Here is a 124,064-nt window from a genome sequence, read left to right as displayed (position 1 = left end):
GCCACCCTCAGCTCCCACCTCCAAGCTTGGCTCTCTGCCCTACTTGAATTGAAGCCAGACAGTGAATAGGAGAGTTGTCCTCACCACCTTATATACCTTTTGGGAATCCCTGAGTAGAGGACCCTTGGGCCTCCCCTGGAATTGCCCTGCTTCTAGGCCCCTGAATTCAGAGGCTTGGGGCCTGGAATTTGGGTCCTGGGAATCTGCATTCAGAGGCCTGTGGCTTGGGCCCTGGGGCCTTCATTCAGAGGCCTGGAGCCTGGGGTCAGTGGCCTGGGTCCAGGGTCCAGGGTCCAAGGGCCTCAGAGGTGGGGGTTGGACTGCATGTTTCCAGTAGTACCCACCCTTGAAAATCATTAAGATAAATACAGACTGTCAACCATTAATGGACTGCTTAGCCCAGACCCAAGGTCCTGCTGGTGAGAGTGCAGGCTAAAGCCCTCAAAAGCCCTGGGGCCTGGGCTGCCCTGGCCAGCCCATCCCATAGCCAGGGAAGACAGAACTTCAGATCTTGCCCTCCCCCACCCCAACTTTCACTCCTGTTCCAGGTCAGATTCACTTTAGGGCTGTGGTTATAGCCTGACCCTCTATTGATCCTATTCAGGTACAGAGCAGAGTTTAGCAGTGTCAACTGTCCACATGGTGGGCTGCAGAAGGCAAGGAGCCCAACCAGTGACTGGCTTCGAAGGCCTGCCTATCTACCTCCCAGCCCTGCTTCCCCCCCCCCCCCCACCATCCAAGGAAGTAGGACTCAGGGGATTGTCTCCAGCACAGGGAGGAGGAAGAAAGCTCAGAAGTGACTTGGGGGGGGACCCCACAGAGAGTGGAGATGCCAAGGCCCTGAGCCAGTGTTGTTCCCACAAGGCCCTTGTCCAGCAGCCTGGGCTCTGCTGGGCCATGAAGGGGTCAGAGATCTTCTTGTAGACATGAATGTAGACCAGTGGGGTAGAATGGAGAAACTCAGGGATCTGGATGCAGGATAAAGCTGGAGGGGGGGGCGGGGCAGGGTAGGGACTCTCCTCCCTCACCTCTTTTGCTCTGGTTTACTCACTCCAACAGAGCAGCCTGCAGACCTTTACTGGCCAGGTGACCCAGAGCAAGGCCCTCCCCCACCCCGAGAGTGCCCATGGCCAGGTTGGTGCCACCCCAGCCACAGTCAGGAAGTGCTCAGTCACCTGGAAGCCGTGATTACTGGAGCAGCGCATGGCAATGGTCTGGTGTTCAAGGCCCTTTCCTAGCAGGCACCAGTTCTGAAGCCCCATGAAAACCACCCTGGTCCCTCCTCCCCCAACCGAGAAGTGATCCTTCCCTCTTTTTAGAAACTCTTCTCCCTTTGTCTCTCACCTGCTTTGGACACCACAATCTAACTTGGAAATGAGTTAGTTATTTGGGTCCTCATGTCACCTGCTCTACCCCGACCCCCAACAACCCCTCAAAGACCAGGCCCATGGCACTTTGGGTCTCTGTATCCCCAGCAGTGAGGCCAGGACCTTGCTCGGAAGATACTTCTTCAACCTTGATTCTTTGTCTCTCTGTCTGTATTCTTCCTTTCTTCCTTCTCTTTCTTTCCTTCCTTCTTTCCTTTCTTTCTTTGTTCCTTTTTTTCATGCTTGTTTTCTTGCTTTCTTGAATGAATGAATGAATGAATGAATGGCAAACAATATGTTGCATATTATACATCTAGGTGCTAAATGTATTAATTTAATAATAATCACTAGCATTTCTGTAGTACTTATCTCTTCTTTCAAAAAAGGAGAGATAATCAGGGGTCGGACTAGTCCTGGAAGGTTTTGAGGAAGAACTGAACCTTCAGAGAATGGGTGGAGTTTGAGAACCTTGGAAGCAGAAAGGTGGCAGGCGGAATCAGAGGATTTTGAGCTGGAGTGACTTGCCCAAGGTCACCCAGGTAGTAATTAGCGGGACAGAATTCGAACTCGGGTCCTCTGATCCCAAAGCCCATGCACTATCCCCTGTATCTTGGGAACAATGGTGGAGTAAACCAGTTTTTCTGAATTAAGAGGTTTCTTTGGGGGAGGAGTGGGAAATAAGGCTGCAAAGGGAAGTGGGAGTAAGATTAGGGAGGGCTTTGAATGGTAGGCTGGGAAGCTTGGACTTTATCCTACAGATGATCCGAGACAACCTGGCTCCATCCAGAACAGGTCGTACACTTCCAGAAGTGACTCTGATGGAAACAAAGGGCACCAATAACCTTGATTTTTAAAAACAAGAGCAGGTCACGCTTGACTTACCTCATTTCCTTTTTTGACAGGCCAGGGCCAACGCTGTAGATATGGGTTACCTAGATTTTAGCGCAGCATCTGCGAAAGAAAGGCAGGGTGGTTCGGTGGCCAGAGAGCCAGCTTGAAAAGCAGGTGGCCCTGGGTTTGAGTTGTCTGTGGGACCCTGCACAAGTTCCCTTCCTGGAGCTCCCTCTCCTGGTTCATCCACACCCATTTGATAAAGAATTTCATGCAATTCTACTGACCAAGATGGCAATAAGGCCACTGCCTGACAGTGCAACTACATGGCATTGCAATTGGTAGAATGAATAGGCTCATGTTAACTAAGAGAGAGGTCTCCAGTGGAGTGCCCCAGGGATCTGGGCTTGACCATGTGTTGTTTCACATTTCTATAAATGACTTGGGTAAAGACAAAGATGGCATCCTCATCCTCATCCAACGTGCAGATGATAGCCCCATGTGGATCAGCAGGGTGCCACGGCAGGCCCCGAACTGAATGTGCTATTAGGCTGCACTAAGAGAGGGATGGCATCTGGGAATAGGGAAGGATGCGTGCCCCTATGCCCTTCGGCCTGGTTAGACTACAGCTGGAGGACCATGAGGAACATGGAAAGCCATAGATAAGTGGCAGAGAGTCCAAAGGCCAACCACTGAGGAGTCCATGACATATAAGAAGTCATCGAAGGAACCAGGGACATTTAGCCATCCCTTTCCCCACACCCATGCCCACACTCACACCCACCATGAAGCCATCTTTAAATATTTGGAAAGAAAAGGGAACAGCTTTGCTTTGTTTGGCCCCAAGGAGCAGAACCAGGAGCTTGGGGGAAGAGGAAAAAACTTGCGAACAAGAGAACTATCCCAAAGTGCAATGGGGAGCCTTGACAGGTAAGGAGCTCCCCTTTATTGGAGGTCTGCAAGAAAAGGTGAGAGGAGCACTGGAGGATGTTATTAAGGGTGTCATTCTTATTTAGGTCCATTTGTGCTACTCTGACTCAAGGAGAGACCCACAGAAAGGCTTTGGTTCTTTGTGCCTTTGAAGCTTTTTTGGTGAGGCAACTGAGCAGACACAGTTCAGGATGGATCAGAAAGAGGCAAGAGCCAGAGGTGAGAAGGACCTAAACTAGAGAGTGGCCTACAGAATTGCTCTTGAAAGGGGATCCTGGAAACCTGGTTCACCTTCATTGAGTCCTTCCACAAGTATTTGTTTAGAATGTTATTTTCCCCAAAATTACATGTAAAAACAAATTTTAACATCGATTTTTAAAACTTTTTGTTCCAAATTCTCTTCCTCCCTCCCTCCCCACCCCCTTAAGAACTCAAGCAATTCAATATAAGTTATTTATTTAGAATTTTATTTTTCTCCACAAGTATTTGTTGAGGGCTTTCTTTCCAGAAGGCCCCATTACAGGGCAGCTAGTAGGAAATGTGGGGCCAGAGCCATTTCAGTGAAGAGGAGAGAAGAGCCTCCCCCTTGTGCCCACCCCAGCTCATCCTTCACTCAGCTGCCCAAGTGACTTCCTGAAAAGGCAGGTCACACCATGTCTCTCCCCTTCTCCATAAACTCCAGTGGCTCCCTAGGACCACTCAGATGGAATCCAGAGTCCTCGGAATCACATTTTAAAAAATTTATTTCATTCATTCATTTATTTACTTATTTATTTTTTTGTGGGGCAATAAGGGTTAGGTGACTTGCCCGGGGTCACACAGCCAGTAAATGTCAAGTGTCTGAGGCCAGATTTGAATTCAGGTCCTCCTGACTCCAGGGCTGGTGCTCTATCCACTGCACCACCTAGCTGCCCCTGCAATAGCCTTCCATGTGACCTTTCCAATTCCAGTTCCTGGGCCCACAAATCCATTTACCAAAGTTGCCATGAGGCTACTCCTTCCAATGGTGTCCAACATGGGTCACCCGCACCTTATCACATATGATTCTTGTCCATATCTTCCCATGATTTTGTTGTTGTTTGTCCTTCGTTTTTGAAGAAGACCAGTGACATCATGGGGTAATGTTCTGACTTGTGTATGAATTGGATCGAAGTGAGGCCAGGTTGCACAAAGTCATCAGCCTCACTCTGTCTTCCAGAGTCACTGGAGTCCAGTGGCAGGACAAAAGTCCAAATGACTGGCAATAGCCCAGGATGCAGTGGATGACCTTGGCATCTTTGATGTCTGACCAAGCTCTAAGAGCTCCACAGTGCCAGCTTCAGCCACCTTCATGGCCATTGGAACAAATTGTTCTCATCCACCCATTCCACCAGGGGAAGTTTTCACATGCTTGGGATAGACACCCTGCCCCCCCCCCAACTCACTAATGGGTTTGAGGCCTGTCAGTTACCCTCAACCTGGTTTAGCCCATATGCTGAGATAATTTTAACCAGGACATGGTCACAGTGCTACAGCTTCTTGGAGCCACAGCCAAGAGTTGAGTGGCAGGTGGACACCAAAGGTGGATGAGCAGCCTTGAAAAGGGCTTTGCAAGCCCTCACACTAGAGGTGCCAGTCCTTCCTGAACATCCCATACGCTCTGTTGATGATCTACACAATGTACTGGAGGTTTTTCTTTGGCTCTTGTCATATTTAGGGAATCCCAATGATTCCCTCAAGCTACTCACCTATTATCCATGGATATCAATATATATGACCACCCCACATCCTTTCCCAGGCATTCATGGCCTTTGTTGAATATATTTGGTACTGTATTGTGGTCCGTAAAAGATTCATCTAATATTTCTGCTTTTCTGCATTTGTTCATGAGGCTTTTAAGCACTAATATGTGGTCAATTTTTGCAAAAGTACCATGCACAAATGAAAAACTTCTTTCTATTTCCATTTAATAATCACTAGAGGTCTATAATATCTAACTTTTCTAAAATTCTATTCGGGTCCTAATTTTGGGGTTAGATTTGTCTAGGTCTGAAAGGGGTACACTGAAGTCCCCTGCTATTATAGCTTTACTATCTAGTTCTTGTAATTTTCCTTTAAGTATTTAGTTGCTATCCCATTTAGCACGTGTTTAATTTTGATATTAATTCATTGTCAATGGTATTTTTCACCTTACTGTAGTTTCTGTTTATTTCTTTTAATAATTTTTAATAAAGTATTTTTCTATTGACTTATCTGAGATCATGATTGCTATCCCTGCTTTTCTTTTCTTTCTTTCTTTTTTTTTGTGAGGCAGTTGGGGTTAAGTGACTTGCCTAGGGTCACACAGCTAGTAATTGTTAAGTATCTGAGTCCGGATTTGAACTCAAGTCCTCCTGAATCCAGGGCTGGTTCTCTATCCACTACGCCACCTAGCTGCCCCCATCCCTGCTTTTCTTAAAAGTTTATTTGAAGCATAATAGCAAATAGAATTTGCTCCAGTTCCTTATTTTAACTTGTGTGAATCTTTATGTTTGTCTCTTTCTTATTTTTTTGTTATTATTTTTTTGTTGGGTTCTGCTTTCTAATCCATTCTGTTAACTTCTTCCATTTTATAGATGAGTTCTTCTCATTCCCATTCACAGTTATAATAACCATTTAATTCTGTATTTTTGTCTAGCTTATTCTCTTATACTTCTCCCTGTCTTGGGTTCTTCTATATCCTCTTTACAAAGAAGGAAATGAGAGATGAATGTGTTCAGCATCAGTGCTCCAGGTTTGATGCAATCAGCTTCTATTCCCTTGTCCTTCTTCTCTTCTCCACAGTCAGAAGCCAATCACAGGTTCTTACCCTTTATTTCTTTCCTTTTAAACTCCTCTTTACAATGCACCTTTCTGGGTTAGAGTTTGTTTTGCTTATAACTAATCCCTCCCTGAAGTTCCTCTCCATCTTATTCACCATCACTCTCTTTTCCCTCTTACTTCCCTGTTGAATGAAATGTATTTTTTCCTCCAGTGTGTGTGTGTGTGTGTGTGTGTGTGTGTGTGTGTGTGTGTGTGTTCCTCCCTCCTTTGACTAGTTCACATGAAAATTAGGTTCCTAGCCTACTCCTCCTGTATCTTCCTTCCTGTTTGTATATTCTTTTACATGTGCACCTTGATTATGTGAGATAATTTCCACCATACTTCTATCTTTTTTCCTCTAATGTATTCCTTTTCCTCCCCCTTTCCTTACTTCTCTTAAAATTATTAAAACATAACAAAATGATTTCCAGGACCTCTGTCTTCTTTGATTCTCTCTATGACCCCTGATGATATTAGAATTCTAAGGGAACATTTTTATCCATTCTCCTTATTAGAATGTAAACAGTTCATTCTTGTTTAGTTCCTTATGATTGCTCACTTGTATTTACCTTTTTATGTTAGGGGGAAACATGTAAAGACTTCCTCTAGCTGGAATGGGTGAGTGAGAACAATTTATTATAATGCCCATGAAGGCAACTGAAGCAGGCACTGTGGAGTGCTTAGAGCAGGACTTCTTAAACTTTTTCCACTTGTGACCCCTTTTTGCCTGAGAAATTTTTACATGACCCTGACTATATAGATATATAAAATAGGTATACATAACCTTGTACTGTTGCCAAATTTTTTGCAACTCCCACATTCAGTTATGTAACCCCATATAGGGTTGTGACTCACAGTTTAAGAAGCTTTGGCTTTGAGCTTGGTCAGACACCAGAGACGCGAGGTCATTCACTGCATCCTGGGCCATTGTCATTTGTCTTGACTTTTCTCTTGCCACTGGACTTTGATGACTCTGGAAGACAGAGTGAGGCTGATGACTTTGTGCAACCTGGCCTCACTTCGATCCAATGCACACACAAGTCATGGAATCACCCGTGCTATCATTGGTCCTCTTCAAAAATGAAGGACAAACAACATTTTTATGCTCCTCTTGACCCATGTTGGTATTTCAAAGATTCTATTCAGCTATAATCTTTTAATCAGGGATGCCTAGAAGACCTCTATTTCAGAGTCCATTTTTCCTCCCTAAAGGATTGTACTAAAGGAGGTATGGGGGAGAGCTGGGCTGTACTGCTTCCTCCTACCCCTCCATCTTGGCTGGTCTCCTATACATACATGACCTTGATGAAGTCTTCAGTGCTATCTTCACACACAAGTTATCACTGGCCATGCTACAGCCTATGTATACCCAACATTCATTTATCTCACCTTTGCCCTTTGGCTTGCTAACAACTTTGGTTCTTCTGAGGCTACAACATTCCATGTTTTGAAGCCATCACTAGGAGAATATAATGATTTTCTATTGTTTATAGGAGAAATAAAATGTTGACAGTCAAAACCCTATACTATCCTGACTCCATGTAGCTTTCCATCTTTAACTTCCACTTCTCCCCTACCTGAGCACTGGAGATGCAAAGAGATATAGGAGTTTACAATCTAATTGAGGAGAAAGGCTACATAGATACTAACATGCTTAACAATGTGATCATGGATCCAAATAGCTCGGGAGCCTCATGGACTTGGGTTTAAGTTGTGGGTAATTTTAATGGTATTATTCATATCTAGCTTACTTTGACCCCATCTAGTAAAAAAACTTGGGTACTTCTGAAGTCAGTTTAGGGTTAGGTGTTCAGTTGCTCATCTCACTAGTAGACCTAGGCAAGGGACAACAATGAAACAGCTAAACATTTCATTGGAACAGAAACGAGTAGTAAAGTAACAGAAGACAATCTGAGCCATATTTCCAAATGAGTGGCTTCATCCCTCTTTCTACCAGAGTAGATTCAGAACCAAGTGCCTCCAAAAGACTCCCAGCTCCAACAGGGAAGGCATGGGCAAATTGCTCTCTGTAGTCAGAGTGAGCAAGTTGGGAGGGGTGCTTTGATCCTTCAGTGAAGACAGGTTTGGCAAACCTGATAGAAAACTCTTTGTGATGATATCTGCAGCATCCAGTTTGTTTACTTCAGATATTACTCATCATTGCTATCCATAGAAAAGATCTCCGTTAATCCTCCACCTCACAGCTATCCTCCATCCATTCCAGAAGTCTCTCACCCTAATCCCCAGCTAGCCTGTGAGTACATGGTCACATGGGAAATGGAATCTTTTGTTTTCCTCCAATAATTGTTAATGCTCTAAGCCCAGGCATCCTGGGAAATGTAGCCCTTGCCCACTTCAGCCATACTTCTTATACAAAAAAGTATAGGTTATGTGCCAAATGAGTGGCATACACATTAAGTGTAGAGGAGAGCCAAATAAGGGATTATCTCCAAGGTCTAGGGTGTTCAAGAAGGGCTTTATGGAGAAAGTAGGATTTGAACTAGGCCTTGAAATAAGGATAGGACTTATACAAGTGGCAAGAAGGGGGAGGGCACCTTGGTAGGGGCAATAATGTGAACAAAAGGATGGAAGCAGTCATATATGGAAAATACATTTGAACCATGTGTTTGTATTCATGGCACCTAGATCTGTACCTTGTACCTAGGATGTGCTTAATATATAAATGCTCATTGAATTGAACAATGAATAATAATTAGTTGGCACACAATGAATGCATCTCTATTCTCCGGAGCTTATCAAGGAAAGTGAAGTGTTCCATGAAAGAATTGGAGAAGAGCTTCAAGGAGAAAACAAAGGAGAAGGATGTGAAAAGAAAAACACAGGGAACCTTAACCTAGATTAGGAGATTAGTGGGCAGAGATTTCCCATTCCCTAGAGAAGGAATGGAAGTAAAAGGTATGGGAGGAATGGCACCAAGTAGATAGGGCTTCTCACATGGAGGTGGAACTGGACCACCTGAAGAGGAAGCAGCTTCTCATGTTCCATGATGCCAAGGGGCCACACGGTCCTCCAGAAGGGAGGTCAACCAATAAGGGGCATAGGAAGAAGAAAAGAGTCACAGCGTTTGGAGACTGCCTGACATGAAAATTAGGGAGACAAGTATCTGAGATATGAAGGAAAGCCTCAAAAGACCGACAAATTTGTTGACAACTTGGTGATTCCTAGCAGGATGAATGACATCTCTGGAGAGCAGGGCTAAGGAGTACATCTTCAGCAAGCAGCTGGACCATAGGGCCACAGTGACATGTTTTCTTTACTTTTTCCAATTGCAGAAAAGAAAGATGGGTGAAGATGGGATCTGAGAGGCTTGGATTTGGCTCCAGGGAGAGAAAGGGTTTGAGTCAGAGGGGACTCCTTGGTCAGGGATGGAATGCATCTAATGAAGGCTGAGAAGAACATTATTTGCCTGGAGATTTGTGGATCAAACAGCTTTAACACTGACCAAATGGAGGGGAAGGGAGCAAACTTCTTACATCTAGCTGCTGATCCAGGTACTACAGACAATGGTAGCAAGGAGAAAAATGTCCATAGAGAAGCCAATACTATAAAGGAGAGGGGTAGTGATAATGCACTTGGCACAATGTGAAGAATAATTGCTAACATTTATATAGCGCTTACCAGATATCTAATTGGATCTTCACAATAACTCTTGGAGGTGGGTACTATTATTATCCCTGTTTCACAGATGAGGAAACTGAGGGGGACGGGGGTTAAATGACTTGTCCAGGACCAAATATGACCTCAGGGCCTCCTGACTCCAGGCCCGGTGCTCTCTGCACTGTGGCGCCACCTAGCTGCTGAAATAAAGTTGAACTAGACACCTTAAAGCTGTAAATCAACCTTAGAGGTATCACAGAGACCGGAGAAGAGCCATGACTAGAACATGGCAATGGGTCTAATCCAAAAGGGACAGATGATCTTAAAAGGGAAAAATGGAGGGGCATACATTGGGAAAATATACTCCTATAAGGAAATACATGGACTGCCGCAGAGAATGAGAATGAAGGAGGAGAACACTGATGCTGTGGCGAGAGAATACTACATACCACCTAGTCAGAAGAAGAACATAGATGATAACTTTTAGAAACAGTTCACTAAACTGGTATGGTAGCATAAGACAGTAATGATAGGGCACTGAAACCACCCAGAACAGCTGATAAATTCTTGGTTTGCCTCAATGATAATTTTTTTTCAATCAACAGGACGAGGATAATGGGTACAGGACAGAAGTCTGACTACTCTAATTGAATTTTGCTACTGTCTCTTCCCCCAAGAATAATGAGTTTTACATGGAGGCAAAATAAAGAGGGTTTTAAAAGAATTGAAACCCAATATAAGGAAGGAAATAGTTAAAATCACCGAAAAATCATGGTTCACAGGTATGGCACGAGTGGAGAGGAGCAAATGTGGGCCTAGTTTTCAAAGAGGGGAAGAAAGTATAGGCCAGTAGCTTAGCTTGGATTCCTGTCAAAACTCTAGAATGCTTTAGTAAAGGGATGGCTCGCAAACACTTAAAACATATTACCTAAGAGTCTTCATGTCTGAAAAAGACCTGGGAGGCTTTGTGGATGACAAGCTCAATACCTGTCTAAAGGGGGCGCACTTCACCTTAGGCTCCGCTGAGATGGAGAGGCACATGACAGCTCCCCGGCTCATCCAATTGCAGGATCCCAAATTTCGATGAATTGGATAAGAACTCTTGGAGTAGAGGTTGGCTCCATTTGGGGTACCCTAGTCTGTTCTGGGTGCCAGATTTTCCAGAGGAAATGAACAAGCTGGAGAAAGTCAGAGTAGGACAAACTACCATAATGAGGGGACTGGAAAAAGGGTTCAAGGAAACAGGGATGTTTAGCTTTGCAGAAAAGAAGGTTGATAGCGGGTAGGGCTAGGACTGGGGGATATGATCTTCAAGTCTTTGAAGGGTCATGTGGGAAAGAGATTAGGCCTGTTCTGCTTGGCCTTGGAGGCCATCAGAACGAGGGATGGAGGTCGCCATGCAGCAGATTTGGTTAGATGCAAGGAAAAGCTTCCTGGCAGTGCAAGCTATTCCCCAAGCAGACTGGACTGCCTTGGGGGAGAAGGGTCTCCTGTCCCCAGCATCTTGAAGCAGAGAGTGGATGGGCATTTGGGAGTCAACAACTTCTCAGGGATTTTGTCCAGTGCCTGCCACCTCTATCCACTCCAGGGCTCACAGGGCTGCTGGATGTGCTATGAGCCTAGGCCGGCTGCAGGTCTGGGCTTCCAGTGGTCCTGTGCTAGTACATACCTGGGGTGTGTGTGTGCATGCACGTGTGTGGGTGTCTGGAAGGGAGAGGGTGTCAGAGAATGTCAAAGCTGGGAGACTTGGAGAAAGGGCAGGCCTGGCCCCACCCTCTCCCTGTGCCAACATCACTAAGAGCCTGGGTCTGGAGAAGGAAGCAGGCTCCACCCCCAGCTCTGAGGCCTGAGGCTGGCAGTTCTTGGGGCCTGGGCAGCACAGACCTGCTACTTTGCAATTCTACCACAAGATGACACTAGATCCTGTCCACAGTTAACTGAAGGAAAGAGGAAATCATCCCTAGGAGCCTGGGAACGCCTCCAATTCTTCCCTCCTCGCCTCTCCCTGCACAGCAAGCCCGGCCTACCTGGCCCCTAGGGGTCATAGGAATCCTCCATCCACAGGCCAGACCCGGCATCTGCTCTTCCATCTGAGCCCCACCTATGATGCCTGTGGGGAGCTGTCGGTCAGATGACCATCCAGATCAAGCCTGCCTCAAGCTGCCAGTCCCTTGCATCCCTAGGAACATGTTCAGGAGGTGCCAGCCTGAGGAGACCCTGTCCTGGGTCTCCACAGAAGGACTCAGTATCAAACAAAGCCCATGGCCAAACTCAGCTGGACTTGTTTTTGTCCGGCCTCATGGTCTGTGACTCCAAACTGTATCCTCCACACTGGCCACTGGACTTTGGGTCACTCCCAACTCTGAAATCTGCCCCATTGTTTAAGGCCCACAAAATCTTCCCTGACCCCTTGAAGCAGAAGTGAGCTCTCCTTCTTCCAAGTGTGCCCATTCAACTTGGTACTATTGTTGTCTGCTGGTTTTTCATTCTCCTCCCCCACCCAATCTTTACTAGACTGTAAGCTATGTGAAGGCAGGGAGCCTCTCTGCATCTTTGCACCCCTCTTTGTTCTTTACACTTAATATTTGATGAATGAATAACTTCTCAGTGCTCTGCAGGAGGGAGCACTGGCTATCCCCCCCCAACTTTTCCATATCCCAGAGGTGGTCTAGGGAAGAGGGCTCCCCCAGCTGCTTTGCAAACAGGTAGACAGACAGAGGGAAGCAGCAGAGTGTAGTGCAGGGAACTCTGGCCTTGGAGCTTGAGGCCCTAGGCTCTTGGGTTCAAATCCCAGTTTTGCCACTTACAACCTGTGGGACTTTGAGCAAGGCCCATAATCAACTTGAGCCTCATCTGTAAAGTGGAGTCAGATGATGGAGCTAGATGATAGAGCCCTCCTTTGAAGTCCTTTCAATCTCTAGCTCTATGATCAGATGAGACAATATTTGTAAAGTCCTTAGCACATGGTAGGTGCTTAGCAAATGCTTATTTTTCACAACCCCTCCTGCCCTGCCCCCCATCCACTGCCCAAGAGATGAAACCTGGATTCCTTAGTGTGATATTCAAGGCCTCCATTTCCTTTTCAGCCTTATCCCCCACTATTCTTTTCTCTCCACTGACCTGAATCTGACCCATTGTTCAATTCAATTCCAGGATGGCTAGATGTGTCCAAGGGCCTTTCCAAATCTGAGATTCTGCCATTCTATGAGTTCAACATTCAGTAATTATTAGGCCAACTCAAGTCCTGCCTAGGCCAGGCTGCTTTCCTTGGAATAAGAGCTCACATTTCTTTTTTCCTTTTGGGGGTGGGGTGGGGCAATGAGGGTTAAGTGACTTGCCCAAGGTCACACAGCTAGTAAGCATCAGGTGTCTGAGGTTGGATTTGAACTCAGGTAAGAGCTCACATTTCAACAACCCTGTGAGATGGATAGTGCAAGTATTATTAACCCCATTTTGTAGATTAGGAAACTGAGGCTCAGTAACATCCCCTTTATCCATAAGCACACACACACATATCCACATGACAGCCAGGGGCCCCACAGTCATACTATCTCCTTGGCTGGACAAGGTTCTCAGTTCCCAGAGCATCATATAAATCATCCTGTTTCAGAGCCCTGGCCTTCAGTTCTGATGCTAGCTAGTGTCTCACAGTGTCAAATGAATCCTGGGGTGGCAAACTTGGCCTAGACCATCCAGTGGTACTAAGGTTTCTCTTCTCAAGTCCAGGGACCAGCCTGCAGTTTGCATTGTCACATTAAAAGTGACATAGAGGGGGCAGCTAGATGGCGCAGTGGTTAAAGCGCTGGCCCTGGATTCAGGAGTACCTGAGTTCAAATCCAGCCTCAGACACTTAACACTTACTAGCTGTGTGACCCTGGGCAAGTCATGTAACCCCCGTTGCCCCGCAAAAAAAAAAAGTGACATAGAAAAGCCATATGGGTCATCCCTCTGTCTCCAAGTGAGTCAACTCCATAGCCTTTCTTTTTGGTCTATCCCAATGATGCAAGCCTCTCACTACTAGAAAACATTTTTGTTACAATGAATGAAAGGTTGGTAAGATGTTTGAGCTTTAAGATCTTTTTGGTCTAAGTGTGTGTTGTGTGTATATATCTTATATATGCATGTTTACATACTGTCTGTCTATCATCTATCTATCTATCTATCTATCATCTACGGGCAGCTAGGTAGCATAGCAGATAGACTGGTCCTGAAGTTGGGAGGACCTGAGTTAAAATCTCACTTCAGACACTTACTAGCTGTGTGACCCTGGGCAAGTCACTTAACTCCAATTGTGTTAAATATCCTGGGCCATCTCCAGTGGTCCTGATGTCTATCTTGCCACTGGACCCAGATGGCTCTGGAGGGGAGAGTGAGGTTGGTGACTTTGCACAGCCCTGCCTTGCCAAAATCCAATTCACTGCAAGTCATGACATGTCATAGTCCTTTTTGAGAATGAAGGACAAACAACAACAACAATTTTTGTTTTGTTTTGTTTTGTTTTAAATCTCCCCAGCTTCCATCTGTCCTCTGAGAGACTGATGGCTAACCCCTCAGTTTTGGCCTTGTCTGAGAACCAGGATGAACAAGAGGGCTAATGAAATCCCATGTCTCTTTTCCTTAGGTTCTAGTGTTTAATCCATCACTCCTCCTCTTCTTCACACCCTCCTTTCTTCATTGTCTTTCTTAAAATGAGATGACCAAGAGTGGACCGAACACTTAAAAAGTATAAAACCAGCATCATATATGGTAGGTTGAGTTGAACAGGACAGAGAGAAAAGGTCTGGTCTCCTGAATCTCCACTCTCATCCTCAGTGGTTGAATGAATGCCTTCCCCTCTCTGGGATGCAGTTTCCTTCTCTAGAAAAAGAGGGTGTTAGAGAGCATTGGCAGCAAAACACACTTGCTTCTACCACAAAGATGGATGGACACCAGTCAGGCAGAATGTTGTAGACATTCCTTAAGTGTTTTCCTTTGTTAGAGAAAGTTTGATTTTGATGGGGGAAGAGTCATGTCCAGAAATGACTGCTTTAAAACCCAAAGGCATGAAAAACCATATTTTAAAAAACCAAGTGGGGGTTGGACCCGCTGATCTCCCAAGATCCCTTGGAATTCTGCCATAGTCCTATCCCTCTAACTCAATATCCATGAGGTCCTTGTTTTAATAAAGTCCTAGAAAGTCACCACCAGCACCTTCACCACGTGGCCCTCTCTAAGGTAACAACAAATCCAAATGTAGCACTTATCACAGTGCCTGGCACAGAGCAGGTCTTTCTTGAGTACCTGGTTCCAAGTCTGCCATTGTCTTTCTTACAACCCTGCCTGGGAAATTGGCTCAGGTTGGGGTCCTTGGCCTGACCATTTACCACCTTATGTTTTTACCCACTAGGGGCTTGGGTCTGAAGGTCCTTTCCTGGGATTTGTTAAGTCATTTGACACAGTGTCAGAGTGCAGTCAAGGTCTCTAAAGAATTCTCTTCCTGCTTTCTAGGATATTAAGTAACTAGGATGGGCTGTCTGCAGCTGGGCCTTAGGGTGCCACAATCTACGGATGCCAACAGCATTATGCTCCACCAGCAGCCCAGAAACAAGTGAGCATCACACTAAGATAGCAAGAATAGTTCATTCAAATTGAAAGCTGCTAGCTGGAGAATGCAGCCCAGGGATGCTCCCTGCAACACACACACGAATGCACACACACACTCACACGTACACGCATACACACACACATGCACACACACCAGGGATTAGCCTTAGCATCTCTCACAGTCTTTGTCACTTCCCCACTTCAATTGAATGTCTATAAGCGATGATTTGAGGATGATTTCTGTGTCTTAGGAACCTTTTTTGAAGATTGCCTCAGGTGCAGAAACTCTTATTATTGCTCTGGCAATATCTCCAATGAAGCTGCCAAGTTATTAGGAACATGAAAAACCACGTGTGTCCCTGAGATGAGTCCCACTCTGTCCACTCCCCAGATTGGTCCCGGGACCCCAAAACCTTGTCCAATTCAGCTTCCTGGACTAGGGGGCATGTCTCTCTCTATGGAAGTCAATGGGCCTGTCCAATCTAGTCTCCCTAGAACTCATTCTCATGTTTGGAGCTACATGGGTAATCCAGTGTAACTGTATAGGGGTAAATCTGAGGGCAAGCTAAGGTGCCTGTCAGGGAGGAAGCTGGGCAACACTGCCACCACCAAGGACCAATTGTTCATTTTTGCTCTTTGAGGCCCTTGAGATGCTCAGAGTAGATAGAAGGCCTCGGCTCCAGGATCCCAAGAGCTGAGGGAGGCCTAGGGATTAAGCAGTCCAGAAGAAAGGGCGGCGAAGGTTCAAGGCCCAGGAGGCCCCCTCCTCGAATTGTTGGGGAACCGGGGGTGGAGGGGCTGCCGTAGCAGGGCCTGGAGAAGGGACACAGGTTGGGAGCGCTAACCGGAGTTTTTATTTTTATATCAAGACACCGTGTTTAAAATCTGTACAAAGAACAAACTCCAGGGGTTTCCATTAGTGTTTTAAGAACTAATTTCTTTTCTTTTTTTTTTCTTTTTTTTTTTTTAAAAAGTCCTTTTTAAAGAGAAATGACACAAAAGAGACTCCGAAAAGAAAAAGGGGGCAAGCTCCTAACAGCAGTAGCCCAAGGGTGGGGAAGGGCAGCACCCAAGAGTGCACTTGGGTGGCCTGCAGCGGGTGGGTGGGTGGGTGGGTGGGCAGGCGAGTGGTCCAGGTCCTCAGCGTAGTCTCCCAGGGCCTGGTACCAGGGTGAAAGTTGGCCCTGCTCCAAAGCAACCCCCTCCCAGTGGCCCCTGGTCAGACCTAGGCCAGGGCTGACCTGAACCACACCAGGGGCCAGACAACTCACATCCTCTTCCCCTTCCTTTTTCCAGCCCATGTTCTTCCTTGGCTGAATTTCTGCCTAAAGGACCCTACTCCCTGGTCTCTGGCTATGTGAGCAATGGGGGGGGTTGGGGGAAGGGGCCTTGCCTTCTCTCTGCCTTTCCTGGGGAGAAGAAAGCACTTATTCAAAAATTAAACAAACAAAAAAAGACAACCCCCCCAAGATCCAGAACAGCCCAGTGTGAGGGAGAGGGATCCCAAGCATGGGGTTGGCTGGGGGTGGGGGGGCCAAGGGCTAGCCAGCACCAGGGAGAGGTACCTGCTGCTTCCTGCTTCCCCAGGGATGCTGACTTCTTTGAAGAGTCCATTCATGTTTATTCTGGATATGTGTTTGTACATGGGGGTGTCTGCGGTTGTGCATGGGGGTCTGCTCTGTGCGTGTGTATCCGGGGGGTTGGGTGGATGGGTGTGCACAGATGGGTGCTGGGCAGGGAGGGGGAAGCAGGGTTGGGCTGGGCAAAGGCTCTAGGTTAGAGCTATACCCGTGTAGTGGAGTGTGAGTGGGGCAACCCGGTACTGTTGAAGCCAGAAGCAAAGGTGTTATAGGGGTGCAGCGTCTGCAGCCCCACCAGGGAGTTGGGGATCATGGTGATGGTGTTGGGGGTCATGAGGGGGATATCATCGGGGGAACGTCGCAGTGTCAGGGTATAGTCAGGGAGGGCACTGAGGCGCAGTGGGTCATGGGGGGGAGGGCCCTCGCATTCATGATGCGAAGGGCCTAGCTGTAGGGCCGCCAGCTCCTCCTCGGGGGCTGCTCCCATTTCCCCGGGGCCCCCGGGACCCCGCTGAGGACTGGGCTGCCGCAGGGGCTCCTGCCGCCTCTTGTCCTTGCGGTAGTAGAGGGCAGCAAAGGCTAGCACGTTGAGAAACAGGAGGGAGGCCCCAACAGCAATGGTGACGCTCAGCTCTGTGGAGTAGTCCCGAGGATTCTCCACCAGAAGGGGCCCAGCATCCTGGCCCCCGTTCCAGGTGCCCTGGGCATTTTCATTGCTGTAGGCTGGAGAAATGGCGGGCCGCTTGGTGCTCCAGGCCTTGCCGTTTGGGCGGCGAGTGATGTGGGAGCTGTGGGTGGTGTCCGGGGGCGGCACTTTGGTGGTGGTGGAGGTGTAGTGGAACATGTCGTGCAGGTTGTACAAGTGGGGCACCAGGTGCTTCCAGAAGGCCACCTTGGTGGCCCGGTAGTGGTCACGGACCCGGGGCTTCAGCCCGATGTGAAGGTACAGCTGGTCCCGGGGGTTATACTTGGACCAGGCCACCTCCTCGAAACGGTTGGCCTTGGTGTGGATGAATTTGGTGTCCTGGGGGACGGGCTTGTTGGGATCCCTGAAATACCACATGGAAATCAGGGGTCATCACCCTGCCTTGGAAGGGTAGGGATAGTGGATGAAGGGGGCTTGGCAAAGTGCAACATCCCTCACATCCACCTTGCAGTTTTTCTTCTTTCCCGGTCCTAGGTTCCCAACTGATTCCAGCTCCTTCCAACACCCCTTGCTACCTTCTCCCCAGCCTCATTTCCCAAGATCTTGGACTCCCACTGCCCTTGGCCCTGTGGCTATCATCTCCTTCCCCAAGCCCCGGATGTCTCACGTTCAAAGATGCTGGACAGATGTTGGCTTGGTACTCCCCATGCCTGAATAGGATGGCATTCAGTAGTGCCCTGGCAATCCCTGGATGCTCAGGGGCCCCTCATTCCCACTTTACAAGGTCTCTAATCTCCTAGACCAGGTTCCACCAGGCCCCCCTTGAGCCCTCTTGCATCCCCAAGTCCGAGCTGTCTCCCCCCCAGCCCCACGAGAGTTTTTGTTAAAAAGGAAATGGCCCAGAATGAGAGGGTGACTCTGGAGTAAGAGGAGATAGATGATGGACAGGGTTTGGCTAGAGGGGAAGGCATGCTGGGGTCCTAAAGGGGCAGGGACCTGGACATCTCCTCACCCAGTCTTGGCAAAGTTGGTCCAGTAGGTCATGACAACAGCACTGAGCATGATGTCATTCTTGGAGAAGTTGCAGGGGAAGAGGTCAGTGGGGCCCACCATGGGGATGCCAAAGACGTAGGGCACCTCATCCCCATGGGCTGCATCAGACCAAGCTGGCTTCATGAGGCTCTGGCAGTGGTGGTAAAAGGCGTAGAAATAGGTGGGTGAGCCATAGCGGGCATGTAGGTCAGCTGTCACCACAGAGGGCTCCACCCATTGGTGGTCAGTGAAAAGGGCCACCAGAGTTTTGCGGCGGGTCTCAGGGTTGTCTCGGTCTGCCCAGTCTGTGTACATGAATTTGATGGTCTCCCGAAGGGTGTCCTTGCCCTCCGGATAGCCATATAGGTTGTCCACAAAGTTGGAGACCGAGTAGTCAAAGTCAGTACCTGAGACTCCATCCTCAGGGTCCACCACTGCCTCCACAAACTTGAGTCCCTCCCCCTGGTTGACGCCAAGCATGATATCATAGTTGAGGAACTCGCCCTGCTCCATGAGGATCTCAGGGTCATCAGGGATCACGTCCCCATCGATCACAGGACCAAAGGCCACGTGGTAACGAGCTGGTTGGATGTCCTGTTCCACCAACTCTTTGGCACTCTTCTGTCGTAGGCAATCCACCATGTCCACAGTGTCCAGCACGTTGCACCCCACCTTGTCCGCCAACAAGCTAGTATACTTGACTGGCTGGTAGTTCACCGCCCAGCTAGACAGGGCCGAGCCGCTTTGGATAATGGCCCTCTGGAAGAGCCCTGCAGGGGACAGGCAGCACACAGGTCAGAGCTTCCCAAGGCACCAGCCCCAACTACCAAGGATCTATGCATTTCCTGGCCAGATTTCAGCCCTACTTGAACTCCCTCCTTGACCCTGGTATACAGATGGGACCAGGTTCCTCATGCACTGTTACTGTTATGAGATCTGTTCTGAGTCACAAACAAGGAATGCCTCTTTGTGCTGATGACCCAAAGGAGAAGAAGCCTGACCTTGGCTGGGATTTCAGTGAGCAGCTCCTCCTCTCTGCCTTTCCAGTTTTCATGGCTAATGTGTCAGAGAAGGGATCTGAACTGAGATCATGCTGATTGCAAAGCCACTGCTTGAATAGTAAGTGTCCAGAAAGAACACTTAACCTTCTTGGTCTTCTTCATGTGTTTGTCTGCTTCTTTTTCCTCTCCTCGGTCCTCTGTCTGTCTGGTATCTCTGTCTGGTGGCTCTATCTCTATGTCTCTCTGTCTCTGTCTCTCCTCTCACCTCTCCCCACCTCCCCCTGCCCCCCCCCCTTGGCTTCCTTACTTGCTTCCTGCCCAGCTGGGCCTAGCTCTGTGCCAAAGCACCACCAGGGAGCTGGCTCTTGTATGACAAAGGGGCCTTTCTCCTGAGAGGCCTGAAACAAGGACTAGGAGAGAAGCCCCACATACTCTATGAGGTCCCAGGAGAGCCTGGTAGGCCTAAGGCCCTGAGGTCACCAGGTCTCCAGCAAACACTACTAGCAGGACTCTAAGACCTTAGTGTTAGTTAGGAAAAGGGCCTCTTGTCCCTCAGCAACTACATCATCACATTTTCTCATACCCCAGAGAAAGGAGGCCACCCTCTCAGAAGGTTGATTGGCCTGCTCTCGGCAAGAGAGTGGGATTCCCCCAGCCCAGGACTCCCAAGAAAAAGGGATTTCCTCACCTAGCCATGAGGCAGCAACTGGGCCTCAGACACACGATTCAGATCCCAAGCCAAAACCATGGCTCAGGACATGAGCCATTGCCACGGAGGCTGGCGAGAAGGGAAGGATATTGCCCAATTGCTTGGTGGGGGCGGGGGTGGGGTGGGGAGAAGAATATAAGCCTCTTACCACCCCTCATTAGCCAGATAGAGCCTGAAACAGCCTCCCTCTCTGGGGACCCCTGGGTTAAACGGGCTCCAAGAGACCACAGACTTTCAGTTCTTAGGCAACACAAAGGGAGTTCAGTTCCTCTCTCTCCAAGAACCAGAATGGGGAGGTTTGTGGCCACAGTCTTGGGGGCCATGCTCTCTTTCCCATCTCAGGGAGTCTTCCTAGGGGAGACTCCCAAGCCAGAGAGAGAAGACTGTCTCCTCTCAGAAACAAGAGATTCTCACTAAAGGAACACAGAATAGCCAAGCTGGATGGGAGCTGAGAGTGCAAGGCCAAGGTCCACAGGGCCAGGAGAAGAAACTGAGGCCCAGATACATTTTGCCACTTTCCTGTGACTTCCTAAGTGTAGGGGAACTCCTGGCATGGAAACTCCCTCTAGTGAGTCAGATCAGAAAGGTCTCTTTGCAATGAGCAATGAGAGGTTAAGTTTGGCCCTGAGTTGTAAGGACAGTAAATGTCAGAGGCTGAGCTGGAGTCCAGGCCTTCCTGACACTAACCAAGACTGACCCTCTAAGTAATGTACTACACTGCCATTGGAAAGGGGAAAGGAGGGGAGGGCAGGGCAGGGCAAAGGATAAAGAAGAGCCTTTCCCTTCACAGTATCTCACTGGCTCAAGAGAAGGTGGGTTCCAATGAGTCATTCTCCCCAGTCCTGTGGAAAGACTCCACGTCCCACAAGGAGCCTTTCACTTCCAACATGAATGACCTTTCCCCTTCAGAGAGGTTTCTTACACTTCCAAAGTAAGGCCCTGGGGGCAGCTAGGTGGTGCAGTGGATAAAGCACCGGCCCTGGATTCAGGAGTACCTAAGTTCAAATCTGGCCTCAGACACTTGACACTTATTAGCTGTGTGACCCTGGGCAAGTCACTTAACCCCCATTGCCCCGTAAAAAAATAAATAAAAATAAAACAAAGTAAGGCCCCTCCACCCCAACCTGAGACTCGTTCCCTCTAAAAGGATGTCTCCTGACATCTAACGGGAAGAAGGAAGGGGCCTCCTTCTCCACCCAGGGCCTCTTCCCTGAGAGAAAGGCCTCTCTTCTGTCAGTGGGCACTCCAGGGTCTGGCAGGCCCTTGGGCTAAGGGGGCAGCCCATAGAAGCCAGACCCCCTCCCCAGATCCCTCCATAGACTATCCCCCTGAGGAATTACTCACCTTCAGAGTGATGGGACAGTGTGAGGAGGCTGACACAGGAGGCCCCAATGCCGGAACCAAAGACAGTGATGCGCCGAGGGTCTCCACCAAAGAAGGCAATGTTCTCACTCACCCAGCGGAGGGCCTGAATCTGGTCCAGGAGCCCATAGTTTCCCTTGGCAGCCTGGTCCCCGGTGCTCAGGAAACCTAGGCCCAACAGAACAGGTGAGAAGAACGGAGGTTGTTGGCTGGGAGAGCTGGGGGCATGGCATGGTATGGGAAGGCTAGCCAAAGACCGTGTCTAGCTCTCTTCCTCACTGATGCCCAGAGTGTGGCTCCCTTTTCTCAAGGATTGTCACCATTCTGGGAAAGATGTCTACTTCATATCAGGAGACTTGATTGCTACCGCCCCTCCTCCCCCACCAAGGCCAGGGAGGGCATCAATCTCAGGCCCTGCTCAGGGCAAAAGACTCAGACTCCCATGGACCCTCCCAATGGTTCTCGAGCGCCTGCTGTTAATGGCCCAGGAGAAGCTAGTCCTTGGGGGCCTCCACCCCCAGCCTCTCTCCTTAAGTCTCAGCATATGGTCCCAGGACCTTCCATTTCTTTGCTCCTCCTATGGAACCCATCCCAAGGGACCCTCTTGGTCTGAGAGAAGAGGGAAAGCGTCACTGCTTTGGAAACACGTTACCATGGGAACAGGTCTTCCTGCCCACCCACTGGAATTTGCTGCTGAGGAGACATGTTGCCATGGAGACCACCTTCCCACCCACCTGCTGGGATTTGCTGCTGTGGAGCCATACTGCCGTGGCAACGCCCTTCCCACCCACCTGGTGGCTATCCCAGAGAAAGGGCCTACCTATCCCATTCCCTGAGGATCTGGCCTTCCTTCTGAGAGTTCCCCATTGGGTAGCCCCAATGAGTTGTGGGCACCCACCTGTCCCTAGCCTTGACTCACAGAAGAGGACTTGGGCTTATGTATACTGCCTGGAACCCATTTGATGTGAGGCCACATTAGGCGGTCCCTAGATCCCAAAATGCTCCTTTGAGTCCCCAATAGAAATGGAATCCATCCTAAATGGGCCCAGGCTGCTACATGGGGGTCAGCCTGTCCTCTACAGACAGATGGAGTTCAGCTTTAGGTTGGAGACAGGGAGAGCAAGGAATTCTGGGAAACAGGAGAAAGATGAAGCGAAGCCAAAACAGGGCCCTTAGTCTTCGCCCACACCCTTGGCTCTTTTAGTGCAAAATCCAGGGTGCTCCTGTCTCCCTTCTGCCATCCTGTACTCCCCCCTCTCTCCTTCTCTCATTTGGGCAGTAGCAGCCTTGCTTGCTGATGAGTATGGGGAGCTTGTCTCAGGACCTCAAAGGGCCAAGAACTGAGCCAGCAACAGAGCCGAAGGCCTGTGGATGGGAGTGATGCTGCCCTCTGGCTGATGTCCCATTGGCTCCCATACAACAAAAGACTTCTAAGGGAGAGCGCTGTTAAGGACCCATGAAGGAATGGTGGGAAAGCCCATCACAACCCATCATGGACACAAAAGTCCCTCAGTGCAGGGCCAGTGGGCACTCCACTAGACTGGGCTACTGAGCCTCCTTCAGCATTAGTGTCAAGGAGGAGGGCAAATGCCAAATGCTGTCTGCCTCTGTTTTTCCCAGCCAAGCACCCTGGCCCAAGGCTAGGGCTGCAGCCCTGAGGAAGTCGGCAAAGTCAGCCATGGGCATCTGAGACTAGGGGCCAGTATTACCAGTTTTGGAGGCTCTCTTTTTTGGCCAGACAGGGTGAGTTGAGGCAGGGAGGGGAGAATGTTAAACTCTGAGGCTCTGAACAAAAGCCTCCCAGACGCCCCCTCTCAGCTTTAGGGAGACCCATGCCCTCAGCCCTCCTTCTAGAGTACCCCAATCATTTGGGTAGTTGTAAACTAGGAAGACTACTTAACTGTGCCCATGCCTCCTCACTGTGTCCAAGCTCTGTGGAGATCAAGGAGCAGCTGAGAGCAAACCTTTCACCCAGGCTTGGTGCTCCCTGCCCACCTCCTCCAGTGCCAGGGATGCTACCTGTCTATTGACTTAGTGGGATCAATGCACTGGCCAGGGCTAGACCAGGGAGTGAGGTCTAGGCTGGACCAAGGCAAAGGCCGTCCAATGTTTGGAGCTGTTCCTCAATGAGCTAGGCAGTGAGGCACCCTTGCCTGTGGTGGGGTGTCAGGCAAAGGCTGGAGGACCCCTTGTTCAGGGGCATCTTGTTCCAGTTCTGCTGGCCTGCACGGCGGCCCTGATGTTCCAGAGATCCGGGCCATGCTTTTCCCCACAGTTCAGGCTTAACCCAGAGCGGGGAGCGAAGGGGACAGAGCAGGCGGTGGCAGCGGTGGTGGCGATGGCAGGGGGAGCCTCTGGCTGTGGGCCCAGATCCAGCCCTTGGCCCGATTTCCTCCTCCAGTCCTCAGGGAAAGATTGTTTCTGGTTACAGCTGATCCAGAAACTTCTCCCCCTAGTGGGTGATCAGACTATCCCACTTGGGAAAGGAGCCTCTAAACCAGTGTGACAGGAATCCACAGAACTGTATTTCTACAAAAGGCCCTGACTTGGCCTGTGCCCTGTGGCTTACTCCTGCAGCCAGGCTTCTGGGGCATCTTCCCCTGGCCAGAGCGACTGAAGGGAAGAGCCACTGTTTCAAAGGGCATTTTCCCTAAGGAGCAGAGCAGACCTCACACACACACACACACATACACACACACACACACACACACACACACACACACACACACTTCCTTCAGTCTTTTCTCCTTTCCTTATTCCTGTCCCCTCCTGCTCTCTCTTGCCTCAATTTCCTAAGCTGGAAAAAGGAGGGAGAGGATTGGACCAGATGACCCCATATGGGCCATTCTAACCGGAGGCCTAGGTCTTAAGGTCCTGTCTGGTTCTAATACTTCGATCCTCCCACTTTCCTTTCCCTCCTCATCTTCTCTCTCTTCCCCAACTCAAGTGGCTAGAATATGGAATATGGGGTTGAGGTTTGAATTTAGGAGGTTCTATTTATTTCCCAATAAGACCTTCACTAAATAAAGCTGCTGATCAAATGTAAAAACCGGAAAGGTTGGGGCGGCTAGGTGGCACAGTGGATAGAGCACCGGCCCTGGAGTCAGGAGTACCTGAGTTCAAATCTGGCCTCAGACACTTAACACTAGCTGTGTGACCCTGGGCAAGTCACTTAACCCCAATTGCCTCACTTAAAAACAAAATAAGAAAAAAAAAAACCAGAAAGGTTGAAGCTTTCCATTTTCTCAGTAAGAAGTGAAGGCCTAGGGGCAGCTAGGTGGCGCAGTGGATAGAGCACTGGCCCTGGAGTCAGGAGTACCTGAGTTCAAATCCGGCCTCAGACACTTAACACTTATTGGCTGTGTGACCCTGGGCAAGTCACTTAACCCCAATTGCCTTACTAAAAAAAAAACCAAAAAAACCAAACCAAAACAAAAAAAAAAATGAAGTGAAGGCCTGAGAAAGCTAAGTGAGGCTTCCCTAGGGTCTTCCCAAGGGGCCAGCAGCCCCCAAGCTTCTCAGCAAGACCCCAGGCCTCTCACTGCCCCTGGGGCTGCTGAGAACAGCTGGATGCTATGTGTGCCCCAGGGCTCCTCTTGTGCCCCACTCCCATTCCCATCTGGGCTGGAGCACAGTACTCTCTTCTTCCATGTGCCCCAGACAGTCAGTGATGCTTGACTTCTCATCCCACTGAACCAAGAGTTCATGTCATGGGCCCAGGGACATGTGCACCAGAGTCACACACAGGCCTGGGACTAGCAAAGTAACAAACCAGGCGCTGAAATGAACAAAGGTGCTCTCTGCCCTTCTGCCCAGGAGGCAGGCCCAGCCCTGGAGAACAGGTACCTGGAGCAGCCCCTCAGAGGACAGACTCCCACAACTCAGGGCTCCTGAGGACCCTGAGGGGCTGCATGGCCATGCTCCCATGCTAAGAGAACCATGATGGTGCCGCCAGCAGGGAGGGAGGGAGAGAGAGAGAGAGAGAGAGAGCGAGCGAGCGAGCGAACAGTGAGCGGGACACACAGAGCAGAATCCCAGAAGGGAGCAACCTTGGGAGAAGGGAGCCTTGGGATGGCGGGACTGGGCACCTCCAAGCTTCCTGCCACTTCTAAAGCTATTAGCCTCTGAACTAAGCTTCCCGTAGTCACCAAGGCCTAGACCAGCCTGGCCCGCTGACGGCAGCTTCCTGCCCTGGCCCCTAGCTTGGAGCGGCAGCATTCATCCTGGCCTGCCGTTCCCCCAGCCATACCTAGCACCCCAACCCGGTAGTTGAGGGTGATGACGATCACGTTGCCATAGCTGGCGAGGACGCTGCCATCAATCATGTTGCCCGTGCCCTCCATGTATGAGCCCCCATGGATGTAGACCATGACTGGCTTTGCTCCACTGTCCCGGATGTCTGCAAGGAGAAGAGGTGAGACAGAGGCTGGGGGGGTGGCCTTCTACTCCCCCCCCCCCAGCCCACCATCCCAGGAGAGGCTGGGCAGGGAGAAGGCGGCCAAGCGATCCCAGGTGCCAGGACACCATCACCATCCCGAGGGCAGGATGTGGGGCTCCAGGGACAGCGAGAGAGAGAGAGCCAGCTTGATTCTGGTCTCACTGGGTTTGTGGAAAGGGCGATTAGGCTCCCCCAGGCTCACTCAGTACATTCTGGTTGAGGGCTAAAGGCAGGCATCATGCCTGGCACCACTACTGGGCTAAGAGAGCAGGTTGGGGTTGACCCTCCCCCCTGACGGAGTCCTGGGACCTGGCACGGCTTTAGGGAGACCAGACCAGTCACATGGAAACAGGGCTATGGCAGCTGTGGCTGCTGCATCCCCCTCCCCCCAGTGCAGACAGAGACAAGTGGGGGAGCACAAGGGGAAAAGAAAGGGGACTGAGGGGACTGGGGTGGGGTGGAGCTTGCTTCTCTTGGGCTCAGAGCCCCCTGTGCCTGTGCACATGCCCTGGAAGAAGCTAGAAAAGCTCTAGAGGGCAGGACCAAGGGGGAAAACTCCTTCCCCCAACCCAGTTGAGGCAATGCCAATGCCAATGCTGACCAGCCATTGGTTAGCTCCAGGTCCCATATCCTTATCTGCTGCAATCCCCTTGGCCAGAAGGAACACACCCTTAGGAGCACATCGGTGCTGCTCTGCGCTCAGGGAGGGCCCCTGGGGGACAGGGGAGGCTCTCACGATTGGGAGGGGTCAAGGTGGGGCACTCACTCACCCCTGATGGGGAGATGGAACGACCGACCGACGGGTGGCTAGAGAGTGTCACAGAGGGAAATCTGGTCTAAGGACCAGGGATCGTGTGTCTCCTCCCCGCCCCCCCAGCGTCCCCCACCCCCACCCCAATAGACAAGCTCTGGGCCCTGGCTTCGGCCTCATGCTCGGCTAGCAGTGTTTCAGACTGTCTGGCCCAGCTCCACCCCAGCCTCCTCTCTGGCACGGGGAGGACAGGGGGAACTCTGCAGAGCTCAGGTATTCTTCAGGGCCGCCCCCACTAAGCTAGAGCCCTCCTCCTCCATCTCATGGCACTGGCTGCCCAGCCCAGCACATAGCCAGGCTCAGGCTCTAGGCCAGTTTCCCTAGAGGCCCTGGTCTTCAGGCAACACTTAGTTCTCCAGTCTTTCCCCATATTCACATGTCTCGCTTCCTGTGGTTTTCCCTGCAGCTCATCAGAGGTGGGGAGTGCCCAGCCCTCCCTGTCCTCAGGGGGCTGGTGCCCATCTGAGAGCATCCCATGCACAGGGCGTTATTTGAGGAATCTGTCCCCTTCAGCACATCGGGCACTCAGAGGGGGCTGCACTCCACAGAGCTCTCTCTCGGTCCCCTGCTGCAATCAGCAGCTCCCACTGCCCCGGAGTGCCCCGCCTCCCCGGCCCAGCTCTAAGCCCCTGACGGCCACCCGGGGCCCCTGACGGTGATGGACGAACAGACCAACCGCCTTGTGCAGGAACAGAAACACCCCAACGGACGGACGGACGGACGGATGGACGGACAGACAGACAGACAGCCGGGGCTTCTCCCCAGCCACAGGGGGAAGGGCTCTGTGCCATGCACCAGCCTCCGCGCCCTGCAGCCCCCAAATACCTTCGTCTTCGTCCCCTTCATTATCCGCTAAGTCCTCGCCCTGTTTCTTAGCACCGGATCCTGGGGACCAGACACGCACGGGGAGACACAACAGCACAGAACAGAGAACAAAACAGAGAGAGAATTCAAACACAGCACGAGCACCGTGTGGCCCAGCTGGCCAGCTCTGGACTGGGCCTGGGCCAGCGGGAGGGAAGGTAGTCACTGGGGGAGCGGGGAAACTGAGGCCCGATGCTCCGGTGAGGGGGGAGGGCACTGGTCCCTCTTGGCATCCCCCTGGGCACCTCCAGGCCTGAGAGGCAGGGCAGGATGTGTACTGGCCTGGGGACATTGAGACAAGAGGCCTGGGCCTGGGAGCTGGGCACACAGGGTGAGCGGAGGTATGGGGAGGCTGGTATGAAATGCCAAGGACTCGTCCCTGCCCATGACCAAGCCCTTCCTGAGAGACCACATCCCTCCCCAAGACCTAGAGGAGCCCATTCCTGGGAGTCAGGGTACATCCCAGGAGATCCCAAGAGGGTCCCTGATACAGGGAGCAAGCCTGGCCTAGAACTTTCCCTCTGTCCTTGCTGACTGGGCAGGGAAGCCCCTCTGGCCACAGGGGTTCCTCGAGAAAGAGTACCTCAAGGGACCCCCTGGCCAGGGCATGGAGGATGGGAAGTATAGAAGAACAGAGGGAATGTGGGGGGCTTTCCCTCTTGTTGGCAAGACATTAGATGCCCTCTCTTCCTCTAGTGTTCTGGACTCTGGTGCCTTGACTCTCCCTGTGGCTACTGCTCAGAACAGGCAGGGCCCGTGGCCATCAACGCCTGGGCAAGAGGGCTAAGCGTAGCCTCACTGCCCCTCCCTGTGGCACTGACCCCAAAATCCAACAGGAAAAGGGAACCAGCTGAAGCCCCCAAGCAGAGCATCATATGGCCAAGAGAAGGTGTCAATTATGGGGCTCAGAAAGCCCATGGATCCCCTCCAAACTAAGTGCACAGGGCTCCCGGACAGCCTTTCCCAATTCAGGGAAGCCACGCCCCTCCCCAAAAAAGCTGAACATGTCTTTCCTCAACTCTATCAACAGCTGCTCTTGCAGTGGCCACATTCTTACGGTTAAAGAAGGGTGATATAGTGACCCTGGCCAAGTCACCCACCTGAACCACCTCTCACTGAAGCAATCCCCAAGGCCAGAGCTGCTATAGCGGCCCAATCCAGCCCAGCCAGGATCTGCCTGAGGCCAGTCCTTGGCAGGGTGCCAACAGGGACCCAAACAGCAGGGACAGAGGGATATCTTTGTGCCAGGTTTCCTCCTGGCACCGGGGGCCCTCTCAGGGGCACTCCTAGGGATGGGCTCCCCCAGAAGTCAGACTATTTTACTCCTTTGCAAGTGACTCCTTTCCCTTCTCAAACTGTCTTCTCTCTGTGACTCACAGGGAACATTCTCATAAGGAGAGCAAAGCGCTGGCTGAACCTTAGTGCGCGAGAAAAACAAAACCTAGAACATCAGTGCCCAGAGCCCCCTTCATCCGAACCCTGAATTCCTCTTCTCCATCAATGAACAGCTTGTATTCCCCCTATTAAATTAAAAGCTCCTTGAGGGAAGGGCCTGCTTTCTGTCCTTATACGCTTTGTACATAGCAGGGGCCTAAAAGGAAGTGCTTCCTGGCCTCAAAATCCTCCCGAGGGGCTTCTGATATAGTCCACAGAAACCCCACCTGGGCAAAGCCCAATCTCCAGAGTCTGGAAATTGGGGGGCTCAGGATGGCTCCAGGGTCAGCACTGGGCCCTTTTATGAGTCCTAACTTCCAGGGCTGCCTGGGACCTGTCTGACATAGGCTTTTGCTGCTGCTCTGTCTGGGTGACTGCTACCCCAGAAAGGAATCCATTTTCTTCTTCTAGAAATGGGCTACACAGGAAGGATTCAACTCCCGAGCTCAGCAAAGGAGATCAAGGGGGAGGAAGGGAGGCGCATTATATGAGAAGAAGGAGCTCCAAGCACTCTAGGAAGTCAAAGGGGCAAGCTGGCCAGGAGGGCCACAGGCAGACTGAGAGTCAGAAAGGACACTGAATCCAACACCCTTGTTTTCTAAGAGATGAGAATACTAAGGCCCAGAGAGGTCAAAGGACTTGCCCTAGGTCACACAGCAAGTAAGGGGCAGGACCCACAGTAGCCCTGGAGTCCAGCCCTCATTCCCCTGCACCATGCTGTGGGCTCCAGAATGCTGGTTGTATTTGGCTAGAACGTCTATCCCGGCCCCCATCGGGAGAGGGGCCAGGAAGATCCTCCTCTGAGCACTTAGGCATCCCATTTTACTGAGGGCCCCTCCAGTTGTTTTGATTCACAGAGGGGAGATCAGGAAAAGGGGGAGGGAGGTGCCTCATTCCAAGGGGAAATCAAGCAGCCTACTACAGTGTAAAGAAAGGCAGAATTGAGAGGGACTCCCCAGGGCCCTGAGCAAGTCCTTGGCGGCCTCCAGACCTCAGTTTTCTGACTCCATGATCTTAAAGGCCCATTCCTGATGTCAATCCCGCAAGTCTAGTGGATGGGGGACAGCCAGCCTGCATCTCTGTATACCTCCCAGCTGGTCCTAAGCTCTCTAACTGGCCCACCTGCAGGCCGCCCTCAAAGCTGCCTGGCAGGGAGAGAGGAAATGAGGAGGGGAGGGAGGAGGGGGGAGGGAGGAAGAGCAATGGGGGACTGAAGACCCCAAAGAACGAGATCGACGTGGTGTTGTGGTGCCCTCAGACCACTGGCCTGGTAACCAGAAGACCCGGGTTCTCAGCTGGGCTCTGCCACTTCTTTGCTGTGTGACTAGACAAAGTCACAGAAGCTTTCTGTGCCTTAGTTTCCTCGTTTATAAGTGGGGATGTCACCACCCACCTGACCTCATTTGCAGAGGTTGTGAGGAGCCAATTGAAAGATGAGGGGAGGGGAGGGCTTTGGAAAGGAAGAGGAGAAATTTAAATGGGACAAAGCTTGCCCCCTCCTCGCTGACCCCAACACCCACATCTGCCTGCCAGACTTGGCTGGGGGGGGGCATCAGCACTGTTGGGGGGGGGCACGACAGAGCTTCTGGCTCCATCTCTCACCCAGCTGGGAAGCTGGTTGGGGATGTAGAGGAAGCATGGCTTCTCCTCTCCACCTGCCAGGCCCTCGTCAGGCCCCCCCCAGACAGCCTCTCCCCAAGAGGCCCTCAAGCCTCCAGGGGAGCTGAGGAGGGCAGGGCAGGGGAGGGCAGGGGAGGGCAGGAGAGGGCAGGGTGAGGGAGGGGAGGGCAGGAGAGGGCAGGGCGAGGGAGGGCAGGGCAGGGCAGGGCAGGGCAGGGCAGGGGAAGCTCACTTCCCCTCGAAGCCTGAGCCAGGCAGCTTGAAGGCCGGGTCCTCAGGGGCAAGGGTGGGCGGGCGGGCAGCCAGTCCTCCCCATCTCTCTCTCTCTCCCTCCCGGCCGGCTCGCTACCTACCTCCTTTCCTACAAATTTTCTTGTTGGGTTTTCGGGCGCATTCCTTGGAAATCCGCTTTACTGTAAAATGAATAAAAAACTAAAAAATAACAGGAGGCCTCAGGCCAGGGACATGCACCCTCCACCCCCCCAGGAGCCTCTTGGCAGGCGGACACATGGTGGCCAACCTGTCCCGCCATCTCCTTGGCACTGCCACTTACCTGGGGGTGGCCCCGTGAGCCGGGGGGATCAGTTAGTCAGAGGACGCACCTAAGCGCTGCCTGTGGGCCTGCCCCCCTCCCCATGAACACCCTGCTCCCCCAACCACCCCTACCCAGTGCCTCTCAGGGCAAGTGGGCGGAGCGGGCGGAGTGGGGGGTGGGGCTGGTAGAGCCAGCATCCTCTTGAGGGTAGCCGTCAGCAGTGCCCCACACTTCCCTGAGGCCCCCGATGCTCTGAAGCTCAGCTCGGTCACTGCTCCCAGGCCCTGGCCAGCCTCCTCCTGGGCCCAGTCACTCTCACACACAGGAGCTAGGCCAATGCCAAGGGAGGAGGGAGGAGCCAGGGGAGGAGGACTGATGGAGGGAAGGAGGAGAGAGGGAAGAGAGGAGCAGGACCCAAGCAGCGATGGTGAGAAGCATCCGCACAGACAGCTAGCTAGTTACATGCTGCAGGGCACACACAAGCATGCTCGCCTCCGACACAAAAGGGCAGGCGCCTGGGCAGCAGGGAGGGGGGAGGAAGAGGAGGGGAAGGAGGAGGAGGAGGAGCAGCAGCAGGAGGGAGGAGGGGGGAGAAAGTGGGGGAGGAGGGTAGAGGAAGGAGGAGGAAGAGGGGGGAGGGAGAGGAGGGGGAGAAGAGGAGGAAGAGGAGGAGGAGGAGAGCAGCAGTGCCAGGGCTGGCCACACTCACCATCCTCTGTGGGCACATAGACGTTCAGATACAGGCAATCCTCGTTAGGCTCCTGGATGTACGTGGCCACAATGTCGAGATTGGCAGTAAACCACACAGGCAACATAACCTCAGGCACAGCTGTGTGAATGTTCTGAGGGCACACCGGGGGAAAGTGCGTGGCATTCCGAATGCCTGACCAAGATGGGGGTGGCTCGGGGGGCAGGAAGCGCTTCTCGCCAATCGGGGGTGCTGCATAGGGCACCCCCAGGTACTGGTCAACAGGTCCCAGGATCTCACTGGGCAGTGGTACCCGGGAACCCCTCAGCTTCCCAAAGTGGGTATTAACCGTGGGTGCTGGGGCCTGGGCACTGGCCCTCAGCACCAAGCTGAGGATCCAGAGAGCAAGGCACAGGCTCCGGCCAGCTGTGGGCTCGGGGCTCAGGGGCAGCAAGAGTGGACAAAGGCGTAGCCACATGTTCTGGGCAGGGGGACTGGCGGAAAGGCAGACTCTGGGGTCACGGTACTGGCCCACTAGGCAACCCCCTCATAGCTGAGCTGACTTGAACCTCAGAGCTAAGCCCCTGAGGGACACACTCGTGGGTACCAGCAACCAAGGGGGCAGGTCCTCCAGGCTCTGTTGCTTCAGAGAGGGGAGACCCTAAGGGCTCGATGAGTCTGTGGAGAGAAGGGGAGGGAGGATCAGCCAAGATGGCTACTGAGGGCTAGGAAACGAGTTCTGGGGCCCCATTCCAAAGCATCCCTCACAGGCCCTGCTTATCAGGCACTGCCTTGGGGCGGAGAGTCCGAGGGAATTAAGAGCCCTGGCACCCAAAGCAAAGGGGGACAGCTCCCATGAGCTACCTGAAGCCTTAGAAAGAAGGGCTTGTGCACTTATATAAGGTGGGGGGGTCGGTTCTGGTTGGGAATGTCTGTGGGCACAAAGATGTTACTCACAGGATTAGATAGCCCCAACAGCTCTTTTACCAGCTGAAAAAGGGTGGGATTGTCAAAAGCACTTCAGGGAAACTGAGGCCCTGGTGGGGAGCCTGAGCAGCTGTACTGCCCGCCCCGCCCCCCCCCCCATAGAGTAGGGCAGTCTCAACCTGTCCCTCCCATCTGAGCCTGCAACTGAGGAGGTCAAACACAGGTCCTTCCGTGTGTCTCCTGTTAATTCGCCCTGATCTCTAAGTCCAGACCCTTTGCCATGGGTATCTCATGTCCAATTTACAGGGAGTGCCAGGGCTGAGCCTGAAAGGATCCTGCCAAGTATCCTGATGCCCAATGAATGTGAAATCAATCAACGAGAGGGAAAGGGGCACTCTTGGTGCCATGTGGCTTGGAGGGACAGAGACAGGTAGGCAAGGTGTATGAGCCAAGGGAATGGGGAGACACAAAGGTACGGCCCGCGTATACATATACACACACACACACACACACACACACACACACACACACACACACACGACAGCCCAGCATGATTGGCACACATTTCTTCCGTACACACAGAGGCGCTCTCTCTCTCTCTCCTCGGTGACAAACACACTTAGTCTCCTGCCCACCCGATCCGCGACCCCCCTCCCCTCCCCTCCCCTCCCCGGTTTCTCCCGCCATCCCGGCTTACGGGGGTGGCCCCTTTAAGAGCGAGCTGAAGGGGTAGAGGAGGGAGCCTGGGAACGCCCGGCAAGCATCAACGACGAGAGGGGAATGCGAAAGTGTCTGGGGGGGGGGGGGCGGGCAGGCAATGTCGCCCAGGGGAGGAGTGCTGGGCTGGGGGCCCGAGCGGGAAGGGAGACCGAGGCACGGGGCACGGGGCAGGAGGGACCAAGCCAGAGGGCGGACAGACGGCCGGGGGGCGGGGGGGGGGCGGGTGGCAGCTGAGCTCACACAATCCCCCATTCAGCGTCGCCATGGCAACCTCCGGGCACAGACCGCTCATTCACGCGGCTCCTCCGCCAGGGCGACCCCCATTAACCCCCTAGGCGCCGCACCCCATCGCCGAGGCCCCCCGCCCTTGGGCGCCGCCGCCGCCCCGCCCCCAGTGAAGCCGGGCGACCCCCAAACGCCCTCTGGGTCCCGGCCCGGGGGGAGCGCGGCTGCGGCCCGGGAGGGGGCCGCGGGCGGGGGGGGGGTGCTGCGGGAAGGGGAGCCGCGACCGGGGACCGGGGGCCGGCGGCGGCTCTCCGCGGGGCCCTCACCTCTTGCCCGGGCAGGGCTGCCGGCGGAGCGGCCATGGCGATGGCCGTGCTGAAGGCGGAGCGGCTGCGGCGGCTGCTGCAGCGGTGGCGGCGGGGCCTCCGAGGCGAGGCAGCCGCTCGGGCTCCGCAGCCCAGTCCCCGCCGATCCGTTCGCCGGCAGCCAGGCTGTGCCCGCGCACCGCGGGGGCGCGCGGCGCGTGGGGGCGGGCGGGGGGCGCGCGGCGCGAGGGGGGGGGCGGGGTCCCCGCCATTAACTCCTTGGGTGCCGGGCCGCCTTCCCGCCACGCCCTCCCGCCGCGGCACCGAGGAGAAACTGAGGCCCATCGCCGTGTCCAGAGCAGCCCCTACCGCTCCCTTCTAGCCCTTTGCCCGCTTGGCCCAACGTGTGTGGGGCCATCTGGGAAGGAGGGAACGAAGGAAAGAATGAAGAAAGGCTGGCTCTGCCCAGCCCGCCCGCCCGCTTTTGGCTCCCCTCCTCTGGCTCTGGCCATTTTTCTTGGTGCCCTGGGGAATCCTGCTCAATCTCCTGCTCTGGCCCATCATCCACCCACCCACCCACGCACCCTCCACCCATCCATCCACCCACCCACACACCCATCCATCCCACCACCCACTTATCCATCCACCCACTTCATTCATCCATCCATCCACTTATCCATCCATCATCCATCTACCCACTTATCCATCCATCCACCCCCCCACACACACCCATCCATCCATCCACTTATCCATCCATCCACCCACCCCCACACCCATCCATCCATCCATCCATCCACTCACCCACCCATCCATCTACCCATCTATCCATCCATCCACCCATCCACACATCTATCCATCCATCTACCCACCCACCCACCCATCCATCCACTTATCCACCCATCCATCCACCTATCCATCCATCCATCCATCCACCCACCCACCCACCCATCCCCTGGTGGGAAGCCTTCCCATTCCACCCCGACTGGCCCAGGCTATTGGCCCACCAGGAGAGGGAAGAAGTTGCATCCTGTCACAAGTGCTGGCTCCTGCTCGGTGCTCCAGAGGGTAGACATGACCCCACCCCTCCCACCTTGTGAACACTGCTTTGCCCAGGTTCTCCCCAAGGGGGTCATTTGATCCTCATGAGCGATGACTCTCCCAGTCCCCAATTCTTGTCTTTTTCTTTCCAATGACTTGAGGGTTGGATCTGTGTCTTCCCCCCATCACCCAGCACCTCCCATCAGTGTGGGTCAGCTCTGGAGTCTAGATACCGGTTCTTCGCTCAAGGTCATTTGCCAAAGGCATTGTCAGCCCTAACCCAGTACCCTTGGGCCTCATCTGGGGAAGAGGTGCTGGAACTCAGGCTGGCCTCACCTAGCTCTCCCCTCACTTCTGTGTTCATTAACCAGGGCCTATCCTCAAGCTTTTCCTTCTGTGTAATGGGAAGAAAGCCATCTCCACGGCTCAGGAGAGGCTCATGAAAAGTGCCTCAAAGATGCCAGCCCCCTCTTGCCAAGGGAACACACCGGCCCCTGCAATGATGGGCAGCTGGCAAACTCCCCTCTCAGAAGTTCTGACCGCATCGTGAAGGGGAGCACTTTGCTCTACAAGACTGAGAGTCAGGCCCAGTTGGGCCTCTTCCCCTGCTGGGACCACACAGGGCAGAAGAGCTCTATTTCCCCTTAAGAAGCTGATGGTCAGGCCAAGGAGCATTCCCCTGATGGGGAAGAGAATGTGGGCTTGGAGTTTGGAAGTCCTGGGTTCAAATTCTGCCTCAGACACAATGCGATTTAACTCTTCAGGGCCTCAGTTTCCTCCTCTGTAAAGTAGCCTCAAAGGTTCAGCTTGAATTCTCTGACTTTATGAAGAGGAGAAAGCCCTGAAGGGACTGAAGGCCTGGGGATTGGGCCCCTTTCAATACCAGTCGCAGGCTATGACTCTTCCCTCTTTTTCATCTCCCCCAAGGCCCAGCACCCACCCTCATCCCAAGGAACAGAGAGCCCAAACACTCCCTTTGCAAAGAGGCTCTGTGTAATTGGGTGCTGCAGCCAGCCCCAGGGTGTCTGTATAAATAGCGTACAAAACCCGACAGTGCGGCAGCCTCATCTTAACAAAAATACTAAAAACTCATTAAAAATGGAGCCCAAGGAAGGGGCCAGGGTCAGGTCCAGTCAACGGGCAGCTCCTTCGGGTGGCTTAGTATCGTCCAAACATGTTGGTGTTGGGCTGAGGCTGGGTATCTGTAGAGATCAGAGATGATCAGGGCTGGGACACCAGGGGCAGGCAGATGGGCAGGAGGGGCTACACTGCAGGGAACCTGACCTCCTCCCCCTTCCCATTTGGGGAACCCTGGGCCAGGGCAGGATGCTCCTGGGTGGAGAGGGAGGGAGAAGGCTCACTTACTGGAAAGCTGCTGCTGGAGCTGGCGGACCAGGGCTGCTGTCTGCTGCTGTTGTTGGGTCTGCTGGAGGCCCTGCCGCTGGAACTGAGGGGACAAGGGAGAAAGAGCCAGCTCATAGCGGCCCTCTCCCTGAGTCTTCACGCTGCCCGGCACCTGGCTCTCCCCAGCCTCTGGCCCGGGCCTCCTCCCATGCTTCCCCCCATTCCTCCCTGGCCCTGTCCCTGTGCCACTCACAATGGGCTGCATGCCCAGCCCGGGCGGCTGTCCCTGAGCCTGGGGCTGTGGCACGGCGGCTACCTGGGGCTGCGGCTGCGGCTGAGGTGGCGGGGGTGCAGCCTGCTGCTGCTGCTGCTGCTGCTGTTGCTGCTGCTGCTGCTGCTGCTGCTGTTGCTGCTGCTGCTGCTGCTGCTGCTGCTGCTGTTGCTGCTGCTGCTGCTACAGGGGTAGAAAAAGGGCACACGGTTGGGTCCAAGTTTGGTTAGGTTTAGGGGCAGAGGGGAAAGAGCCAAGGGGAGGGGAATGAAGAGGGAGCTCTGGGGGGTCTCTATTTTGCCCTTCCCCAGTGCTTTCAGAGGGCATAAGGGGCAGTGCCTTGGGGACGCTACCCTAACTCTCCTCCTCGAGTTCCCTAGGGAGCTTGGCCAGGCTCCACGGGCCACTCTCTGGACCCCAAAGCCCTGGCCCTCCTCCATCCTGGGAGGTGAGGTGAGGAGGGATAAGTGGCTGATCCCAAGGCCCCTCCAGTCACCAGCTGAAACCCTAGGCCTAGGGCCAAGCCTGCCTCCCACTCACCCTCAGGATCTGTTGCTGCTGCTGCTGCTGCCGAATGTGGTACTGCTGCTGCTGCTGCTGTTGCTGCTGCTGTTGCTGCTGCTGCTCGGGCAGGATGGGACTGGGACGGACGCCGGTGGGGACCCCCTGAGCACTCAAGGGGGTCATGGTCCCCATCATGGAGGTCTGCTGTAGTGACTGGTGGGCAAACCTGCGGGACGAGGCAGAGCAGCAAGGAGAGGAAAACCATAGGTCCCCTGGGCTGGAAAGCTTATCCATTCCCCTGCCTCCAAAGATAAGCATTCTTGCCAAGCCCAGACAGAGTCGACTCTTGCTCAGAAGAGGCCTCCAGGGGGAGAGAGAGACTGCATTCTGGCATGTGTGCATTAGGTGCCTGCCTTCTCAGGGCGACTCTTCCCGCCAGCCAGCTCCAGCCAGTTTGCTGTGTGGGCCTCAGGAAGGAGTAGGCCTTGGAGCAGTGGACATACACAGCTTAGCCTCACTATCTTTGTCCATCAGCCTCTCTTCCAGAGGTTTTCTCCCTTCCTCCCTTCCAGATTACGTTACCAGCCCTTGCATACCCGGATTCTGGTTTGGGCTCTTCCTCATTCTTCTGCCTCTCCTCTGGTCACCTCCTGGGCCCAGCCCAATCAGCCTTTTCCTCTCTTCTCCAATACTCTCACCCCCTCAGAGGACTCCACTACCCCCAGGCCTTCAACAATCATCTCTACACCAACCAGTCCCAAATAGAGCTAGACCCCTCCAGCATCAAGCTTGCCCACGAACCCAAGTTCCTGTCTCCCAATTTTCCCCAAGACAACCCCTACCTCCAACTTAACACAGTCAAAACTCAACCAGTCATTCAGAGGCTGGCCAGGAGGCTGCACCTCCCTCCTTCCTTCCCTTCCTCCCTCTTCCTCCCAGGAGAGCAGGCCAAGCTACATTTGGACTCGGACAATCTGGGGGCCTGGGGAGGCTGGGAGCACTGACTACTGCCTGTAATAGTGTTCTGAAGCATCCCGAACTCCTCTGAAAATGACAAACAAAGCCAATGCAGTGGTCACTGTCTCAGCCCCCATATCCTCGGTGACTTAGTCACCGAGTCCTCCTTGGTCTTGTCTGTATCTCACGTTCATGGCTTCCTTTCCCAGCCCCACTGAGGCCACAATTAGTCTCCCATGGTCATTCCTTCTTTTTGTGCTCCTAGTGCTGCCCCACATCCCACCACTGCCAGGGGCTTTCTCCTTTGAGCCCTCTTACACACCACTGCTGACATGTTAATCTTTCTCAGTCCCTCATTGCTTCAAAAACATCTCATGGCTCTCTATTTTCTACTGAATTGGGTGCAAATACCTCAAGCCTTCCAGTGACAGATCCAACCTTTCTTTTATTTATTTATTTATTTTTGTGGGGGCAATGAGGGTTAAGTGACTTGCCCAAGGTCACACAGCTGGTAAGTGTCAAGTGTCTGAGGACAGCTTTGAACTCAGGTCCTCCTGAATCCAGGGTCGGTGCTTTATCTACTGCACCACCTAGCTGCCCCCCAGATCCAACCTTTCTTAGCCCATCTCCCAATTCTCCCCAAGACAATGCCTACCTCCAACTCAAGGCCAACTGCTCTCCTGACTGCTGCCCTCCATACTCTCCAGTGGTATAGTCATTTCTACCTCAGGACCTTTAGGGGTCCATGTTCTTGCATGAACAATAATTATCGCTTTACACTCTCGTGTTCCATGGTCAGCCAGATGCTGCCCTTCCTTTTTGCCTCTCTTTCCAGGCTGCTCCAGGCCACGTCACTGACGTAGCAAAGAATACTGGAAAGAGGTCAGGGTTAGGAGTCAGAGGAAGTGGCACTGAATCCTAGCCTTACCACTGTCTGCCAGTGTGACCCTGGGCAAGCTCCCTAAAGTCTCAGGGCCTCAGTTTCCTTCTCTGCTAAATGAGAGGACCATTAAGTTCCCCTCCAGCTGTATCCCCTGAACCTCCAGCCCTTCTTTCATGGGAAGAAGCCTTGTCTCCCCAACTCTAGCCTGAGTTGTTCAGGTACTAGGCTCTCCTGCACCGGGCTAGGCACAAGGCAGCTACTTCATAAAGGCTTGAGGACTTCTATGGCTCCTTTCAGTTTTGACCCAAAGCAAGGACCCAGCGATATTTAGTGGAGTCAGAGGATTCACTTGCTCTTCTATGTTCACTGAAGCTGGGCCCCTTGGGTTCACTGAAGCTGGGGTATACTACGAATCCTACTCTTCTCTTTTGTTACAGAACTGAGAGATAGTGGAGTGCAGTAGAGAGAGTCCCAAGTGGGGCCTCTGGGCCCAGTGGCTATGGGCACCAGCAAGCTATGGGTGTGGGTGCTGGGGTGGGGAGAGAGAGACAGTGGGAGGCTTGGAGTGGGTCGCTAATCTTACTGTGGATTCTTTTTTTTTTTTTTAAGTGAGGCAATTGGGGTTAAGTGACTTGCCCAGGGTCACACAGTTAGTAAGTGTTAAGTGTCTGAGGCCAGATTTGAACTCAGGTACTCCTGACTCCAGGGCCGGTGCTCTATCCACTGTGCCACCTAGTTGCCCCTTGCTGTGGATTCTTAACAACTTGGTGGCTATGGGCAAGGGGCTTCCTTCCCTCCTCAGATCTTCACTTTCTTCATCTGCAAAATGGGCCGATGGTGCCTCCCTCTCCCAGGGCTGCTGTGAAGAAAGCGCTCAGAAAAGGCATCAAAGTGCTCTGCCTATGAGCTATGCGGACCATCATGGTGTGGCCTTCTCTGTTCCTGCCATCATGGTGGCAGCATGGACTGAGCACTACTGCCCAAGCAAAGGGTAAATGGCTCGAGGGCCACCCTATGCCTGCAGCCTGCCCCCCACCCCCTGCCCCGACCAGATTACCCCTTAGGTTCCCTTGACTCAGGCTTTGACCCTAGGCCTTCAGTGGCAGTCTCTTGACCTGCCCCATCTGGAGCCTGGGTGCAGTGCTGGGAGGATGGGGCTTCCTTTCTCCTGTGATGAGTCCACCTGACCACATCTTCCCCCCGCCCCCCCCCCCCCAAGGCCACACAATATTACATGAAAAGTGTGTCTGGGTTGGTATCTTTTCCCCATTCTAGATGGTATCCATGGCCTCTGAAGGCAGGGCCCATAGTGGGGTGCAGTAGAGACAGTCCCAATGGGGCCTCTGGGCCCAGTGGCTGTGGGCACCGAATCTCTTCATAGTGTCCACCAAGCAGCATGCAGCCCTGTATAGACACACACACACACACACACACACACACACACACACACACACACACACACACAAAAACCCTCCTTGCAGCTCCCTACTAAGTCAAGAACCTCTTGGAACTTCAGTAGCCTGGGTGACCTCTAAGGTCCCTTTGAATGCTAAGGTTCTAGGATCTGAAGGTAGATGAATTGTGTTGGCGTCTCAAGGCCCACGTCCATTGGTCCCGAGACTGGCCATGTGCACATTCCTAAGCCAAAGGTACCTCTGCCATCATTGGTCCTCCCCACCTCGCCCACTTGCCCTGGGTGGCTACCTTTGAGTGGTGGGCAGCCCATGCCCATAGCCTGGGGCCTGCTGGTGCACATAGCCACTGGGCCTCTGCTGGAGGTGGCGTGCAGGGTCCACGAGGGTGGGGTTGGCGGCAGGATGGGGGCTCTGGTAGGGTTGGCCGGAGTAGCTGGGTGGCACCATTGTGCCAGTTGGGCCAGTGTGCTGCTGTAGTCCAATGTGGGAACCGTAGGGAGTGTAGCCCTGGGAAGAAGAGGAGACAGGTCAGGGCCAAGAAAGCCCCAAACTCTTTGGCTCCTTCTCCCTCCTTTCCTCCTCTCGCCTTACCTGGGAAGCCTGCAGTGAACCATAGGAGGAAGTTGGGGTCATCTGACGGACAGGTGGTTGGCCTAACATCCCCTGACTCTATAAAAGGAAAGGACGCAGAGACACGGTTGCTTCCCCTTCCCCTTCTCCGTCCTCTCCCTCGCCTTGATCCCCTCCTTTCCAAGATCTCCTTTCACACATTTCCCAGCCTTAAGACCCCCTCTGGATGAAGCGAGGACTCCACAGAGCCCTTGGCCATGTGCTCCCCATACCACAGCCCTTTCCCTAAAGTCTCTCCCTTCCACCCCTCTCACCAGCTTGGCCTGGAGCTGCTGACGGAGAAGTTGGCCCTGTGGCACGGGGGGCTGCTGTTGCCGGTACACAGGAGTCTTGTAGGAAGGGTCGATGCTTATGACCCCAGTTATGGGTGAAGGCATCACCCCAGAGTATGATGGGCGGGTCTGGAGCTTGGGTACTGGCATCCTTACCGGGCGATATGTGGTATCCAGGCGAGGGCCCCCTGGCAAGGAGAAGAAGCTGAACTGGGAGAGCAAAGGGCCCCAGTGGAGGAGGTGGGAGCTCAGAATAGCTGCCAACCACCTGGGCCCTCTAGGCTTCTCTTCCCTTTTACAGCCTCCTATCCTGCCAAAAGACAGCTGGGCAAAGGCCCTACTCAATGGGACTGGCACTAACCTGCGGGAAGAGGCTGGTTCTGGGTGTAGAGTGTCACAGGCGTCTGGGGGTAGCCAAAGCGAGAGATGGAGCCCCCGGCGGTGTGATGCAGCAGATCTGTGGGCACTGAGACATAGGAGCCACTCCGCCCTGGGCCCAGTCCATAGTCCTGCATGTGGCAAGGGAGGGAGTAAGTGAGGGAGGGAGGGAGGGAAGGAGGGAGTGGGGGAAATGGGGAAGAGCCTGAAGCCATAGGGCCCAATTCTTTTGTGGCTTAAGTGCCCACCCACCACGCCCCAAGATCTTGAGAGTGGGCAGAGAGCTGACCTCAGTCTTGCTGGCCGCCTGGGGACGCTTCTTGCTTTTGGGAGGCTTTTTCTTGCGTTCTTCTGTGCTAGGCGGGGCTGCCCCTGCCTTGTCAGGCTTGGGGGGCTCGGGTGCCTTTTTCTCGGGCTCTAGGAGAGTTGGGGCAGGTGGCTCTTCATCCTCTGGGGGAAGTGGCAGCGGTTCCAGGTAGTAGGTCCGGGGCCGAGGCCGCAGGTGGGTATGGTAGAGCAAGAGCCGCTGCTGCTCTTCCCCCCTTGCCACCCGCCGGTCTACACGCACGGTCCCAAACCAGCCCCAGGACAGTGGTGCCGATGGCTTCAGTCCTTCGAATAGATCCCAAGGAGAGATCTTCTGCTTGGTGGAGACTTGGAGGCCCTGCCCAGGGAGAGGGAGAGAGAGAGAGAGAGAGAGAGAGAGAGAGAGAGAGAGAGAGAGAGAGAGAGAGACAAAGCGCCTGGTGAAACCCTGGGAACAGAGAGCACAGGAAGAGACTGGGGGGCATGTGAGGGGAGATAGAGCGAGCTGTTCCCCTCCAGGTGGGTGGAAGGCCATGAGAAAATGGGGGTCTGCCTACAGAGGACGCGTGGGCACTTCAGTGCTCAGCACCTTGAGCTTAGTGGGCTCTTCTGGCTGCTTGCCCTGTGCACCACCAGCCATGCAGGTGAACTGGCTATGAGGAGGGCTCAGACGGGGGCTCACCTTGGGGAAGGAAAGAGGCAGACAGGGGCCAGATGTGGTTGGGATAGGAAAAGAACAAGGGAGAGAGGTGAGTGGTACTTCTGGCAGGGCCAGAGGGTGGTGGGAAAAAGCCACTAAGTGATCAATGGCAAGGCAAGAGTGTCCCATGGGATCCAGAGAGGCCTTGCCAGGGAGGGCTCATGCCCAGGGGGAGAGAGAGCGAGAGGGAGAGGGAGAGTCAGGCTGGGGGGACCCATGAGAGGGGGAGGAACATGCCTCCTTCTTGAAGATGGAATCAAAGCCAGCAATCTTATTGCCTTTGGTGTCAATGAGGGAGCCCTGTGGCTCGCAGGTGATGACGTCTCGTGTCTGCTTGGGCAGCGGCAGGAGCTGGCGGACCTTTTCCAGGCTGTCAGATTGGCGTTCTCCTAGCTCCTTCTGCAGGCACAAGAAGGGAGGGAAGGGGATGGCTTCAGGAGCCAGCGCAAACACAACGGGCACCTAAAGTCAGGCCAGGGGTCCAGCCCCGCTGCTTACCCGTAATTTCTTCACCAAATTCATGTATGCCCGTTTGTTTTCTTCCATGCTTCCCTGAGAAATGCTGGACATGTCTGCGGCCAATGTCCCATTGATCAGCACACTCAGCATATCCAGCACGGTAGTGAAGAGCTCACTGCAGGAGGAGTTGGTACACACAGACGGGCACATACACAGATGGGCACACACCCGCACAAACACAGAACAGACACACAAACACACAGAGGGTGGGGGACACAGGGACAGGATGAGTGTAGGGAACAAAAGCCAGTGGTGTTCCCAGGGCCAAGGTGTCCACAGGAGTCAGAATGGCCACACCTTCCCTCCTATATTAGGGCTTGGACAGAGCAGCAGCTCAGAACCAGGGGTGGATCGGGGTGGGGGGTACAAAGCAGGGGGCCATTAGGGGGCAGGGCTGGGATCTGGGGGAGGGGTTACTTGTTAGACTGCATGTCCACAGTGCCGCTAATGATAATCTCCAGGAGCAGTACGGCCCACTCGGTGGTCTGTTGGGTGCTTCGCTGGACTGTGTCAAACATGCCCCCCACCTGCCAGGAACACAGGCAAAATCTAACTGAGATGGCAGCGAGTGTGAGGGAAGGCCAAAAGAAAGGCATATCTGGCCTCTGGCCTAACGAGGACCTGTGTCACCAGTCACTGCCCCTCCTCTGAATCTCAGTAGACAATCAGGCAGCTGGGGGTGGGGGGCAGCAAATGTCTAAATAGGCCTCATGGTGCCCTGCACTGTGTGGGCAGCACCTGACCCAGGCCCCAGCCCTGATCCAGGCTCCTGCTGAGCCAGCTCAGTGCTCTGGCCTGCCTTCTCTCCTGCTTCAGGGCAGCTGGTGGTCCGGGCCCCCCCACCCCCAGGTCTGCTCCCTCAGTGTTGGCCCTGGCCCCTGGCCCCCAGGGCTCACCAGGTTAAGCCTCAGCTTGAGGGCCTCATGCATCAGCTGCTTGGGCTTACAATTGTCCAAGTATTGGTCGTCCCGCCAGTTGTTAACAATCTAGGGAAAAGCCAGACAGAGTCATGCCATTGGGGAGCGGGCAGGCAGGGTGTGGCCCTTGGGAAGCATGCCCACCTTCCTGCCCACGCCCAGCTGGGTCCAACAGGGTCTTGGTTACTGTGCGTACCTGGCGCACCTGGCTGTAGAGAGAGGTTAGGAGGCCTTCACGCTGCTCATCCTGCCCTTTCAGACAAGTCAGCACCAGGGACAAGAAGGGCTGCTGGCTCAGGAGGGACATGCTGGTGGAAGAAGTTAGGGGACAAGAGAAGAAAGTGAGAGCAGAGGATGGAAATGGGACCGCCCTGCTTTTAAGTGGGCTTCCCCCGGGGCAGCATTTCTCTTCCAAGCCCTGGGATGGCTCTCCTCCGTGTCCTCAGGCCAGGCCTGTCCCCCCATCAGCTCCCCCAGCAGCTGCTAGCTGTGGATCTGCTGCCCCTACCCTCCTCCACCCGGGAGCCTGGCAAGGCCACTCCAGGCCAATCCACCCTGGGCCTCGACTTCCCACTGACCTCTTCTGTTTCTGCCTGTCCCGCTCCTTGCGGGAGGAAGAGCCCAGGTGTTGTCCCTTCTCCAGCTCCTCCCCAGCTGCTTTGAGGACGTGGCCCTGCACTGAGGTGGGTAGCTTGGCAATGAGCGGAGCCACTAGCCACACCCCAGAGCGCTCCAGGGAGCTAGGGTAGGGGGAAGAAAGCAGATAAGGCCTGTGGGTCAGGGGTGAGCAGAGTGTGGCAGGCAGGGCCAGTGGGGTCCCCCTCCCCCTGCCCCTCCCCTCAGCCACACAGGGATTTCCACAGGGATCTCCCAGGGACCTTGGGGCCCAAATGGCTTTTACCGCACCTGAGAACAGGCTTAGCCTTGTTGCTGCTGGGGGGCACGGTGGCAGCAGGCCCCCCTGCGGCTGCCCCCGTCTCTGCTGACTGCTGGAAAACCTCAATGGTAGCCTTGGCAATGTTCTCCAGGAGGGAGTTCATCTCCTGGGGAGGACGAGGGGGATGGGAGGGCTACAGAGCCAGCTGGAGGCGCAGGAGGGCAGATGGTGGGAGGTGATGGCAGGGGTGGTGGAGGAGGAGGAGGGCGGATGGCAGGGTGGGGGACAGGACTCCATTGGAAATCCTGTCCTCCGGCATCTCCATTTTCTCCACCACCTCCCCTGCTCTCCACCTCAGCTCCCCACCTAGATAGCCTTAGCCCTCCGCACGCCTGTGACCCAGAGCCCTGCTCAGGCCTTCCCTAGCATCAGCCCCCCCATTTCTGTCCGTCCTCACTCCTCCCTCTTTACCTCTCCCAGACCAGAAGCCCTTGGCCTTCTCTGCTGTCCCACCCCCACCTCTCCCCCAGGGGTGGGGGGGGGGAGGAAGGAGAGAAGGGGACGCTTTATGACTCACATTGTTAGGGGTCTGTTTGATCATGAGTTGTAGTTCCAGGGAGGACTGCCGCATAGTCCACTGGTCCAGATTCTGCAATACAGGCCCCAGCCTCATCAGCCTCCTCCCTGAACCCAGACCTGCCACCAGCCAGCCCCGAGTCACAAACTGCAGTCCCAATGGCAACATGGTAGTGTTGAGGTTTAGCCAGGGGGGTGCAGTCTGCCTCCAGCACTCCTTTAGCTTTGTGACCACTTTTGTGTCACTCGACCTGAGGCTCAGTTCCCTTATCAATGGAAAAGGGCCTATCCATCCATCCATATACTCCCTAAACCTCATGGGTTTTTAGTAAAGTGGGCCTATTGGAAAATCTTAAAGTCTGACCCAAATGGGGGTCAAATGGCAAAGGGACCAGAGAAGTCACCTCTCCTGCTCCTTCAGCAGCCTACGGTGACAAGAAGCCCAACTCGAGTCCGGATACCTGATGCTTAATGACCCTGAACAGGTTACTGGACCTCCAGGAGCCTCAGTTTCTTCATTTGTAAACTGGGGATACCACTTACAGTTGTATCTCAGAGTGGGACTGCAAACCTTAAAGGTGCCACTGAATCAGGTTCAATTCAAACAGTGTGCTGGACGTCCCATGGGCAAGACACTGGGCTAGACCTCACAGTAGAAGGGTGAGCTACTATTAGTCTCCAGAGCAGTTATCACAGCCCAATTTAAGCTACTTGAGGGCGACACAGAAGAGAAGGTGCTAGCCCCGCCAGGAATGCTAGAAGACCTGAGGTCAAATCCGGCCTCAGACACTGACTAGCTGTGACCCTGGGTAAATTACTTCCCTCTGTGTACACTGAGTTTCCTCCCCTGTAGAGTGGGAATAAATAAGATCCCCTACTTCCCAGGGTGGTTGTGAGGGTCCCCTGAGATATAATCTCTGGAGGGGGCTGGGTAAAGCTGCCAGTGCTATATCAATGGCCACTGCCACTGCTACTGTTCTGTGTGTGATCCCTAGCAGAGAGGTCTCTGGGGGCTATGTGACGACTTGCGCAGTGAGTCCAGGACAGAACCCACTCGCTTGCTGACCACAATGGCCCCTTATGGAGAGAGCACCAGCCATATCCAGCCACTGCTGAGACCACTGGGCACTGTGGCGCCTCGGTCCTTGTCGTGGCATGGGCATCCTCAGCTCGGCCCAGCTCCTGCTGCCCCCTCCCTGGCTGCCGCTTCCTCCTTCTCCTCCATCCTCAGCTCCCACCTCCAGATGCTGCCTTCTCTCTCCTGTACCTGGAGAATGCGCTTGATGCGCTGCCGTTGGGGGTTGTCTCCATCCTCGTTGTCGAGCAGCCGATGTGGGTAGCAGATGAGCTGCATGAGGCGCTGGGCCTGGGCGCTACTCAGCACGGGGTCTTGGAGGTCGTTGCTGTCTTCACATAAAGACTTGAGGCAGCGTTCTCCCACCCACTCCTGGGGGAGAAGAGGAAGGGGGCAGTGCGAGGGGGGGGGGGGCAACAAATAGTTAAACATGGCGGAGAACAGGAATGGGGCAGGGTGGGGATGGATGGGAGGATGGGCCATGGAAGGACCCAAAGCCCAGAGAGGGGCACTTACCTGCTGGCAGATGCTGCGCAGCACGTACTTGGCATAAACGTCCAGACTGGCTGTCTCCACTGAGAAGCTTCGGCCCCCAGGCCTCCGGCCACCCCCACCCTCCTCCTCGGGGAGCTCGTCTGCTCCCCCTGCTAAGGCGAAGCCTGAGCCCTTCAACTCAGCATCTCCTGTGGGAAGAAAGGCAGTGAGGCCTGGACACAAGAGAAAGCCAGAGGGGGCCTCTCCTCCCTGCCTCCACTTTTCCAAAGTGACGGACCTGGAGAACAGGGCTTCTTAACCAGGGGCCCTGCAACTTGCTTTTTTCAAACTTCCTGATAACTCGATGTCCAGAAAATGACCTTTCTTTCTAATTCTATGTATTCGAGTGTATGCATTTCAAAACTTGTTATTCTGAGAAGGCAGGCAGGGTCCACGGGCTTCCCCAAACTGACTGGCAAAGGGGGTCCGTGACATACAGAAAGGGGCGGAAAGACTGTCCTCTGTGGCTCAGCTGGTACCGTGCCCATGCTTCACCCCCGCCCCCCCTCCAACCCCTACCAAGCACAAACACAGCCTTGAGCACAGCAAACACAGCCCCATCTACAATGCGGTTCTGGGAGGCAGCCAACAGGTGCCGATCACAGGAGGAACGGATCCCAACAGCGGGCTTGTCTGTGGAGAGAAGGATAGTCAATTTAATATGCACTGAAAAGGCAAGCATGATGTGGCAGGCACCAAGAATGGAAAAAAAGGAAAATGGGCCCTTTCCTCAAGAACTTTACAGTCTACTGTGGGAAAACTCCCCAAACACCCCTAAGTAAGTACCAAGTCATTGGCGGGAGTGGGAGAGAGAGGCCTCATGGAGAAAGGGACATGTCTTGGGCCTAGAGGCAGCCGAGGGTTCCAAAAGGCAGAGAGTGAGACAGAACATGTGAGGTCCTATTCAGGCTGAAATGCCAAATGCATGAAGGGTGGAGTCATGGGAAATCAGCCTCTATAAAGTAGAATGGGATTTCCAGAGGGTTCATGTTCAGTCGTGTCCAACTCTCTGTGACCCCATTTGGGGTTGTCTTGGCACAGATACTGGAGTGGTTGGCCATTTCCTTCTCCAGCTCACTGTACAGATGAGAAAACTGGGCAGACAGGGTGAAGTGACTCGGCCAGGGTCACACAGCTAGGAAGTGTCTGAGGCCAGATCTGAAATCGGGTATTTCTGACTCCAGGCATAGCCCTCTGCCCTGTACCTCCTAGTTGCCCACATTTCAGGGACCAGGATGGAACCAAGTCCTGGAACCTTTAAATATTCTCCAGAGTATCACCCCCAAGTCCCTGGCTAGCAAGATCAGCAGTCAGGTTACTTACTGCCATCAGCCTGGCAGGGATTGAGTTGAGGCGTCTTAAAAAGGTGGAGCAGGATTCGGCAGGTGAGGCGGGCACCCGGTTCAGAGTCCTGTTCACTGCAAGCTGGTAGGGCAAAGCAATACTGAGCTGAGAAAAGGACATGGCTCCTCTGACTGGAAGGGAGAGCAAAGATGGGTGGGGGAATGGTCTGTAGAAGTAGGGCAGGGCTCTGAAGTAGGCCAGTGGAGCCAGGAGCCAAGAGGCTGGGTCTGAGGTGGGAGCCAGCAGCCAGTGCTTGCCGTGATGGCTCAGTCGAGGGGTATGGGCTTAGAGGTCATGCACGGGAGGCCCCCCGGGGTTGCTTACTCACCAGCATTGAGCAGGGAGGGGATGGCTGCACAGCGGATGAGGTCCTCTAAGAGCAGGCACTGCCGGGCAATAAGGATGGCAACAAAGGTGGCAAGGGAGTCATGAAAAGACAGGTCACTGACCTGGGAAAGAAAGGTGAGCTCAGTGGACCCAAGTGATGCTAGCCGATGACAGGCCTGCCTGGCTGCCCCCTCCGCCCCAGCCCTCCCCTTCCTCTCCCCCAGGCTCACATCGACATTGCAGAGCAGGTCATTGAAGCCACAGGTACCATTATTAGAAGAGCAGCACAAAGCCTTCAGAACCCCGAGCCATTCTGCACTCAGGGCCTTGCAGTAACCAGTCAGTTCGGCACACAGGATGGCAATGTCATTCACCCTGGGGAGAGAGGACGTTCTTTGGGAAAGGTCGGGGCCTACCGCTCCCCCTCCCCTCTCCTTCACCTCCCTCCCCCCTCCCCGAACCAGCCCCAGCCTTGGCCCTATCGCTATCGCCACAGCAGAATGCAAGGAAGAGGAGGCACCCCCACTATCCACTGGGGCACTGGGTCTGGCCCGTACCGGTCAGGATCATGGTGGCCCACACACACATGCATGAGGGCATTGCAGACAAAGCTGTATCTGTTGGCGGGGTTCTCGCTGAGGCTCTTGCCCAGCCCGGTGTAGTAGGTGAAAGTGTGTGCCGCTGGGTTCTCCAGCGTGTCGATCATGAACTCGGGGGCCCATCGCATGTTTGACTCAGAGGGCTCCACATTGCAGTAGATAGTGTTCTTAACCTTTGAGCAGAAGTCACTGCAGGGCATGGAGAGGGGGAGGGAGACCTGGTAAGGGCAGGGGCAGGGACTCGGATAGACTGAGGGGCACAGGGAACCTCAGGGCACACCAACCGGGCTCAAAATCAGGGCTTGGGCCCAGGCCAGGCCTGGAATGACGAGAGCAGTCCCAACCAGGCCGCCCCAGGCTGACAGGGAGGGGAATGGGGGAGCAGGCCCAGTCCTGAGGTCTCCAGCCCTCTCTCACCTGAAGAGCTCCCCAAACTTGCTCTTTAAGTGGCTGCAAGAGGTGTACAGATCATAGAGATAGGCTAGGATGCAGCGTTCTGCAGAGGAGCCATCCGAGCGGTTCATGCCGTGCTTTACCACCCCGCAAAGGCTGATGGGGATGAAAGAGGAAGGTGGTGTTAGCTCATGGCGGTGGGGGCGGAGCGGGGAGCCTGTTCCTCTGTCAACCCTCAGCTTTTGGAATTAAGGACCCCCGGCCCAAGGGGTTCCGGGCCTTGATGCTTACCCCTCAAAGACCTGGGCCATCTGGTCTTGATTGAGGATGAGGCAGGCATGGTAGTGCCTCAGCACAGCCACGATACACAGGCACAGGCTGGTAGTATAGCTGCCCACGAGGTCCGAAGACTTGAGAAGCAGCTCAGCCTCCACCACGCTCAGTTCGTTCAGCAGCTGCCAATGGAGGCCAGGAGGAGAGTGAGAAGAGACCCTCTTCCTCTGCTTCCATGCCCTACGCCCTCTCCCCAGACAGAGTCTTTTTGGGATCCTGGGCTCCTTACCCCACAACTGGCCTTCCCCAGTGACTAGTGACACAGGGGCCACCTCCAGGGGAGGGGGGGAGCAAGGGAAGGGCTTTGGACCCTCCCTCTCATCTAGCTCTAAGAACGGAGGAGGGATCCTCAGGGAGTCACGAAACATTAGGCAGAGGTGGCCTGGCATGCATGCCAGAGAGGATACCAGCTTTGGAGTGAGAAGACCAGGGTTATAAATGGCCCGGCTCTGCCATTTATATACTAGCTGTGTGACCTTGGCCTAGTCTCTATCCCTAGATGAGCCTCTGTTTTCCAATGAGAATGATACTGCTACCTACCTCGGTTGCTCGTGAGAGAAGTGCTTTGTGAAAGCTAAGAGCCTAGAGGAGCGTGAGCTATGCTATGTGAGCAAGCCTGCCGTACCACATCCCATCACTCTTTGTACCTCGGGCCTTCTGCTAGCTGCAGCCTAACCTAGCCTGGCCTGTTCCACATTGTGACCTCACGCCCCCAGAGAACATTCTCTCCAGCCCTCGCCCTCCAACTCCCCACCTGGATAGCAAAGTCGATGAGGCCACTGATGCTGAGTGAATATTCCATGAGGTCGAAAATGAACTGTACGTGCTGTACCAAGGGCAGGTGGTATGACATGCCAAGGGCAAAGCTTGTGATCTGCTCCAGGACATTCCGGGAGACCTGGGGAGGGCAGGGCAATGAGGCTGAGCGGCTGAGCTGAGAAGCGCTGGGGAAAAGGGAGGGGGCGCACCAGCAAAAGGAAGAGCAGGGAGGATGGAAATGAGAGCGAGGAGGCAGGGCTCGAGGTGCTGAGGCCCAGGCCTAGGGCCCGTACCTGAGCTGTGACCTGGTGTTGATCGTAATGTGAAAGATGTTGGAATTTGGAGAATATGTCCTCAGCCGTGGGGAAGGCTTCAGGCCGAGTACGCCTCCTCTTCTGGCTGTCTTCCCCACCTGCCAGGAGGACAGTTGGAAGGGTGGACCGTCAAAGGACAGACCACGACTGGAGAGAAGCCCGTTGGGCATTTGACACTCACTAGACAGGGGCCCTTGTGGAGGGCTCCAGGTGCACAATAAATGTTGACGTTTAAAAGGAGGTCAGGGGGCGACTTTCAAGGAATAAGCAGTAAGTAGAGGATATGGAATGGTTTTCAACAGAAGACATAAAATCAATAACCACCTGAAAAAGCGAATAACCCAAGAAATGCCAGCAGTCCTCAAGCATCACCTCCCACCCATCAAGCTAAGCCAACAAGACCACTGTGGGGCAGCTCGTTGTTGGAAGGGCTGTGGGAAGGTAGGCCATTTCACCACTCGGAATGGGGCGACAGAGACGTTCGATTGTTCTGGAAGCCAGCTTGAGCTGCCGACTGACCTACACTATGACGACAAGCCCAAGGAGGCTCCAGGGAGGCAACCTTCTGGGGAGGCCCAGCAGCTGCACAAGTGTCCTGTGATCTGAGAGAGGTGGTGACAGATCAGGACCCAGTGAATGGGGAAAGGACCAAACCAGTTACGGCTGGTTCATTGGAATGGAATGGAATATTACTGGAGGAGAAACAAGGAGGAAGATAGGGAGCTCCAAGGTGCATGGGAGGATCAGGACAAAGGGAGAAGAGAGCCAAGGAGGCAGAGCGCAAAGAACACCACGCACCCGGAGTGCCACAGAGCGGGTCCCCTCCCACCCCTGCTCTTCCCTGCCTGCTCCTGCTCAAGGGTAGGCAGTCTTCCTCCTCTCTGGGAACAATATACAATCTAACTGTCTTCGGGAAGGGATCTGGTAACAGAGTATGGGAGAAGTATCTGTTGTATCCAGAGAAAAAATAATAATCTATCTCTTGTGGCTTGTTTGTTTGTTCTGAACCAAAAGAGAAATGGATACAGAGAGGGAGGTATCCGGGCAAGAGCCAGCAGGAAGTATACTCGTTCTCTGAGGGGAGCCTTCTGCCCCAAGACTCCCAGGGACCCATGTGCGCCTCCCAGGGACCCCTCTGCAGTGACCTCTTGACATTTCTCAATGGACCAGCAAACATCAGCCAGTGTGCAAGGAAAGGGGAAGGGGAAGGGGAAGGGAAGTTTCCAAGGAACTGCAGCTCTTCTTGAAGGTTCTTTAGGATGAGCTCTGACCCTTGAGAGGTCCCTGTCCTGGGGGAGAAAATGAAAACTAAAGTTGCTTTGGGGGCCTTGTTCCCCGGGGGAGTGCTTGGAACTCACCGGTCTCAGCTGTGCCCTTGCGGTTCAGCACTTTGAGGATGTCCTTGGTAATCTTCTTGATGGCATGGCGGGCATCATCTCTCTGTTTTCCTACCCCAAACAGGACCACGAGGCGCTGGTTGCACTCGTGGCTGCAGGCCTCCTCCTGTGTGGTCCCAGCAGTCCTGTCAGACTCACCCACCTTGGCCGCAAGCCCACCCTTGTTCATGGCCAAATAAACAAATCGCGTGCTCTTCTGTACATCCCCTTCTCCCAAGAACACCCACAGCCCATCCCTGGAGCATGGGCCCTGGGCACAATGCTAATTACTCTTGGGTAGACCCGAAGGAGGAAGGAAGGAGGAGGGAGGCAGGTACCTGGGGGATGGGGAAGTGCGTGGCATACTGCACATGGCGTGGCTGCTCATAGAGAACCCCCAAGGTCCCCTCCACTTTTTCCTTAAGTAGTGGTTTCATTTCTTTCTCCCCATCTGGTTTCTCAGGGGATGGGCTGCCTTTCCCCTCGCAGTGCATAGTGGGAGAGAACATCTGAGGAAAGAAGAAGGCAGAATGTCTGCACAGAGGGCAGAACTCCGGGGGATGCCCTGGGGAGTGAAGAGCCATGGGAGGAAGAGGGCAGGAGCCCTCCATGGCTGGGGCCCACCTTACCGAGAAGTCAGGCTTCTCCATGTCCTCGAAGAGTGCACTGGACCCGGGGTCAACGTCCATAGCCTCGGACAGTCCGGGGTCCTGAGGGCACGGCAGACACGGCCAGTGAGCCGGAGCTCTTCCCTCCCTCCACCCCAGCTCCCCGGGTACCAGCCAGCTTGGCAGTGGCCACAGACATGAAGCGCTCACCTCGAGCTTGCTGCTGCTGCTGCCCTCAGCATCCTTCCGCTCAGGGTCATCTGGGGGGTCATCAAAAGGAGAGGGGGGGCGGGGCCCCGGTGCTCCAAATGCCAGGTCACCTCGAGAGATGAGGGTGCAGGTGTAGATATTGTGGGAGAAGACGTCATGGCGGATCAGCTCACAGAATAGGAGCACCAGGTTGAAGAACTCCACCCTCTCGCTCTCGCTTCTCGGATCAGCTAGAGAGACAGAATGGGGTGATGAGGAGGAAGTAGGAGGGAAGAAGCGGCAGGGAAGCAAGGCCAGGTGGTAACAGACTGGGACCCCACATACAACAAGAAAACTCCACTCAGTTTGCCAGGATTCCTATTCCACCTCTATGTGGAGCTTTCGCAAAGGACATTTGAAATGTTAATAAGGATCTATTCATTAAGTACCTACTATGTGCCAGGCACCACTAAGCACAGAACAAATATGGTGCTATTATTATCCCTATTTGACGGATGAGGAAACTGAGGCAGGCAGTGCTAAAGTAACTTGCCCAGGATCACAGAGTGACCTGAGTTCCAGTGGCTAAATTTTAACTCAGGTCTTCTTGACTTCAAGTTCAGGGCTCTTGCCATTGAACCACCTAGCTGTCCCTAATGCCACATAGACAGGCACCTCCAGAGACAATACAATCGTATCGTTAGGCTTGCCCATCAGACTCTTCAGTGTTCATCGATCAGGTCCATGGCTAGCCAGGTCACTCTGTGCAGAGGCTCCTAGAGGCTTGAGCATCAGGTTGGGCTGGGTTGGGTTTATGGGAGAAAGAGAAGGAGCAGCTGACAGGGGGCAGTGATCCATACTTAGCATGGGAGCCTGGGTGTCCAAGAACTGCAACAGGACGTCCTGGAAAATGGGAGCAGTGGGAGCAGACAGCGAGGCCGACGAGATGGAGCCCTTCTCATCCACTGCCTCGGACTCACCACAGCGCTGGCGGGGAGACGAGAGGGAAGGGAAGGCTTCACTCCGAGGTCCCCCAGCCTCAGCTCAGATGCCCCAGGATGTTCGCATCAGCCTCCACCTTGTAATTCTGATCTCCACTCCCCAGGCTCTCTCTCTGGCCTCCACTATTCTCCATCTCTGCTCCCTCCTCCTGGACCCCACAAGTCCAGCCTTGATTGATCTTTGCCCTCCTAGACTTCTACCACTGCCAGATGTAGCCCAACTCTCCTCCCCTTGGCCAGCCTCGTTTCTCTCTCTCCCCTCCTTTCTGACCTCTGCCTCAATCTCTGCCTGTCTCTTCTCCAACAGCTTGGCAACCACCATAGCTCGGTGGCGGCCAGAACGTTTGCAGCTGACGGCCCATTCACACAGTAGTGCCACCACAGCATCATCATCTGGGGAGATCTGGGAAGTAGGGAGCAAGAGCCAGAAGAAGGAGAGAAGGAAGGAAGGAAGGAAGGAAGGAAGGAAGGAAGGAAGGAAATAGCCATTATGAGCCTACCATGTGTTGGGTACCATGTTAAGGACTTCACCTATGTTATCTCATTGGAGCCTCACAACAACCCTGGGAAGTAGGCACTATCATGATCCCATTTTGTAGTTGAGGAAAGTGAGGCAAACAGGTTAAGCGACTAGGTCACACACCTAGCAAATGTCTTAGATTTGAACTCAGGTCTTCCTGACTGCAGGCCCTGTACCATATGGCATCTAGCTGCCTAACAGCTACCAAATGGAAAAGCCAGCAATCGGCACCATCTTGGGCCTAGTAATGTCAAATCTGTGCACAAACACTGGCCAGTTTCATACGCCACCACTCCTTTGCCTTTCCTGTTTGCCCTCCGTTCTCTAGGCCCCCTTGAGCCCCAGCCCTGGCTGCCTACCTCATGGCCATCTTTACTGGGCCCTAGTCCAAAGATGCGATTACACAAGGAGTCCAGGGAATTGCTGAAGTCGGAACGCTCAAAGCTGTGGCTGTCCAGCACTTCCAAAGTGTGAAGCACCCGGCCGATGGTGAACCCTGAAGAGGCAGGGGATTAAAGGAGAACCTCCTTCAGGGATCCCCAGGGCATCCCCACTGACTCATGTACTGCCTTTAAGCAGCCAGTGGCCTACCTGCAGTTGTCTCTTGGCATTTGTCGAAGGACCAGCGCACTTCCACGGCCTGGCCCCGCTCCTTGATCTGTTGTTCAATTTCACGTAATTTGGCCCGGACCTGCACCAAGACAGAGGTGGCAGTAGAGGTGGAGCCTAAGGCTCTCAAGGCTGCCAAGAGGAGCAGCCCCATGAGGGGCTCTCCCAGAAACCCCCAAGCATTAGCCTGTAGTAGTTAGGGTACCTGTTGAGTGAAGGCAGAGTTGCCCCCAGGCATGGGCAAATTGGAGGGAGCAATAGGCAGGTGGTCAAGAGGTGAGCCGGTCTTAATCCTGCTGTCAGTCAGTGAGTAGTGCCAGACTAGGGCACTGGGGCAGCAGAGAAGGATGCTCTGGGAGGCAAGGCAATCAAAAGGGCCAGTTACCAGGGGGAGTCTCCTGCCCAGCTCCAGCATGGAGGGCAGGCCGCTGAGCAGGAGGGGACCTCCTTCCCTCCTTGTCCTAACTAACCCCCGAGCACCTCCCACTCCCTACCTACATCCTTTTGGTTTGGGACTCTGGGCTGGAGGCCCTGACTCCCAAGCCTAGTGAGATGTTCATCGTGGTCATCACCTAGGGCTTGCCCGAAAGCTTGGCCGTGGTATGGCACTCACCTGAAGGATGCAGCTGAGCCCAAAAACCAGAGGTCGATGCTGAGGACACTGCAGCAATTCCCCAAAGGGTGTGGAGGGCTGGCTGCCAGCTGGGGGTTGAGGAGCAGGGGTCGGTGGCAATGTGCTGCTGGGCTGAGTGGCAAGTACATGGGGAAGGTGGCTGCTCACACCATCCAGCTGCAGGGCCAGTCTCCGAGTACAGAAATAAGCAAGGCGGCGAGAAAGGTATGCAGACTGAACAAATTCCCCTGAATACTGTGGAGAAGACATGGCTCTGAGCACCTGCTAAGGTGGACCTCTCCCTCCCCTGAAGGCCTGGAACTCAGGGGCTGCACCCAGATCTCAGGCTCTAGGGTCTCACCCTCAGCAGCAGGGGCAGCAGCAGCTTAAGCAGCTCATCTTCTCCAGGCCGGATTTTCTCAAAACACTCGAGGACCCAAGTCAGGAATTCATGGCGGTCCAGCATCCCATCCTGAAAGTACCGGGGAAGGAGGGAGATCAGAGGGGAGAGAATGGCATAGAGCAAGGAAGCTGAGGATTCCAAGGGAATGGCAGTATGCACCAAGTGGACCTCGGCTCCTTACTTAGCCATGCCAGGGTTGGGCTCAGCCTGGGCCCCTGCATGCTTAATGTGCCCACCCCATTGCCTGCTACCTGGAACATGAACATAGCCAGCTTCTCATTGTAGTCCCACTGCCGGAGGGCTGTCTCCACCTCATGGGGGAGAGACCCTGAGGAAGAAGCACAGCTCCCAGGCCCTGGCCGGTAGAACTCAGCCATCTTCTGTAGCTGCTCCCACAGATACTTGGTGATGATTTGGGTCCACTCTGGAAGTGAAATGGAGAAAAGAACGCTTGGAGCTGAGAATACCCAGTGCTGGGGTGGGCTGGGGGATGTTGTCATAAAGGGATCCGGGGTGCGTGCCTGTGCTCTAGTTTTTGGGTTACTCACCCACGAAGGGGTCAATGACGTGCTTCTTCTTGACCTTGGTCTCTGTGATTGCCGCATAGTAGGCACAAGTCATCTTGATGAGCCAGGCAGCCCTCATCACTGGGACTGTATACTTAGCCAAATAGCCAAACACTTCCTCCTTCTTACCGAAAATGGGTACCTACAAGTGGACGCCAGAGGGAATCTGAGGATCTCAAAGCTGCTTCCATGGCACCCATTCCCAAGCCAACTGAATAGACTCCCATTGGCCTCAGGACTAGCTAGAAAATCAGAGGCTATTCCTGGCTTCAAGGCTTTCCCAAGTTCTCCTATGGAATGTATCATACAAAACCAACAGGCTTATCAGAGAAGAAAGAGCACTAATGCCTCAGGGCAAGAAGCCAAGAAAGGTTGCCCACAGATGGTGGCACAAGGCGTGCCCATGGAGGGAGCTCTGAAGGCCCTTAGAGATTCTAAGAAGTGGAGATAAGGCGTGATGGCACACCTTCAGGCCTGGGGAACTGACCATGCATAAAAGGCAGTGAGGCAGGAGATAGGTTGCTGAGTGAGAGAAATGGCAGAACCGGCCACTTTGGTGGCAACAAAAAGGATGGACGGGGAAGCAATGGGAAGTGGGGGCGCTAATGTCAGCCTGGGACAACCTGGAAATGGCAAGGGGGGAGAGCTGGCAGCTGGGAGCCAGGAGTGCGTTCTCCCCTCCATGGCCCATAGGCCCCAGAATCAGCGCCTCACCTTTTTGGCTAAGTGTGTGAGTGGCTTGGTGCCAGCCAAGTCTGTGAACCAGGCATGGATGGCGCTCTGGGAACGTGCAGTGACCAGCCAAAAGTTATCTTTCTGATTCACTTGGGGCTTTCTGCGCCCCATGTCCGGTAGGGTGTTACAGCGAAGTTTCTCTGCAATGATGCTGCTAAAGTTGGAGCTGATCTGAGGGAGGAGGGAGAGAAGGGAGAGAGAACACTTGGGAAGTGCCCCTGCCAGAAGGAGCTCCCTAGCCAGTGCCCCTGGCAGACAGAGTAGCAGGGGACCTCCAGTACAGCCCCACCCACCCCCCAGCTCTGGGCCACTTAACCCCTTCCCTCTTTGGAGACCTGGGAGAACTGCTGGCTGGCTGGAGGGCCTCCCTGGGAGAAACTGTTAGTCCCTCTGGGGCTAGGTAAGGAGAGCTAGGTGGAGGGGGGGTCAGACTGGGAGGGTGAGAACTAAATGGGGAGGACTAGCTGAGGAGAACCAAGTGGGGAGGATCAGATGAGGAGAACTAAATGGGGAGGACTACCTGAAGAGAACTAAGTGGGAGGACCAGCTGAGGAGAACCAAGTGGGGAGGATCAGATGAGGAGAACTAAATGGGGAGGACTAGCTGAGGAGAACTAAGTGGGAGGACCAGCTGAGGAGAACCAAGTGGGGAGGACTAGCTGAGGAAAACCAAGTGGGGAGGATCAGATGAGGAGAACTAAATGGGGAGGACTACCTGAGGAGAACTAAGTGGGAGGACCAGCTGAGGAGAACCAAGTGGGGAGGATCAGATGAGGAGAACTAAATGGGGAGGACTACCTGAAGAGATCTAAGTGGGGGGGACCAGCTGAGGAGAACTATGGGAGGACTAGCTGAAGAGAAGTGGGTGGGTGGGGACTAGCTGAGGAGAACTAAGTAGGGACAACTAGCTGAGGAGAAGTGGGGGGGGGGACCAGCTGGGAACTAGGTGGGGGGACTAGCTGAAAAGAATTAAGTAGGGAGAACTAGCTGAGGAGAACTAAATGGGGAGGACTGCCTGAAGAGAACTAAGTGGAGGTGGGGGGGGGGGGGGTGACCAGCTGAGAACTATGGGAAGACCAGCTCAGGAGAACTAGGTAGGGGGGAACTAGCTGAGGAGAATCAAGTGTGGAGGATTACCTGAAGAGAATTAAGTGGGGAGGACTACCTGAAGAGAACTAAGTTGGGGGGGGGGATCCGGCTGAGGAGAACTAGGTGGGGGGCGGGGAGGCACCCCGGTGGAGGGGGGCACCCCGCCCTGGGTGCTGGGTGGGGGAATCTCCAGGCCCTCCCAGCCCTGGGGCAGTCCGTGCGGGTGGGCGGGGGCGCGTCATCGGGAAGCCAGGGGAAGCCTGGGGCCAGGGGGGGTGGTACAGGGGCAGCGGGGGTGGGGCCCTCACCTTGGCTGGGTTGAAGTTGACGTTCTTGGCGCTGCCGTGCTCATCGCCGGACACCGCGGGCTGGTTGTTGAAGCCCTGCTTCACGTTCAGGGCAGTCAGCTCGTCCTGAAGGAGAGGAGGGGACCCTTGAGCCGTTGGCCCGCGGGCTCCCGGGAAGGGGGGGAGGCGGGGGGGGGGGGCCCTCGCTGACAGTTGCTGACAGTTAGCGGCCGGCCGGCCAGCCGCCGGTCCCCAACTCTCCTGGGGGAGGGGGGCCCGGCCTGCCAACTTTGGCGGGGCGCCGCGGGCGGGGCCGGGCGGGCGGGCGGGCGGAGCCCCCGGCCCCCCGATCGCCGGCGGGCCCCCTCTCCGCTGCCCTCCCCTCCCCTCCGTTGCCCTCCCCTCCCCTCCCCTCCCCCCGCCTTCCCCTCCTCCCCTCCCCCTCCGATGGCCCCCGGCCGGGCCGCGTCGCGCGCACCTCCTTCTGCTTGGGGTCCTGAGGGTAGACGTCGGGCGGGCCCAGCCGCGGCCGCTTCAGCGGCCGGTGCTCGTAGCTCAGGATGCCGAAGGCCGCCATCTTGGCCGGCAGCGCCAAGCCGCGGCGGCGCCGGCTGGGCCCGGCCCGGAGTGAGGAAAACGAGCAAGAGACGACTGAGGGCCGAGAGCGGAAGGGGGCGGGGGCGGGGGCGGGCGAGGGCGGGCCGGGGGCGGGCTCAAGGTGGGGGCGGGGCCGGAGGCGGCCCCGGGGCGGGGCCTGGCGCCCGGGGGCGGGGCCGGAACCGGGCGAGCGGCCGGGGAAGGGAAGAGAGCTGGGAGCCACGTGCGGCCAGCTGGCCTCCCCCGGCTGCCCCCGCCCGCCCGGGCCCCCCGGGTCCCCTGCCCAATGGCCCCGCGTCCGTCCGCCCGGCCCAGGGCCCCCGACCCCTCCTCAGCCGTGTGCCGGCCCCGGGACCCCGGGCCCTCCCGGCATCCCGAGCAGCCCCGGCCCTTCCCTCTGTCCGACACGGCCCGGGGTGGAGGGAAGGGGCGAGCATCTTCAGAGCTGACGTGTGCCCGGTGCCCACTTCGGTTAACCCAGGGGCTCCGAGGGGAGGGATCCCCATTTGTGCTGTCACCACCTAGCACGGGGTCCCCATTGTCTAGCCATGCGAGGGACCTCGGAGGTCACGTCGGGCACCGCCGCGGTTTACGCATGCTCTTTCCCTCCGAGGAACCTTTGGCAGGTTCCGGCTCTCCGGCCAGAGTGTCCCTCACCCGCGTCAGTGCCCTTACCTCGCTCGAGATACGGAAATGGAACAAGACATAGTTCCTGCCCTCGGGGAGTTGCTGATTTAGTACGAACTGCCGATGCGTGCAGAAGGATGTGTGGGGCAAATTAGAAAATGGTTGAACAGGGAGTGAGTGACAGAAGAGCTTCCCGGAGGGAGGGCTCCGGTCTAGCTGGGAAGGCCAAAGGATCCCCCGATTGCTCCAGCAATCCCGAAGCGTACTACATTCAAGGCTGAGCAGCTTGCCAAACATCTACGGGGGCGGGGGTGGGGGGTGGGGGGACCGACGGAGACAATCAAAGCAGTCCCGGCTCCCGAGAAGCCCTCCGGGAGGCAACATTCCCGAATACAAGTCAATACAAACCACCTACAACTCTTATAACAAAGTATTTCCACAGCGCTACAATGCAGAGAGCGCCAGGCCCGGCGGCAGGAAGGCCTGACTTCCAATCCAGCTCCAAACACTTAACTAGCTGCGTGACCCTGGCCAAGTCATTTCAACCCCTGCCTGCCTCAGTTTCCTCAGCTGTAAAATTGAGATAATAACAGCACCTCCCTCTCAGGGTTGTTGCGAGGACCCAGTGAGGCACATAGTGAGTGCTATATAAATGGAAGCTCTTATTGCAGTAGTGAGGCACATTAGCTGGGCACATCGGGAGCGGGCTCGGGGCAGAGCTAGTTTGAGCTCGGAAGAGGCTTGGAGATTGATTCTAAAAGGAGAAAGAAAGAAAGAAAGAAAGGAAGGAAGGAAGGAAGGAAGGAAGGAAGGAAGGAAGGAAGGAAGGAAGGAAGGAAGGAAGGAAGGAAGGAAGGAAGGAAGGAAGGAAGGAAGGAAGGAAGGAAGGAAGGAAGGAAGGAAGGAAGGAAGAAAGGAAGAAAGAAAGAAAGAGAAAAGGGGTGGGGGAGGAGTGCATTCCAGGCTTGAGGGGACTGCCCGGGCAAAGACTCGGAGATAGGCCATAGAGTGTCCTTCGTGACTGGCTAGAAAGTCAGATGTTTTCAATCTGTTCGTTAGTTTTGCTGAAGTGTCCCCCCTCCACCCCCCTTATCTTTTGTAGTCTTTGTTCTAAGATTCTTTATGCACTTCACATATATTATCTCATTGGCTCCTCAGTCACCCCAGGAGGTGAACGCATCTTTTGTGAAAACCAAGTATATCAATAACAATTTAAATAAACCAAAAGAATGGCAAGTGTGACCAAAGGCAAGTAAGCCAGGTTGCCTGGGCCATGGGAGGCTATGAAGGACAGCGCTGAATTCTGGACCTTTGTCTAGAAAGGGAGGTAGGAGGCAAGAAACAACCCGCTAGCTCGCGGCTCAGTCGGCTCAGTCGTAAGCAGCGCTCAGCACCTTTCTGTGCCCAGCAGGGTGTTAAGCACTGGGAAGGATACAAAGGAGGGCAAAAGCAGTGTTTGCCCTGAAGGAACTCGGAGCTTAAGCTAAAGCCTCGGAAGGAAAGGGAAGGGCTTCCAAAGCCAACCGGAGCTGCTGCAGTGCCGCGCGGGCCTTTTTTCCTAGAGGCAATAGAGACCTATCAGCTGAGCACGGGGAGAAAGCAAAGGACTTGCTTAGGCTTTCCGCTGGAAACCACTTTCACGGCTTTGGGGGAGGTTGGCTAGAAGCATGGAGTGAACAGCCAAGGCTGTTGCACTATGGAGAGGGGGTTATTAGGAATGGAGACTAGAGGGCGCATTCGTGAGAAGCTGGTTGCGATTAGAGTTCCTGACTCGACAAGACTTGGCCACTGATTCTAAACGGGGTGGAGAGGAATGGGGAAGAGTTGATGTTGACTCCAAGGGTTTCAGCCAGAGTGACTGAAAAGATGGTACCCTCCTAACAATAGCTAACATTTATAAAGCACTCTGGGCGGCTAGGTGGCACAGTGGAGAGAACCCCGGGCCTGGAGTCAGGAAGACCTAAAGTGCAAATGTGGCCTCAGACACTTCCTAGCTGTGTGACCCCGGGCAAGCCACTTCGCCCTGTTTGCCTCAGTTCATTGTCTGTAAAATGAGCCGGAGAAGCAAATAGCAAACCACTCGGGTATATTTGCCAATAGCCGGACACGACTGAAACAACTAAATACCAGCACAACATGTAGCACTCTAAGGTTTGCAAAGGGCTTTACAACTATAATTTCATTTGATCCTCACAAAACCCTGGGAACTAACATCATCTCCATTTTACAGATGAGAAATGGGAGTCAAACAGGGAAGTGAATTAACCAGGGTCACCCAGCTAGTAAGTGGCTGTGGTCACATTTTGAACTCAGGGTCTTCTTAACTCCAGGCTCAGCGATCTGTGCACTGTGGCACCCCTTAGTTGCCTCAGTAGTAATAGGATAGGCTTCATAGAGGAAACAGCCCCTGAGCTGAACTTCTAGCTCTGGGAGATAGGACTGGAGTCTAGCTTTGGGATTTCACTGGTATGGGGGACTTCCAGGTGAGGAAATTTCCTCCAGCATTGCAGGTCAGCACCTTCTCTTCACCTTCCAGTCTTAAGTAGAGTTGCCTGGGGGCACTGGAAAACAAAGTGACTTAAATCCAATTCTTCCTGGTTTCAGGGCCAGTTCTGCCTCCTCTAGCTCTGGGAGTAATAATAAAGTCAATACTATCATTCTTGAAACTGGAAAGCAGCTTGGCAGAAACCAACATCTGACACTGTATACCAAGATAGGGTTAAAAAAAGTGATATTGTAAACAAATGAGAGGATCATGGAAAATTGTGCCTGTCAGATCTATGAATAAGGGAGGAATTTATGACTAAACAAGAGATAGAGGGGATCAGAGGAAGTAAATGGATAACTTTGATTACATGAAATTTTTTAAAGTTTTGCACAAACAAAATAAGTTTGGCCAAGATTAGAAGGAAAACAGGAAACTGGGGGGGGCGGATTTACAACAAGTTTCTCTGATAAAGGCCCCATTTCTCAAATATTTAGGGATCTGAGTCAAATTTGTAAAAATGTGAGCCATTCTCCAATTTGTAAATGGTCAAACGATATGAACAGGCAGTTTTCAGAAGAAGAAATCAAAGTTATCTCTAGTCATATGAAAAAATGCTCTAAATTACTATTTTTTTGGGGGTGAGGCAATTGGGGGTTAAGTGACTTGCCTAGGGTCACACAGCTAGTAAGTGATTCACCTAAGCTCCCCCCAAAAGCTCTCCAAATACCTTGAAATAATGCCATAAGCGGATTTCAGAGAAACCTGGAAGGACTTACATGAACTGATGCTGAGTAAGATGAGCAGAACCAGGAGAACATTGTACACAGCATCAACAAACAACATTATGTGTTGATCAACTGTGATATACTTGGTTCTTCTCAGCAATACAATGGTCCAAGATAGTTCCAAAGGACTCATGATGGAAAATGCTCTCCAAATCCAGAAAAAAAAAGAAAAGAACTGTGGTATCTAGATGCAGATTGAACCATACTATTTCTATTGCTTTTGTTGTTGTTTTTCTTTTTTGAGGTTTTTCCTTTTTTGCTCTGATTCTTCTTTCACAGCATGACTAATGCAGAAATATGTTTAATGTGATTGTACATATATTACCTAAATCAGATTACTTGCTGTCTTGGGGAGGGGGAGAGGGGAGGGAGGGAGAAAAATTTGAAACTAGAAACCTTATAAAAACAAATGTTGAAAACTATCTCTACATGCAACTGGAAATAATAAAATTATTTTATGATTAAAAAAATATTTCAAACAGCCAGAAAGAAACAGTTTAAGTACAGTAGAGCCACAGTCAGGATAACACAAGATTTAACAGCTTCTACATTAAAGGATCAGAAGGCAATATCCCAAATATGATTTTCCAGAGGGCAAAGGAACTGGGATTACAACCAAGAATCACCTATCCAGCAAAACTGATTATAATCCATCAGGGGAAAAAATGGGCATTCAATGAAAAAGAGGCCTTTCATTCATTTTTGCTTTTCCAGGGCAATGAGGGTTAAGTGACTTGCCCAGGGTCACACAGCTAGTTAAGTGTCAAGTGTCTGAAGCTGAATTTGAACTCAGGTCCTCCTGAATCCAGGGCTGGTGTTTTATCCACTTCGCCACCTAGCTGCTCCCTTCAGTCATTCTTAATGAAAAGACTAGTGCTGAATAGAAAATTTGACTTTCAAATACAAGACTCAAAAGAAGCATAATAAGGTAAACAGGAGAAGGAAATCATAAGGGATTTTAAAAGGTTAAACTATTCACATTCCTGCATGGGAAGACGATACTTTTAACTCATAAGAACTTTCTCATTATTAGGGCAATCAGAAGGGGTATATATAGACAGAGGACACTGGTGTAAGTTGAATATGAAGGAATGATATCTGAAAAAAATTAAGGGGTGAGAGAGGAATGCAGTGGGAGAAAGGGAAAGGGAGAGGTGAAATGGGGTAAATTATCTCATATAAAAGAAGCAAGAAAAAGCTTTTATAGTGGAGGGGAAGGTGAGGGGGAGTGAGAGAACTTTACTTTCATCAGAATTGGCTCAAAAAGGGAATACATACACACTCAATTTAGTATAAAAATCCATCTTACCCTGCAGGAAAGTAGGAGGGGAGAGGGAGAAGGAGTGGGAAGGGTGATAGAAGAGAGGGCAGATTTGGGGTAGTCAGAAGCAAAACATTTTTGAAGAGGGACAGGGTGAAAGGAGAGAGAGAATAGAATAAATGAGGGTGGGAAATAGGATGGAGGAAAATACAGTTAGCAATAGTAACTGTGAAAAAATTTGAAGCACGTTTCTCTGACAAAGGCTTCATTTCTCAAATATATAAAGAACTGAGTAGTATTTATAAAAATAAGAGCTATTACCCAATTGACAGATTATTAAAAGATATGAACAGGGGCAGCTAGGTGGCGCAGTGGATAGAGCACTGGCCCTGATGTCAGGAGTACCTGAGTTCAGATCTGGCCTCAGACACTTAACACTTACTAGCTGTGTGACCCTGGGCAAGTCACTTAACCCCAATTGCCTCACTAAAAATAAATAAATAAAAAGATATGAACAGTTTTCAGAGGAAGTAATCAAAGCTATCTCTAGCCATATGAAAAAAATTCTCTAACTCACTATTGATTGGAGAGATAGAAATCAAAACAATTCTGGGGTACTACCTCATACCTATTAAATTGGCTAATAGAACAGAAGAGAAAAATGAGAAATATTAGAGGGGATGTGGGAAAAAATGATACACTAATGCACTGTTGGTGGAATTGTAAACGAATTCAACCATTCTATAGAGAAATTTGGAACTATGCCCAAAGGGCTATAAAACCATGCATACTCTTTGACCTCGAAATGCCACTACTAGGTCTGTATCTAAAAAGAGATTTAAAACAAAGGGAGGGGCAGCTAGGTGGCACAGTGGATAGAGCACTGGCCCTGGAGTCAGGAGGACCTGAGTTCAAATCCAGCCTCAGACACTTGACACTTGCTAGCTGTGTGACCCTGGGCAAGTCACTTAACACCAATTGCCTCACAGAAAGAAAGAAAGAAAGAAAGAAAGAAAGAAAGAAAGAAAGAAAGAAAGAAAGAAAGAAAGAAAGAAAGGAAGAAAGGAAGGAAGAAAAAAGGAAAGGACCTATAGGTTATATATATATATATATATATATATATATATATATATATATATATATATATATATATATATAATAGCAATTCTTTGCTGGTGGCAAGAAATTGGAAATTGAGGGGTTGCGCATCAATTGGGGAATGGCTAAACAAATTGTGGTATGTATTATGGAATACTATTGCGTTATAAGAAATGATGAGTCAAAAAAAAGAAAAAGAAATGATGAGCAGGATACTCTCAGAAAAATCTGGAGTTACATGAACTGATACAAAGTGAAGTGTATTGTGTACAAAGTAACTGCAATATTGTCAGATGATCAGCTGTGCATGACGTAGCTATTATCAGCAATACAATGATCAAGACACTTCTCAAGGACTTATGATGAAGAATGCTATCCATCCCCAGAAAAGGAAGTGATGATGTCTGAATACAGATCGAAGGATATTTTTTAAACTTTATTTTTCTTGAGGGTTTTGTCTATTTTCTTTCACAACATGAGTAATATGGAAATGTTTTGTATGATTCCACATGTATAACCTATATCAAATTGCTTGCCTTCTCAAAGTGGGGGGGGAGAGGAAGGGAGAGAATTTGGAACTCAAAGTTTTAAAACTAGATGTTAAAATTGATTTTACGTGTAATTGGGGGAAAAGAAAAGAAAAAAGTGGAAATTGAGAAGATGCCCATCAATTGGGGAATGGCTCAACAAGTTGTGGTATATGATTGTGAAGGAATACTATTGCGCTATAAACAGTGATGAGTAGGATGGTTTCAGAAAAACCTGAGGATGCTTATATGAACTTGTCAGTTCATATAAGTTCATATAAAGTGAGGTAAACAGGACCAAACATTGTACACAGTAACAGCAATACAGTAGCAATGATCAACTGTGAAAGACTTAGCTATTCTGATCCAAGATAATTCCAAAGGGCCCATGGTGGAAAATGCTATCTGCCTCCGGATAGAGAACTAATGAACCCTGAAGCATATTTTTATCACTTAAAAAATTGTTTCATGTATAACCTATATCGGGTTGCTTGCTGTCTTGGGGATGGGGGAGGGAGGGAGAAAAAATTGAAACTAGAAATCTTATAAAAACAAAGTTGGGGGCAACTAGGTGTCGAAGTGGAATCCACCGGCCCTGGATTCAGGAGGACCTGAGTTCAAATCTTGCCTCAGACACTTGACACTTACTAGCTGTGTGACCCTGGGCAAGTCATTTAACCCTCATTGTCCCACCAAACCCCCCCAAAAAAAACCAAAAAACAAAACCCAAATGTTGCAAACTATCTCTACATGTAACTGGAAAATAATAAAATACTTATATGGGAAAAAAAATCTTGCCTACCAGAAACACCCGTGTTCCTATAATAAATCTAGGTAAGACATTGTCTGACATTTTCAAAAATTCCTATACCCAGAAATTATGTAATAAATAGGAACAACATGATAATTTTCATACTGTTAAAAAATTGTATCGCCTTTTTTCCCCAACATGGCTAATATGGAAAGGTTTTGCATGATTCCACGTGTGAAACTGATATCACATTTTTTGTCTTCTAGATGGATGAGGAGGGGCGGGAGGGAGGGAAAGAATTTGGAACTAAAAAAAAAAAGAATGTTAAAAATCAATAAATAATAAAAGATTTAAAATACTAGTGTTTCGGGGACTGGAATGTCAATCCTTTGTTCTGTGACCCCACCCACTACCCTTGGCCACCACTCCAGAGTCCTTGGTGTCCCTGCCCCTCCCCATTACATTGTAAACTCCCTGAGGGCTATCACTTAACACAGTTCCTGGCACACAGTAGGTGCTTATAAGTCCGGTTTCCTTTCACTCCTTTGTAAATATAGATGGTACGAGATGTGGGAGTTCCAAGAATTGGGGATGGTTTATGGACACTCAGGAACAGGTTGAATCTGGAATGAATGCATGAAGGGGAGTGGGGAAAGTGGAGGAAGGGGAGCCACATTGCAAAGGGCCATGAATTCTGGGTTCAAGAACTCCTTTATTCAGCAAGCGAAGGCTCGCCCCTGAAAGTTTTTGAGTAGGGAAAGAAAACGGGCAGATCTCTTGGCAATTCTGTGGAGGATAGATTGGAGGGGAAAGACTGCAAACAGGGAGACCCCTTAGGGGCCTATTTCAACAGTCTAGGAATGAGGGCCGTCATATAAACAGAAAGAAGAGGACAAGTGTAAGGAGTGTTAAGGAGGGGCAATTCATAAGAGTCCTAGACAACTGATGGAAGAAGGCACGACTTGGGGGTAGAAGAGAGTCAAGGCTCAACAATCATTTTGGTCATCTGGAAATGGATTGAGAGTGAGAGCAGGGGGGCAGCTAGGTGGCGCAGTGGATAAAGCACCGGCCCTGGATTCAGGAGTACCTGGGTTCAAATCTGGCCTCAGACACTTGACACTTACCAGCTGTGTGACCCTGGGAAAGTCACTTAACCCCCATTGCCCAGCCAAAAAAAAAAAAAAGAGAGAGTGAGAGCAAAAGTGAAATTGAGAGATCTGGATTTGGGAGTAATCTGCACAAAGATAATACTTGAACTCACAGAAACTGGGATTCCACTGACACTCCACCCCCATCACCAAGGGAGAGAGTAAGAGCCTTGAGGGACCACTCCCTTCTCCAAATGTTCCAGTAGATTTATTCCCACTGGGTGGGCCAGAAATAGATGATGACCCAGCAAAGGAGACTGAAAAGGAGCTATCTGATAGGCAGGGTAAGATCTAGGCAAGAACAGTAATGGATGCAGGCTTGCTTGGGAAGGCAGACCATGTGATTTTGTTTGGAATATATAAACTTGAAAAGGTGGCCAGGCTTTGCAAGTGGAGATGGCTGATAGGCAGCTGAAAGTTTAAGACTGGAAGGAATTCAGGGGAGAGGTGAGACAGTCTAGAGGTAGAGATTTGAGAATTAACTACTTTGAAGAAGGAAATGGCAAACCACTCCAGTATCTTTGCAAGAAAAGACCAAACAGGATCACAAAGAGTAGGACACAACTAAAACAACTGATCATATATATAGATGTAATATATATTATGAGCAGCTAGGTGGTGCTGCAGTGGATAGAGTGCTGGGCCTGGAGTAGGAAGGCTTGAGTTCAAATTTGACCTTAAACATTTACAAGCTGTGTGACCCTGGGTGAGTCACTTCACCCTGTTTGCCTCAGTTTCCTTATCTGTAAAATGAGCTGGAGAAGGAAATGGCCAACTACTTTAGCATCTTTGCCAAGAAAACTCCAAGTGGGGTCATGAAGAGTTGGACACAACTGGAACAACAACATAGGAGAGAGCACTTCATTTGGAGTCAAAGAACCTGAATTCAAATCCCAGAAACCATTGCGGCTCTGGATAAGTCACTTTCTCTGGTGCTCAGGTCAGAGGCTACCGGCTTCATCTGTAAAATGAATTTATAAGTGCTTACTCTGTGCCCACCACAGTGCTGAAGATGCAAAAAAAGGTAAAAACCAAACAAACCACAAAACAAAACCCTCAAATATGGCCCCTGCTGTCAAGGAGCTCACATTCTAATGGGGAAGACAATATGCAAAAAACAAATCATACATAATAATACTTAATATTTATATAGCACCTTCTATGTTCCAAGCATTGTGTTAAGCCTTTTACAATTATTATTCATTTGATCCTAATAACAACCCTGGGAGGTAGGTGCTCGTATGATCTCCATTTTACAGATGAGGAAACAGAGTCAGAGTTCAATGACTTGCCCAGGGTCACACAGCTAGTAAGTGTCAGAGGTTGGATTTGAACTCAACTCCAGATCCAGCACTCTATCCACTGTGCCACCTCATTTTCCCTTAACCAAGACATAGACCATTAAATAAAAATGCGATCTCAGATGGAGCTGGAAGACTAGAAAAAGCCTCCTGCAGAAGATGGAATTGGAGTTGAATCTTGAAGGAAGCCAGGGAAAGTAGGGGCCCGAGGTGAGGAGGGAGAACTTTCCAGGCATGGTGATTAGCCTATGTCTTCATTAAAGCTGGAGAGGGGAAGGGGCAGCTAGGTGGCGCAGTGGATAGAGCACAGGCCCTGGAGTCAGGAGGACCTGAGTTCAAATCTGACCTCAGACCCTTGACACTTACTAGCTGTGTGACCCTGAGCAAGTCACTTAACCCCAATTGCCTCACCAATTAAAAAAAACAAAAGCTGGAGAGGGGAGCAGGGATTGAGCTGGCAAAAAGACTGTAGGCAACTGCTCTGGGGAATTGGTTAGGAAGTCATTAGCAGATAGCTACCAAGTGTTACTGAGTAGCAAGGGCCCAGTTGAGATTAAAGGCAAAAGTAAGAGAAATGGCAAGAGTGTTTGACTTCAGGAAGCTGGGGCTCAAGTGCCACCTGTAACACTAGTCTGATGATGGAGGGAGGCCATTGACATTTCTAAACCTTAAGGAGGCCGGACTGGATCAAGACAATGAGGGTTAATCAGGTCCTAGGATGGAGGGGGAGTGGAGGGATGGCAGAGAGGAGAGAAGGAGGGAGGGAGGGAGGGAGGGTGAAGCCAGATGCAGCCATAACAAACAGGAGAGATGAAGGAACCAGTTCTATTTTTCATGAATCCAGCCAGCCATCACAATAGGTCCTTTACTCTCCTCTCTTAATAGCACACCCCCCTACTGTTTTGGGGGGGCTGTGTTATATGACACGCTAACCCAACTCTCTGTCCCTATGTGGGGCCCTATTGTAGGGGTAGGGGGGGGCCCAGGTTCTTTCCACCGGAAGCTGTAACAAGAGGAAGTGTGTAGGTGGTGAGGGGTAGCTAGTGAAGGGCCCCAGGCTTTGGATGAAGAGAGAATGAAAGTGAAGCTCAGGTCTCAGTCATAACAATCAACCAGCCTGAGAATGCTGCTGTTACTGGCACTGCTGGGGGTGCCCATGGGCTCGGACACCTTCAGTCCCCGGAAGAGCCAGGATACTCCAACAGGTGAGGAGGACTGGGACCTGGAGGATGTGGAGGGGAGATGGGAAGAGCCAGGAAGGGAATCAGAGCCAGGTGCCCCAGCTGAATGGGCCTGAGACCTTCCAAGGGATGGAAGTGTGGGGCAAAGTGGGCTTCGAGGAATCCCTTTCCTCAGGTCCCCTCCTAATCTCATGGTTACTCATGTTTTCTCTCCTGGATTCCAACCCAGATTTCTTACCGATGTCCACGACACCTGTGCCCCTCCCAAAGGTAGAGTGCTGGGTCTTCAATGTTGAATTTATGAATTGTACCTGGGATGGCGGCTCTGGACCTCAGTCTACCAACCTGACTCTCTACTACTGGTATGAAGGGAGACAGGGATAAGAGAGGGAGGGGGGAGCACAGGAGGATAAGCTGGGAGACTGAGGCCTCATGGGAACTGGAGAGACTGGTGACTGGCTTCCTAGTGTGCCCAGTTCAGGTTACAGGGGCCCTAACTGTTGGGGTTCTGAAGTTCTTAGACTAACTCTTGGTCTCCCTCCAACCTCTTCCTTCAGGTATAGGGATCCGCCCAAGGAATGTAGCCAATACTTGTTTTCTGGCGCCGTCACTTCGGGTTGTTGGTTTGACCGTGGGGAGATTAACATCTACAGCAACTTCAATGTGGAACTCCGGGCTCCTGGGAGACATTTCAAGCAGGAAATGAAACTTAAGGATTTAGGTATGAGGACAGGGGAGAGGGCGCTTCCGGCCGCTGAGGCTTGTTCTTTCCCCCATAATGTTCTAGGAACTGGGGAGGGGGGGAATAGTACACAAGGGATTGGGGTCAGGCATAGGGAGGGAATAGGAGGGTAATTTGATCCCACCCACATGTCCTTCCTCCAGTGATCCCTTGGGCTCCTGAGAACTTGACAGTCTACAGTGTGAGTGACTCACAGCTGGAGCTCAACTGGACCAGCAGTTACAAGGCCATGTGTTTGCAGCACCTGGTACAATATAAGAGTGACATTGACTCCAGTTGGACAGTGAGTATGGGGAAGGTGAAGGGAGGCCAGGCCCAAGGATGGCCTTAAGCCTGTTATGCAAGGCCCTGACCCCCACTGACTTTCATCTTCCCCTGTTTCCAGTTCTTCTTTCATCTCTCCTCAGGCCTCTTTATCATCACTGGTAAATGTCACCACCCTGCCTCAGGCCCCACTTCCATATGTTTCCCAATGTGGGAGGTTGGGCCTTCAATGGTCATTAAAGGGACCACAGAAGACTGGGACTCCAGGTCAAGGGACTAGCCTGGAAAATTCATCTGGGTAGTGCCACTAGACCCCAGACACAGAGGGGGTAACCGAAGGGAAAGCAGGAACCCTGGCACCCAGGGTCTAAGACCCACCAAGGGAGAGAAAAAGGCAGCATGGTCCAGGGGAGAGAGTGTTAGCATTGTAGTCAGAGGGCCTGGGTTCAAATCCCTGTTCTGCCAGATTTCAACAAGTCCCTTCCTTCCTCTGGCCTTTGTTTTCCTCCTCGGTAGAATGGGTAGAATGAAGGGGCTGGACCAGACTGCCCTGCTCTGAGCTTCTTGCTGGCTCTTGACTTCTCTTTGAACCTTTCACAACAGGCTGGGCGCAGAGAGGAACTGAGGAAGGGGCTGCTCACTAGGGGGCGCCCTCTCCTTTTTGCCCTCATTTCTCTGGCCTCCTCTTTCCTCCAAGGAGCAGTATGTAAACCAGAGGCAGCAGTTCTTCTTGCCCAGTGTGGACGAACACAAACTTTACATGTTCCGGGTCCAGAGCCGCTTCAGACCTTACTGTGGCAATGCCAAGCAGTGGAGTCAGTGGAGCCCCGTGGTCCAATGGGGGGGCAGAAGTCCAAGGGGTAAAACCCTCTGACTCCAAACTCCACCTCGAATCCCGAATCCCAAATCCTCTTCCCTTTCCCGTATCATCCAACCTTCCCTCCAAGCAAGACGATGGCAGCCTTCCCCCAGACTGTTCTGACAAATATCTCTCTTCATGGGTGGCTGGGAAGGGGGGTGGTGGGCGTGTTCCGGGTCCCGGATGGGAGCTGTCACATAAGGCCCTTTCCTTCGGTGCCTTAGGGACCCTCTCGAGGCCCATGATGACAACTGTGTTCGTGCCCCTTGGCCTTCTGATTGGCTTTGTTTTCCTCATCGTCATGCTCATCCGGCTGGAGCGGTGAGTCTTAGGAAAAGGGGAGGGTCAGAGGGAGGGGGAAGGGAGGGGAGGGGACGGCTAGAAAAGGGTGCCCAGCAGCCCAGGCAGCTCCTGGAGAGGGAGGGGAACAGCATCTGACTCACTTCGTTGCCAATGGGGTCCCTAGAAGCGGGACCTTGATGCTGCCTAATCTGCCCCCCAGGGTGTGGGTCATCCTGATGCCCCAGATCCCCAACCTCAAGAACCTCGATGACCTGGTTACCACGTACCATGGAAACTTCTCGGTGAGAACATGCACAGACACAGTCGGCCTGCCTGTGTGCCAGGCAGATCCCAAGCACATAGAGACCAACTGTTTGTGTGTGGTGAGGGTGACCACGATAGCAGGCAGGATGTGGCCCAGCGCCTAGGGGGGTGGGGGCTGGGGGCTGGGACTCCCATAAAAGTCCAGAGCAGCAATGAATCAGGGAGGAAGGCCCAGAGTGATCTTGAGAATCCCTGCCCTCCTCACAGCAGCTGCGGGAACCTTCCCTTCTCCTCCCTTCACTCCCCTCCCCCCATTCCACAAGCTGACCTCTGGCCTTGGGTGGCTATCTGTTCTCAGACATGGAGCGGTGTGTCCAAGGGGCTGGCTGAAAGTCTGCAGCCAGACTACAGTGAGAGGCTATGTCACGTGAGCGAGCTCCCCCCGAAGTCAGGGGCCCAAGCAGAGGGGTCGGGGGGCTCCCCCTGCAGCCAGCACAGCCCTTCTTGGGCCCCTCCACCATGTTACAGCCCGGACCCTGAGCCATGAGGCTGGCCTGCGAGACCCTAACAGCTAATGGCCAGGCTTTTGCCCGGGCCTCCTGAGGCCCTGCCAACCCCCAGTGCTCTCTCCCTCAGCCCCCTCCTCCTTCTGGGGCCCCTTTCTGGGAACTTCCCCCACTCTCTGTACCTGCTCCCCCCACCAGCTGTCCTGAATCTTTTCCCTGTCTCCCACCCCCAGCCCTTCTTTCTCTCGACTCTCCCTCCCTCCTTCCTACTATTCCTGGATCAATAAAAAAAAAAAAAGGAATAAAGTTTCAGTTCATGAGAAATGAATGTTTGTGGTATACGAGGGTGGAGGGGGACATTTGGGGGTGGGTGGGGTGGAACACTGGCCAGGCCCAGCCTGGAGGACAAGTTGTGCTCCCAGATAGAAAAGGTTAATGGGGGGGGGGGTCCAAAGGCCCACTTCTCTCTGAGCCTTCTCTGCCCACTTCTCAGGGCCCTAAGAGCCAGCCTCAAGTCTTCATGTCTTTCGGACCCCACCCACGTTGCTCTCACTCCATTCAGCTCACAGGAGCACATATCCCCTCTCTCAGCGGTCGTTGTCGTGGTCTTTGACCTCATAATCACTCAGTCACAGCACTGGGCCCCACCCATGATCCTTCTGGTTAACCACAAGTGCCTCCACTAAGCAGCCCACCTCTGCCCCTGACCAGTCGATGGGCTCCAGCTCCATCCTCACATTCCATTCCTTGCCCCCGCCAGTGGCCAGCAGACCTTGAGTTCTGTATGGCTTTTCAGCAACTCCCGGGAGACAGAAAGTAAGGCTGCCGAGAATGTTCATTTGCATCAAGCATGGAGGTAAGGGGCAGGCCAAAACCAGAGAGCTTCAGGACCATTGGAAGAGGCTACAAAGTGCTTGCCCAGGCACGGGAGCCTCTGCCAGCCTTGGCTACCTTCTGTAGGTTAGAGGAGGGCAGCCAGATCTTGCTCCTGTCCTGTACTCACGAGGTCACATCACATGGCTGGCAAGGGGACTTGAGAACAGGCAGGGCTGTGGCCTCTCGGCTCTGGTCCGTCCCCCCTTCCCCGCCCCTCGCCAGTTCCCCCTCCCCGACTCACAAATGCTCCCAAGGGAGGGCTCAGATGCCTCAGCTGCCCCTGTGTCTTCCAGATAACCAGCAATTTCTGGCCAACACCAACTGCTCAGTCTTGCTACTGTTGCATTATGTTCGAAAAAAAGTGGGGCTGCATGATTCAGGTGAGGAGCCAGCCCCTGGGGCTGGGCACAGGAGCCAACCTGACCAGGTCCACCCTCAACCCGATCCTGGGCCACAGAGGGAGTGCCCCCTGGCCCCGTGACCTCTGCTCCTTACTATTCTCTCTGAATCTCCCTCTGCTTTGCCCACAGAACTCATTGACCTTTGTGATGAGGCTGGGACTCTGAAGCTACTGTTTCTGGTGAAGTTTCCTGGGGAATCAGCCACCAAATTCCTCCAAGTCAGAAACATCTACTACATTTGCAAGGTGGAACGTGGACCACCAGGTAGAAACTTGGTAGTGCCCCCCCCAATAAAGTTCCCCTCCCCCCAGGGTACCATCTTCCCGGGGACTATCCCCCCAGGGGCCTAATATGGGACATTGCCTCAGAGCAAAATGAGTCCAGGCCTGGGAGTAGGAGGACAGAGGTCCAAATCTGATCTCTGCCACTTTCAAGCTGCGTGACCTTGGGCAAGTCTTGCCACCTCTCTGGCCTCTTTTCTTCCTTTGTAAGATGAAGCATTCAGACTAGATGAGCTCTGAGCTCCCTTCTAGCTCTAAACTCAGGGTGCTCTGATGCCGAATGGCCCTCAAGAGAGGGTAGGTTCCTCCCTCCTCCCACTCCAGCCTCCCTCTCGAGGAGAGGATACAAAAGGAAGCCTCAGGACCAAGAGAAAAAATAAAGGGGGGGGCAGCTAGGTGGCGCAGTGGATAGAGCACAGGCCCTGGAGTCAGGAGGACCTGAGTTCAAATCCGGCCTCAGACACTTAACACTTACTAGCTGTGTGACCCTGGGCAAGTCGCTTAACCCCAATTGCCTCACTAAAAAAAAAAAACAAAAAACAAACAAACAAAAAATAAAGGGGGGGTGTCTCCAGTTGGGGTCCGAAAGTGTAAGAGTTTGTCCGGGGTAGGGCTTCCAACTGGGGGTAGCTCAAAGCTCTGTTTGCAGGGACTCGAAATGAAAATGCCTACAGGGCTTTTGTGCCCCTACTGAAGGAGCCAGAGCAAGAGTTATTGGGTATGGAGCATGATGGGGCAAGGTGGGAAGACACGTGAAGATAATCTGGAAAAAGGGGAGAGAGAGGGTACTGAGGACAAGATGGGGGAGGGGTGGACAAGAGGCCCTAGAAGAGGACTAGGACCAAACCCTCTGGGGGGGGGGGCTTTAGATACAAATGCTCTAAAAGGCTTGAAAAGTCCCCAATCCTTTCCTAAGTTCCTGCTGCCCTATGCAGTGCCCTGTGCCAAGATCCCAGGGACTTAGCTCCTGCCCTCAAGAAGCTTAGTGAGGGGAGGGAGGTCACGTACTCAGGTCACTCATCCAAATTCAGCTGTGTTAAGTGCATTGAAGGCCAAAGCGAGGGACTGGGAGAGGGAGGAATGGATTGAAGGGAGTTGATGGACCAAATCAGCTATTTGTCTATGTGTGTGGTGTATGTGCTATGTCCCCTGCAGCCCAGCTCCCTGACCTTTGTCTCTTAACCACTATGCCCTTGATTCCCTGTTCCCACAGCTATGGGCAAGGCTTCTGCTGGCTGCCGGCTGATGGCTCCCTCCCTAGCCTAGGCTGGGGCCAGGATCGTGCCACACAGGCCTCTGCCCCTGTTCCTCACCAGTAGTTAGAGAAAGCCAGGGTTCAGGTGTGTCCTCACCAGTTTGGGTTGGCATTGCTGTCCATTCTAGGCCAAGGCAAAGAAGCCCCAATGATGGAGGAGCACAGGCTAGGATAGCTGGGGTCTCAGTGAGCCTTAGTGGCGGTAAGGAAGATAGGGCATTTCCTCATTGACCAGAGGACTCAAGTTTCATTTCCCGGGCTCAGATGCCCTTAAATCACAGTGTGACTATCTGGAAAAGAGTCGAATAAAGATGCTCCGTGGCCAGGACGCTAAGAAAATCACTCCGATAGACTCTTACATGAACATTCCGGTGAGACTTGTTGGCCCTGCCTACTCACAATCCTATCTGCATTCTTAGCCCCACCCCCAGCCCTGCCCCTTGCCCTGCTGTCCACTGCTGCCTGGCCTTTTGGGCGGTGCCTCATTTCCAAACGGATCCGGTCCCATGGCCACTTTCTCAAATTGCCAGCATCCCCTCCACCTAGAGCCACTAACTGCTCCCCACTCCCCATCTAGTCCAAAACTACAGGACGAGTGGGAACACCAGGGACAGTGGAAGAAGAGGCAGCCACTCGAAGAGGGGTTTCTACACTTCCCAAGACTAAACCTGAAACCACCGGCAAGAAAGACAAACATCGCTAAGTTAGTCAATAAAGGGTGGAGTAGCAGTAGCGCTACCTGAGCAGCTTTCCTTGCTGGCTCAGTGCTGGCTGGGGACATGCGTGACAGGGGAACATGGCCTGGGGGCTTGTGGTGGGCTGTAGGCTCCAGAAAGTGTCTGATGCAGGGGAGGGGGGAGTTAGGAATAACTACAGAATGCTCCACAAAAGGTGCCTGAGTGTCCTGCTCTCTTGAGCCCTGGGTGAGACCGCATTTCCAGCAGGTCTGGAGGTAGTTCTGGGAGTCACCCTTTAAGAAGGGTCAGTGGCAATCAACATCCAGAAAGGGGAGACCAGGATGCTCAAGGAACCGACCATCACATCCTTGGGAAGGGTCAGCTGAAAGACCCTGGCACATGTAGCCTTGAGGTTGACAAGGGACAAAATCCCAGGGGCAGAATTCAATGTTTGAAGAGAGCTGGGGCCAATGGTGGCTCTTTTGGACTCCAAATGAGAAAGTGTCCTAACATGAATCAAGAGTCAGCCAACAGTGGGATGGGCTGCTTTGGGAGCTGATGACTTCTGTGTCCTGGGAAGCCTTCCGGATGGAATTCCTGCATCAGGTTGGACTTCTAAGGTTCTTTCCAACTCCTGCCGGTGGCGTTACCCTCTGGCCTGGGGGAGGGGCAGAGTGGAGATATAGGAGAAGAGGGCTAGCCTCCGTGAGTATAAGAAGACCGATTGTGAAGGGGAGGTAGCAGGAATCTGCCCGAGGCCCTGTCACATACTCTGGTCACACTTGTCTCCCCCAGCACCACCGCTGGCCACAAAGGCCCATTTTCCCTCTCCTGGACACACTTTGCAGCCCTTCCATCCCAGGTCTCCCAGGAGGACAGCAGAAACCAGGGCCAGTTCTAGGTATTTCTTTATGCTTCTATTTATTTATTTATTTATGTTTCCATTTATTTAATTTAATCATTTGACACACTTTCTCACTTGGATCTAGTACAAACATACATTGACACAATCTGGGCAGGACCCAGGACACGATGGGAACCCACAGCAGGGAGGGGCAGGGGACTGTGCTGAGGGAGCTGGGGGAGGAGCTGGCCAAGGCTCTGAGGAGGGAGGGCTCTAGACGCCCACCCAAGTCATCCCCTAGCCCTGTCGGTGTTGGTGGTGGTGGTGTCATTGGTGGTGGTGGTGGTGGTGGTGGTGTTGGCGGCGGCGGTGGGAGCAGGAGCAGGAGCAGGAGCAGGAGCAGGAGCAGCAGCAACAACAGCAGCAGCAGCAGCAGCAGCAGCAGCAGCAGCAGCGGCAGCAGTGGCAGCAGCAGCGCCGGCAGCACTGAACCCAGTGCACAGGCAGGAGCTCCCAGGACTGAAGTCTGGCCCTGGATCCAGGGTACTTCAGCTCCTCCCTTCTCCAAACAAATGGGGGATCCTTCCCTAAGCCACCGCAGGTCCCCCCCTCCCCCCAGCCCCCATGGCCTTCCTGGGATTGGCCTCTCCCTGGGGAAACCAGGCTGGCCTATCTTTCCGCAGTTCCTTTCCCCCTTTCCCCTGGGACTTGCCAGGGATTGACTCTCCTTCCCTAGCATCTGGATGTGTCTGTCTGTCTGTTTCGTCTGTCTGCCCTCTGTAGTGTTTGCCTTGTGTCACGATTATAAAGCCTTCACAAAGAAAAGCAATCCCCCGCCCCCCCATCCCTAGCACCTTGCCTCTCTGTTAAAATCTCTATACTTGTGTTTATATATCGTAAAAAGTTTATAAAAAGCTTTTAGGTAATCTGCAGCTTTCCAAAGGGTTGCCTTGGCCTGGTGGCTGCTCCAGGGCTCAGGCTTGGGCCCTCCTCTGTCCCTGCCCCCACCCACCCCCAGTTTGGGGGTCACTGCATAAAAAAAAACCCAGGCCTTGACTGGCTGAGGCCTAGCAGGCTCAACTGAGCGAGTGAGGGAGCAAGCGAACAAGGGAAGGAGGGAACGAGTTTAGTCCAGCTTAGCTTAGCTCAGCCCACCCGGCCCGGCCCGGCCCGGTCTTCCTGGATAAAGCTCTCTACAAAAGGTCCTGCTCCCAAAGGCAGGGGTAAGGCCACTAGCGGCTTCACATTCCCAGGAGCACTGCCTTCCCTGGCAGCAGCCCCAAAGCCTTTGGGGGAGTGTGTGTGTATATGCGTGGTGAGTGTGTGTGTGGCAGCGCCCAGGGACGCTCTTATGAGGGGCAGGGGAAGGGAACAGAGGCAGAGGGGGGCTCCTGGGAGGGGGGAAGGGGGGGCCTTAGCCCCTGTTGGCACAGTGAGAATAACCCCCTCCCTCCCACCCCTCAGATAGCCCCTTAAAAGCAGATGGACATCTATAAGTCCCCCATGCCTGGACCTGAGGGGTCTGGTCCCCGGGGGAGGGACCAAGGGTAGGAAGGAAAAGGGACATTCTCGGCTCCTTCTTGGGGGTGGGGGCAGGGGAAGGAGCTCCCAGCTATGGTCCACGGACCTGTTGGAGGAAGGACAGAGACAGACAGACAGACAGACAGACAGACAGAGATAGAGAGAGGGGTGAGAAGGAGAGCCAAACAGGGCCCTGTGGACTATATGGAGAAGTATCGCAGCCCGGTGAGAGGAAGGAAGACAGGAAATCCCTTTCTACTCCCAGGGGCTCACCTTCCTCTCCCCGGGGTCCCCCGCCCTGCCAGCTGCTCTGTTCTCCTACCTGGTCAGACTTAGCTGGGGACCCAGGAGTGGGCAGAGGGCTGTGAGTTGTTAGGATAACTAGGGGCTCCCGAACCAGGCTCAAAGTTGAAATCCAAGCCTTCGCCCCCATCCACTAGGTCGCTGATGATATGATCCATATCACACTCCAGGTTCTCTATGTACACATCTAGGTCCAGGTCCTGGGGCATTTGGTCTTGGTCTGTAGCTTCATCGGAGAGAGGGGGCACAGCAGGCTCTGGGGCCTTAGGGGCTGGAGTGCTTTCCATGCCCACAGGTGGGGCCATCAGGGCGAGGGCCGGAGGCAGAGGGCCGGGGCCTTGGCTTTCCAAGGGCTTAGGGCCCAGGCTGACTCCTGGGGCCAGTGGGCTGGAAGCAGGCAGCCCCCCAGGCAGAAGGAGGGTTGAGGGTTGGGGCAGGATGGGGTCCACTTGGGTCATAAGGATATCGGTGGAGGGGGGGGAGTCAGAGGTGAGCAGGGCCTCCAGAGTCTGGGAGCTGGAGAAGCGCCCTTCCCCAGGGGGCAGAGCCCCCTCCGAAGGGCCAAACAGGGGGCCGGTAAAGGCAGCTGGGGGGCCCGAGAAGCCCGAGGCAGCACCCTGGGGCAAAAGGGGCCTTGGGGTGGTGAGATTGAGCCCATCCAGTAGCTCAAGCTCCTCATTGACTGTTGGAGGAACATTGCCTGGATAAGTGAGGGAGGCCAGCACCTCCTCCTCAGCCACCCCCCCTTCAGGCTCTGGTCCCAGCCCTGTCCCCATGGGGGACAGTCGGGCACTAGCCATGCTGGCATTGGAGCTGCTGCGTGGGCGGAAGGCCGTCCACACCTCCGAGTCATCGGGGCTTCGTGGACTAGGGCTACCTGGCCATTTTGGGTAGAAGCTCCCTGGGCTTGTGGGCGCGGGGCCCTCGGCCCCCTCAGGTAATGCTGCCGTCTTCTTCTTGGAGGCCTTGACCCGGCCGCGAGTCAGCTTGCTGCTGTTGTCCATGGAGGCTGCCCTCCGGCGTGGGGCCTTCCCACTCCTGCCGCCCTCCGGGTTCAACATCCACCAAGAGCTCTTGCCTGTGGCCTCGTTATGGACCTTGATGAACTTGCTATGCAGGGAGAGGTTGTGTCGGATAGAATTCTGTAGGGGCACAGAAAGGAGGGGGGTGGTGGTCAGGAATGAGGTGGCCCTTGAGATAACTGGCCGGGTCCCAGCTCTACGGGCTGGGCTGACTAAGATGTGATGGGATCCCTGGGGAGGGAAGGGAGCTTCCCCTAAGAACCTCTCTTCCCTAGGGATCCCATCATATCTCAGCCAGCACAGAATGTTCTCATACCTGGCTCCTGGAAGCTCAAAGTGCTGCACTCTCTGACCCTAATTGCACTTTCCACCCTTGGGGGGCTGACTACATTGGGGGAGGGGTGCTACAGCACAGTAAAGAGGTACGCTCACTTGCTGGCCCAGCAGACCACTCCATGGGCCCATTGCCCTCGTGCAGGTTTGAGGTGGCTTTCTGGGGCAGGAGCATAACAAGGCTGCTGAAGTGGGAAGAGCCCACCGGGGCATCGGGAGGCCGGGTGTCAGTCCCACCTGGGACACTGGCTAATGGCCCTGGGCACACAGAGCTCTGCTTCCCCAGAGCCAGTGTCCTCAGATCGGGAGAACATCCCAGTAGTGTAAGCCCAAGGCCCTAGGAACATAAGGGGTGCGTGTTCCCATCACATACGTTCTCCTCCGGATGCTAGAGCAGATGGCAGCAAGCCATGGCTTGTTGCACTTGGAGAAGAATGAACATTCCAAACCTAAGCGAACCAAACAGCTGCTATTTACTAGCTAAGCAGCTTTGAGCTAGCCCCTCCTTCATTTTGGACCCCGGGCTCCTCATTCATAGAATGGGGGAAGGGGGCTAGCTACCAAAGTCTCATCCAGTTCAGAATTGTCTCCAATAACCCAAAGAGTGACAGAAAGGCAGATGGTGGCTGCACACCCAGAGGAGCACCATCTGGCTGAGGCACGATTGGAAAAGGAGGCCTAGAAGTTCGAGGCAACAACTGGCAAAGAGTCAGCAGGATCCATGCAATGACCCTGCTTGGGGAGTCAGGAGCCCTGGGCTTCTGTCCCAGGTCTGCTACTTTATTAGCTGGCTGATCCTAGCTGTCACTTCCTCTCTCTTAAGGAGATGAATATGCTCAATCTATGGCCCCCAGGTTGGAAGAATTGTTGTTAAGGTGAATGTGTCCATGTCAACTGCTTTGCCAGCTAGTAGTCATCTGCTAGCTGTGAGTGTGAGTGTGCGTGATTAGCATCACTTTTATTAAAGAAATGAAGGAAGGGTCAGCTAGATGGTGCAGTGGATAGAGCACCGGCCCTGGATTCAGAAGTACCTGAGTTCAAATCTGACCTCAGACACTTAACACTTACTAGCTGTGTGACCCTGGGCAAGTCACTTAACCCCAATTGCCCCACCAAAAAAAAAAAAAAAAGAAATGAAGGAAGGAATGAACTTTGAAAAGAAGAAGAAGAAGAGAGAGGCAGTACGGAGGAGTGGATACAAAATTTGTCCTGGAAACCTGGGTTCAAGCCCTGCACATCCCATCTTACGTGACCCTGGGTAAATCACTTCATCTGTGATTGTCCCAGGCAACTCTGAGACAAATTTACAGATGAATGGTTGACTTGAATTAGTGGAGGGAATTTCTATACTAGGAGAGGAGGGGGAGGAAAAGCTGGGAATTGAGAGCCATGGTGGGCCAGGGCCTTAATCTACAACAGCAGCAGCAGCAGCATTGATAAGATTTCTAGAGTACCTACTATGTGTCAGGCATTGTGCTAGGTGTTTTACAAATTTTATAGCAAATGATCATCACAATAGCCCTGTGAGGTAGGTGCTACCAGTATCCCCATTTTATAGATGAGGAAACTGAGGCAAACAGAGGTGAAGTGACTTACTTGCCCAGGGTCACACAGCTAGGACGTGTCTGGGGTCACATTTGAACTTAGGTCTTCCTGACTCCAGGCCCAGGGCCCCATTTATCATGGCACTACCAAGTGCATATTGGAATCACCAAAGCCCTGTTGAAGACCTACCTTCCCTGGCTTCCAAGATGCCCTAATCTCCCCCCCCCCTTCCACATGCCCCTCAGGCTGGCTGGGCCAGGCTCCATGGCCATCCCAGCCTTCCCCCACTTTCAGTCATGTCGGTCTACTGTTTCTAAAACTCTGCCTTCTCTCCACTTCACACCCCAAGGCTCACCTTCTCCTTCAATACCTTCCCTGTGTGTATGTACTCTAGGGAAGTGACTGCTCTGAGCTCCAAGCCAGCCTTTTAGACTGTCTGGCCCACACAATTGGGTACTTCATTAGAGCCTGCTAGAGCTTTCCCCTCTAAGGTCACCCTCCACCTCCCCTGTGGGGATCTGGCATGAATGTACTTGGTTCTTTTCATCATGTTTGTCTCCTCCATTTGAATTGAAGGCAGAGTTTGATTTGGCCTTTGGGGAGCCTCAGTTCTTAGCTCAGCGACTGGTACACAGGACGCCCCTAATAAATGTTTGCTGATTGATGAGTTTCAGGCTTTTGTCCCCAACTAGACCAGAAGCCTCCTGAGGCTGAGCCCTTCTCTTAATTCATACCCCCCCCCCATGTCTATCTCACAGCACATCAAAGGACACATGGGAGACACTTGGTACATCTTGGCAATGACCGTGGGCTTCCCCTCAGGGGCCCATCAGTTCCCAGCTCTTTCAGTGCGGACACCAAGGATTGGCAGACACTTTCCATGGCCCCTCCCCCAAATCACTTTCATGCTGGTCATCTGGTCAGTACTCTCATTTGGCAGATGGGAAAAGTGAGGCAAGCCAGAGAGGGGAAGGAACTTGCTTAGTTCCCAGCTCACAGGCTGAAGTGGCAGTGCCGGCTTGAGCTGAGAGGCCATGAGGCCAACACAGTGAACAAGTGAGCAGCTCACAAACCCTTCCTAGAATCCTGGACTTCTCCCACAAGGCTTGAACTCTCCCCATCCCCACCCCCCAACTAGGCCACGAGTCACAAACCTCTCAGTGGTTCACTTTACTCATTTGTAAAAATCAGAGGAGGTGTGGAGAAGCTAAGGGGTCCCATTTCTACAGCCTCTTCCTCGTAACAATCCTTCCAGGTACAGGTGGTTACAGGTACATTGGCTCGATTTTACAGATAAGGAAACTGAGGCTCAAAGACCCTTTCCTAAGCTCGCTCGCTCTCTCGCTCTCTCTCTCTCTCTCTCTCTCTCTCTCTCCTGGAGAGGAAAGAAGTGTCAGAGCTGGGGCTCCTGCACCCTAGGCTCTAAAATTCTGTTGCCCCAGGACCTAGAGACTCAGATTGTGGGGGCTGGGCTCTGTGGAAGAGCCCGATTTCTCTAGCCTTCAGCCTGGCTCATGACTGCTTCACTGATGAGAGGCTTTTTATTTTTCCCATGTTCCTTTTGGGGACACTAGGGTGAGGGCACCACTGCTGCCATGGCCACCCTGATACTGACTGACGTCATCTGAGAGAGCCCCCCCCCCCACCTTCTCAGCCAGGCTGGGCTCTTAGCAACGCACGCCACAAAGCTGAAGATTCTGGATGGGAGCGCAACGAGTTCAGGCCCAATGGCTGGCCCCTTGCTCTCTCCAGCCCCTTGGGCACATTCTTTTTCTCCCCTGTACCTCTCACAAGACCCAGCTTCTTTAGGAAGCTGTGGCCTGACCTTTTGGCTGGAGAGATCAACTGAATAGCCCTTAGAAACGCACCTCTCCTCCAATGGGGGTGCAGACAGCCTAATCATCAGGCCCCTAAATCCTACAGGATGTTATTAGACCCTACTGGGGTCCAAATAGGGGGATCTAGTGGTGGGACTGCTCAACCTGGAATCAGGAAGACCTAGGTTCAAATCCTGCCTCTGACACTTAGCTGTGCGATGACGGGCAAATCGTTTCCCCTAAGGCTAAGGCTAAGTCCTTAGCTTTCTCATCCGTCAAAGAGAGGCAACACCCCTAGTGCCTACACGTCACAGAACTGCTGTGATGTTTACATGAGATCATGTTGGTAAGGAGCTCAAGAAATGTCAGTTATCCTTATTACCAAACTGGGTGGCAGTGAAAATTTGGACTTCAGCCAAATAAGTCAGTTCAAGCAAGACCCGACCAGTACCCCCCCCCCAACCCCCAGATCTGTGGCCCCAGGCTCAGCCTTCCCATTGCAAGTGGGATGACAGGGCCATCTTGGGCTTGGAGAAAGAAGAGAAGCCCTCCAACCCTGAGCAGTCAGCAACCAGTGGCCCTTCCTCAGCCTTCGAGCCAGCTCTGTTTTCAGGGGGCAGAGTAGGCTACCTGGGGGGCTGCACCTTGGTTTGGCAAGTCCAGCCTTTCGGTCTATCAATCTGATCAGAGCCTTGCACAGAGTAGGCTTTCAACCCCTAGGGACAGTCTGGACCTGAGTCTACCTCCTGTGCCCAGGGGCTGGTGATTACTCTGCCCTTTGTGCCAGCTGCAGGTGCAGGCTGCCACAGCTGGTTGGGAAGGGGGGTATCCAGTAAACGGCTGCGGTGGTGTCGGTGGCAGCGTCAGCAGCCGGAACCTTGGAGAAGTCCCCCCCCCCCCAGCTCCGTAAGCCTCCGGAGTCTCAGTTTCCAGGCCATCTCTAGGGAGGTGTCCCCCCCTTAGGAGGGGGCATCCTGCCGCTCAAGCCCTTCCCCCCCATTATTCCGTAATGATGCTAGGCTTCCTCCCAGGATCTCTGCCTCAACATAACATCCTAGAATTTGAGACCTAAAAGGGCCCTTCTCCATCACTGAATGGACGGGTGGCGACCCCTCCATTGCTGTGCCGAGGCCAGTTCGGGCAAAGGCCCCGCCGCTCGGCAGCCCTGGGCACAACAGGTGGTGCCCGCAGTGCCGCCTCCCCAGGGGCTGCTCTTGGCCCCGGAGGGGCTGCAATCATTGCCTGCCTGGCCTTGCCCCCTCCAGGCCCTGCCTCTGCGAAGCCCCCAGACAGATTCCCTCCTTTTCCACCTCCCCCATCTAGCCCCCCCCCCCCGGGCCCCCTCCTCACCAGGGCCAAAAGAGCTCTGCAACAGCACGTCCCCACCGAGGCAGCGGCAGCGGCGGCAGCGGCAGAAGGAGGGCAGGGCAGGGCAGGGGAGGGGAGGGGACGGCAGGGGAGGGCAGCGCAGGGCAGCCGTCGCCCCCGTCCGCCTGGGTCTTCCCGCCTGCCTGGGGCTGCGAGGCTGGGGAGGGGATGTCAGGGAGCCCTCCCCGTCGGTGCGGTGCGGCACGGGGGCCAGGACTGGGCTGCGGCACACAGCTGGCGGGGGGGGGGGGGAGGAGAGAAGGGGAGGGGAGGAGAAAAGAGGAGGGGAGGGAGGGGAGAGGAGAGGAGAGAGGGGAGAGGAGGAGAGGGGAGGGGAGAGGAGAGGAGAGGAGAGGAGAGGAGAGGAGAGGAGAGGAGAGGAGAGGAGAGGAGAGGAGAGGAGAGGAGAGGAGAGGAGAGGAGAGGAGAGGAGAGGAGAGGAGAGGAGAGGAGGGGAGAGGAGGGGAGAGGAGAGGAGAGGAGAGGAGAGGAGGGGAGGGGAGGGGAGGGGAGAGGAGAGGAGGGGAGAGGAGATGAGGGGAGAGGAGAGGAGGGGAGGGGAGGGGAGAGGAGGGGAGGGGAGAGGAGAGGAGAGGAGGGGAGGGGAGAGGAGAGGAGAGGAGGGGAGGGGAGGGGAGAGGAGATGAGGGGAGAGGAGGGGAGAGGAGGGGAGGGGAGGGGAGAGGAGGGGAGAGGAGGGGAGAGGAGGGGAGAGGAGATGAGGGGAGAGGAGAGGAGAGGAGGGGAGGGGAGGGGAGAGGAGAGGAGAGGAGGGGAGAGGAGATGAGGGGAGAGGAGAGGAGAGGAGGGGAGGGGAGGGGAGAGGAGGGGGGACGCGGTACCTTCCATCCGGCGGAGCTGTTGCTGTCGCCCTTGTCCTTGAAGTAAGGCACGGAGCGGACCATCCACTCGTAGATCTGGGCCAGTGTCAGCCGCTTCTCGGGGGCGCTCTCGATGGCCTGGCTAATGAGCTCGGCGTAAGACTGGTTCCCCCAGGCGTTCCGGCGGGAGCCACCCTTGCGGGGCCCCGTGGCGGCGGCGGCAGCGGCGACGGCGGCGGCGGCGGCGGCCCCGACGGGGGCCCCTAGGCGGCCGGCGGCTCCGGGCCCCCCCCCAGCTTCGGGCAGCGGCGGCCGCGGCGGTGGCGGCGGCGGCAGCAGCAGCAGCGGCGGCAGCGGCGGCCCCGGTTCAGGCTGCCCCTCGGGTCCCAGAGTCGCGGGTTCGGGCCGGGGAAGGGGCCATGTGCACGAGCGGGGCCGGCTCTGGGGCTCGAAATCGGGGTCGACGTCCAGCGCGCGCGCCGCCCCCGGCCCGGGCTCCCCATCCCGCTGGCCGCCGGACTCCATGCGTGGTGGGGCTGGCCTCGCTCGGGGGGCTCAGCACTCCGGGGGGCCGGCCAGGGGGGCGGCGGCAGGGGCGAGGGGGGCCCGGGGCTCCCGGCCCATCCCTCCTCCTCCTCCTCCTCCCGCTCTCGCTCCGGCTCCCGCTCCCGCTCCGGCTCCCGCTCCCGCTCCGGCTCCCGCTCCCGCTCCTGCTCCTCCTCTTCCTCCCCCCGGCAGATCGCTGGCCCCGGCCGGCTGGCCGGCTGGCCGGCCACGAGGGGGGCGCCTGCCCCGGCTGCCCCGGCTGCCCCGGCTGCCCCTGCTGCCCCTGCTGCTGCTGCTGCTGCTGCGGTGGTGGCGGCGGCGGCGGCGGCGCCCCGGGGGCTCCTCCCCAGACGTGCCTGCAAAGCGGCTAGTCCCTGGAGCCTGCCCGGGCCCGGGCCACTCTCAGCCAGCCTCCCTTCCCACTGCTGCCGCCGCCGCCGCCGCCTCCTCCTCCCCGGGGCACCGAGTCACGCATGGCATGGCTCTTCTTACCCCCTCCCCCGGCCGGCCCCCACTCGCCCCTCCCCCCGCCCGCCCGCGCCGGCCCCCGCCCGGCCCGGCCCGGCCCTCGGGGCCTCGGCCCCTCTGCCCGGGACCCGCGCCCTGATCACCCCGCGCCCCCCAGCCCGCCTTCCCCTTTTGTTTTGATCCCACAAGCAGCACCCCCAGCCTGACGTCTCTGTTTACCACTCGCCCGAAGGGCCCTTCGCGCATGCTCTCTCCGGGACTCCTCCCGGGTGCTGGTGGCAGTGTACTACAATTCCCAGCGTGCTCCAGGGCGGCTGCCCGGCCCGCCCCTCTGCGCCCCTCCCCTCCCGTCCTAGCCTAGCTGGGCCGGGCGGGCAGCGGAGGAGGCCGGAACGCGGCAGGAAGCCGCCTGTATGCCTCGGCGGCCTCCCCTTCTTCCCTCCCCCTTCAGCCTCGGTTCAGAGGCACGAGAGCTGCCGGCAGTGGGGTGGGGGGTTAGGATCACAAATCCAATCCCTTCATTTTGCAGGCAGGGAAACTGAGGCTCTGAGAGTCCAAGAGACTCTCCCAGGGTCAGGCAGAGGCTGGAGGACGCGCCGGCAGAAACGGGCTTTAAAGCCCCGCGCCCTTTCCTCCAACCACAGGTCCCCAACCGTAACTGCCAGCTGCTCACCCTGGCTGCCCAGCAGGCCACTTTGTCCCCCAAGGACAGACATGCCCGTGCGGCCACCTTGTCCAGCTGGCACTGTCGTGAAAGAGCTTAAAAAAGGCCCTCGGACGTCATCTAGCGCACTCCTTCAGTCGGCTGGAGGATGAAACAGGCCTAGATAGATTCCGTGACTTACCCAAGGTCACACAGCTCGCAAGTGGCAGGTATCAACCACTTAGCCTTAACCTGCAGATTGAGAGCTCATGGATCACACAGTCAGCGGAGCCAGAACTGATTCCAAGCTTACTGTCTCTGCGACTTTGGACAAGTCACCCAACTTCCTGGACCTCAACTTCTCTCGGACTAGCTGACTTCCGAGGGCCCATCCAGTGCTGAGTGCATTATTCTACTCGTTTTGTTAGGACAGAAAAGACACCTCACAAACACGAAAACAAATCCCATCTCAAAGTACCTTTGTTATTTCTCTATTGCAGACAGAAGGTGGGGGGGAGCTATACCCCTTACCTTGGGGGCTTCGAACTCGGAACAGGGACTAATATAATTGATCAGAGTTTTGTTGCCTTTCTGCCCAGTCGATTAACTTAGTGACACTATATTGGGTTTTTTGCCCCCGGCATCTCTTCATACAAGTCTTCCCATGTTTATTCAAATTCTCTTTTGTCTTCTTTGTGGCTCAGGCATATTCCATGATATTTGCATATCAGAACTGTTTCAGTCATACCTCAATCCCCGGGCACAATATCTCCTTTCTAGGTTTTTGTTATCACAAATAATGCCACTGTAAATTTTGGAGCAGCCCCCGTGCGGAGCCAGTAGCTTTTCTTGCAGAGTTCCCAGTGGTTTTCCAGAAACAACGAATGATCCAGTTTCCAGCTCCTCCACATTGCTAAACTTCAGGAAGTCGTTTCCCTCCCCTGGTTCCTCTACTTCTTCACTACCCACTTGGGCTTCCAGCCTTCCCACGGTCCTAAAACTAGATTGCCCTCATTAAAACCTCCAGCGACTTCTTGTGGGATCAATCCTGTAATCTTTTTGTCTGTCTCCAACCTTCCTGACTTCCTTGCAGTACTTAGCAGTTTAAAATGTCTCTTCTACCAGATCCCCTCTCTTACTTTAGACTCAGAGACCCCACAGGCTCCTGGTTCACCTCCTAAAGGCTCCTCTTCAATGTCTCCTTCCTGGGTGGCCAATCTTCCTTCCAAGTCCTTAAGTTGGCTGTTCCCCAAGAGTCCTCTTCTCTCTTTACACTTTCTCCCTTGGTGACCGAACCTCAGTGTTGGAAGAGACTTCAGAGGCTACCGAGTCTCATGTTGTCACCAAGTCCCGCCTGTGCCTGAACGAGAATCCTACCTACAACATGACCTTCAAGTGGTCGTTCAGCTTCTGCTTGAAGAGTTCCAAGAAGGGGAGGAATCCATAGACTCCTGAGGCAGTCACTGCTCTGGGGACTTGTGAGGGAGTTTCTCCTGACCTCCAGCCTAAATTGGCTTCTTCTAAAGTTCGCCCCATTGCTCCTGGTTCTGTCCACCAGGGCCAAGGAGAACAAAGCTAATCCCTCTTCCACATGAGAGCCCTTCATATACTTGAAGATAGCTCCCATGTTGCCTCTGCATCTTCTCTTCTCCAGGACGAACATCCCTAGTTCCTTCTTTGTTGTTCAGTTGTTTTCAGTCGTGACCCCATTTGGGGTTTTCTTGGTAAAGACACTGAAGTGGTTTGCCATTTCCTTCTTCAACTCATTTTACAGATGAGGAAACTGAGGTAAACAGAGTGAAGTGACTTGCCCAGAGCCACACAGCTAGGAAGCGTCTGAGACCAACCAGATTTGAACTCGTGAAGATGAGTCTTCCCGTTTCCAAGCCCAGTGTGCTATCCACTGCAGCGCTGCCTAGCTACCCCAGTTCCTTTTGCCAATCCTTATATGACATGTACTCACGGTCCTTCTCCATCCTGGTCCTTCTCTGAGCACTTGCCAGTTTATCAATACCCTTCCTAAAATGTGGTACCCAGAACCAAAGCCTTCAGATACTTCGTTTGTGGCCTGTCATCCAGTGTATCAGCTTTGTGACATCTGCAAATTTGATAAGCCAGCCATCTGTGCCTTTATCAAAAAGAACAAAGAGCACAGAGCCCTCCATGGGACATTCTCTATAGACCATAACACACAAACATGAATAATAACTAGTTTTTGCCTCTGGCTACTCAACTAGTTCCCAAATCCAAGTAGTATGTAGTTCACATAGCTCCCTTTTCCCCTGGAATAGCATGAGAAACTTGGTCAAATGCTCTTCTACAATTCAGCAAATTATATTGACACCATTCCTCTGCTCTACCAATTTCATAACCAGTGAGAAGAGGTTATAAGGTTACTCTGGTAGGACCTATTTTGGGGGGCTTTTTGTGATCACTGCTTCTTGTGGCTTTTAAAAAATATACCTTTTTTTGTGGGGCAATGAGAGTTAAGTGACTTGCCCAGGGTCACATAGCTAGTAAGTGTCAAGTATCTGAGGTCGGATTTGAACTCAGGTCCTCCTGAATCCAGGGCCGGTGTTTTATCCACTGCTCCACCTAGCTGCCCTCTCACTGCTTCTTTTTGTAGATCATCACTAACTATCCTTTTACTAATGAATATGTTTGGGAATGCCCATTGGCATGTAGTATTCCAGGTCCATTCTCTTTCCTTCTGTTGAAACTTACCCTTCTGCAGTCCTCCCACATCACTGGTGAGCTCTACAATTTCTCCAAGCTCACTGATCGATAGCTGGCTTAGCAATCACATTTGCCAAGTCTTTCAGCACCCTGGGCAGCTAGATGTTCTCTTGCTATCTATTGCTTTACTTATCTTCAATATCAACTCCCTCTTAGCCATTTTTGCTACGTCCTTTCCAGTCCAAAGATTATTCTCCTTGGCAGAGAAAACAAAAGCCAAATAAGAGTTAAGCCTTCTCTCTTTCATCAATTATCATCATCTCATCCACTATGAACTGTAGTCCTTCCCCACTCCCTTCTCTGATCATTCTCTTTTCCCCAGTATGGATTTTGAAAAGGACCACTAATCCTACTGAAACCATCCCTGCCCGAGTCCTGTTTTTGTATTCTTCCTCTATGACCCTCCTTGGTTTTCAGATTCTACACATGGTTCTCAAAAGGCTAAGTTGGTTGGTGAATTTCTTGCCTATCAGGAGGCTATTGTCATAGTCCTGCTGAAAGTTGATAAGGTCCCAAACTCAGGTGGGGGCTGTGGGAGTGACCAGAAGGGTATCTCTTGATGCTGTCTGATATGAAGTCTCAAAAGACAGGACAACTACAAAGTCCTGGGACTGGAGGCATGAACTGGTCCAACTGGGCAGTACTTAAGCACACTGATAGGTAAATCAGAACTTCGATCTTGTCATTGTCAAAGGAGAGACATTGGTGGAGAGACGGAGCTAACACATGGATCTGCCTAGGTGCTCGAGCTGGGGTCTGGCCATTCAGAATTAGAACCAACGTTTCTCTACTGCTCTAAACCTTATCACAATCCCACGAGGGACAGAACAGAAGGGTTATCATCTCCATTTTACAGCTTAATAAAAGGCTCCGGAAAGTCAAGTGGCCTGCCAAGGAAAGTCAAAAGGGGCCTGGATTTGGGGCCAGAGAACATGGATGGAAATCCGCATTTGGCCACTTGCCACCTGTTTATGTGATCCTTCCCCTCTCTGGGTCCTACCTGTAATGAGGAGGTTGGAGTTCATTGCTTCTAAGGTCTCTCCTAGCCCTAAATCAATATTCCCGACTATCTGAGGCAGGACCATCAATTTAAAACTGCAAAGAGAATTGGAGATCACTTCATCCATACCATTCACCTGGCTAAGGAAGATTGGAAACCAGGTCTCCTGCCTCTCTACCACTTCTTCTCATTAGTTTAGCTGGTTTTGAAAACTTCATTTTTCCAGCTGGGCACTTTCTAACCTTTAAAGTACTACATAGGCTTTACCTAGATTCTTGAAGTTATTAAAGGTAAGAAAAAAACCCTAAGAATTATTTTTACAAATTGGAGGGATACATGTATAAATTTCAGTCATAGTCATGGTCATCGTCGTCCCATCATTGCCACCACCATCCTTATCATTTCACCTACGGGTAATCAGTTCCTGGGCCAATGCTTCACCTTAACCAAACTTACAAGAGACTGACTTTTAAAAATTCAGAATGTTAGGGGGCAGCTAGGTGGCGCAGTGGATAAAGCACCAGCCTTGGATTCAGGAGTACCCGAGTTCAAATCCAGCTTCAGACACTTGACACTTACTAGCTGTGTGACCCTGGGCAAGTCACTTAACCCCCATTGCCCCGCAAAAAAAAAAAAATTCAGAATGTTGATTTCTTACCTTTGCCTTGAGAAAGCCAGGTGGCCTGGAATCCTCATGTGTGGTATGTGTGTGTATCAGTTGGTCAGCACATTCCCTTCCCAGTCAAACCATCTGTTCCTAAAAGGAAATCAGAATCAGAAAGGAGCGTGGGGAAACACTGAATCAGAGCAAAGAGAACAAGATGGCCTTCAAGGATAACCACATCCAACCTGATCTACCTGCCGTGGGTGCCGCCACTGCCACTGGGCCACAAAAGCCACCTCTGCTCTAGAGGGGCTTCCAGAACTCCTGTGGCTAGCCCTCTCAGAGCTTCCTGCTTGGCTCTCCCCTTTCTCCCAGAGTCTGTCTAGCTGAGCAACCACCTTATGTCTGCATATGTCATTGACATGTTACAAATGTCCAAGATCACTGCTTATCTCTGCCAAGTTCCAGTTAGGCTGGTGAAGATTGGGAGCCTCCCTAGGCTGTTGGGGAGAGCAAGCCTTGAGAGCTACTCCAGTCACACTGGCAACACATCTACAAATCATGTTGGGGAAAGGGGGAGAGTTCATCTCATCCATTGGAGGTTGAGTTCACAAGGGAACTTTTGGGGGGAGCTTTCCCCTTTATCCTGGGAGTTGTTAGCAGGCTGTAAGTTCTCATCAGAGGCAACCTTGCAGCCGTGTCAAAGCTTCTGAGAGGCACATTTGAACAAGGACTCTGGCCCAGGGAGATGTAAGGGGGCCCCATTTAGGGTCAGCAAAGAGACCTCTACAAAGGCAGAGCTGGTTTTTCCCAGAGGCCCCCGAGTCCTCAGGCCTGAGCTGTGTATCCCTTGGTTATTCTGAAACTGTATTTCACAAAGTGACATTTCTAGAAACAAATTTTACCCAGTATTAAAACAACATTGAGTGAAACTAGGCCCAGCAAAACTATGCAAGGTCATTCTGTAACTCCCAACCAAAACTTGGCAGGACACAATCTACAATAGGTCCCCAAGGGTGCTCTTTGACACTACCCCCCCACATTAGATTAAAGTGGTCCTTGAAAAAGACACATGTGTGTTCTCTAATGCTCTTTTGTGTCTATGTAGAGAAGAAACAAGTGTTTGCAAGGCCAGGGAAATGAAGATCTACTGGAACAAAGATGTTTTCTAGCCATCCCAATCATGGGAAAGAAAAGGGAGGGGCAGTGATCTTTAGGTATTCTGCAGTTCAAAAAAGAAATATAAACTGCTGAGCAGGGGAAGGCGGCTTCTTCTTTCCTTTGTCACCTGATCACTTTTTGTGGGAAGGGGATGTTGGGGTTCTTTCTTTTCACTCTCTCATGTGAGGGCTGGGAGGGGACCTCAGAGCATGTTGGCTCCTGCTTTCTCTTTCTGAGGGCTGAGAGACTCAGAGATGTTTTTGCTCTTTCTATGGAAGCAGACGTCCTAAGGCATCCCAGTAGAAGTGGCTTACTGGGGAGGCACCTGGGAAAGGTATCTTTCTGGTCCTAGCCTATGTTTGCAGGGTACCCTCCCTGTATGCTATAGCCTCCCCTTCTGGTCTGTGTAGTCAGTCTCTCTGTGGGTATGTATGTCTTTCCTATCTCACCAACTTTTCTCTCTCATGAATCTCTTCATTTATCTATTTATTCCCTGTAGTTTCCTAGCTGTCTCCTGAAAGGGGAGAATAGGATCCTAGGTCTTGAGCTGAAAAGGACTCTAGAAGGCTCCCTCTCTCATTTTAAAGATGATGAACTGAGGCCCAAGGAAGTTAAGAGACATCTAAGGTCACAGTGGTAGGAAGTGTCAGAGGGAATATTTGAACTCAGGTCCTCTGATTCTAGTCAGTGTCCCTTCTACTAGATCACAACATCTCCCCTAAGTACAAACCTGTTTTCTTTCTTTCTTTTTTAATCATAAAAGTATTTTATAATTTTCCAGTTACAGGTAAAGATAGTTTTCAACATTTTTTCATAAGATTTTTAGTTCCAAATTTTTCTCCCTCCCTTCCTTCCCCTTCCCCCTCCCCAAGACAAAAAGCAGTCTGATATAGATTATACATGTACAATCACATCAAACATATTTCTGCATTAGTCATCTTGTGAAAGAAGAATCAGAACAAAAGGGGAAAACCTCAAAAAACAAAAAAAAAACCAAAAACACCCCCCCCCAACAAAAGTAGAAACAGTATGGTTCAATCTGCATTCAGAATCCACAGTTCTTTTTTTCTGGATGTGGAGAACATTTTCCAGCATGAGTTCTTTGGAATTGTCTTAAATCATTGCACTGCTGAGAAGAGCCAAGTCTATCACAGTTGATCATCACACAATGTTTCTGTTATTGTGTACATTCTTCTCCTGGTTCTGCTCACTTCACTCAGCATCAGTCCACTTAAGTCTTTCCAGGTTTTTCTGAAATCTGCCTGCTCATCATGTCTTACAGCACAACAGTATTCCATTACATTCATATACAACTTTTTCAGCCATTCCCCAATTGAGAGCATTCCCTCAATTTCCAATTCTTTGCCACTACAAAGAGAGCTGCTAAAAATATTTTTGTGCCTCAAACCAGTTTTCAAAAGAAGTATTGTGAAGTTATGAATTGTTGGGTCCAATCCGGCAATGTTCCCTACAGCCAAAGTAAAAACAGCCCAAATTCATAGGCTCTTGGGATATAAGTCAAAGAAATGAGCACATGTGCATGAGAGAAATCTTGCTAAATTTTTACCCTGTTTGGGGCTGGAAGCCTTGACCCACTGACATCATGCAGTAAGAAGGCCCCAGCTCAGGACCAGCATCAAAGTAGAAACTGGCCTGGGGGGGCCTTGAAACCTGGTGTGGCTGGGGCCTTCATTAGCTACATGCATGCCTGGCAGGGCTGAAGAAGCAGAGCCTCTTGGTCAAGGACAACGGACAAGAATGAGGAAGAAGAATCCTTAAAATAGCTAATGGTTCTAAAGTGATTTCACAAAGTGCTCTAAGTAGGTTGTTTTCTTTGATTCTGACAACACCCTTGGATAAGAAGTATTATGAACATTATTATGCTCATTCGATGGTGGAGAAAACAGGTTCAGAGAGGTTCAATGACTTGCCCAGGGTCACACAATTAGGAAATGTCCCAGGTAGGATTCGAATGCAGGTCTTGTCAGTCTTTGAGTCCAAGGGTTCTTTCCATCATTATGAACATTTCCCATAAGCCAGGGATGACATCGTGGTCTGGATTGTTTGGCTTAAATCTCAGAGACTCTTAAGAGATCAAAGGCATGTCCATGGGCCAGGGCCAGTCAGGGAAGAAGGGCTCGGTGGATCTTAGTTGGGAACGATGGCTGGACGCCATATTGATTTCTCTGCAGCAGTGCCAAGGCAGGGATCATTGTCCTCCTGCCCTCACCTCTGTATCTTGTCCTGTTCTGCAGCTTGTCCCAACACATATTGTGTTCTTTGTTTCTCTATGTGCCTGTGTGCTGGTTATTGCCTAATGTGGTGTGAGCATGAGGTACAACCAGCCAGAGATGAGGGCAGGGGACTTATGACCAATCCTCACTGCAATTCCCAAGTGATGGGGAGTAGTTGGTGCTGTCCTCATGGACACCTCTTCCTCTACTGAGATATGAATTGAGGTAGGCAAAAAAGGAGAAATTGGGACGTTCGGGTTTCACTTTTGTCCCAGAGAGGGTGGAGTCTTATGGTTGGACAAGTCATCTGCTTATTCCAGATTTGGGAATCCTAGAGCCTATGAATGACTTACCTGGGGGATGGGGCCAGGAATACTTACGGTTCCTTTCTCTTATCACCCTAAAACTGTTTAAGCCCTGGGGGGGGGGGAGCAAATCCTTCCTTTTCTCCAAACCCCAACCAAACCTGGTCTGCTGGACCAGAAGAGACCTTGTACAACTGGTGGGGCAGAGGTAGATGGGGAAACTCAAAGCCACGAAATACTAGGTGCCCCAAAACATTCAGGATTCTAGGGGTAGGATGGCAGGTGGTGGCAGGCACTGAATTTAGAGCTGCTTGGAAGAGAAAAGGAATCATTCTGGTGAAAGATTAACATAGAGTCAGTTGCTTCTTGGGAGCACTTCGTAGGGGTCAGTTTTTACCTCTGACATGTAGCAACAGGACACTACACTGTAGTGTCAAGGCGGGTGATTCTGGGACCCTTTCTAGTGCAATAGGTCTTGCTTTTCGACCACACATGACTCCAAGGCCGCTCCAATGAAATTAGGAAAGAACAACCACTCCCAGTAAAGTTGTAGAGCTGGCTGGGTAACTATCTGAAGGTGTGATCTGATTAAAGGCTAGGGCTAGGGTCTGTGGGGAGTGGGGAGTGGCCGCTGAAGCGGAAACAGAAGCAGATCTGTTTACTGTTCATAAATAGCAAGGGTTGGGAATATTCTCCCCACTTCATGACGGTCAATTTCACTACCGCTGGGCCTCAGTTTCCCCAAATCAAAATGAGGGCGTTGGATTAGATAATCTATAAATCCCCTTCTAGCTCCAAAATTCTGTAGGATTGGAAGGTTCCATAGATGGGAGATTATGAAAAGCAAAAATTCTGGCTGTACACTCACTAACAATCCCAAAGAGGAAAAAGAAACCAATGTTGCCTCACAAGATGCTCTTTGATGAGATTAGATATAGAGGATTTTATTGGGGGGGGGGAGGAGGGACACATAACCAAGTATGAATTCAGAAGAGTGAGCAGAACATGTTGGGAGAATGTCAAGAACGTCAGAGTCCAGAAGTACCTGAAGCTCCAGAACACGGATTAAAGAAAAAAAGGGCTTTTTACCTCCTGGAAGAAGAAGAACAAAGGAGGAAGAGGCCGTCTCCAGGGAGGGAAGAAAGTGCAGTGTTACCAAGTGTTGGATGAAGCAGATGTGCTTAATTTGTTCAGTCTTTTGGAAAAGCGAGTTTTGAATTGACAAATTATATCTTGTTTCATCAATCCATATGTCATGTTCAAATATATGGGGGGGGCAAAGAAAGAAGAACCAAGTATCATATGAGGAAGGACAAGTGAAAACCTGTAAACAAGTCAGAAACAGCAAAGTTAAAAAAAAAACCCAATTAAAAAAACCCCCGATTTAGTAAACAACCCAAAAGAGTGGCTGTGAGTTTACACAGTTCTAGCCTTCTCTTCTTGTTAGATGGGTAAGAAAGAAAAGCTGTGCAAGAACTGTAACAGAGTAACCTTAACAACGCCACTGTCTTTACGACGAACTTTGTTACTGTTTTCTGTCTTCGTTTTCCTCATTCTTGTCAGTACTGTGTGTACTCCAGATCTGGCTTCCCATGTTAGTTTGTATTTTCTCTGATTCCTCCTTACTTACACCATAAGAATATTACGTTCCAATTTATTTAACCATTCCCCAGGAGCGGGGTACATAGTTTGTTTCCATTTTGTTTCTTTTGCTATTACAAATAGTGTTGCCATGGCCAGTTTTGTACAGATGGGTCTTTGACTTCCATAGGGTATGAGCCCCAAAGCGGAACAAATGACAAGCTCAAAAGGTATAAATGTTTTTGAAACTATTTGGGGGAAACTCAGGTTCTTTCAGTGAGGGGAGTGATTTCTCAGCTTGAAAGGAAAGCACAGATACTGTAAAGTAGCAATAAAAAACCAAACTGAGTATAAGAAGCTAGGAAGAAACGACCCGAAGTAGATACTCCAAGTGAATTCAATTCTTGAGGACAGCAGAAACTATAACTTAAGGTACCCCAAGATGCTTGTGAATACTGAGCAATCTTGGAGTATTGGTTCTTGAAGACTCTAGACGGGCAAATATTATCCTGATTTTCAAAGATGGGGAACAAAGATTCTGGAAACTACAGATTACTCACCTTGACATTGGTGCCCAGCAAAGTCCTAGCACAGATAAGTAAATAGATGCTTCATGAGCATTTAGAAAAGAATGTAGGGATCACTTGGAGCTAACATGAATTTTAGTGAGACCGAGTCTTGCCAAGGTAATCTCTTGTTATTTTTGGCTAGGTTTATCAAGGTCATTTGATGAAAGGGAGAGGGGAATTCTGTGGATATAGTGTTTCCTTGAGATCAGCAAAACACAACCTTTAGCCCACATCATTTAATCTTTGGTCATTCCAGATTTTTTATTCTTGTTAGTCTCAATCGAATTATAAGATTTCATTGTAGTAATATATCACAATTTATTTAACCATTCCCCTGTTAGTCGACATTTCGGGTTTTTTTTTAATGGCGCCATGTGTTGCTAGGAATTGTCAAGAAGATAGCTTTTTGGTTTTGATAAAGAATAATAAGAGATTGGGAAAATATTTGTGGCAAACATAACAGATAACTTGACATCTAGTAGATATAAGAAACCGTTGAAAAGCCACAGTGATAATTCAGTACACGATGAATACGTGGTCAAAGAATATGGACAAATGATTTATAAAAGAGGAAGCATAAATTGCTAAAAATCATTTGGAAAAAAAATGTCCAACCTCAGTAATAATCAAATAGTTGTCAAGCAGCCATCATCAAACATGGCTGATATGTTGATTTGTTTTGTTTAACTGCATTTACTTCATTGTAAGGGTGCAGCATTGGGAAGCGACAACAATATTTTTAACAAAGAGCCATCAATAAAATATTTTTAAAACTGGGACTGGATGAAAAACAGAAAAGTCAATCAATTGAATAGATTAGATAAGCGGAAAGCAAACACAGCGGGGTCTAGTCTTTGATCAGCCCGAGATCAGAAAATACTGGGGGAAGTTATTGAAAAAGACCATTATCTTTACTCAAAATGACCTTCGGGGAAATTAAAAGTTGATCTGGAGAAAAATTGGTTTCAGTGAATACTGACCCCCTATACCACAAAAAGGACAAATGAGGCATATATAAAAAGGCATATTATTGATGAGCTAGAGGAGAATCGAATGTTTTATTGCATAGATCTGTGGATCCAGTGCTTAACACTGTGCCTGGCACATAGTAGGTGCTTAATCAATGTTTATTGACTGACTGTCAAAGAAGACCATAGCCAGTCACAACACTGAGAATTCAACTAAAGGAGAAATCGACCACTTTGAACAGATAAAAATGAGAAGCTTTGACACAACCCGCCTAGAATTAGAAGAAAAGATAAGGAGTGTGTGTGTGTGTGTGTGGGGGGGAATCTTTGCACAAAACGTTTTGAATAAAAGTCAGACATCCAAAATCCCTAAGGAATTGAGCCAAATCTTTAAGATTGTGAGCTATTACTCAACAGATAAGTGATCAAAGGACATGAGCAAATAGTTCGCCAAAACAAAACACCAAGAAACAAACTATCCATAACCATCTTTAAAAGTGCCCCAGTGACTATAATCAGAGAAATGCAAATAACAAGAGCTGAACTTTAAATCACACAGCCATTGGGGAATGGCGAAACAAAGGCAATACATGAATGCTATGGAATGATGTTGCACCATAAGAAATTATAAATATAAGGAACTCAGAAAAACCTGGGTCGATTTCTATGAACTGCTAAAAACTGAGGTAAGTAAAACCATAATAATACACACGACTACAATGTAAACCGAAGGACCAATCAAATGGAACTGAAGGCTGTATAATTATAGTGACTAAGCTTAGTCCCAGAGAAAAGAGGAGAAAATGCAGCCCTCTCTTTTTCAGTGGAGAAGTAAGCATATGGGATGCTGCTATCAGACGTGGTCGATTTCACTGAACTCTGTGTGTGTGCGCGTGTGTGTGTGTGTGTGTGTGTGTGTGTGTGTGTGTTTTAATCTGTGGTATAAAAGAAGATTTGACAGGTAGGGAAAGGGAAGGTGTAGATTTAGAAATGAATTCGATATAAAATGTAATTGTGATGTAAAAAGCTTTGAGAAAATTATATAAAATGAACCTCAGACTCATCAAATTAGGGAAGATGGTAAAAGATGGCAAAAGTCTTTGTTGCTGGGGATGAAGGGAAAAGGAATGCTAGATTCATCGTTGATAAAGCTGTTAATTTTGTCTAATCAGTTTGAAAAAATAATTGGAAATATTCAAGAAAAGTTTTGAAATTATTCATCCTCTTTCACACAGTCATCTTGTATTTATATCCCATGGAGGTTATTGAAAACAAAACAAAACAAAACAAAAAGACTTACCTTTAGGAAAATATTTTTAACAGTACCATTCGTCATTAATACAAGTTCAGGTACTGATTGGATGACACAGCCTCCCTTACAACTCTGCATTCTCTGATTCTTTTCCCAGAGGCACCTGGTGCAGGAGTGTACTGTTCACTGCTTTTATTCATTTATTCATTTATTTATTCATTTTTGGTGAGGCAATTGGGGTTAAGTGACTTGCCCAGGGTCACACAGCTAGTAAGTGTTAAATGTCTGAGGCCGGATTTGAACTCAGGTCCTCCTGAATCCAGGGCCAGGTGCTTTATCCACTGTGCCATCTAGCTGCCTCTGTTTATTGCTTTTAACCTTCAGAAATGTCCAACACCATAGTTCAGGGCTGGCTTTCCTGTGTGTGGTGACCATCTGGATTTAACAGAGTTATGGAGAAAATGATGATAAGGTCTGGATTAATCTTTTTTTGCGTGTGGATTAATCTTAAAAGTGTGTTCTGCATACCTTCTTCTCCTGCAAATCCAGTTGTTAGACATTTACTAGCACACTCCTACACCTATATATAGTGCCTAGGTTATTCAAAACCATGGCGCGATTGTTCTCTCCTCTGGTCAGATGACATTTGAAATATTGTTTCTTTAGTTCTGGGCACCACACTTTAAGAAATATTCTGATATTAGCAAAATGTTTAAAAAAGCACAAAGCGGATGACATCATATTTTAAAACTAAGTAAATATGCAGCCTGCAGGGATCCTTATGTATGGATTAATGATTCTGTTTCTCTTTGAGTTTGACACCACTGATACAAACCATGAACATTTATAAATGAGACATTTTCACCAACTATGTTTAATAATTGGAGCATGTAAATAATTCAGCCTCAAAAAAAATCTCCACCAAAACCCGAGGTGAATCGAAGATCATAATAGTTTGCTAAATGTTTTTATTGTTGGATAATATTTTCATTAAAAAAGAAATATAGGGGCAGCTAGATGCCGCAGTGGATAGAGCACCGGCCCTGGAGTCAGGAGTACCTGAGTTCAAATCCGGCCTCAGACACTTAACACTAGCTGTGTGACCCTGGGCAAGTCACTTAACCCCAATTGCCTCACTAAAAAAAAAAAAAGAAAAAGAAAAAGAAATATAGGGGCAGCTAGGTGGCACAATGGATAAAGCACCAGCCCTGGATTCTGGAGGACCTGAGTTCAAATCCGGCCTCAGACACTTTTTTTTTTTTCGGCCTCAGACACTTAACACTTACTAGCTGCGTGACCCTGGGCAAGTCACTTAACCCCAATTGCTTCCCCAAAAAGAAAAGAAAAGAAAAGAAAAGAAAAGAAATATTCCGAGGAACTGAAGTGTGTGGTGTGTGGAGGTGATCGTGAAGGTGAAGGGTCTGGAGACTCAGTCATATGAGATGGTTCAATGAACTAGGAATATTTATTTCATTGTAGAGTTAGAGGAAGCCTCGGAGCAGCTGGATGGCTTGTACCAAGCAAGCTAGAATAACATCTAGATGGAGAGGATCTATAGTGATGCTTGGGTCAGGAGGCAGCAACAGATAGATTAATAAGAATGTAAACTCACTGAGGGCAGGGTTGTTACATTGCCCCCCCCACCCCAGTCTCTAGTACTTTGCTAATCCTATTTATTTATTTTCGATAGTATTTTATTTTTATAACATAATAGTATTAATAGTATTTTATTTTCCCAATTATATGTAAAAAGAATTCATTTTTACAAAATTTTGAATTCCTAAGTTTTCTCCCTCCTTCCCTCCCCTCCTCCTAAAATCGTAAGCAATTTGATATAGGTTATATTACTTTGGTCATTTCAAATCCATATTTGTTGAATTGAATTGGAGCTAGGGCAGAAGCTGAGCACTGAGCCCAGAACTCTGGTGGGTTCAGTCCTAGTGGACAAATTTCTAGCTCATGAACTTAGTACAGCAGTGGACCCAGTAGGTATCAGAGGGTCAGCAATTAAAAGGTGAGGTAAGGAATGGGATATTGGGTGGCTAGGTGGCTAGACTCCTGATGGCCATGGAGTCAGGAAGCTCAGCTCTCTAAGTTCAAATCTGGCCTCAGACTGTGCGACCCTGGGTAAGTCCCTTAACCCTGTTTGCCCCAGTCTCATCACTTGTAAAATGGGCTAGAGAAGGAAATGGCAAACCACTGGAGTATCTTCGCCAAGAAAACACCAAATGGGGTCATGGAGGGTCTGACACAACTGAAAATGATTGAACAACAAGCGACAAGGTGTGGGAGGCACAGCACCCAGAGGAACTTGCTGACCGAGGCTCAACCCTCCAAACCATTGTCTTGTTAAGTTCCAGAATGGAGCTAGCCTAAAGACTGGCGGGAAAGCCAAGTAGGAACTCCCACTTTGAATCCTGGGGCTGAGTCCCTAAGTAGCTGATGACCTAGAAGCTGTTGAAGCAGAGGCTGAATGATTATGTCCTCAAAGTCCTGGAGAAGGTTTCCCATATTGGTTGGACAGGAGGCTCCAGCCCTGCATTAGGTAACATGGGAACCTACAGAAGCATGAGATGATGTCCTTGTCCTTGAGGAGCACAGGGTGGGAAAACCTCACATACACCGAATAACTAGAGAATCATCAAAGGCCAAACTAGGTAGCACTGCCCAGAAATGCAACAGGTCAGCAGAGGGAGAGAGAAATCAGTGTGAGGAGGTAGAGGGAACGCTGAATGATGCGAGATGCCAGACAGGTTCTTGGAGGACCAAGTAGAGTCATGTAAAACCCGTTGGCTTCTGGAGTCGGGAGAAGCCCAGAGGCTCTACCATTTACAAGTCACGTGGCGGGGGCGGCTAGGTGGCGCAGTGGATAGAGCACCGGCCCTGGATTCAGGAGGACCTGAGTTCAAATCCGGCCTCAGACACTTGACATTTACTAGCTGTGTGACCCTGGGCAAGTCACTTAACCCCCATTGCCCTACAAAACCAAAAAAAACAAAAACAAGTCACGTGGCTAAGTGACTGCCTTTCTATGCCTCAGTTTCTACATCTCTAAAATGAAGGAGCAATAATCTAGATCAGGAGTTAACCTTTGCTATTTGGGGACCCCTTTCTTGGGTTTTTATTTTATTTATTTATTTATTTAATTTTTGCGGGGCAATGAGGGTTAAGTGACTTGCCCAGGGTCACACAGCTAGTAAGTGTCAAGTGTCTGAGGATGAATTTGAACTCAGGTCCTCCTGAATCCAAAGCCGGTGTTTTATCCACTGTGCCACCTAGCTGCCCCTCTTCTCGGGCTTTTAAAAGCATAAGATAAAAGACATAGAAAAATAGTTATCAAAATCTGTCTTTTTTTTTAAAGCTGGCCCCTCAGTTATGAGGCCCTGCTCTAATCTAGTTCATGATCAAAGATAATACCAAAGCATGACGTGAAGTGTGACTGTTCCTGGGTCAACTCCATCAGAAAGCCCTTTGACCTGTTTAGAGAGCTGCTTCAAGCACTGAGAACTGGGGACTTGCTTAGGGTCACTCAGCCAGCTCTTCTTAGATAAGACAAGACTTGAACCCAGGTTTTCCCGTTTTCAAGGCCAGCACTAGAGCACTGCTAGAATTCAATCTCTCTTTACATGGTTGTGTGTGTATAATTTTTAACACTCAAAGTGACTGCCTTCTTTCAGCACAATGAAGAATGAAGAGATGAAACAAAGCACTTAAGTGCCTACTCTGCGCCCAACACTTTACAAATACTATTTCATTTGATCATCACAACAACCCTGAGACATAGATGTTATTAATTATCTCCATTTTACAGTTGAGGAAACTGACCAGTCCAGGGTCACACAGCTAGTAAATTAGGAAGCATCCAAGGCTGTATTTGAACTCAGGTCTTCCTGACTCCAGGTCCGGAGCTCTAGCTGCCTCAAAGGATGGGGTTCCCCCGTTGGCCACATCCTGAGGGTGCCTGAGCCGGGACAGGTGGATGAAATCTCTGTTAATAAGATTTGTTTAACACAGACCGGACAATTGTGAAATCTCCCCTAATCATTTTTTAAAATCATAAAAGTATTTTATTATTTTCTAGTTACATGTGGAGATAGTTTTCAACATTTGTTTTTATAAGATTTCTAGTTCCAATTTTTTCTCCCTCTCTCCCCTCCCAGCCTCCTCCCCAAGACAGCAAGTAATCTGACATAGGTTATATATGTACAATCACATTAAACATATTTCTGCATTAGTCATGCTGTGAAAGAAGAATCAGAGCAAAAGGGGAAAACCTCAAAAAAGAAAAACAACAAAAAAGTAGAAATAGTATGGTTCGATCTGCATCTAGATTCCACAGTTCTTTTTTTCTGCATTTGGAGAGCATTTTCCATCATGAGTCCTTTGGAACTATCTTGGACCATTGTATTGCTGAGAAGAATCAAGTCAGTTCTATGGCTTAGGGAAGAGTTTATGACCAAACAGGAGATAGAATTGTGGGAAGTTGGATAATTTTGATTATATGATTATATGCATAATCAAAACCAATGCAGCCAAAATTAGGAGGAAAGCAGGAAACCTGGGGGGAATTTTCACATCAAGTTTCTCTGAAAAAGACCTCATTCCTCAAATATATAGGGAACGGAGTCAAATTTATAAAAATAAGAGCCATACCACAACTGATATGAAGGATATGAACAGGCAGTTTTCAGAAGAAGAACTCAAAATATGTGAAAAAAAAAGGCTCTAAATCACTATTGTTTAGAGAAATGCAAATTAAAACAGCTCTGAAGTAGCACCTCACACCTATCAGATTGGCTAACGTGACAGAAAAGGAAAATAACAAATGCTGGAGGGGATGTGGAAAATATGGGACACTAATGCACTGCTGGTGGAGTTGTGAACTGGTCCAACCACTCTGGAGAACAATTTGGAACTATGCCCAAAGGGATATTGTTATTTTTGTTGTTGAGTCATTTTCAGTCATGTCTGACCCTTAGTGACCCCATTTGGGATTTCTTGGCAAAAATACTGGAGTGGTTTGCCGTTTCCTTCTCCAGCTTATTTTACAGATAAGGAAACCGAGGCAAACAGGGTTAAGTGACTTGCCCAAGGTTACACAGCTAGTAAATATCTGAGGCCAGATTTGAATTTAGTAAGATGAGTCTTCCTGATTCCAAGCCCAGAACTCCACCTACTTTGACACCTAGGTTTCCTCAAAGGGCTATAAAACTGCATAATCTCAGACCCAGCTATACTACTTCTAGATCTGTATCACAAAGAGATAAAAGAAAAGGGAAAAGGACCTATACGTGCAAAAATATTTATAGCAGCCCTTTTTGTGGTGGCAAAAAATTGGAAATTGAGAGGATGCTTATCAGTAGGGGAATGGTTGGATAAGTTGTTTTATATGATTGCGAGGTAATGCTATAAGAAATGATGAGTAGAATGGTTTCAGAAAAACCTGGGAAAGCTTATATAAACTGATGCAAAGTGAGCAGGACCAGGAGAACATTGTACATGGTAGCAGCAACGTTGTGACAATGATCAACTGTGAAAGACTTAGCTATTCTGATCAAGACAATTCCAAAGGATCCATGGTGAAAAATGCTATCCACCTCCAGAGGGAGAACTAATGAACTTTGAATGCAGACTGAAGCATAATTTTTATCACTTTATTTTTTCTTGCTTTTTTTTTTAACATGGTTAATATGGAGATCTTTTACATGATTTCATGCATATAATTGATATTATATTGCTTGCCTTTTCACTGCGGGGAGGGGCAGGAGGGAAGGAGAGAATTCGAAACTCAAAATGAAAAAAAAAGAATGCTAACAATCAATCAATAGTTTGTTTGTTTTAAAGCATGTAAGCTTTTAGAGGGCAGGATTATCTCAATTTTGTCTTTGTATCTCTTGGTGCACTGGAGGAACTTAATATATCTTCATTCATTCTTCGTTCACTATGTACATCAATGAAGATGAAAATTGTTTTTACCTTTTATTGATTTAAAAATAATTTTGATATATGCTCCTTTTATATCAGCTGCATTTTCTCTTCAAAAATTATTTTCTTTTCAATTTACAAGCACTTTTCTCACCCCATCCCTCATTGGGGGAATCCCCTCCCCCCCCAATCCTTGTAACAAATATTCATAGTCAAATACAACGAATTCAAATATTGGCCACATCCCAAAATGTATTTTATATCTCACTCTGCATGCACCTCGAGTCTATCATTAGTAAAGAGGTGAGTAGCATGCTTCTTTATCCTTCTTGGAAATGGAGTGTAGTTGGTCATTAAGTCTTTGTTGTTTGTCTTGGCAATGTCATTACTGTATAAATTATTATCCTGGTTCTGCTAACTTCATTCTGTACCAATTCATAGCAGATGAGTTTCCCAGGTTTCTCTAAAATCATACCTTTTGCCATTCCTTAGGGCATAATGATATTTTATTTCAATCATCTACCATGATCTCCAATCGATGGGCAGCACCCTTAGATTTTAGTTTTTTGCAATAACCCTATAACTATTTTTCTCCGTTTGATCCTTCTCCTTTTCTGTTGATTCTTAGAAGATATAGCCCTCGTCATGGTTTGGGGCACAATTTAGTGTGTTTGGGGACGTAGTGACAAATTCCCTTCTAGAGTGCTTAGAGCTCCAACCACAGTCCATTCATGTGCCTGTTTTTCCTACAGCTCCTCCAACATCTGTCATTTTCCCAACATCTGTGCCGATCTGACTGGTAGGAGGGCAACCTTGAAGCTGTTTGTTTTAATGCGAATTTCTCTAATCATTAATGATTTGCAACATTCTCACCCATAATAATAGCTAGTATTTTTATAGTGCCTACTATGCGCCAGACACTAAAACTCTTTGCAAATATTACCTCAGATGATCCTCACAACCACCTTGGGAGGTAGGTGCTGTTATGATGCCCATTTTACAGATGAGGAAACAGGGGTGAAATGACTTGCCCAAGGTCATACAACTATAACTTGTTTGAGGCAAGATTTGAATCAAGTCTTCCTGACTTCACGTCCAACCCTAAACCACCTAGCTTGGATCTCTCAGGTTTCTAGTTTGTTTTTACTACACAAAAGCTGCTACAAACATTCTGATGTTTATTGAGGGGTCTTTTTTTTTTTTAAATCACTAACCGCCTTGCGACATTGTATTTATATTTTAAACCTTCTTTGTAATCATAGATCTCCCAGGCCTTATCAAATGAAAAAACTTTCCCTCGCCACAAAGGAGCAAGTGTTGGGAGAAAGGGTGGGTACTTAGTCCTCTGGTAGAGGGAGCACCCCTTCAGGGCTAGTTGCCGTTCTAAGAACCCCAGGGCGGGAAGAGCCCTAACAAGGGCTTTTTATCTAACCTAACTCTCATTAACTGAAAACCGAACTTTCTAAAGTGATGTCAAGTTTGCAGCCCCTGGGTTTCCAGCAGCCTTCGAGCAGTGCACTTGGCCTGGCATGCAGTAGGCGCTCAGACAATGTGCGTCGGTCTGTGGTTTGGTGTGGGGGTGGGGGGCAGCCACGTGGATAAACTGGCTCTGATGGAGCGGTAGGGGGAGGCGGGGTCGGAGCGGGCCGGTCACCTACGTGACCTTGGCCAAGTCCCTCGCTCTCCCCGGGCCTTGGCTCAGCTCTAACATTCAGTGACCAAACAGGGATAACTCAGCTTCCGGGACCCACGCCAGCCCGGAGCGACACGCCGCACGGTCTGGGGTGGGGGTGGGAGATGGGCGGGGAACAGGGCAGAGCTAGACTCTCCCAAGGAGTTTGTAGCACCGGGCGGGGGTGGGGGAGGATGGGGAAAGGGAGATGTGCGTGAGAGGCGGAGCGGGGCAATGGCCCAGAGGGGCCCCCGCGCTCTGGATAAGAACGAGTTAATAGCGGTGGTAGGGCGGCGGCTGAGCGGCATTCAGGGCGCCGGGCCCGGCGCTTGGGCGGGGCTTGCGCGCCGTTGCCCGAGCCTGGAGCCGAGAGGGCAAGTTGGTTGGTGGGTCGGCCAGTCAGTCAGTCGGTCGGGCAGCTGGGTGGGCGGGACTCGCCTCGTCCTCCTCCCTCGTCGGATCTCCTCCTACTCCCCCACGTTCCGCCCCCCCCTCTGCTCCCTCTTGTCCTCCCCCCGCCCTTCTCCCCCCGCACCCCTCTTCCCCCCCGCTGGGCCGCTCGGGCTCGCGCGCTGGGAGCGGGTGCGGAAAGATGTCGGACGCGGCGGTGGCGGACACTCGGCGCCTGAACTCGAAGCCTCAGGACCTGACGGACGCCTACGGGCCGCCGAGCAACTTCCTGGAGATCGACATCTTCAACCCGCAGACGGTGGGCGTGGGCCGAGCGCGCTTCACCACCTACGAAGTCCGGATGCGGGTGAGTGAGCGGGGGCCCGGGGATGCGGGCCCGGGGCGGGGAGGGGGAGGGGCCGGGGCCGGGGGCGCGCGCCCCGGCACCGCGCGCCCCGGCACCGCGCGCACGCGCCCGTGCCCCGGCACCGCGCGCGCGCTCTGCAGGGGCGGGGCGAGGAGGGGCCTCGGGACCGTGCCCCCCTCCCCCTGCTCTCCCGTCTGCGGGCGCGGGCGCGGGCGCAGCGAGCGGGCACGAGCATGGCCTTGGGGCGCCGCCCGCTGCGTGCACGCGGGGGAGCCGGGCCGGGCCGGGGCCTGGGAGGGTGCGGGGCGCGGGCGGGGGAGGGGGGGCGTCAGGCCGGGCCTTTCGAGCCGCACCTTTGTGACCTCGCCGGGTCCCCCTTCCTGCCCCCCTCGACCCAAGTGATGGAACTCTCGGGCCTGTAGTTTTGGGCTGAGGTTGGGGGCCCCGAGAGGCAGACGTGAGAAAGCGGGTCCCCTAGAGGCTCCCAAAGAAGGGAGTTTGGAAGGGTCTCGAGGGTGCCGGGCGCAGCCCCCAAAAGTTTGGGGGCCGCGCCATCTTTCTGTCCACTTTTCCCCAAGGCCTTTCTCGGGCTCCGAGGGCCTCGGCATACCCCATCTCCCCGCCTGGCCTCAACGGTTCTGAGGGGGAACACTTCAGGACCCTGGGTGCTGGAAGGTCATCCATTTAGAGCTGAGAGGGCTATTAGAGGTCATCGAGCAGAGGTCAGGAAACGGAGGTTGGCAAGTGTTGGGTGATGGGCCCAAGCTCACACAGTAGGTGGCAGAGCCCAACGTTGGAGCGCCTTCTCCTTTTGAGCAGTCTCTGCTAGTTTGCAGGGAGTAATGCCCTGTCCAGAGAGCACGGCACAGAGGGTATCAAGGTGCAGAATCAGGATTCCCCAAGTCTAGCCTTTCCAGACTCCTCTAGACGTAGCCGAGGGAAAGGAAACAAGGAAAGTTAGACTGATTGGTGATATAGCTAGTTAGAATCATCCCTGCCAGGGGAAGTGTGGAAATTAAGTTCCTCAACAGACAGAAAATAGACAGGATGCATTTTTCTAGGGATAAGAAACGACTTTGAGTGAGTCTGGGACATGGCCTTGTGGATTTCTAACTAGGACTTTCCCCCCCCATCCCGTGATTTAGTGCCTGCTTTGACTCTCAAAAGAGAAGAGTATTTCAGGGATGTGTTTTAAAGAACTCTTTGTCCAACCTTGGTTGGGAGGAAGAAACTCTCCCTTACGGGGTCTCCTTGATTAGACTTGGGAAAAACCAACACTTACAACTAACCAGTGTGTAAAAGCTTACTATTCACTACATCTTCATCAGTCCTTCCCTCTCTTTGCACTGTGAGTGGCTTCCAGTGTAAAAACTCTTATTTCAATTCTTGGTTTATAGACTGGCGATTTCTCCTTTTTTATGCTCATGGCTGCCAAAACCCTCCACATTTTGTAAATTTAGTTTTATTTTTAGTTATTTTTATAGTTATAGATATTTATAGTCATAGTAACTATATTGACAGTTATTTTATTTTTAGTTATTTTCAGTTCCAAATTCTTTCCCTCCACCCATTGAGAAAACAAGAAAATAAATGCCACAAAAATGTGTAGTCGAGCAAAACAAATGCCTGCATCAGCCATGTCCAAACTCAGTTCTGCCCCATGAGTCCATCAGCTGGCCATGTGGAGGAGGGCAGTGGGTTTCACCAGGAGTCCCCTCCAACTGTGCTTGCTCGGCTCCATTGTGTCCATCAGAGTTCCTAAGCCATTCAAAGTCGTTGGTCTTTTCAGTGTCCGGTTTTCTTTCTAGTCCATTCTGAATACTCTAACGAGAGATGTCTTGGGGGCAGTGCAGAATCTGGAGAAGCCCCGCAGAAGCTTCAGGGCACCATGGATGCTCTGGCTAGACTTTTCTTTAGGGACTCCGCTTTGTGTCTCTCTTTGCCCCTGGCTTTTATGGCGAGCAGTGGTGCCTGGACAGCTTGAAGTTCGGCTTAAGGGGCATCTCTACTGAAACCGAAAATAGGAGTTTGGTTTTGACATCTGATTTGTGGGTTAGTCCTGAGAGGAGATGAGCCTCATATGCAGCAGTTCCTTGCTTAGGCAGGTAGACAGGGAAAGGGCATTTCTGAGGCAGAGCAAGTCTGCAAAGCACTGCCTGGTGATTGGCAGCATCCTGGCACTGTTTCTTCCTTTTCTCAGTTCTCCTGCTGGCACTTCTTGTGGCAGCATAATCTTCAGGAATCTACCTGAATTTCCCAGCTCTTCCCAAATAAGAAGGTTCAGGAGAAGAAGTAGACTGGGGTCTAGGTACTCAGTCATTTTTACTTTGGGGTTACTAGGGAGTGAGTTCAAATAATAAAATCATTCTTTATACACCCCTCCCTCCCATCATGCTCACTGTGCCTTGAGGTGGCACCTTGGTGACTATAAGCTACCCTTTTTTTTCTCCTTTTTTTTTTTTTTTTTTGGTGAGGCAATTGAGGTTAAGTGACTTGCCCAGGGTCACACAGCTAGTAAGTGTTAAGTGTCTGAGACTGGATTTGAACTCAGGTACTCCTGAATCCAGGGCTGGTGCTCTATCCATTGCACCACCTAGCCGCCCCCTATAAGCTGCCCTGAGGTCCCATTTTGTGTGACTTGGCCCTGAAGCTGACCCAGAAGGCAGCCTCTGGCTTCACAGATTCCAAAGGACTTTTGAGAAGCATGTCAGGCTAAGAGGAAGGGGAGCCCTGAAGTAGGATTCCTAGATACCCTGGTCTAGCTGTTGGGGAGCTAGGAAAAAGGGGTACAAAGTGACTCTGGAGTTTCATGCTTTGCTAGCTCATGTGGCTATTCCTGCCCAGGACCTGTTGGCAAGGCTCTTTGCCTGTGCTGTTGGCCCAGCTGGGGCCAACACAGTGCACAGAGACCCAGGCTTGGAATCAGGGAGGCCTGAATTCAAATCCAGCCTCAGACACTGGCTAGCTGTGTGACCTCAGGCAAGTCATTTCACCTCTGATTCTCAATTTCCTCAACTGTTCCATGAGGATAATGACAGCACCTACCTCTCAGGGTTGTGAAGATCAAATGAAATCATATGAGTAAAGTGTTTAGCACAGTGCCCAGCACACAGTAGGTACTTGATAAATGCTTATTTCCTTCCTTTCTTCAGCCATAGCTGTCCAGTTACCTTAAGATCCCTGAGGAACTTTTGAATGGTTAGGAGTTAGGACCGAGCTGGTTGGTATTGTGGAACAAGCTATAGAAAGCTAACTTAGCTAATAGCTATTTGGCATGAAGTTTTCAGAGCAGGGGAGAATCTTGCAAAATTGTTTCCTAGGGCATGGCATCCTCAGTCAGTCAGCCCACTAGGTCTTCAGCACTGCTACCCGAAGTGGAAGCTATGTTCTCCACCATCTAGAGGCTTATATGTCACAGTGGTGAAGATGGTGCAATACTGTATATGAATTGCTTGGTGCAGAGTTCCAAGGAGGTCCAAGAGGGCTACTCAAGTATTCTGGAGAGGTTGCCTGGAAGAGATGGGCTTGGGTGAACATCGATGGATGGATGGATGGATGGATGGATGGATGGATGGATGGATGGATGGATGGATGGATGGATGGATGGATGGATGGATGGATGGATGGATGGGTGGTTGGGTGGGTGGATGGATGGATGGGTGGATGGATGGGTGGATGGATGGGTGGATGGATGGATGGATAGATGAGTGGATGGATGGTTGGGTGGGTGGGTGGATGGATGGATGGATGGTTGGATGGGTGGGTGGATGGATGGGTGGACGGATGGATAGATGGGTGGGTGGGTGGGTGGATGGATGGATAGATGGGTGGGTGGATGGATGGATGGATGGATGGGTGGATGGATGGATAGATGGGTGGGTGGGTGGGTGGATGGATGGATGGATGGGTGGATGGATGGATGGATGGGTGGATGGATGGATAGATGGGTGGGTGGGTGGGTGGATGGATAGATGGATGGTTGGATGGATGGATGGTTGGTTGGGTGGGTAGATGGATGGATGATGGATGATGGATGTATGGATGCTGGTGAATAGGGTGGGGAGGGCATAACTTTGCTGAGTTCAAATTCCTTTTCCATTCAGGAAATTTCTAAGGCCTGAGTACGGTCCAGGTTGGGCATGGACAAGGGTTAGCATTTCTGCTTTGGTGCTCTGAGAAGGGAGCCAAAAACATAGAGCTGACCAAACCCCATCCCTGTTAGAACCTGCCTGAGAGGTAGCACATATGTGTGGGTATGGATTGACCATTCCTTCCTCCTGCCCTCTTTCATTCCTCCTTTCCCTACAGACAAACCTACCTATCTTCAAGCTGAAGGAGTCATGTGTACGGCGGCGCTACAGTGACTTTGAATGGCTAAAGAATGAACTGGAGCGGGACAGTAAGGTGTGGCCTACCCCCCAGCCCCCTCTGTGGAACCCAAGCCTGTGAAGGGAGTGGGAAGGGGGGTCCAAGTGGACAGCCCCACTGCACATTTCAAAGGGGTAACTTGGAAAGGGACATGCTGACTTCCACAGCAGTGTGAGGCCAGGCACAACTAGACTCCAGAAAGCCTTAGCTAAATACGTGGATGTGATTAGTAAAGAAAGGTAAGGGTGTTGGGGCCCAGTCACTAATGTTTTGATGGGACATCATGAAGGGCAACTTTGTCCTCCCCCAGAAGTCCCTTGGCGCCTGGCCCCTTTGGGGGTGCTGGTCATGGGATATAGTGAGCCACATCCTCCAGCGGTTGATGTTTGGGGTCTGCCCACAGATTGTTGTGCCCCCGCTGCCTGGGAAAGCCTTGAAGAGACAGCTCCCCTTCCGAGGAGACGAAGGCATCTTTGAGGAGTCCTTCATCGAGGAGAGAAGGCAGGGCCTTGAACAGTTTATTAACAAGTGAGCTGATGTCTTGAGGGCTCTGGCTGCTGCTTTCCCACCCTTGCCCCATCTTCTATAATGTAATGGTAGTTTTGAGCACCCAGGAAGATTGATCCCATACCTCCAGGACCTGTCATCCCTCAGTCCCATGCAGATGGTGTATGTTACCTATGTCTGAGGCTAGGCTGGAGCTGGTCCGGGCAAAGGCGAGGCCCCAGAGCTGTTGGGGTCTGTAAGAAGCAGCCCACGGAAGGCCTGGTGCCTCAGCCCTGCTCTTTGTCTTGGGGGATGTTTTTGGTTCTCTCTGGCCTTGAATACTGACATCGGCCATCTTGGTTCCCTTCCAGAATCGCTGGGCATCCATTGGCGCAGAATGAGCGCTGCCTACACATGTTCCTGCAGGAGGAGACAATCGACAGGAACTACGTCCCTGGGAAGGTGCGCCAATAGGAAAGCCCTGTGGCCGCCTGCCTTCCACCTTCCTGGCAAAATGACACTGATTTTTACACTAAGCCTCTCTTTCTCTTGATCTGCAGTGGCTGTTGTCCCCCGGCCTGACTGTCTGTCTGCCATCGTTCTCCCTGGCACTTGGCCACACTGTGGGCACTCTTCTAAGACCCTCCTCTCTCAGGAGAGGCGGGAAGCTGCGGGCAGAGGTCCTGGGCTTTTAGGGGGAGGGGGTCGGGAATTGAACTGAAAGGCAATTGCTTGGGCTTCCTCTTGGGCAACAAGGCTAGCCTGGGCATCTGGTGCTTCAGTGGCACTTGGCCAAACAGGTGAGCGAAGCCGTGAGTCTAAGGGAGGTTCCCCACTCCAAAGTTTAACCTGGAACTCTGAGCAGGGAGCAACCCTGCCCCTTCTACCTGCATGGAACCTTCCTTTTGCCCTGTTGTGGGATGGTAGACTCCCACGGGCTCTCCCAGTTTTCTCTTTTCCTCTCCTAGTTCTCTCTACATTTTCTTGATTCCCTTCCTCCCTCTTATGTTGCTGTCTGGGGCAGTCCTCAAACCAGAAGCCAAGCATCCAGGTTTGTGCATTTGCTGGGCCCTTCATATTAGCTGCCTCAGAGTCACATGAAACTTTTTGGGAAGCAGAGGGGCTCCTATTGGCTTTCTACCACTCTCAAGGCTCCTCATTGTGTCCTTTGCTTGGCTGGCTTTTCACTGTCCATCTTTAATTGACCGGTATGGGTCAGTAGCTCTTCCTGAAATCTTACCCTGAGGCGGGGCTGCCTTGCAAAATTGGCCACTTGGATGATGGTGCAGAGTGTCTAGGAAGCTCCTGTTGGCCAGAAAGGAGTCCATCCCATTCTCCTTCTTACCTGAAATCACATGCCACTTTTTGTTCCCAAAGGGCAGGGCTACTTGAACCAATAATGTAGTCTGACTGACTTCTGTCAAGCACTTTGAGCTAGGTGAATGGGGCTGAGGGCCAAGAATTGTCATCCCCTCCCCGACCGTGGTCACAGGGTCTCTTCACGGACCACCAGTGGTTCCTCTCGAAGCTGGGCCAGGGACAGTAGTTGGCTGGGAGTTGTCCTAGCTCTTAGTACAAAGCAGGCTCTCAGAGCTAGGAGCTCTCTTGGGCTTTGGGCTGGGAGGTGGCCCAGAGTCGGAAGCATCAACAGGAGGGCCTTCCCCCCACTCCTTCAGAAAACCTAGGTTCCTCATCCTAGCAGGATGTTGGGGGGAGGGATGAGCAGTCTGATCTGGGGGAGGAGGGCGTGGGTACTGACTTGGGCTTTGGAGCTTGGCCCCTGCGACAGAGGTCAGCTCTAGCTATTGAGGCTGTGCCCAGGAGCAGCTCCCAGAGAGAGGCTCGGTTCCCTTTCCCACCTTGCTGATGGTGTTGTTGTCGTTGTTGAAATACCTGCTTCCTTTTTTGAGCTGTAGCTTCCGTTCTGTCTTTTTGAAGACATTCCTTCAGCATGCACCAGTGCTGAGAGTCTGCCACCCCATCTCTGCTGTGTATATATCCTAACTTGGGGGTTTCATTCAGCAAAACTGTTCAATCTTCTGTCAGACAATGTCATATCCACCTTCTGTTCATATTAAACCACTGTGAAGCAAGCCTGTTTGCCCCTCATGCTTTGTGTTGGGGTGCCCTGCAGGAGGGGGAGGACGAAGACAAGGACGATGAGGAGGCTCTATGGTGTGGACAATCCTTAGCGAATTGGACTCTTCGGGGGTGGAGGGGTAAGGGGACTTGGGCTTCATAGGCTTTGATAATGTGATCAAGGGGGTTCTTTTTTTTTTTTTTTTTTTTTTTTTTTGTTCGGGGTAGACTCAATGCACACAGAATGGTGAGAAGGCTAACAGAACCGGGGCATTCAGTTGACCTCTTTGACCCATAAAGACTTACAAGAGCTGGTATTTGGGGGTGGGGGGAGTGTTTTGAATGAAGTGAGCTTGCTGTCTTGAAAGAGAGAGGATAGTATGGAATGAAGGCCCAAAATGGCATAGAGCAGCTAGTAAGCAAGGTGAGGCCCCACTCCAGACTGAAGACAGTGAGGAAGTCAAGGAAGAACTCTTGGGATTAAAGGACAGGACATTTATTGTGGGGTGGAGAAGACACCAGTGCTGTTCTCTGCCTACCCCGTGATTTGGGGTGTTTTTATGGGGATTGGGGCCTGTGACTAACCTGTTAATGCATGCACATCCTTGGAAGGAATTAGGGATGGAAAGAAGACTTGGTATGGGGGTACAGGAAAGCCTGGCATGTACAAGAGGGATTAGACATTTAGGCTTGGTGCCTGAGGTCTTATCTAGAAGTAATGGGGTAGGAATTGCAATCCTAATATGAGGAAAAACTTCTATGAGTTGAAGGTGCCCAAATGTGGCTAGAGTGAGTGTTAGGGTTGGGGCTGGGCAGTTGGAGTGGAGGCTTATGGGACATTCTTGGTGCCCATGATGCACCAAGTGCTCCCATTCCCCATAGACAACCTCAAAGTTGAGTTGAGAATCATCTTATCAGTGGGAATTTAGGTCTTAGGAACTGATAAGGTTGAAAAATGTGGAAGTTTCATAGGATCCTAAGTTTTGAGCTAGACAGGACCGTAGAGCTCATTTTACAGTTGAAGAAACTAAAGTGACTTGCCCAGGGGCATCCAGCTAGTGTCTGAGGGAGACTGAACCTGGCTCTTCCTGACTCCAAGTTGAATCTGTTTTACCACGTTGCCTTTCCTTGAGCAGGAATCAGACATTGGACAGGATGTGGAGGAGAAGAGGCTGAGGTTTAGAAGGAGGCTGACAGGCAGAGCAGTATAAAGGAGGGAGCGGAGAGACCTGAGTTTGAATCCTGCTTTTCTCTGTCACAAATGCTGCCACCATAGACTAATTACTTCCCCTTTCTGAGGTTCAGTTTCTTTTCTCAGCTACAAGACCCAGGAAGGGTTGCTTTGTCACTTCAGTGAGCTGCCTTCCAGTGCTCCATAAATGTCAGTCAATAGCACCACAGAGGGAAAAGGACTTGACAAAGGACTAGGCTTTGACCCTAGCATCCCTGCTCAAGCATAACACTTCTGGTCAAGTCCCAGAGAGGAGTTAGTGTCATCCTCCCTAACTTCCTCACTGTACAGGTGAAAAAGCAGGCCTAGAGAAGCAGGGACGTGGTATGGTCAACGAGTGGCAGAGTTGGCAGCTGAAGCCCTGTCTTCTGCTCTCCATTCCATTGGCCTCCTGCCTCTCACCATAGCTCACAGGGTTGTTAGGGTTGAACTGGTGTCTAGTGCTTGGTACTGTGTTATAAACATGTTGTATACAGTCCCAGCAACGAAAGCAGTTGCTATTGGAAGGAAATAAGCATTTGTGAAGGGTCTGTTATATGCCAGAGACCTAGAGAAGAGGGCTAGGCTTGTCCTTCCTAGGTCTAGGTGATCTCATCCAAGGTCGGGGGGGGGGGGTAAGGAGGAGCTAAATAAGAAGAGGGTGCTAACAGGTATCTGGAATCAAAAGTAGTTTATATTATATCAAGTTGATATATTACATATTGTAGAATTATTTGATTTGCAAAAATTTTACAATTTTCTAGAAAACATTGTACAAGGAATTAACCAGTACCTACAAATGCAGTCAGTTTTTAATGCTCCTTGCCAATGGAAAGGGACTAATGGCTAGTTTAAAAAGAAGTACTTAGTTTCAGACTGGGTTTTTCTTTTTAAATGGGTGGAGGGATTGGGAGGTGTCTAATGTTCTGGGATATTGGAACACTTCAAAGAAAATCATGTAATTGACCATCTACATTGTGGAGAGCTCACAGAGGGCACCACAAAGGGAAAGGTAATCGAAAGTTGACTTGGTTTATCCCCTGGGAGCTGATGGTCCTTTACCGGTTTCACTTAAACTTCATCTTCTCCATCTCCCAAATGGTCAGGATCACTTTGAAAGCTGATCAGTTTTGGACGGGGCTCTAGCTTCCTTACCTACCTTAGTGTGGAAATTAAACATGGGCCAGGGATGGCCTGGCTGCTCATGCATCACACTCCTCCTTGGGCATCTATCACTCTGGTACTACTGAAGAAAGGGGCAGGTAGGTGGTGCAGTGGGTAGACCACTGGCTCTGCAGTTGGGAGAACCTCAGTTCAAATCTCACTTTAGACACTTAGTAGCTGACCCTGGGCAAGTCACTTAATCCCAATTGCCTTAAACATCCGGGGCCATCTCCAGTGGTCCTGATGTCTATCTTGCCACTGGATCCAGATGACTCTGAAGGAGAGAGTGAGGCTGGTGATTTTGCACAGCCCTCCCTCACTTCAATCCAAGTCACTGCAAGTCATGACACCACCCTGATATCAGGGTCCTCTTTGAGAATGAAGGACACAGGGGTGGCTAGATGGCACAGTGGATAGAGCACCGGCCCTGGAGTCAGGAGGACCTGAGTTCAAATCCGGCCTCAGACACTTAACATTTACTAGCTGTGTGACCCTGGGCAAGTCACTTAACCCCAATTGCCTCACCAAAAAAAGAAAAAGAGAATGAAGGACACAACAACCAAAGAAATAATCTAACTCCCCCAGCATCCATCTAGGGCAGTGTGCAACTGGGAAAGGACCTGAGAGCCAGCCTGGTATCCATGGCCAAAGCCTCTCCCCAGGCAGCTATTCACATTGAGCCCCTAGAGCAGCACTGCTGGATGGATAGCCATGCTTGACTCTAAAGATCGGGCCACAGCAGGGTCGGAGTCAGCTTTCTGACCCACACTTTGACCTGCTACTGGGAATGTCTCTGATTCATCCTCAGGGGCTATAGAGGGAATGTATTGCTAGTGACCATAACTCTGCTGGAGGGAGAAACTGGGAGAGAAAGAATGGTGGAGGCTGGGAAGGGAATGAAGGGGGACATGGGGAACTTGTGAAAGTACAGAGCTGGGCCCTGGGCCACTTAGGGTTTTGTCCTCTGTTTCTCCTTTCCTCACTGAGATGTGCTCCTGGCCTTGAGTCAACTGGTGAAATGGAGCAAGAAGAACCGGGGGTCTGAGGAAACTAGGAAGAGTTAGCCTTAGCAGGTGCTTAGGTGTCTGGGCATACCTCCTGCTGTACCCTTTCCTCCACCTAGAGACACTGACGCCTGATTTGCTGCCTTCCCTGTCGATCACTAACTTTGGGGTCAGACCATGCCCTTGAAGGCAGGAGGGGTGGGTTAGCCTGGAGGGAAACCCAAGGGGTCAGACAGGGGCTCATTGTGCCACCCTGCTCTGATCTGTGGCCTGACCAAAATGTAGGCCATCATCGTCATTTTTTAAATTAAAAAAATTTGGGGGGCAGGCAATGAGGGTTAAGCGACTTGCCCAGGGTCACACAGCTAGTGTCAATGTCTGAGGTCGGATTTGAATTGAGGTCCTCCTGAATTCAGGGCAGGTGCGCTGTGCCATCTAGCTGCCCCCATCTTCGTCCTTTTTACTCAGGTAAGTGGGAGTGCGAGCTAGGTGGCTGAAGGGGAAGGAGGCTAGCCTGGAGCCTCCAGGGCCTGCCATTCTTGAATTAGGTAAGGGGCAAGAAGGCATCTGTGTGTGAGTATGGGTGAATTTGAACCGGGCCTGCCTGCCCCAGGCCTTATGGCCAAGAGGCTGTAGCCTGGCCTAGCCTCTGGTGGGGCCCATCCATATTGCAGCAACAGGTTCTGCCCTCTCAGAAGCAGCTGTGCAGGGAGACCTGTGCCCAGTGCCCCTGGTTATTTCTATTAAACCCCAACCTATCTCAAATATATAAAGAACTTTGTCAAATTTATAAGAATATGAATCATTTCCCAATTGTTAAATAGCCAAAGGATATGAACAGGCAGTTTTGGGAAGAAGAAATCAAAGCTATGTAGTCATATGAAAAATGCTCTAAGTCTAAAAATGCTTGATTAGAGAAATGCGAATTAAAACAACTCTGAGATACTAGCTATCATATACACCGATCTATGAGATCCACCTATCAGATTGGCTAAAACGATAGAAGGGGAAATGACAAATGTTGGAGGGGATATGGAAAAATTGGGACACTAATACACTTAATGGAATTGTGAACCCATCCAACCATTTTGGAGAGCGATTTGGAATTATGCCCAAAGAATCATAAAACTGTGTGTACCCTTCAGCATAGCTGATCAGGGAAAAAGGAAAAGAACCTATATGTTCTAAAATATTTATAGCAGTTCTCTTTGTGCTGGCAAAGAATTAGAAAGTGAGAGAATGGCTAAACAAGTTGTGGTGGAGTACTACTGTACTGTAAGAAATGATGAGTTGGTTGATTTTAGAAAATGTGGAAAGACATGAAATAATGTAAGAATTATAAATAAACATAATAAAAATAATTGAGTGAGATAAGAACCAAGAGAACATTGTACACAGTAACAGCAATATTGTTTGAAGAACAACTTTGAACAATTAAGTCATTTTGAGTATTAGAAATACATCAATGACAAAGGATCTATGAAGGAAGATGCTATCTACCTCTAAAGAGAAACTGAAGAAGAGAAACTGAAAAGAAACTGATAAATAGAAGTATGTATAGTATGGTTTTACATATAGATCTCTGTGTGTGTGTGTGCCTAATGGTAGCTTTCTCTAGGGTAGGGTGGGGAGGGAGGAAGAAAAAAAATTAAAAGTGCACATCAGAGAACAAAAAACTTAGAAGGAAGCACAGAAAAGCAGGTTAGCTTTGAAAATGATGTGTAGTATTTATTACATAGTTTAAAAAATTAAACAGGGTAAAATGGAAATTCATTGTTTTATACTGAATCTTTTTATGTTGTGCTGTGTACATGGACATAATCTTTTTTTTCCTTTTTGTATTTAAGTTCAAAATGAATAAAAGAAAAAGAAAAACCTAACAAATGGACCCCAGTGGAACCAAAAATGGGTGCAAAGGTTCTCCTTAGACAAGTTAGCCACAGTTAATGAGCACTGATTATGTGCCCATAATGTCCCTAAGCATTAGAAATAGAGAGTCAAGCAAAACCAGTACCTGCCCTCAAGGAGCTCTCAATCTAATGGGGAAGACAACTCGAAACCAGCTCTGTACAAGATAGGCACAGGCTAAATTGGAGAAGATCAAGGGAGGGAAGGCACTAGTATGCCAGCAGATCAGGAAGGGCTCAAGGGGGCTGCCCTTCAAGCCTTCAAAGGAGCCCAGGCTCTGCTAGATCCCACTATGAAGATGACTTTGTGTAGTGATCCTCAAGAGACGATTTCAAAGGAAGCCTGTACCCTAATGCTCACTCAAAGCAAGGTGTTTGCCAATGTTAGGGACCTGGGCAGAGTCCAAACAAAATGATTTCCTGTTGATGGAGAGGGTCTACTATTAATCATTTCTGTAGGATTTAGATTTGGAAAGTGTCCTGCTTGTGTTACCTCATTTGATCCTCTCAATAGCACTGAGAGATAGGAGCTATTATAATCCCCATTTTTACTGATGGGGAAACTGAGGCTGAGAGGAATTAAGTGACTTTCCCAGGGTCACACAGCTATCAAGTGTCTGAGGCAGGATTTGAACTCAAGGCTTCTAGCAGCTTCTAGTTAGCTCATTGAGGCATCTAGGTGGCTCAATGGATAGAATGCTGGGCTTTGAGTCAGGAAGACCTGAATTCAAATCCAGCCTTAGAAATTCCCTAGCTGTGTGACCTTGGGCAAGAAGGAAATGGAAAACCACTCCAGTGTCTTTGCCAAGAAAACTCCATGGACAGTATGGTCCACAAGGTTATGAAGAGTCAGACTGAATATCTACAAGAAAGTTAACTCACTCCTGCTCACTCTACAATTTTGTGGTAACAGACCATTATCAAGGAATTCCACAGCAGGGCAAAGGAGTGTTTTATCTCTTGGAATCAACAAGACCCAATTTCACATCTGGCCTCAGGCATGTGTGACCTTGGGCAAGTCATTCACCTCTGTCTTCCTCAGTTTCATCGCCTGAAAAATGGGGAGCATAATAGCACCTCTTTCCCCAGGTTGTTGTGCTTATTTCTTTACTTCACAACCTCAGGTCCTTACCCATCCTGCATATGCAAGTCTTGTCTCTTTGATTACTGCAATATCTCTCTCATATTTCTGCAAACCACCACACAGGTTCAGAATTGAATTTCTCCATCAGACTGTTGCAGTAGCCTCTTAATTAGTCTCCCAGCTTCAAGTCACTTCCCATACCTATTCATCATTGACATCGACATCGAAGTCAAAGTGATTTTCCTGAAGCTCAGCATCACTCCCCTGCTCATTGAGCCCCAGTGGCTCCCTGTCACCTCCAGGCTCAAATGGAAACTCCTGTTGGACATTTACAGCCCTTTATAACCTTACTCCTCCCCAACCTGAACTCGACATTCCACTTTAGGAGCCTCCTCCATCTCCATCTCTAGACTTTTGCAGGTTTCTTCCCTCTTCTTGGAATGCTCTACTTCACATCTATTTAGTTTCCCTGACTTCCTTTAAGACTCAGCTCAAGTATTACTTTCTGCAGGAGGCTTTTCCTCTGGGATTATCTTCCATCTACTTTGTCTACATCTTGTATGTACCCAGTTCTTTACATGGGGCAGCTAGGTGACACTGCAGTGGATAGAGCACTGGATTTGGAATCAGAAAAACTCATCTCATGAGTTCAAATCTGGCCTCAGACAGGGGCAAGTCACTTAACCCTGTTTGCCTCAGTTTCCTTATCTGTAAAATGAGCTGGAGAAGGAAATGGCAACCATTCTAGTATCTTTGTTTTTATTTTTTATTTTAACTATACAGTATTTATCTTAACTAAATAATACATGTAAAGAATGTTTACACTTGGAAGGACTTTCATGAACTGATGCTGACTGAGAGGAGCAGAACCAGGAGAACACTGTACACAGTAACAGTAACATTGTGTGATGAATAATGGTGATAGACTTGGCTTTTCTCAGCAGTGCAACGACCCAAAACAATTTCAAAGAACTCATGATAGAAAATGTTTTCAACATCCAGAAAAAAGAACTGTGGATTATGAATACAGATTGAACCATACTATTTCTACTTTTGAGCTGTTTTTTCCTTCTTTTTTGAGGTTTTCCCCTTGTGCTCTGATTCCTCTTTCACAAGATGACTAATGCAGAAATATGCTTAAAGTAATTGCACATATATAACCTATATCAGATTGCTTTCCATCTTGGAGAGGAGGGAGGGAAGGGAGGGTGGGAGAAAAATATGGAACTAAAAATCCTATGAAAACAAATGTTGAAAACTATTCTTATATGTAACTGGAAATGATAAAAT

At 51.4% G+C, this 124,064-nt stretch overlaps 7 protein-coding genes across 12 annotated transcripts; 4 read left to right on the top strand and 3 right to left on the bottom strand.

Moving 5' to 3' along the window:
• Positions 1–15,993: 15,993 nt before the first annotated feature.
• Positions 15,994–34,204, bottom strand: NLGN3 (neuroligin 3). Of its 5 annotated transcripts, none has more exons than XM_043974430.1 (8): positions 34,068–34,204; positions 31,891–32,547; positions 31,000–31,059; positions 27,554–27,613; positions 25,729–25,878; positions 21,462–21,647; positions 18,388–19,177; positions 15,994–17,778 (listed from the first exon to the last, which is right to left on the bottom strand). In XM_043974430.1, exons 2-8 carry the CDS (start codon positions 32,345–32,347, stop codon positions 16,932–16,934), a joined length of 2,550 nt encoding a protein of 849 aa, XP_043830365.1. In that variant the 5' UTR covers positions 32,348–32,547; positions 34,068–34,204; the 3' UTR covers positions 15,994–16,931. The 5 variants fall into 5 exon arrangements, with proteins under 5 accessions (XP_043830365.1, XP_043830370.1, XP_043830366.1 ...); XM_043974435.1 differs by lacking the exon at positions 34,068–34,204 and adding an exon at positions 26,688–26,724 and having other exon boundaries at positions 31,891–31,964; XM_043974431.1 differs by lacking the exon at positions 31,000–31,059.
• Positions 34,205–36,059: 1,855 nt separating this feature from the next.
• On the bottom strand, positions 36,060–59,963 carry MED12 (mediator complex subunit 12). 2 transcript variants are annotated; one of them, XM_043974425.1, is made up of 44 exons: positions 59,785–59,963; positions 59,328–59,432; positions 57,911–58,102; positions 57,179–57,338; positions 56,882–57,054; positions 56,589–56,699; positions 56,228–56,482; positions 55,820–55,966; positions 55,597–55,696; positions 55,365–55,501; positions 54,757–54,888; positions 54,345–54,471; positions 53,506–53,735; positions 53,317–53,397; positions 53,026–53,196; positions 52,670–52,814; positions 51,291–51,409; positions 50,993–51,136; positions 50,197–50,360; positions 49,930–50,061; positions 49,471–49,701; positions 49,144–49,288; positions 48,915–49,035; positions 48,566–48,667; positions 47,762–47,875; positions 47,225–47,391; positions 46,901–47,080; positions 45,635–45,706; positions 45,087–45,223; positions 44,759–44,920; positions 44,377–44,488; positions 44,160–44,249; positions 43,681–43,790; positions 43,243–43,378; positions 42,982–43,143; positions 42,028–42,402; positions 41,722–41,869; positions 41,343–41,548; positions 41,050–41,127; positions 40,748–40,965; positions 37,240–37,429; positions 36,682–36,882; positions 36,450–36,531; positions 36,060–36,286 (listed from the first exon to the last, which is right to left on the bottom strand). In XM_043974425.1, the coding sequence occupies exons 1-44, from the start codon at positions 59,881–59,883 to the stop codon at positions 36,243–36,245; spliced, it is 6,507 nt and encodes a 2,168-aa protein (XP_043830360.1). In that variant the 5' UTR covers positions 59,884–59,963; the 3' UTR covers positions 36,060–36,242. The 2 variants fall into 2 exon arrangements, with proteins under 2 accessions (XP_043830360.1, XP_043830361.1); XM_043974426.1 differs by having other exon boundaries at positions 36,745–36,882.
• A 10,982-nt stretch (positions 59,964–70,945) lies between these two features.
• On the top strand, positions 70,946–74,260 carry IL2RG (interleukin 2 receptor subunit gamma). The gene is made up of 8 exons (XM_043974455.1): positions 70,946–71,094; positions 71,300–71,432; positions 71,628–71,791; positions 71,956–72,095; positions 72,774–72,936; positions 73,160–73,256; positions 73,438–73,519; positions 73,840–74,260. Exons 1-8 carry the CDS (start codon positions 71,013–71,015, stop codon positions 74,026–74,028), a joined length of 1,050 nt encoding a protein of 349 aa, XP_043830390.1. The 5' UTR covers positions 70,946–71,012; the 3' UTR covers positions 74,029–74,260.
• Positions 74,261–74,803: 543 nt separating this feature from the next.
• Positions 74,804–77,503, top strand: CXHXorf65 (chromosome X CXorf65 homolog). The gene is made up of 6 exons (XM_043973639.1): positions 74,804–74,843; positions 75,157–75,243; positions 75,394–75,528; positions 76,195–76,263; positions 77,065–77,180; positions 77,378–77,503. The coding sequence occupies exons 1-6, from the start codon at positions 74,819–74,821 to the stop codon at positions 77,501–77,503; spliced, it is 558 nt and encodes a 185-aa protein (XP_043829574.1). The 5' UTR covers positions 74,804–74,818.
• An 872-nt stretch (positions 77,504–78,375) lies between these two features.
• FOXO4 (forkhead box O4) lies at positions 78,376–87,695 on the bottom strand. Its single transcript, XM_043974478.1, has 3 exons — positions 87,073–87,695; positions 80,165–81,287; positions 78,376–79,948 (listed from the first exon to the last, which is right to left on the bottom strand). Exons 1-2 carry the CDS (start codon positions 87,574–87,576, stop codon positions 80,175–80,177), a joined length of 1,617 nt encoding a protein of 538 aa, XP_043830413.1. The 5' UTR covers positions 87,577–87,695; the 3' UTR covers positions 78,376–79,948; positions 80,165–80,174.
• Positions 87,575–88,334, top strand: LOC122733519 (basic proline-rich protein-like). Its single transcript, XM_043973959.1, has one exon. The coding sequence runs from the start codon at positions 87,575–87,577 to the stop codon at positions 88,202–88,204; it is 630 nt and encodes a 209-aa protein (XP_043829894.1). The 3' UTR covers positions 88,205–88,334.
• A 20,654-nt stretch (positions 88,335–108,988) lies between these two features.
• On the top strand, positions 108,989–116,419 carry SNX12 (sorting nexin 12). Its single transcript, XM_043974481.1, has 5 exons — positions 108,989–109,472; positions 113,781–113,876; positions 114,244–114,368; positions 114,698–114,788; positions 114,887–116,419. Exons 1-5 carry the CDS (start codon positions 109,308–109,310, stop codon positions 115,019–115,021), a joined length of 612 nt encoding a protein of 203 aa, XP_043830416.1. The 5' UTR covers positions 108,989–109,307; the 3' UTR covers positions 115,022–116,419.
• The last annotated feature ends 7,645 nt before the right edge of the window (positions 116,420–124,064 follow it).

Source organism: Dromiciops gliroides, chromosome X, assembly GCF_019393635.1.
Source record: "Dromiciops gliroides isolate mDroGli1 chromosome X, mDroGli1.pri, whole genome shotgun sequence".
NCBI classification, from domain to species: domain Eukaryota; kingdom Metazoa; phylum Chordata; class Mammalia; order Microbiotheria; family Microbiotheriidae; genus Dromiciops; species Dromiciops gliroides.
This window is presented reverse-complemented; position numbering and strand designations above follow the sequence as displayed.

Excerpts from the sequence above, each read along its gene's own strand:
- IL2RG (XM_043974455.1), top strand. The coding sequence starts at position 71,013 with ATGCTGCTGTTACTGGCACTGCTGGGGGTGCCCATGGGCTCGGACACC. Across the intron at positions 72,096-72,773 it reads ACATTGACTCCAGTTGGACA|GAGCAGTATGTAAACCAGAG; the intron begins GTGAGTATGGGG and ends CTTTCCTCCAAG. Across the intron at positions 72,937-73,159 it reads GGGGGGCAGAAGTCCAAGGG|GGACCCTCTCGAGGCCCATG; the intron begins GTAAAACCCTCT and ends TCGGTGCCTTAG.
- NLGN3 (XM_043974430.1), bottom strand. The coding sequence starts at position 32,347 with ATGTGGCTACGCCTTTGTCCACTCTTGCTGCCCCTGAGCCCCGAGCCC. Across the intron at positions 31,060-31,890 it reads CTATGTGCCCACAGAGGATG|TAAAGCGGATTTCCAAGGAA; the intron begins GTGAGTGTGGCC and ends TTCATTTTACAG. Across the intron at positions 19,178-21,461 it reads ACTGTCCCATCACTCTGAAG|GGCTCTTCCAGAGGGCCATT; the intron begins GTGAGTAATTCC and ends TGTCCCCTGCAG.
- MED12 (XM_043974425.1), bottom strand. The coding sequence starts at position 59,883 with ATGGCGGCCTTCGGCATCCTGAGCTACGAGCACCGGCCGCTGAAGCGG. Across the intron at positions 54,889-55,364 it reads CCAGTAAAGATGGCCATGAG|ATCTCCCCAGATGATGATGC; the intron begins GTAGGCAGCCAG and ends CCTACTTCCCAG. Across the intron at positions 48,668-48,914 it reads CCCCTCCCTGCTCAATGCTG|CTTGCAGTGAACAGGACTCT; the intron begins GTGAGTAAGCAA and ends TTGCCCTACCAG.
- CXHXorf65 (XM_043973639.1), top strand. The coding sequence starts at position 74,819 with ATGTTCATTTGCATCAAGCATGGAG. Across the intron at positions 74,844-75,156 it reads CATTTGCATCAAGCATGGAG|ATAACCAGCAATTTCTGGCC; the intron begins GTAAGGGGCAGG and ends TGTGTCTTCCAG. Across the intron at positions 76,264-77,064 it reads GCCAGAGCAAGAGTTATTGG|ATGCCCTTAAATCACAGTGT; the intron begins GTATGGAGCATG and ends TCCCGGGCTCAG.
- LOC122733519 (XM_043973959.1), top strand. The coding sequence starts at position 87,575 with ATGCGTGGTGGGGCTGGCCTCGCTCGGGGGGCTCAGCACTCCGGGGGG.
- FOXO4 (XM_043974478.1), bottom strand. The coding sequence starts at position 87,576 with ATGGAGTCCGGCGGCCAGCGGGATGGGGAGCCCGGGCCGGGGGCGGCG. Across the intron at positions 81,288-87,072 it reads ACAGCTCCGCCGGATGGAAG|AATTCTATCCGACACAACCT; the intron begins GTACCGCGTCCC and ends GTGCCCCTACAG.
- SNX12 (XM_043974481.1), top strand. The coding sequence starts at position 109,308 with ATGTCGGACGCGGCGGTGGCGGACACTCGGCGCCTGAACTCGAAGCCT. Across the intron at positions 109,473-113,780 it reads CCTACGAAGTCCGGATGCGG|ACAAACCTACCTATCTTCAA; the intron begins GTGAGTGAGCGG and ends CTTTCCCTACAG. Across the intron at positions 114,369-114,697 it reads CTTGAACAGTTTATTAACAA|AATCGCTGGGCATCCATTGG; the intron begins GTGAGCTGATGT and ends GTTCCCTTCCAG.